Source organism: Ursus arctos, unplaced genomic scaffold, assembly GCF_023065955.2.
Source record: "Ursus arctos isolate Adak ecotype North America unplaced genomic scaffold, UrsArc2.0 scaffold_21, whole genome shotgun sequence".
Lineage (NCBI taxonomy): Eukaryota > Metazoa > Chordata > Mammalia > Carnivora > Ursidae > Ursus > Ursus arctos.
Window position 1 is genome coordinate 10,277,786 of NW_026622886.1, and position 144,179 is coordinate 10,421,964.

The 144,179-nt window shown below is 45.3% G+C and overlaps 1 non-coding gene across 1 annotated transcript; it reads left to right on the forward strand.

The window, feature by feature from the left end:
* Nucleotides 1–92,649: 92,649 nt before the first annotated feature.
* On the forward strand, nucleotides 92,650–92,752 carry LOC113256484 (U6 spliceosomal RNA). Its single transcript, XR_003316690.1, has one exon. It is a non-coding gene; the product is annotated as a U6 spliceosomal RNA (small nuclear RNA).
* The last annotated feature ends 51,427 nt before the right edge of the window (nucleotides 92,753–144,179 follow it).

Below are 144,179 nucleotides of genomic sequence, written 5' to 3' on the forward strand. Positions count from 1 at the left end.
TGGCAGGGGGGGGGCTGTGGAAGGAGAGGGGAGAGCTTTAAGCCTGCTTTTCTACTATCTCATTGACAGGGTGGCCCCAGCTTCCATCTGGGCTTACTCTATGAAGAAACTGAGGCTCAGAAAGGTTAAGTGCCTTGCCCAAAGCCAGGATACTTGACCTTAAATCTCTTGCATCCCTGTATCTTGATGCTACTGCACAAAGATTACTGTCACTCCTCGATAAGGTGGAAGTTGGGGCTGGTGCTACTTTTGGGGAGCTCATCTTTTGGATAGCAGGAGCCAAGGCACAGGATTGGCTCCCTGTCTCCCCCACCTTGGCCTGACTATTATGGCCAGACCCTGGAGGACAGCAGGAAAATTGCAAACCCACCACTCTCTCCTTCCCTCAGGACTAGAGGTGTGCCTCTCCCAAGACCTCGAATACTAGCTCTAACCTCACAGAGATGAGAAGAATTGAGTGCAGGAGGGCTTGGGCCCCCACTGGCCAGTGGAGCAAATTTTGGCAAGCAGAGGCCCCCATTACATCTGTCAGAGGCCCTCACACACACGTGGGCTTTACAAGGAGCAGGCCCCTGGGAGGGCAGGCTGGGTCAGTATGGTAGAAACTTTCCCCACCTATCTCCCTGCCTCTCAATCCCCTGGCCCCCCACCACCCAAGTCACAAGCTGTGTTCCAGGAGTGATCAAGCCACTGCAAGCCCCATCTGCCTTCTGCCTGGCCCAGTCATTGCCACGGTCACAACCCAGCTGGCTAAACAGCAGGAGGCCTGAAAGTCTATAACCTGGCCCAGATTCCAGCAGCATCTTCTGGATGCTCCCCTGGCTCTAGCTGTGCACACAGTAGGTTCAGGGCTCAACATTGTCTTTGAAAGACTGTTGGTTGGGTGAATGAGTCTACCCAGCTCCAACATGGAGTGATTTGAGGAATTCTCATTCCTCCCATCCACTCTTTTTCCAACCGATGCCTGAAATGCTACAAATCCTCGTCGAAATTTAAATATCTCCTAACTGGAGGAACACTAAAAAAGGGTTTTTTTAATCTTTTATTTATAGCTTGCAGTAACTGACATTCAGTCTGTATCAGGCACCTACTGTGTCGCAAGTACTTTATATATGATATTTCAAATCCTCACCGTAGCCTTACAAAGTGGGTATTGTAAATGTAGCCCCCGGGGCTCAGAGGATGAAAGTCACCTGCTAATAAATTGGAAGAGAGGTATTTGAACCCATGGAGCTTCTGGCTCCAATGCCCATGTATGGTCCAGCTTACTGTACAGCCTCTAGGGGAGATTTTTATGTGGCCGAGAAGAGGAAAATCTGAATTTGCTGTGGGCTTGCAGAGGGATGGGGTCACCACTGAGAAAGCAACAAGATGAAGAGCGGCCCCTCAGAGATTGTTAACTTAAAGTCATGGGTTTTCAAAGGATCTGTGGGCAGAGTTTAGGGGACCGTGCAGTTGCAGGACATTTGCATCTTTATTTCTACGAATTCTAATTTCTACTAATTCCAACTGGAATGTATTCAATTATGAATGTGGACCTTATACCACAGGAGTCTGAGCATTCCTGTGACTTTGAATGAAGTCAGATGACAGCTTTTTCTTATCATTTTATAGGTGTCACTGCTTTTCAAAACGTGATTTAGATTCATTGCCACTTTGAAATTACAGTAGTTATTAGATACACTGCTAATTCTCATTACGTAATATGTTAATAAAGAAGGGTAACATAGAAAAAAGTTGGGAATTTTAAATATTCTTATTGGCTTTTTCTATAATCCTCTGTGCTTTGCTTTATGCATTTAGGAGTCATATTCTATTCTGAGAGGCATCTACAGGCTTCAACAAATTACCAAAGGGTCAATGGCACAGAAAAAATAAGTCCTTGCTTCAAAAGCCAAAGGTATGGTTTGCCAACTTTAAAGTTATCCGTACTCCACCCCTCCAACCTATAGTTCATTAAACGCAGTCTTGGGCCATCGATGAACTCCCTGGGAATCTTGTTAAAATGTAGATTTCCAGGACACACATCCGAACCACAAAAGCAGGCTCTTGGGGTTGGAACCTAGGAATGTCTCCTTCAACCTGCTGCCCCGTAGAGCTGCCCTGTGTGGGACCCCTAAATGGATGTGGCCCTAGGACTGCGTGGCTTAGAGCAGGATGGACCCCCTTTGCCCGGTGGGAATAGCCTGCAGGCGCTGGGAATTCCCAATACCTTCTAAATTCTCTCATGAAAAAAAAAAAAAAGCTTTTTAAAAATCACTGCTTGGGGGGTTTTTGTGTGGTTTTTGTGGGCCTTTTTTTTTTCACATTTTAGTGGATATATTAGTTTCTTAGGGTTGTAAAAAATTATCACCAACTGAAATGGCTTAAAACAAAATAAATTTATTCTCTCACAGTTCTGGAGGCCATGGCGTTTGAAATCACGGTGTCAGGAGGATGGGTTCCTTCTGGGGGTTCTGATGGAGAATCTGCCCCACACTTCTCTGCTAGCTCCTGGTGGGTGTTGGCAGTCCTTGGTACTCCTAAGCTGGCAGATGTATCACTCCCCCTTCCGTCTCCATCTTCATATGGCATTCTCCCCCACGGGTCTCTGTGTCTGTGTGTCAGAGTTTGCTCTGCTTTGAAGGACACTAATCATAATGGATTTAGGGTCCACCCTAATCCAATATGACCTCAACCTGATCACATCTGCAGAGATCTTATTTCAAATAACATCACATTCAGAGTTGCTGGGTGGACATGAATTTGGGGGTGGGACACTATTCAACCCAGTACAGGGGGGAATCTTTTAAAAATACTTATGACTAATCTTCCTCCCATCCTCAGGAGACAACTATTAATCTAAAACAGTGGTTCTCAAAGCATGGTGTCCAGGACCAGCATCTCCTGGTAACTAGTTAGAAAGGCTAATTATCAGGCCTCCAGCATCAGAAACTCTGGGATGGGGCCCAGTGATCTGCGTTTCAACAAGTCCCGCAGAAAACTCTGATGCCTGTTCAAGTTTGAGAACCCTAGAGCTCTAGGAGTAGGGCAGAGAGCGGCAATACGGATGATCTTCCCTTCGGCTGAATCATCCATTCATTCCAGAAACACTTAGAATACAGTGAGCCGGCTGCTGGGGACACAGCCACATTCAAATCACAGTCTCTGTGCACGAGGAACTTACACCCTGACGGTGAGACCCGCACACGGGACTGGATAACTGATGCACCGGGTTGAACCATATAGAATGATCCGTAGCAACTCGACTCACCAACTGGCAATTTCACAGGGTTCACCCTAAAAAAAGCACGGGGTCCCCCGGGGTGCCACGGAAGTCTCCCAGCGGACACGCTGACATGTCCTGACTGGAGAAATGACTCCTCAAAGGCCGATTGAACAGTGAAGGGAGGGAAGCGCTGATGGAGAGGTTCTGAGGTGCACCGGCTGGGAAGGGCTGGGGGGCTTCTAAGGACAGGGCTTCCGCAGGCCCTGTACAGTCCAAGCAGGCCCTGGCGCCTACCCTCGCTACGGGCCACTCCACCACCGTCACTCTGCTCCCAACTCTGTGAGGCTCCTTCTAAATATAGGCACCAACAAATCAACACCCCTGAGCAGGTTCCAGCTGGCCTTCTGATGCCTCCTCTTCAGCTGTGAGGACTGGGCTGGCTTCTCCATCGGCGCGGGTAGGCGCCCACCATACCTTCAGGGACCCAGAAAGATATTTTATTTTTATCTTTATTATATTATCTTTTATATATATATATATACACATATATATAGTATATATTGTATATATATACTATATGTATATAATATATACTATCTATATTATCTATATAATATATATAATATATACTATCTATATTATCTATATATAGATATCTATATATAGATATATATCTATATATATCTATACATAGATAGTATATGTATATACTATCTATATAGATAATATATACTATCTATATTATCTTTAAAATTCAAAGAAAAAAACATATGAACTTTTTAAAAAAATTTTTTTATTATGTTAGTCACCATACAGTACATCCCTGGTTTCTGATGCAAAGTTATGAACTTTTAAGATTGAATAAGATGTTTTAATTTGTTTCTTACATCGAGGGAAAAAAATGAAATATTTAGGACTCTTGAAAATCCATTACATAGTTTTCATGTGTTTTTATGAAGGAAGTTGCCCCAAACGCAAGAATGCCTCAAACTCACAAAAGTCCTAAAGTGGCCCTGAGTGAGGAGACTTCCTGTAGCAATGGTTAGAGGCCATGTCCCTTGGATCAGCTGCTGAGACTTTGAAAATGCTGAGCAAAGGGCTGGAGGCCGCATGAGGTCCCCTCCTCTAGAAATTTCCTAGGGTCTCTACCACCTAAGCATCCCAGTCCATCCTCTCCCAGGGGTCCCTGGCATTCTTCTTTCCCTATTGGAAATGGAGGAAGCAACCATCAAAGATGAAAGCAAAGATAGGAGCAGAGAGAAGAGGTCCAGGGGATCCTCAGACACAGGACCACCCTAACCCATCAGTTTCTCATGCAGATTAGGTGAGATATCAGTAATGCAGTTTTTCAAGATTCAAAAGGAAGGCCTGAAGGAGGAAGAGTGCAGAGTATAAGCTGTAGCCATAAAACTGGGAAGGAAATAGGAGAAAAGGCAAGCCTACCCCTACGTGAGGGTTACCTGGCATGGGAGAACATCCCTGGATCCGAGGAGGGGCATCGCAGGAGAGGGGGATGGGTGGGGAACACAGAAATGAAAAGGACAAAAGTGGGTCAGGTAGGGAGAAAGGGGAAGCGTCAGAGTGTCTGGCCTGTGCCCGGAAGGACCTCAGCCAGGCCTGCAGACCGGAGGCCACCATGTAAGTGAGCCTCCCACGCTGAATGGATAAAGGAACCACCTCGGCTATTCGTGTCCATGTGGTGTCTGCACGTTGTCCATTGGTCATCCAGAAGCAAGTCGCCTGCCTGTGACCTGAGATTTACCTGAGCCCCATCAAACTTTTCTTGAAGCATACCCCCATTTTTATCTATGACCCAAGCTACTTATAAACCCCACTGAAGCCAAGAGCAGGTGGGAGGGAAAGCCCCAGAAGTGGGCAATGGGAAAACATATTTCTGTTAAGAGATAATAATAATAATAGCACACGCCCAAAATGAGCACAGTCTCGTTATCTATCACAGTTAAGTGTTCGGTGACCACAGTGAGAAGACCAAATATTCCGTTTTCCTGGCATGGGTATGTCTCACTGCATCACACACCGCACATGACCAGGATGCGTGTATCCTATGGATGCACGACATGAAGGCCAGTTGGTCGGCATTGCAAAAGGAGGCTTGGTGCTCTCAGCTGCTCCTAAATCCTGGCCTTTTACAATCATTTTGTTAACCAGATGTGTTTGGATGTCTACTGAGTGCCAGGTACGGGTCCAGACCCTCCAGCCCTGTCCTCAGGGATGAGGAAGCTACGGGCATCGTCCCAGAGCTCACGGTTTTCTAGCAACAGCCATGCTTTGGGAGCCAGCTCCAGGAAGGCTGTACACAAAGTGCCTGACACATGTCATTGTCATAGACCACTCCATCCTCACAGCATCACTGCCCTAAGGGGCTGTGTATCCCACCTTTAAAGGAGAAACTGAGCCTCAGAGAGGCTCAAGATGGAGGAGCTGGAGTGATGACAAACTCACGGAGAAGTGGCTCTATCTTTTTCTCCTAGAGGAGACTCGAGAACCGAAAGGTCATTTTTCTCCTTTTCTGAGCAATTAGCCAAAGAGAAAACCTAACATAATTTACCTTTGTTTGTTTGTCTGTTTTGTTTGAAGAAAGGCTGAAAGAGATGAGGTGATTTCACTGCCTGAGGGTAGGAAGACAGAGGGGAGGTAGCTGAACCTGAGGTGCTTTGTGTCTCCCCTGACGTGGCAGAAGGACAGTGGTTTGAGAGCCTCTGAGGGCAGAGATCTGCAGCACCGGGTGGGGAGGAGAGGAACTGAGGGATCCTCTAGGGAAAACATGAGGAAAACGTGAGGCCCCCTGACCAGGCTTGGGATGGAAGGAATTAGGAGACTCGCTTCAAAATGGCGCTTGCAGACCATGAGGAAGGATTTCTCCACAGTGGACCCATCCCTAGAAACTTGCCCTCAATCTTGCTGAATTACCTAATTCTCAAGGAAGAGAGGGAAAAAAAAAAACCCTCACCAACCACCCCTCCAAAAAAGACATAACTAAGAACGGGTTTCCCAGCAGTCCTGGCAGGTGCAGAACCAAGCCAGACTTACTCGCTCTAGAAAAAATAAAGAAAACGTGACCCTGCTCACACCCAAGTGTCTGGGAGCCAATCCACACAGGTCCCAGCTGGGGAGCGGCGGTGTTGGGACTTTAACATGCCCCATCCTCCCCCAAAAGAGCAAGGGGCTTCCAGGGTGGCCGCCCCAGTAGGGCATCTAGTCCTTTCCCGCTAAAAGCATCGTTTCTGGCTCGGGTTAGCGGAGGCACGATGCAGCTGGCCAAAGTGCAATAATGAAGTCGACTGCGCCTGAAAGATGATAACAATAATTTATATTTCTCCACCACCCTCCATCCCCCCACGAGCTTTCCAAATTTTATGGCCATGACTCACCTCCGCTCCTGCTGTGGGGTGGCTCGGAGGGAGCGGACGCGCTCGCAGCACACCGAATTTAGGCAGAACATGAAAGAAAAACACCCCGGCTAATTACAAGACGATCGCTCCCCGTCACGCGCAGTCCAGCTGACTTCATGCCTGGGCGGCAGAAATGCGATAAAACTCCCAAGTTGGTGCTTATATTTTTCAGAGTCAGATTGCTCAGCCATGATCTCACAGTCATGGGCCCCAGCCAGTGGCCCTGAGCCAGTCTTTGAAATATGACCTAAGAGGGGGCTGGTGACGGAGTAGCCATTGCTGGCACCGCTTTCCTATGAGGTCTCATCCTTCTCGGGCTGCCCAGAAAGGCCTCCCTGCCAGCAGCTGCTTGCTTGACCCAGTGGCCAGGCCACCTGACAGACCCTAAGAGGCACCAATAGCGTCTCAGAGACTGTCTCCCTCTTTCTCAATGGCTACAGCGAGTCCCTCTGCACTAGCCCTTTGGCACTTAGCCACACTTGCTCCTAGATTCCTGTTCAACCCCGTTCAATCAAATGTCTACTTGGAGGCACGAGAGCACCGTGGCTGAGATCACAGTGTGGGGACGAAGACTACAAATCTGTATTCCACGTCTCACCCTTTCTAGCTGCATGAACTCAGAAAGTAATTTAACCTGAGCCTCATTTTCTCATTTGTCACCAGGAGGAAATCTCACATATCCCACATGGGTTGTGATACAGGGATCAGTGCCTGACAGTAGAGAGGGCAACAAATTGTAGATCACACCTGACCACCAGCAACGGCTCTCTTCCTACGGGGGTGGACCCCCATAGAAGAATCCTTCCAATTTCAGAGAGACTGGCATTCTCTGGTTCGGTGGCCCAGGTGATTGATGGTTTCTGGTGTTTCCAAGCTTTGGGATCCTGGAATTGCCTTGGAAGCGAGTCTGGTGATTCTTAGCTCTTCTGTGCATGACCAAAACGTTTCATGAAGATCGTTTCAGAAAAAACGGAGCAGGTCCTGGCATCAGCTCATACTCTCAAAATATATCATTTTTCCTCAAGAGTTAATATAGAAAGCTCTGCAACCCAGCTTCCCAGGTTCTCCCTGCTCAGCCCGATGAGTTGTAAGAGTGCGCGGGGTGCATCGTGTCAGAGACGAAGTAAGCACTGGACTTGGAGCCAGGAGCTCCAGTTCAAGCTCTGCCACTTTCTGGCTGTGTGAGCTTTAGGAAGTCATTCACCTTCTCTGAGCCCCAGTTTCTCTATCTGTCTACAAGTTTATCAAAGTTTGTCTTCCAAGGTGAAGATCAAATGCAAACATGGAAGAAAAAGCATATTGCGTCATTCCAAGTAGGAGAAGCAAAATGGCCTGTAGGACCCGCTCCTCCACGAAGAACTCACCACCTACTTCTGTGTATCTCAATTTAAATCAACGATTGTTGTACCAACATTGAATTAGAGACATGAAAAAGAAGGATTTTAGGGCTCTGCCCCAAAGAATCTCTCAGGCAGGATAAGAAATTTATCCCCCTCAAGTCACCTCACCAAAAAAATGAGCTTGAACTAGCCAGAAACCACACTCCATGCTTTTCATGGCACCAAACCCCCTGCATAATTTTTTGCAAGTTACTGACAGTGAGTTCTTCATGCTACTTTGGCCCACCCACTCCTGGGTCACCTGGGATGCCATGGATCTAGGAGCGAGCATAGTCCCCGGTTCCACAGAAATGCCTCTTGCCTCTAGAATGTCCTCTGTACTAAAGATCTGGAAAACCTCAGGGAGAGGAAACACTGTGTGGGGCAGTAGTTTTCCGCCATGTTCTGGTTGCCCTTCCACATTCCCCCTGCTACAACCAGTCATCTCCTTGTGTTACATCAAGTGTCCCAGCCCCCCTCAGCCCTTCTGGGCTCAGCATCTGCTGCTGAAGAGAAGGTACCAAGACACGTTCTCAGCAAATATGGGTTTTACCCAACAGGAATTCACATGTCAGAATCTTTAGGCAACTGGAGTATGGGTACACCAGCCTGGTAACGGGGATCTGGGTGGGAATAGGAATGGCACCCACTCTAGACTCCTTGGGACCAATTAGCTTAAGAAAAGAAATGTCTGTGGTGTAGAGTCTGGATCTCCTGAAGTTTGCAACTAGGTTTAGAGTCAGGGTCTCAGCAAACAATTCAGGGCTGCTTGATCTTCTTTTGTTCTGTGAACATTTATCTCCATAGACACCAATCCTGGAGGGGTTCAAGTACAAACGAACCCCTGACCTGACCCCACCCTAGTTTCTTCTCCACGTGCTGCACCGTCAGCACCACCTCATTGTGGCATCCCTTCTCTGAGAGAAAATCCTAAAAAAGACAAAAGAACCACATGCTCCTCGCTGTCCACAAAATCAGCATTCCTGAGGCATGAGTAGTAGTGGTGCACACTTGACAGGGATTCCTCAGGAAGCCCTTTCCAGAACAGCCTCTATGCATGGGGGCATGTGGAGACCTGACTACAGTGGAAAAAAGAAAGAAAGAAAGAAAGAAAGAAAGAAAGAAAGAAAGAAAGAAAGAAAGAAAGAAAGAAAGAAAGAAAAGAAGAAGAAGAAAGAAAGAAAGAAAGAAAGAAAGAAAGAAAGAAAGAAAGAAAGAAAGGAAGGAAGGAAGAAAAGAAAGGAAAGAAAGCATCAAAATCTTTCATTTAGGGAGGTTGATTCTTAAATGGAAAATTCTCAAGTTTTTGGCTAAATTATATAAATTGATTGCAAATGCCCCATTTGAAAAAAAAAATCTGTGGAAAACTAGTACATATTTCTATCCCCAATATGCTGCTTCAGCCACCCTATCAGGTCACATTGGACCAAATAAGGAGAAAAAGAAATACAACATCTTTGAAAAGAAAGCTGAGAAGGTGAAGTGTGCCTGGGGAAAAAAAAAAAAAAGGCTGAGGTAGGGGGAGAAAACTAGGGAAAATTGGAAGTGACGGAAGTTTCCAGAGAAAAAGATGAAGATAACAGCAGCCGAGGCCAGGGCTAGCCTGACCGTGAACGAGGTGGCCAGACTGATGAGCAGGAAACAGATTCCAGGTCCTCTTCTGGAGGGAGGTAACACCGATGCTAGCTAGGGCTGCTCCAAGGATTCCAGAGAAATCTCGAGGCGTGAAGGGCTAGCGGGGGAGAACGAGGTATCGGGGGCTCTGTTTCTGGGAATACCCCATGGAGAGGATGTCTGGAAATGTGGGGCCCAGATGCACAGGAGACCGCCCAATTCCACCAGGAGAGGGGGAGCTGAGTGTCAGCGTGGGAGGCCGGGCTTTGGCCTCGTCTGTGAGTGGGACTTCTACTTGGGCAGGGATGGGTTAGCCCACTCCCTTTGAGGAGGGGGGCTTTGTCCAACTGCTCCTCTGGCCACTGGCGTTCAGGCCACTGGCCATCTGGAAGGCCAGTCGGAGCAGATCTGCTGGCAATCTAGAATAAAACCGAAGACCCAGCCAAGGGGACCATGTTGGCCTAGTGTACAAGCGGACACCCGGGGCTCTCCACCCAGCACATCCTGACACCGGGCCCCTGGGGCGGCAGGACCAGCTCCCCAGCTCACGTGGGGGCCCTATCAGGCCTGGGTTGGCAGGGCAGAACACCCAGGGGGAGGGATGTAGGCCCAGCCCCTGCGTTAGGGCAAAGACGGCCGGACCCACAGTGCCACAGGCTTGTTCCAGGCTGGCCTAGCTTCTCACCCGGTCTCCCTCAAATTTCACCTCATTCACTCATCCCTTCATTCCCTTCGTTCATTCCACATAAAAGCAGACCCTGTTCCTATCGCAGGCTCCGGGGCCAGGGAGAGCCAGGCTTGCCCCGTAGTTCCCCTCGCTAGCTGTGTGCCTGCGGACAGGTGACACGACCTCTCTGGAGACTCTGTTCTCTCCTGTGTTGCCGAGAGACAGTAAAAAGCCATCTCCATGAGTCGTCGTGAGGGTTGGAGGAGGCAGAGTATTCTGCCCAAAGCCTGAACAGGGTAAATGTTTCACAAACTGTAACTCCTGCCATTATTAGTCTTACTATTTCTGTTTATTTTTTCATGTGGAGGGTGCTTCTTCCTCGATGATGGTGATGATGATGATGGCTTCCATGTGGGAAAGATCCCACGTCACCCCGATTTCTCTCCGTCCCCTCCTTCCCTGAGCCCCAGGGGAGAAAGTGATATTTTTATTCTGGTGAGTTTGGAAAGAGACATCAGGCACATGCTGCCCCGGCTCCTTTCTTTTCTCCTTCTCCGGGGAGCGAACCTGTCTGCAGGGAGCGTGTTCGGCTCCGCCCCGCCCCAGGGTGTGTCACATGGGCCCGTCCAGAGCTGCAATGACTCGGGAAGGTAAGTCTTGTCAGGTTGACGGCTCAGATTGCAGAAGCGAAAAATCTAGTCTACGTTTTCTACTTTATGAGGAACAAAGATGGGACCCCAGTTCCATCCCCAGCTGCCGAATCTTCTGTTTTACTTCTTCATCAGTTCATACGTGGTGAACAAGAGAGGCGCTGATGCTGGGGTGCCCCTCCAATCCCGACAATTATAAATAATTATTTGCATACACATCGCTGAGATTCAACTGCATCAGTTCAATGAAACAGTTCAAAGGAAGCATTGAATTCAAATCCACAGGCTTTTTTCTTCCCTTGAATCCCACCGGCATGCCTGTCAACATTCCGGGTGCTCGCTGACCCTGGGATTTCCAGCAGAAATTTATAGTTTCATTATCTAAAAGACAAATATAGGGCTCCTTGCCCATTTACTCTTCTCAACCCTTCCCCGCCGCCCCCCAGAGCCAAGGTTAGCAGTTTTCATTACCGTTGCTGGCTTTTTGTTTAGATCGACCTTCCCTACTGAATTCCAGATCCTTATCCGGGCCCTAGTGCAGGAAAGGACTTCTTTTATGTGGTTTTTCTTTATGGGCTTCCAAGGCTGAGCTACCTTTGGTAAACTAAGAGCGTCTTTGGCTCCCTGGTGATCACGAGAGTTGAGAGTGTCGTTTGTGTAGGCTGACTCTTGTTTGGGAGTGCTGATTGCAAGCAGAGAGATGCTGCTGAGATTAGGGGGGCCAGAGCATTCCAGCTCAATAAATCAATCCCCTTTTAATTGTGTGCCTGTCAGTCAACATTCTTCCAGAGACTGGAGGGCAAGGAGCTTGTCAGCAGAGCGATTCTTCACTGCCCTTTGTGTGCTGATCTGATTGTCAATCAGATTAAAGCCACAGCGAGGAGACGCTGTGGCAGGGGCTACCGTGCCGGGTCCTGTCACCGGAAAGAAGCCACATGGAACATCGGTCTTCGTGGCTCCGACTGGGAGCTTCTGAAAAAATTCGAACCGGGTTTTAATCTCTGCACAAACAACGGAATTCTGACTCCCGTTGGTGAAACTGCCCGCTCCCGTCGTATATTCCGAATGCCTTTATGTTAAAAATTATTATGTCTGTGGCTGCATTTTCCAAGTAGTCTCCAAAGGTTATTAGACCGCAAAGCTTCTATTTGGCGATTATACTTATCTTTCCTCAGGTGAGAGGTGTTCCTCCTCTCCTGCTTCTCCAGCAACACGCTATCAATGGGTTCACACCCACAAGATGAATGAAAAGCTTAGCCTTACTATTAGTATTAACCAAATTATTCACAATAGCTAAAAATTTCAGGGTCCCCAACACTATTTGGTCTTTCGTTTTGTTTTGTTTTGCTTCTCAAATTTTAATGTGCATGAGAAGCACTTGAGAGTCTTGTGAAAATATAGATTCTGATTTAGGAGGTCCGGGGAGGACCCCAACAGTCTGCATTTTTAACAAGCTCCCAGATGACGCTGATGCCTCTGGGCCACGGACTAGACATTGAGTATCAAGGATCTAGACATAATTCATCCACTCATCTGGAAAACGTTCAAAATCTTAACCATGATCTCCTTAGTCAAGGCTCTGCAGGTTTGCAGACTTGGACAAGATATTTAAACGTAGGATGAGCACACTTTCCTTGTCCGTATCTCAGGAGATGATGCCTAAAGTACTTAGAACTGTTCCTAGCCCAGAGTATGCCTTGAAGTAAGTGGTACCATCTATCAGTAGCAGCATGTATAGGAGGACTGGGCAAACTTCAGCCCACAGCCAAATCGGGCCTGCCACCAGTTTTCGGAAATAATTTCATCAGAACACGGCCACACTCACGCATTTCCAGCCTATCTATGGCAGCTGGTGCCCAACGACAGAAGTTTTGAGAAGTTGCAACAGAGACTGTATGGAACACAAAGCCCAACATATTTACTACGGGGCCCTCACAGGATAGATCAAGCTCTGATCTATTTCATTTACTCGACAATAAAAATTTACTGAGCACCTATTGCATACCAGATAGCAGGCTGCGCCCTGGCACTAATAAAAAGTCTCTTCCCCAAAAGATCTCCGCATGGAATAAATATTTAATTAATCCCTGGGATATGCCAGATACACACTTACTTCCGGTCCCTCGTCTTTAAAATGGAGATCACGACCGCAGCTCCTTCAGAGGAGGCTGCAGGGGAAGGAGATGGTGGTGTGGACCAGAGTGGGAATCATGGCAACAGAGAAGCGGATAGATTCAGGATATAGCTTACAAGTCAGTTTTTATTTTTTTAAACAAGAAGTTTATTTAAACAACAAGATGCTTGACTTGCAGGGAAAACTATCTAGGATTCATTTCTCTTAGAGTAAATTTATCCCTACTTGAAGACAGATCACCCTCCATGTAACAGCTATGTACAAAAAAATTATAAAATTGTCCTTGGCTTTATATGATAAATGAAAAACATTAAAATTCTCCAATTGAACAAGGTATGCAAGGATTTTTATGTTGTTTTTTCTTTGTTAAGCAGTGAGAGCAAAACAACCTACTGGAATATAAAGATAAGAGCTGAATGAGCATGCCACGAATGGAGAAAGGGGGTATTCTTGCAGAACCAGCATTTTCCCTCAGGTATCTCCATTTGATGTCAATCAAAACATACCATTGGCCACTTAGTTTTTAAAAATGCAATGTTTGTGCACATACATTGTTACTTTATGTCCAATAAAGGAATGGAGGAAAGGAAAACAAATAATAGAGAGAATTGCCTAGTTTAATGCAATTAAAGAGAGAATAAGAGTCTTTCAGTGGCAAGGCGTCCTAATGTTTGCACCAATTCGCCATTTGATCATGACTTTGATCTGGCCTATTACAAGGTCTGTTAGCTCTGATCTTGACCTGAGTCAAGAGCATTTAAAAAAAAAAAAAAAAGCCTTTTAGTGCCTACAATGAAAAGTACCCCTGAAAATATTTGTAGACACCAATGCCCTCAAACTGCCTGGGTGCCACTAATGATGGGTGCCAAGCAAGTCTCCTTATTGTGTCTCCATCCTGGAAAGCCCCCCTCCCTACAGACAGCGTGACGCAGTAGAAATTTCCTTGCCCAGATAAGCTAGCTTTCTCTAGCAAAACCCCAGCCCTAGGACAGTCCAACTACTCACCTTTTCCACTGGGGTTCATTGATTCATTTACCCTTGCACTAAAATTTTTCTCAATGCCCAAAGTATTCAGTCATCACATAAAGTAATATTTTGTTCTGTTTTTGAAATCCATGATCATCTGCTCTTGAGGACCTCATGGCCGAGTGGGCAAGAGCCATCAAATGCTGAGCTCATTGAAAGAAGTAAGCATGGGACACTATGGATACATGGAGAAGAAGAGCCCAACCCAGTCTGGGGTAGAACAAGATGAGGAAAACCTGCTGAAGGAGATGTTTCTGATGAGTCAAAAGATGGTGAAAAGGAGGTAGACAGGTGAAGTGGAGAGGGAGACATTCCAGGCAGAGGGGTCAGCCTAAGCAAAGGAAGTGAGAACAGCATAGCAGGTGTGGGGTGTGAAAAGCAAGTCCATGCTGCTGAAGCGTGAAGTTCATGGCGTGGAGGGGTGATCATATTTTCCAAACAAAACTCAGGATATATAGCCCCAGTGAAGTGGAATGTTCCAAATCAGGAGTGTCTCAGAAAATACCGGGGATGATGTCACCAATACGCCAGGTAGTTAGGGCACGATCTACCGCCTCTTCCACATACTCCTGTCCCTACACGCCCTTCGACTTCCTACTCGAAACCACGAGAAAACAAAACTCACCATACAAGATTCTTAGAGACCCTCTCACATTTACCCTGTAGTATGCGTAAGTGTGAAAAATAAAAAATAATCTAACCATCCAATAGGAGAGTGGTTAAATCAATTGTGGTGCATTCAAATATACTATGCCATCATGTTAGGCTTTATTTAACAATAATAATATGAGAAAATCTTTATAACCTAAAAGTATTTTAAAACAAGTATATTCAGTATATGCAGAGTGACTTCTATTTTTTAAAAACAAAAGCAAAAATGAACTTTTGGGACCTCATCAAGATAAATACCTTTTGCACAGCAAAGGAAACAGTCAACAAAACTAAGAGGCAACCCATGGAATGGGAGAAGATATTTGCAAATGACATTAGGAAGAAAGGACTAGTATCCAAGATCTATAAAGAACTTCTCAAACTCAACACCCAAAAACCAAATAATCCAGTCAATAAATGGGAAGAAGGCAAGCACAGACACTTCTCCAAAGAAGACATTCAAATGGCCAACAGACACATGAAAAAATGTTCAACATCACAAGCCATCAGGGAAATTCAAATCAAAACCACAGTGAGATACCACCTTACACCAGTTAGAATGGCCAAAATTAACAGGAAAGGAAACAACAAGTGTTGGTGAGGATGTGGAGAAAAGGGAACCCTGTTATACTGTTGGTGGGAATGCAAGCTGGTACAAGCCACTCTGGAAAACAGTATGGAGATTCCTCAAGATGTTAAAAATAGAGTTACCCTATGACCCAGCCATTGCACTACTGGGTATTTACCCCAAAGATACAGATGTAGTGAAAAGAAGGGGCACAAGCACCCCAATGTTCATAGCAGCAATGTCTACAACAAGAAAACTGTGGAAGGAGCTGAGATGCCCTTCAACAGATGACTGGATAAAGAAGATGTGGTCCACATGTACAATGGAATATTATTCAGCCATCAGAAAGGGTGAGCACTTACCATTTGCACTGACATGGATGGAACTGGAGGGGGTTATTCTAAGTGAAATAAGTGAAGCAGAGAAAGACAATTATCATATGGTTTCACTCGTACGTGGAACATGAGGAATAGCATGGAGGACCACAGGGGAAGGGAGGGAAAACTGAATGGGAAGAAATCAGAGAGGGAGACAAACCTTGAGAGACTTTGGAATCTGGGAACCAAACAGGGTTACAGAAGGGAGAGGGAGGATTGGGGTACCCAGGTGATGGGTATTAATGAGGGCACATGTGGTGATGAGCACTGGGTGTTACACACAACTAAAGAATCGTTGAACACTACATCAAAAGCTAATGATGTATTATATGTTGGCTAATTGAGCATAATAAAAAAAAGTCTGCATATATCTGGTAATGTAATATGGTATCATCATAGAACAAATAAATATAAATAAATAGGTTCTTTTTTGTTTCTAGTCCTACTCCAATGCATAATCTGATTGATATTTCCACAATGTAAGTCTTATCCATCCTGCCTGAAACCCTTCAAAGTCCAAATTCCTTTATGACAGAGCCCAAAGGCCAATATCATCTGGCCCCTTTCCAACGCCCGCCCCCACTTGCCATCTCTCACCTTCAGGACTTTGTACATGCGATACCTTCTCCTAAACTACCCTTCTCTACTTCCTTTGCCTGCTTAACTAGCTCTGCTCATCTTTCCAGATGCAACTTAAACATTACTGACTGTAGGTAGCCCTCCTGACCGCTACCACATCCAGTATCCTTCGCGTATCCTCCCAGCACGCTCTGTCCTTTTCCCCGAGCACTTTTCCCATTCTATTGTAGTTGTTGGCTCACTCGTTTCTGGCTCCACTGGAATGTAACCTCCATGGTGGCCAAAACCATGTCTGTCTTGTACATAGAAAAAAGGTCTGGATTAGTTATCTATTGCTGCGTGTCAAATTACTCTAAAGTGTTGTGGCCTAAAACAACATTTATCATCTCACACGGTTTCTGAGCATCAGGAAACCAGGAGTATGTTAACTGTACAATTCTAGCTCAGAGTCTCTCATGAGTTTATAATCCAATTGCTGGTCATCTAAAGGCTTGACCCGGGGGCGCCTGGGTGGCGCAGTCATTAAGCATCTGCCTTCGGCTCAGGGCGTGATCCTAGCGTTATGGGATCGAGCCCCACATCAGGCTCCTCCGCTATGAGCCTGCTTCTTTCTCTCCCACTCCCCCTGCTCGTGTTCCCTCTCTCGCTGGCTGTCTCTATCTCTTCAAATAAATAAAAATAAAATCTTTAAAAATAAAATAAAATAAAATAAAGGCTTGACCAGGGCTGGAGGATCCACTTCCAAGATGGTTCACTCACACAGCTGTTGGCAGAAGGCCTCAGATTTTCCACATGCGTGTCTTCATTAGGCTGCTTGAGTGTCTTCACGACATGGCAGCCAGCTTCTCCCACAGAGAGCAAATTAAGAGAAAAAGCAGGGACATAATAGAGAATCCACATATGCTTCAATCCCCATTTTATATACAAGAAAACACAGAGAAGTCAGGTTATCTGTCCAGGATCACACAGCTAGTTAGTGTCAGAGGCAAGACTTGAACCAGGCAGCCTGGCTCCAGAGCTCTCGCTCTTAACCATTATGCTATACTGGCTCTCTAGGCAAAATAGTACATACTTGCTGGACAAAAGAAACTATCTGCTAGGAGCCATATAATATATGCTTCCCTAAATTAGTTTATTGGGATTCATTCCTGTGCTAGACACTTCAGGAGACATTTCGGTCATGCACACATTACCCCCAAGAAAAATCCCCAGATTCCAGGGCATCCATAGCTTAGAAGGAGAAGGGCAGTTAAAGTCCTTTGGCCTCAGAAAGCTGGTCTTATGATTCAGCTCCATGGAAAGGGCCAGGTTTCTCTGGGAAGATCATCTGAGCTAAGCGACCTCAGACCTTTTGGGCCAGCTTCCCAGCATCAGCACTGCTGACTAAAGCAGCCTGCTTGCCCCTTACCACCTCCACCCCAGGAGATGAGGCTGGGACCTGAATGTATAGGGTGAGCCTGGCACTTGCAGTGTGGACCTGATGATTTCCCTGGAGAACCATTCTGCAGCTGCCTTCCCCAGGCCATAAGAAATCTTGGAGGGGGACCGCCCCGCAGTGAAATCACCAGCATCGAGCCACACACAATGGCACCCTTTGTAGGATGTAGCTTGTGATCTCACGGGTCCAGAAATGCTGAGCCAGAATCCCTGCCGCAGCCCAGCCCCACCCAGGTGCACCCAATACAACCTACAATGCCCGTGAGCTGGTGTTAATATTCTCCTCTAAGCCCAAGCTTGGAATAAACTAAAAGAAACCCACAATATTCCCTGTAGAAGAAATTTTCAACTCTCTCCTCAGGTTTAATAACATAAGAGAACTTGAACGTTCGTCCACTGAGTTACTATTCGCCCTACTTTGAATAAGGGTTACTCCTATTCCAATGCACCATACATCCTAGAGGACAATTATTTATTCCTTTATAAAACATTTTCCCCACCTTGTACAGAGAGGATTTAGACACCCAATGCAGCAAGATGACATGAATCATGTCAGCATGAAAGAAGAGGAATCAAGATTAGAACATTGAATGGAACCAGGAATGAAGCAAATACAGAAAATGCTTACTGTGGAGTCCTTTACGCTCGGTAGGGATGGTTGTACTTTGGCTCTGAGATTCCTAGCAACCAAAGTGAAGAAGGAAACCTAATCAAATATATAAGCCACTATATTCAAAACATTTTTTATCAGTATGTGTTACTTCAATAGATTTTTTTTTTACAAATAATAGTGTTCGTGAGATTAAAACGGGCCAGTTGCTCAAGAAAAACACAGCTACCAGAAATAAATTTATTCCAAGATTTATCACAAAGAGGATGTTAAATGAGGTAGTGAATAATACCTTTATAAAAGTCTTCTGGTGCAGGCCAACAGTATTACTCTAAAAATTAGGGGTTGGCAAACTATAATCCATGAGCCAAACCTAACCTCAATCTGTTTTTGTAAAATAAAGTTTTATTGGAACACAGCTCTGCTCGTTGCTTTACAGCTGCTTCTGCACGACAGAGGCAGGGTTTAACAGCTGCAACGGGCTTTACAAAACCAACACACCTGACACCCCCCCCCCCGGGAGTTATAACCTCGTATAATACCCTGTCCTTGAATCTGAGTGGAACCCATGGTTTGTTTTCGACCAGTAGCCTACAGCAAAGGGGTAGGATCTCACTCCCTTGGTTGCTTTACTTTAAGACTGTTTTAGCAGACTGGAGAGACTCTCCTAGCAGCCTTGAAGAGGCAAGCTGCAGTGACGTGAGCTGCCTATGAAGAGGGCCACGCGACAGGGAACTACCAGTGGTCTTAGGACCCGAGGCCTCAGTCCTATGACTGCAAGGAACTTAATTCTGCCAACAACCACACGAACTCGGGTGTGGCTTCTTCCCAAGTTGTGATTCTAGATGAGGATGCGGCCCAGCCCCCCACCCGACTGCAGCTTCGTGAGACACCCCCCCCCCCGAGGATCCCGCTAAGCGGTGCCCAGACCCTGCTCCCCTGGGGAGACGGTAAATGCGTGTTGTTTAAAGCTGCTACGTTTGTGATAAACTGTTCCTCAGCACAGAAAATTAATATACCATATAGCTCACACAACCTGAAATATGTACCCTCAGGCCCTTTACAGAAACATTTTTGCTAATCCTTGCACTAAAGCACAATTCAGGGGGAAGAAAATCATTGTATGAGAAGTGTATGGAGTTTTCGAAACACGTATTGAGAGAAGTGATAGGAACGTTTAGAAGCCCAGCTCGGGGCCAGCATTGCCAGAGTCATTGACACTGACACATGGTGCAGCTGAGCAGAGCCCAGGAAGGCGACTGAACGGAGTAGAGGTCTTTGGTGGCAAGCAACGGACGGTGACTGTGGCTGGCATACACAGGAAGGGAATGTGTCTGAAGTTTATCAGATAATTCACAGAATCAAAGGAAACACTGGGGATTTGCTCTCGGAAGAGGGCAGCAGCCGAGACAGTGGCAGGGCTCTAAATGGCAAAAATGACTCAAAGCCTCAGCAGGCCTCTCCTACTGACGTGAAGGCACCCCAACTGCTGGGTTATATTTTTTACATCACTGAGTTCAGATTCAAAGTCCCGGGGGAGAGAGGGGAACTGAGTGGCTGAGGAGAAGCAGACACTTTGATTTAACTCACCATGACTGCACAAGGGCAGGGAGAGACGATTCCCCCGCAGGGAATCAGAGTGCTCCAGCTAGAAGTGGGGGAAAGGATGTTGAGCCGCCAGAGCTGGCCACAGCTGCTGCCGAGCCTCCGGCCCCACACTCCCTGGTACCCACCCTGTCCACCCATATGTCTCCTGGGAGAATCCTCACCACATCCATCCTTCACAGTGACGTTCACCTGTCTGGAGTGCAAGCTGCATGGGGCAGAAACTATGCTCGTCTTGTTCCCCATGGTAACAGCAGGGCTTAGCAGGTGCCCAGAACAGAGTGGATGCTCAAAAAAGATGGCAAGACGGTGAACAAAGAAATGAATGAGTGAATATTCAGATGCACTAATCTCTGAACCGCTCCATCAAATCTCTATCTGGAAATACCTATATCCTTCCTCTACTCCCATCCCTCCCCTCTGCAAGAAATGAGAAGTGCCTTGCTTCTCTCTCTTCATTAGATCTTTCTCGGGATTCTCCCCTCTCCCCCAGCTGCAGAGCTGTCCAGCAGACTCGCTCTTTCCACAACTAACCTCCGGTAAGTGTTCTTGGGAAAATAAATATCCGTGGTACAGACATCCCTATGTTGTTCTCCTCCTTGTAAAATGGTTTGTGAAATGTTATAACATGATTACAGTCATTTTTGCTGCCTCAAATAGATGATGGCTTGAACTGGGGGATGGGAGGGTGGATGAAGAGAGAAAAGACTGCCCCAAGGAGCTACTTTGGGGACAAGGTGCTTCCCGATCCTCCAGAAAGTCAGGAGCCTTGCGCTGGCCAACAGTGAACACAGAGAACCTCGCTCAGTGAGAAACCAAGCCTCAGACAGAGGCATGGAAAGCAGTACCAAACTCCACTGCATTATTCATTCATCCATGCATGCATCCGTTCATCATCCATTGATTTAACGCTTAGAATTTGCTGTGCACAATTCTAGGGTGTGGGGAATACAACAACGAAGCAGCTGCTTACGGTCTCTGCTCACAGAGCTACAGGTCAAGAGCAAATACACACAGGCAGCCAGTTACAGCTGCAGGAGCACAGACCCCGGGGATTTCGCTGGACTCAGAAGACCAGGGAGGGCTTCCTGGAAGATGTGACACAAAAGCTTAGACCTAGAGGAAGAGCCTGAGTAAGCACAGGTGCTCCGTGTCTCACACTGAACTAATGCAGGGTAGGAAATCAGTGGCAAACACACATGCCAGGCACGCTGCCCCTCCCCTTTCCTGCACCCATGGCAGACACGGTACATCCATCACAGTGCTCTGCCACCGAGCCGAGACATGGCCTCGGGGTCCTTTCTAACATAGAACTCCACCCAGGCAGCCCCTAGCAACCACAGAAATGCCGGGCTGCCACAGTGGCAGCTCTGGGGGGAGGGGTGCAGTCAGCCCCACCATGTAAAGAAACCCTGCCAGATAAGACATCCGGCTCTGCCACAAGTCGGCTCTACGACCCTGAGCAAGTTAATTCCCCCCTCGGAGTCTCAGGTTCCTCACCCGTGTGAGGAAGGTAACTTACCTCAGCAGGGTGCTCCGAGCAGCAGTCAAGACAAGATTTTAACTGTGATGTGTGGGCTCTACAAAGAGGGTCACCATTATTTACTAGCCGTAGAACGCTGGGAAAGTTCCTTAGTCTCTCAACACCTCCATGAATTCATCTTCAAAATAGGAGCGGAAATACTAACAGTTATATTGCACTTTCTGTGGGTCAGGTGTTCAGGCATGTTTCTGAAGACTTTCAGACATAATTCATTTACTCCTTACGACAACTCTCGAAAGTGGATGCTTTTATTATCCGTAGGGGCCTGAGGCACAGAGAGGGTAAGTGACATGCCCAAGGTCACACAGAAGGTACATGGGCAAAGTCAGGACTCACATGCAGGACTTGGGGTTCCAGAGCCTGCATCTACAACCTCCCTCTAGCAGAGACATCTATAGGGCTGCCGTGCGGGTCAAACGGATTAATACACAGAAAGCGCTTGAAACCAAGCCTGGTACATGGAGCGCACTCGGTAACGTTAGCTATTATTAGTATTACTAACTGGAAAGTAAAAGACATCATTTATTTGGGGGCAAGTTGTCATCATGGGGCTTTTGGCAGAGTTTCTGGAGACGAGGTATTTTAGGAAGTTGGAAGCACCTGAGGAAGGTGAAGCAAGGTGAGGCTGGTCTTCCAAGGAAAGTTCCATCTTGCTCAGCGGGGAGAAGGGAAACTGGCTTCAGCCACTCATTCCTAAAATGAGAATAAGGGTCAAGGTTTAGCATATTAGCTCTGACCCCACCAGCACATTAATATCCCCTCGGGTGGATTTTTTTATTCCTGGAGCCAGACTCCATGCCTGACTGACTGAATCTCTGGGGCTGTGCTTGAGTCTGGATTTTTCTATTTCAAGCAATTATAATGTGCAGTAATGTGCAGGTTGAGAAGGATAGTTATTTCAAAGTGCTTGAGGTCTGGCGCCTGAGCCTCAACTCATCTCTGTCTACACCAAGACAATCCACAATACAGCCAAAATCAAGGTCTTTAGCCAAAATCCAACAGCTTTTTGACCATTGGCACAGAAGGGAAAGACACACTAACCACCCATCGGATCTCCTCCATCAACAGAACCACATGCTAAAATGAAAGACAAGAGACAAAGATAAAGATGCCCCAGCTGCTCTAGAATGCTCTAGAATGTACTAGAATGTACTAGAATGTACTAGAAATTACAGTGCACTAAGAAAGACGCACCAGAATGGATTTAAGTCTTCCCAGCTTTTGGTGCAATAGCTTCTCTGCGCTCCTCCCCAAGACCTTCCCTCCCTGCTCCAAACTGAAGCTCTTCTCTAAACCAGCAGGTGCGGCCCACCTCCTGATTTCTAGCCACCACCTCAACAGGGGTGACAAAGCCTCAACAGCCCAACAAGGACATAGTCAACCATTAAGATGGGCTTTTGTTTCCATGCATGGGCCCCAATCCTTGAGCAGTAGGATCGGGTAGGAGGAGCTAGACTCAGCCAGGTGAGGAGATGGGCTCCAAGCACAAGAGGACAGGGCTAGTGCCTGACCCAACTCACCCTGGGGCTTTATTTTCCATACAATTTCCTTCAGTCCCAATATTTCCTACCATAGACAGGCTTCCAACCTCACAGTAAGAATATCAGTACCCTAGAGCTCCATGATCCATGACCCGTTCTCTTTGGGCTCGAGTCTGCTCCCTATCTCACCTCCCACTGGTTGAGTGCTTTGCCCTTTCAGGGGGTTTTTGTGGGTCTTTTTCAGAAACTACTTTAAGCATTTCTAATACAAAGCAAATTAATGTAGGAAACTGGTTACAAAGGTGTTGGAGGGCTGGAAGAGCCAGGGGAGCAGAGAAGATGTGGCTAACCCTGTCACTGGTGTCACAACCCCACCAACACTGCTGGAACGGCTGGCAAGTGCCAGTGGAGTCACGGATGCCCACAGTCAGTGGCCTCAGGAGCCCACCACTGCTGCTGGAGGCCCTGCGGGGGACAGACGAACGTGCTTCTCCTGCCTCTAGCTTCCCACCCCTGGGTCCCATTGGCAGACCCCCAACAGGAAGCCAGCGGTGGCAAGGGACTCTAGGAAGAGGAATTCTCTGGGTTCCAGGGCTAATATACAGAAGAGAGTACAGAAGGATTAGTTGGAAGCTGAGAGCCGATGTAGACAGAAAGCCCGTGTAGACACTGTCATCACATCCATTTCCAGATGAGGAAACTGAGCCTGAGTTCACACAATTGAAAGGTGGCAAAACCAGGATTCAAACTCAGTTCTACACGGCTTTAGCCCTTGTGCCGTCCTGCTTCTAGCCAAGTCACATCTCTCTAAGGAACGCAGTGGTTTCTGGGCAGTCACTAGACGGCAGGACATGCGCCCTCCATGCTGCATCAGTCAGCATTTGCTGCGTAAGAAATACCTTCAAACTCAGAGGTTCAAAACATAAAGTTTTCTTTTGGCTCATGCGTCTCTAAGGAAGCCGAGTGGTCCCAGTGCTCTCGGCGGAGCTTGGTCACATGTCGGTGGTCAGCTGAGGCCGGACTCCCTCGTGTGTTTTGGAATCAGCTGGCTGTCATCTGGTCTGGAAGGGCTTTCACTTGGACACATGAGCTCTTCTCCGCTATGAGACGAGGCCAAGTGTGTTCACGTGGCAAGAGCAGGGTTCTGAGAAAGAGAATAGATGGAGATGGCCATTCTGTAAAGGGCATGGGCACAGAGAAGTCCTACTCGGACCTCGGAAGCCATGGCTCCCCTGCCCCTGGAGTCCCTCCCTGCACCCCCACGGGGCCTGCCAGGCTGTCAGCCAGTGAGGACAGAGGCACACAGCAGGGCTGGATATTTGCATGCATTCATCGCTTGAAGCCAACAGCTATGGGAGAGAAAGCGTGTCGCCGCTACCACAGCGTCCCTGTCCTGGGACGAAGTGTCCCTGAGTACCAGGTGCAGAAGGGTGGTTAGCAGCTGCTTCTGCGGGACAATGATTTGAAAAATTCCTCAAACTTAATATCACCATGGACTCCAGGATCCGACTGTCCCCGCCCTCCGAGAGGAGAGCGAGAGTTTCTCACCACACGGCCCCCTTTGTTGCTGGAGTGCTAATGTTTGGGGAGAGCAGAGCAGAGCAGACGGAGCACGTCACCTTTCTTTCCATGACATAGAGCGTCTAAGAATGTGCGGTTGCCCCAGCCGGGGGTGACGGCTGACACCCCCTCAACCCCCAGCACACGCTGCTCAGCAGGCTTGCTGGCGAGGCAGCAGGGGGCTCTCGTGGGCATGGGCAGAAAAGGCCCCGAGCCCCCCACCAGACTGCGGATGAGGGGCAGCTGCACGTCTCCAGATAGACAAATACCTGCCACAGTCTCCAAACACACACACACAAACACACACACACACACGTGCGTGCACACATACGTGCACATGCACATCTTGAAATCAGCACATCTGCAAGGCACTCGGACTGCCCCCTTCCATGCCCTGTCTCGATCTCAGCCCATATCCCAGCAGTCAAGCGACACTGGTGAGGGTCCAGCCCAAAGAACCCGCGTCGGATGCTGAGTCCCTGCATCTTGATCTCTGGTTTTGCATGCCGCCCTCCCATCCACACCCAGCTCAGGTTCGCTCCCTGGGGTGGATGCTTCTCCCAGCTCCCCTCCGGACCCAAGTCTCAGTCCCCATTGACCGCAACCGGAACCTTGTCACGGGGTTCTGTTAGTTTCCACCAGCCACTCCGTCCTCAGCTAGCACACCCCCGGAGCTTCCCACCTAGAAGACAGAGCTATCTCCATAGTAAAACATTCAGGACCCACTGGTGTGGGTCATCTGGGGGGCATTTACGATCCCTGTGCTCCAGTGTTAGTGAGACCTTGGCAGCCAACGTTGGGTGTGATAGCAAGACTGCTGCTTAATCAAAGGCGAGATAAGTCACGGTGGAGTTTGTCACTGTCACACCAAAGGAGAAGAAAGGATTGAGTGGAGCAATCTTTCTGCTGCTACCCAAACCCTAACTCCAAATCAGCACAGTCCTGGCTGCCGGCCTCAACTTTACATAACAGACAGCCCCTTGTGAGTGTGTCTGTCAGCTCCCCAGCCTGCTGATGCAACGGCAGCAGGGTCTGGGGGGAGAAACAAACTTCAGTCCCAGGAGACAAATGATTGAGATGTTTGCAAACTCATCCCTGGGACCCATTTCCTCCAGAAAGTGAGAACAATCGAAAAGTACAAGGCCAAGAAGGAGCGAGAAGGGAGTGGATGGGTGGGGCAGCTGGTGGGACCCAGCCCAGAAGAATACAGCGCTGAGGTCAGCACTTCTCCGCAGGGCAGCGGAAGAAATCTGCACCTCTGCACACCTCTCCCCCCGTAAACGCGCTCCAAGCCTCTGACAGGCAGTTTCTAGCCACCTGTCATTGCGACTCTTCGCGGTCCATAAACGCTTGGTGAAAAGAAGCCTAAGGTGAAGGCTGGAACTCTGGCAGAATCCCCATCAGAAATAGAGGCAAGGGCTTCCCACCATACTCCATGAATTCTTGCAGTTTTGTAAAATTTGGCAACTATGTATTTGACAAAACATATAACAAACATATGAGAAAACATATGTTTTGTCAAATACATAGTTGCCAAATTGCTGGGGTGGCCGAAATTGCACTCCAGGTCACAAACCCATGAGAAATCAGTGCTGATGTCTGCCAGAAGGCATGCAAAAGAACATTCTTACCAGCATTATTCGTTATACGCTAGCCCCCAACACTGGAAACAATGCAGCTGTCTATCAAAGCATAATGGTTTAATAAATTGTGGTATATTCAGACAATAGACCAGAATATAGCCATGAAAAAACAGAGCTATTAGAACCCGCATGACATGGATAAACATCACACACACATGTCGAGCACAAGAAGCCAGACGTAAGAGTACATACTTACAATTTCATTTATATAAAGCTCAGAAACACGCAAAATTCATCTCTGATGATGAAAGTGCAAATGGTGGTTGCCTTTGGGGAGTGACTAGAAGGGGCAGAAGAGAAACTTCTGGGCATTCATAGCGTTCTGTTTCTTGATTTGGGTGCTGGGAATATGAAAGTATTTCTTTGTAAAAATTCATCAACCTGTACATTTTTGTGACTTTGCTTTTTGTTTTTGTGTTATATTCTTCTGTTTATTACAGGCTTCCCTTACAATTGAATGAAGCCAGACCCAAACAAATTGGTTCTGAGGTATTCATAGTTCAAGGCAAAACAGGAAGCGTTTGAATTTAACTTAGAGCTGTCCTGTTCGAAGAAGCTTCAACATTTCTTTAAAGTCTTTATTTAAATTCCAATTAACAAACAGTGTAATATTAGTTTCATATCATCCCGTACAGTGTAAGTTTACTTTACGTATATTATATTTTAATAAGAAATGTATAGGATATATGTATCTATATATACATATATATGTATATACGTGTGTGTGTATACACACACACACACACAGAAAGTCCACACAAATGTGCCAGGAACTAGGGATTTGACACTTTAAAAATTGCACAATCCATGCCCTTGTGGAATTTAGGAGCCAGTGGAGGAAAAAACATTAAGCAAATAATCCCCAAAGCAATAAAGAATAACAAATCGTGGTTAAGTGCTATAAAAGGAAAGCGGGGAGACTCTAACATGAGGTCTGACTTAGACCTAGCATCCGAGAAGGCTTCTGTGAGGAAGTGAGGCTTCAGCCGACGTCTGCAGAGTGGGTGAAAGTCAGCCCATAAGCCTTGGGCCAGAGAGAAGAGCACAGCAAAGGTTCTGAGCAAGACGTGCTTGGCCCTTGGGAGGGACAGACAGCCCGGGGAGGGGGGAGGTGTGTGGGGGAGGGGACAGCAAGTGAGAAGCAGCACAGGCGCACAATAAGACCAGAAAGGTGGCATACTGGGAAAGTTTCGGGGGACCATCGGAAGGATTCTGGATTTATTCGGAGAGCCGTGGGGAGCCCCTGGATGCTTTTGCACAGACAGCCACACAATCCAACTTGTGTTAGTGGTCTCTGCCGTTTGTGCATTTCCAAGATTGCAAAGAAGCAAAGGAAAGCACGGGAGAGCAGCTAAGAGGCAGCTCCAACAGACATGGACGACTGGGCGGGGATGGAGAGTGGATTATTGATTCCACTTCCTGAAACTGCAATCTAACAGCCGCTGGGTGAGAAACTAAAAGAAACACTACATTACGTGTAAGCAAAACCAGTAACAACAAATAAAACCCTTAGTGGCTGACAATTATCCTTGTGCTTTTATCCATGACATGGATCCATGTACTTCAATACCCCCTACTTCAGGGAGATCGAATTCAAAATTGGCCCCTAAGGCTTCTTTTAATCTCAAATCTAAATATTTTTCTGAATCACGTTTGGCCAGGAGCAGTCAAGCGCAGCATGGGGCGGATCAGGGATGTGCAGCTTATCCTAGTAACTAACACCCAAGGAGCACTTGCCACTTGCCAAACATCCTTTTTAGTGCTTATGTTGATGTTATGTTATGTTTGATTCTCATGACAACTGTCTTAGGCGGGTGCTGTTTTTTCCCTGTGCTGAGGGCATGGAGGCCAAGACAGGTGTCCCCAGCTCCCTAGCTACTGAAAGGCAGGGGTGCATTTTAACAATAGGCTGTAGTTCCGCTCAGGATCAGATCTTTGATCTTGACCTTTTTGGAACCTTTGACTTACAGAGTAATTTCCAGGCATTTCAAAGAATGCTGGAGTTTGTTTGCACTTCCGATTCGGTCAAATTAATTGTTCTGTTTTTTCCTTCATTGAAGTGCACATTCCTGGAAGTTAAAGAGTTTCTTCCCTTGAAAGTCAGCGGGAAGCCTTTGACAGCTAGGCACTGGGTGCTTGGTGTTCTTCATGACACGTGAGTCAGTCACACCAACCACCGTTGGCTTTGGAGGTCTATGCCGAATTCCAAAACATTTGGCAATTTCAACTGCATTAATGGCATTTCCTGAAATACGATGAGAACCTGTGAATTCCACAGTTCTTACTTCAACAATGTTTCATCCTAGTATAACTTTTTTGAAGACGTTTCATGAAGGGGACAACATTAAGTTATAATCAGCTCTGTAAAGTGCTACCAAGTTAAATAACTCAAGTTATTTCTGATTCATCTGATTGAAACGACAATCAGACGAAGAGTGGCAGGTCGCGCTGTGTGCTGGAGATGTGCTGGAGATGACTGCCTGTTGCAGTTGATTCTGGGGCTGGGTAGCTGACAAGTTTCTTTTGACATCTATTATAAGACGCATCTCCTTTTCATAAGAACATAGAACATGTGAAATACTGAATTTCAGATTGAGGGAAATAGGGTATTTTGGAACTAGACTCTCCCTTTTTTCTAGGCAAGAAATCAATCTCCCACATGGCAGGAATCTGCCCCGTTTGCCCCTCTAGACTGGCTTTCTTCTATCCTATTCTAGACTTCCAAATACTCTACCCTGCTCCAGTTACCCTCATGTCCTTCTAGCCCAAACACATCAACTGTAAGGTAAACGCATTCTAAACAGTCTTTGTAAGGGTGTGGCCTCTGGTATGAAGTAGAATTGCCTCGTATTTTATTGTCACCATTCATTAGTCTCATGAGTATGAGTTCATTACTCTGAGTTCAGTTTTTCTCCCAAAAAAATGAAGATAATAGTACCTACCTCCAGGGTTTTGGGAAAGATTAAATGAGCAAATACATAGAAATAATTAACATAGAGTCTTGCACCCAGTGATCTCAGCTGCTATTATTACTATTATTATTACAGTTAATTGATTAATATTGATATTAGTTAACATTAATATCGTCATCATAGTAGTAGATCTCTTACTACCCAAGACCCTTAGTTGACTGATTAAGTTAAAAAGTCAAATCAAGTGAGAAATTAATAATAATAATAATAATAATAATAATAAAGGTATTCAAACTTCTAATTCTGCCTTTACTGGGTAGCTGGCAGCAGACCATTTATGACAAGAAAAAACTAAGAAAGCCCAATTAAAATGCAAACTCAGATCTGTTCAAAGTCACCAGAAAGTTGCCGGTGCAGCCAGTACAGGAGAAGTCAAGATCCTGGAGAGCAGGTGACCACAGGCAGGTGAGCCAACAATCCCTCTCTCTTTCCCCTCATGGCATTTGCAAGGTGTCCGGGTAGAGGACAACTGCTAAGGGCAGAGATGCCAGGAAAGCTTTCAAAAATCTCACAGAGCTGGAAAGATAAAAAGTTATAGTTTATGGCTTCCAAGGCAGCAAAGAATTGAGGGGCCAAGATCTCTGAGAGAAAAAAAGGCACAGAGAAGTAAGCCCAACACTCTTTTTCCTTAAAGCTTTTGCCCAGACCAGAAGCTTAAGCAGTGGAGGAAGAAACATGATGAAAATTTTAACCCAGGATTCTGTTGACTGCATAAGATTCTAATATTGAAGCCGAATAAACAAGGATTTTGTTTTGTTTGCATTTAAAATTCATTTTTGAAGAGGATTAGAGTAGAAGATTGCCAGAGTTCGTGTTCTTCACCACTAGGCTCTATGAACTTGGTGGCCTACACTTTAATCTTGATCTCTTCAGCACATTTTGGCTTAACTATATTTTCAGGAATCAAAGATTCCTGGAGTTTGCCTAAAATAGTACTATATCTAATTTAAAAATTAAATCTGTAATTAAAAACCTTCCCCAAAAAAGTCTCCAGGCCCAGATGGCTTCACTGGTAAATTCTTCTAAATATTTAAAGAAGAAATAACACTAATCTTAAACATCTCTTCCAAATAAAAGCAAAAACGAAAACTTTTTTTCCCCAGCTTATCTTCTTATGTCAGCAGAATCTTGAAAACAAACCTAGCAAGAACATTATAAGAATTGAAAATTACAGCTCAATCTGTCTCATAAACATAGATAGAAAAATTGTAACCAAATGTTGTCTAACCATATATAAAAAGAATGATATGTGACAACCAAGTTGGGTTTATTCCAGTAATGCAAGGTTGGTTTTATGATCAAAATTCATCAATCAATGTAATTTACCAATTAATTTGATATAGGAGAAAAATTATAGGACTGTCTCAATAAATGAATAAAAGGCATGTATGAAACCAACATCTATTCATGATTTTTAAAAATCTTGGCAAACCTTGCTTATATATATATAAGTATATATATTTTAAAAGCTACAGAAAACATACTAAACAATGAAATATCAAAATTGTCCACCTGAGATCAAGGGTGAGACAAGAGTATCCACTCCCAGCATTTTAGTCAACATTGTACTGGGTCATGGAATAAATAAATAAATAGGAAAAAAGAAATGAAAGGTATAGGGATTGAAAAAAAAAGAAAAAATTATTGCCCTTATTGACCAACAATATGACTGTGTACATAGAAAAGCCAAAAGACAAATGATTAAATTAATAAGGAAAGCTAGCAAGGGTTAAGCAGATCTACTATCAATATATTTAAAAATAATATTGGATACACTATCAATAAATAGTTATAAAAGAAAATTTTAAAGCTACTTTATACAATAACATCAAAAAATGCCAACTACTTAAAATTAAAGCCATGTATGTAGGAAAAAATGAAACAAGATGAAGCCAGAGAGGGAGACAAACCATAAGAGACTCTTAATCTTAGGAAACAAACTGAGGGTTACTGGAGGGGAGGGGGTTGGGGGTATAGGGTGGCTGGGTGATGGGCATTGGGTAAGGTATGTGTTGTAGCGAGTGATGGGTGTTGTGTAAGACTGATGAGTCACAGACCTGCATTCCTGAAACGAATAATACATTACATGATAATTTTAAAATAAACAAATAAAATTTAAAAAATATATGTATGACTTTTACACTAAAAACTGGAAAGCCCTACTGAGAGAAATTTCATAAGACTTAGATAAGTTGAAGGATCTGCTATGTTGTCACAGAGAAGACTTGATAATTTGAAAGTGTTGGTTATTCCCAAATGGATCTACAGATTCAATAATATTCTCATCAGAGGGGAAAGTGTGCGTGTGTTTGTGTGTGTGTATGAGAGAGAGAGAGAATTAAACTGCTGTTCTAACATTTATATGAGAAAGATCAAGAATAGCCAAAATAATGCTGAAAAATAAGAAAAAATTGGAGGACTTACATTGCCAGCTCTCAAACCTTATTATAAAGCTACAATGATTAAGGTAGTGTGGTATCGGTGATGGACAAAGAAATGCATGGAATTAAACAGAGATACCAAGAACAAAGATGAAAATGCATGAGGGAGGAAAGGATGGTCTCTTCAATAAATGGGGCTTGCTCATTGCACATCCATATAAAAGGAAGGAAGGAAGGAAGGAAGGAAGGAAGGAAGGAAGGAAGGAAGGAGGGAAAGGGGAAGGAAAGAAAAGAAAGCATCCTCACCCTACCTCACATTACACATGAAAATCAATTCCAGGTGTATTATAGATCTAAATATGAAAGGTAAAACGATAAAAGGTTTAGGAGCTAACCTCAGAGAATATTCTTATGATCCTAAACAGAACCATAAGGGAAAAGATGACTAATTGTACTGTGATAACATCAAGAACGTCTGTTTTTCAAAGACAGTCCCAAGAAAATGAGAAGACAGGCCACAGGGTGGGAGGCGATATTTGTGATACACGCATTCAATGGAGGACTCAAATCCAGAATATACAGAAGAAGAAAAAACGTCTACAAATCTCTGAGAAACAATGTTGACGTTCCAAGAGAAAAATTTAAAAATGACTTGAATAGCCACTTCATTCTAAAGAATATTCAAAAGGCCAATGAGCATTTAAAAATGTGCTCCTCTTCATGGAAATGCAAATTAATGCCCCAATGAGTCACAGAGCACTGGGACCTTGGCTTCTAAATACAAGTCTCCAATAGAAGGGATCAAGGCTCCTTGGAGAAATGGGTAATTCTAAGGCTGGGGCAGGGAGAATACAATGTGACCCAGGAGCGCCTTATAGTCCCAGGAAGTAAAACAGTGCTTAAAAAAACAAAGGGACTGGGGACATGTCAAAGGGACCGGAAGCCACCCTGAAAGAGTCCCCAATGGCCAATGCTGGGAAAATGTGAGCAACAAAAAAATACAGTAGTATTGGGTTATAACCCAAAGTACAAAACTAATAATTGCGAGTCCATACTGATAGGAACGAATGAATGAACCCAGGCACGAATGAGGAAGATACAAATGAAGCTTACTTCTCCCTTCCCACCGCCCTTGAGAGGGGTTACATCAGTGGTTCACTTCCGAACTACAGAATGAGAAAGGGAAAAATGCGGACTTGGCAGTGGAGAGACCCAGCAAACGCTATCTGTCTTAACCAAGTGAAAGTTAATTGGTGATGTCATGTGGTTGGTATGCAGTCCTTAATTATGCTGTAATGAGAAGAGCATTTCACCCCTGTGGCACTCTTTCCAAAAATCGTTAACCCCATTCTAGTAATGACATCAGACAGACCCGGATTAGAGGATAGGTTGCAGGATACCTGGCCAGTATTTCTCAACACCATCAAGGTCATAAAAACAAAGGAAAGACTGGAAATCTGTCACAGACCCGAGGAGGCTGGGGAGGCATGACAATTCAGTGCAATGCGGTTCCCTGGAATGGCTCCTGGAACAGAAAGAGGAAAATAACGGAAAAACTGATGAAATCCAAATAAAGTCTGGAGTTTACTTAATAGTAATGCACCAATGTCAGTTTCCTAGCTTCGACCAATATATTATGGTAATGTAAGATGTGAACAATGGAGTGAACTGGGTGAGGTCAACACAGGAACTCTGTGTACTGTCTTTGCCACTTTTTTGTAAATCTAAAATTATTCCACAATAAAGAAGTCCTAAAAACATTCAAACAATACGATGCCACATCATCCCCACACGAATAGCTAAAATTAGGAACGCCACAATGGCACAGACAACACCAAATGTTTGCAAGGATGGTGGAAATACTGGGACTTTCGTACTCTATGGATAAAAGCAGAAACTGACACAAATGCCCTGGAAAACACAGCCATATCTACGAAACCTGAATACCAGCATGACTTAGGGCAATTTTCCTCCTAAAAGGATGCTCAAAAGAAATGCATATATATGTTCATCACAGGCCCATATAAAAATGTGTATTGCAGCACCATTCACAGCAGCCAGACACGGGAAACAACATTAACACCCTCCAGTAATAAAATGGAGAGGTAAGTAGGGTTATTCACTGCCTCCAAAGCACCATTGAACTCAGATGGTGGAAAACTATCCAGATGTGGTCTTCTTTTGCTAGAGGTCACTTGCATCTCTTGCTGGCTACCATTTATTGAGTGCTTACTGTGTACCACTATAGCTCATGGAATACTAGACAAGACTGACCCGACTATTGCTACAGTAAACATCGGTGGATTCTGCAAACATAGTCCCAAACAAAAGAAGTCAAGCCAAAAACACAAAACAAAAACCTTCTGCTGGATTTATAAAATAGGCCAGAGTAACCACTGCTGATAGGAGTCAGAGTTGTGGTCACCTTTGAGGCAAGAGTGTGTCATGATTGGAATAAGACACGAGGAAAGATGGGGTGCTGGCAAAGTTCTGTTTCCTGAGCTGGTTGCCGGTGACGCTGGGTGTTTGCTTTGTAAAACTCCGTCTCGCCGTCCTCCTAGATCGCTGCTCTTTTCTCTGTGTATGTGACACTTCGATCAAAACTTTTCTTAAAGCTAAAAGTGATGCATAATACTTCAAACCTGTTTCATTTTAACTTAAAGCATATAAATGCACATTCATTCACCACCCTTTTGATGTGGGACCAAGGCTTTTCTTTGAGGATGGGTCTGCTGACTGGAGCTTCTTGTCATCTTTCTTACGTAAACCGCACCCGTAATTTTCAGCATCAGGGGCTTTGAAGTAGAGCGAGACCCTAAAGACCCTTGTAAAGCAATCGGGGTGCAGAATCTTGCTAGAATTTTATGATTTCCCCAATTCTTTCATTGTCTCAACCACGCCCAATTCCATAGCACATTTTTCTTTGCAATGCTCCTAAGTCTTTTCCAAGCTTTCAACTCAGCATTCACAGAAACAGTTGTCCTTTTTTTTTTTTCACACTTACTTTATTTTTGCGGCTGGTATTGCGTTCAGTGACTAACAGGTAGGGCTGGAACCAAACACAAATGATCCTCGGTAAACATACAGTTCTAGACGGCAGCACACTTATGGGGGTGTCCTGGGGAGCAGCCCACGTGTACAGGCACTTTCCATCATGTGGGCCTACATTCATCAGTGTGTTTTACAGAGGAAATCGAGAGCTTCAGTTAAAGCCCTAGGTCTGTCAAGTGGATCATCTTTCACCTGGGCCACTTGGAAGCCCCTTAATAATTGCCATCTGGGTACCTTTTCTTTCCTAAGGTACAAACATGCACCTGTTTCCTGCTTAAAACTCTTTACGTGCAGAGTGCCTGGTGTACGTTGGATATTCATTAAATCGATGTTGAATGAGTAAATGACTAAACAAAAGAATACATGAGTTGTCAGTTCCTCCAGCCCTTTGGTCTGTCCTACAAGGCCCTGCCCGGCCAGATCTTTCTCACCTGCCCAGACTGACCTTACATTCCCTCCAGTGCACCCCGCGCTGCAAACCCAGCGAGCATCTCGCGACCACCGACCATGGGCTGCCACACATGCTGGTCCTCGGCTGGAGGTGCTCTTTTCCATTGTCTTCCATGGACGTGCCCGTGTAAGACTCAGCCATTCCTGCCTCCTCAAAGCTGTCCTTGGTGCATCCCATCACATTTCGATACCTCTGATCTCCTGTTTACAGACCCTGCTGCTATCATGACTTGCCCCCTGCCTGTGTCTCCCATAGACAGTGCAACAGAGAGACCCAAGGGCTGGAATTCAGCCTCTTTATTTGCCTTCATAGTCCCAATGTCTAGCTCAGCCTTGGAACAGAGTTGGTGTTCAACACAGGTGGGAAAGCAGGAGTCTGCTGGCCTGAGTTCAGATCCTGGCTCTGCCACTGGATAGCTGTGGAGCCTTGGGCAGATTCCTTCTCTAACACTCAGTTTCTTGTAATATAGGAGTGGTGCCCGCTCCCCCTCAAGGATCCCGTGAAGACCGAATAAGATCTACTTTGGAAAAAGCCTGGCCCACAAAAAGTACATAATACACAGACCCTAAAAACACGTGGGCATGGCCATTCTCAAGGTCTAACCAACCGCCCATCTATGGTCACCCAGATCAAATGGAAGTCCGGATATGATGAGAACGCCCATATCTGCACAGAGTGGACACTCCATAAATGTTTGCTGAGCAAATGAATGAGGCTCTTCTGTCCCTCCTCCCTTCCCTTTGTCCTGCTCTCCTCTCTGCCCTTACCACCACTTTGCACATCTAGGCCCCTAGCTCTGGGAGTCATTTGAAATTAAAATCCCAAAGTTATTTTTCATAAGCAAGCACAGTCACTCCTGGGTCTGCTGGCACAACATCCTGACAGGGGGCTGGCAACAGCCAATTCACAGCGAGCCCTGCCAGGGGGCTGCACACATGCTTCTAAGAATAACTCAGTGTCCAAGAATCCCGCCTGTTCTATCACGAGCTGGGGCCGGCTGGCGGCTGGTTTACATTAGCGCCGAGAGCGATGCTTTTCCACGTTACTCTAGTGAGGCTGGTGCGCCTCCTTCCCCGCCTCCGCTACCGCTCTGGGCTGCCCCTGAGCAGGCAGAGCCTTCACGGAACAGTCTTGAAAGCACCCGGAAGGGGTCTGGGTAGAGGTAAACTGCAGAGGAGATGAAGTTTGCCTTCTGGGTCCTTTCATCTCACATCTGGGTCATACATCACACTTGCATTTGGGTGTCATCCCGAGTCCTCCAAACCTCCATTCAAACCTGTCCTCGCAAGAGCAGCTAATGCCTGGGATCATTCCTGACCCTCTCTTCATTCATTCATCATTCATTCATTCATTCATTCATTTCTACACTGCTGATTGAATAGTAAAGCTAGAGGGGACCTAGGAGTTCACTTAGGGAGGCAGCTTGGTCTGTAGTGGTTCTTAGCGTAGAGGGGCGGCACCTGCTCCTAGGGCATTTGGAAACGTCTGGGAGCACTTATCTTTGGGATGTCACAAACAGAAATGGCCCGATTGGCATATGGAGGGCAAGGACTAAGGACACAAAATGCCCTGCAATTCACAGAACATTCCCACATGATGACTTGTCCTGCCAAAAATGTCAGTAGTGTCCCCCCGGCGGAACACTGCCGGAGTGAGGCGGAACACTGTCACCCTCTACCCACCCTTTTCCTCCTCCTCCACAGCAGCTTCGTGATGAGCACAGGCCCTCTCATTCCTGGTCTCTACCTGTCTTGTCTTCAAACATTTGAAACAGATTTGTTTTATGGAGAGAAAAAGACAGGGGCCATGGAGTCAAAAAGACCAGGACAAATGTTCTGTTTCTGCCACTTCTTCTGTGGAAACTCAAGCAGAGTAAATGGTTCTCAGAGTCCCCAAACTCATCTGTGGCATGCTTCCCACTGTATCTATGGCGATAAAGTGACCGTGAGGATGGCCAACCGTTGGCACAATCCCTAGAAGTGAGTAATATGGCTCAGCATGGGAATTAAATAAGAACTCACACAGAGTACTGGCCGCAGAGCAGACACTGAATATACTGTAGCTATGACGTGTCAGGTGGCTTGTGCGGCGCCTGGCACGTAATAGAAGATCCACGAGTGCCCTCCCATTCCCTTCCTGCCTCCTCGCATCGATGGCATGTGACTCACTGAAGGTCATCTGTGATTCGTTGGGTAGGGCTCATGAAAAAGACATACTTTCATAGAATATAAAAATTAGAGATTCCGATAAGACATATGTGTATATATGCTTGTATATATGACAGTGAGACAAGTATAAAATGTACTAAACTATAAAAATTTGCAATCCACCCCTTCCATACCCTACCTCCCACTATCCCAAAAGGACTGATCTTTTGATCATTTGGCCCATTACCAGGTCTCTTTCAGGCTCCCAGAGGGAGTAGACAGAGGATGGTAGAAGCCATATTGTTCTAAATAAGACCAGATGAGGCAGAAGAGGGGAAGGGTGGGCAAAGAAGACATGACAAAAGTGAGAAAGAAGGTGAGAAAATGAGAAGCAGCTTGCTGGAGGAGTGGACCTTGCGGTAGGAGATCCCGTACAGGTGGTTTGGGGATTATCAAGGCGCTGGGCCTTCACCATACAGAGACTAGAATCAGAGCAGCCCCAGCGTGAGCCCCCGAGATATGGCGAAGGTGGGCTAGAACTCCCAAAAGATTCCCCAAAAGATTTCTACAAAACCGTTGCATACTCACAGGGTCCAGGTTCTTGCTTCCCTTCACCCAGGCTTTCAGCTTCACACCACGTTGACCCAGATCTAAAACCCAGCTCTTTCTTCAATTCCCTCCAAAACCTTCTTGCTCAAAGCTCTGTGAGAGGGGCAGACTTCCCTACAGGTGTGGAGGACGCAGAGAATGGGATTACATCAACATAGCACCAACAACGTCCGGGGGAGCATCAGACACTCCTCTTTCTAAAAGACACTTGCCACCCACCGCAGAGCAGAGCTCTTCACTGCCCAGAGGCCCCACCTTGGTGGGTCTCACTGATTCCTCCCTCTCTTCCCATCCTATCACCTCTCTTCTCTTCCCTGCCCCTCCCTCTCAGAAGCAGAAAACAAATGCCTCTCTTTTTCTCTCATAGAGCACCTGAGCCATCCCTCTATGTGCCTATGAGCCCACAAAATCCTCTGCCTTTTGGGATGCCTGTCCCCTTAATGAACAAATCAAGGCGTTTTAGTCAAAGTTGTTCCCTCTCTAAGGAAAAATGAAGTCAGATCATAGACATTTCACCTCATTTTCCCATCTGCAACTTAAATAACAGATCCAAATGGTTGAGAGAAATCCAAATCCATTACGGAAATCCGGGGGGCTGGTCTGAGAGGATTTCCTGAACAAGGCTGACTTTAAGTAGACCCTTGGAGGATAGAGGGGATTTGGAGAGAACTGGAGAGGGAATCCAGTGGCATCGCAGCATAAGTAAAAATTGTGGAGGCTGAATTGGCACAGCACATACGAAGGAGGGAGAGGAACTTGTTCAAGCCGAAGCCGACAATGCATTGGCTGGTAGTGAAGGATGAAAACATGAGCACTAAGGTGGAATCACGATTGGAGGACGCGGAGGGCATCAGGTGAAGAATCCGACCAAAATCTGATCTCGCCTAATCCATTTTGGTAGATTTTTTTTTCCTTTAGAAAACCATATCGGTGGGTCCTTTTAGATATGCAGAAGTAAAGCATGAATTTCTTGGAGGAGACAGAATCCAATAGGGCAAATATACCTCATTTCGGCAAACGAGCTGAATAGCCTGTTTCGTTGAGCCCAAAGCCTCTTAGAGCTTTGTCTCTGTGAATGTTACTGCTTTTGCGGACGGAAGAGTTTCTTTTCCATACAGATTTGTCCACCACCCAGCTGAACATTTTTTTTATTCTTTCGGAGCTGGTGTTTCTTCCTTCATACAGTTGTTTGCAGAGGGGTCAGAATGAAAATGGACAAGTGCTCAGAAGGAAGTGGCCAGTGGGCCTTCTGTCCCCTTCGCAGAGGACAAGCAACAGGAAAAAGGGATTGGGTTTCGTGTGGTACCGCTCAACAAAGATCCTCCACGAGGTTCATCGACGCAGTGCCGTTGTTCTCATAGCCTGACTTCGCAGAGCATTACTATAATAACACTGACCTTACCAAATAAAGTCGTCCTAAGAAAATATTGCTGTATTCATTTATTTTAATATTTAAGTCTCTTCATAAAAATTACTCCATTAATCTTTTGATGAAATTATCCTTATAGTCTACAACTATGCTTTTCCATACCCATCACCCACTCCCTCTGATTCTGGAACTAGCACTCCAGTTTTCCCTCAGAAGCCAGCCCTCTCTCCCTCTCAGGCACTTGGTTTCCATAGGAATGCTGCCCCGCCTCTGGGATACAGGGGGCGACAGCAGCATTACCATTCAGGGAATGCCATTTGCTGGCTTGGTGATTGGTGACTTGTCCTTACCATCCAATCTGCAGTAGAAACGCAATCACTTTTAGTCACATCTCTCTATTTTAAATTTCTGCCTAGCTTTTTATCATTATGTGAAGTCTTTTCTTATTGTTCACTCATTTTTCTCTCTCTGTGTGTGTATTTCCCACTTCTGGAAGGAAAGCGGGGATCTTGTATATCTTCTTCGTGTTGTATCCCCAGTAACCTAAAATGCTCCTAGAACACAGAATATAATCCAAACTGAGGGTTTTGGGGGGGGGTTTGGGGGATGGGCTAGCCCAGTGATGGGTATTAAGGAGGGCACGTATTACATGGAGCACTGGGTGTTATATACAAAAATGAATCGTGGAACACTACATCAAAAACTAATGATGTACTGTATGGTGACTAACATATCATAATAAAAAAAGAAAGAAAAGAATCCATGTATTTTGGTGGAATGGTTTAACAAACAACAAACCAATGAAATAGTTCAACAGTGGAAATATAGCATAAGGGGGTCCGAGAGTTAATTCTGGAAATGTTGTTGGCATGATCAAAGAAGAGTCATTCAATTATGAGGCTCTAAATCTAGAGCTACCAGAGGTCACTCAGAATAAAGCTGCCCACCCTAACAATGAAGTCAGTACCAAAGAGGATAGAAACAGAGGTGTAGAAAAGCAGCTTCCCGATAAAACCTGTGAGCACCTGGATCAAGCTATGCCTGAACTCAGTTTACTCCGGAGGTTTTACTATTGGGATTCACAGCTATCAGACTACGGGTGTGTCTGTTGACCTCTGTGACAGAGCCAGACTCAGTTCTACAGAGCACCACAGGCCTGAGCCCAAGGTCGTAGTCTCCTTCTAAGAAGGATAGCGTCTGCATTGTACTCTTCCCAGACACTTTTCCTGAAAAGAGGGAAAACATTAGCAGGAAACTTTAGCATACATTGCTTCCTGGGGGACTGAGGGAAAAGCTCAAAACTCATGGAACAAGTACAGACACAACAGACACCATGGCCCTGTGCCCACAATCTCTTCCACTTCCCTCCACAGGAAGACTGCCTGAAGAAGGACAGCAGACATCATCCCCTTTTATAAAGGGTGCACGGTACTTGTTTAGTATTTCTCTCTTGTGGCCCAGTGTGGTACAGAAAGTAAAAGCACTGAATGCATTGCCCAAGGATCTGGGTCCTAGTTCCTGATCTGTTTTGCCCTCTAAACTAACGTCACAGAAACTTTCAATTGTTTCATTTATATTTACCATCCATAGTACTATGAAGGCTATGTTTCTCTGATGCTTCTTGATGAAAACAACTGGCCAAAATTCAGATGAAATAGTTTAAGTCAAAGGGGGAACAAGGCTATTTATGGATCTTAAGAAAAGTTTCCAGGAAGTCCAAGTTGGATTAAGTCCAAGACTAGATTACTTGGGGGAATGCCCCCAGGCATTCCCTAAAACTCTGGGGCACTTCGGAGAATGATGGTTCTCTAACTATGGCTTTAAGCATCAAGAGATGAATGAGTCTTCATATGACAGCCTGTCTCTTTTTCATACACCCTCTCATCCACTTCTTTCTTCTGTGTCCTGGCTCCATCATCTCTGCAGGCTGGACTGGGAGGGAAGAGGACAGAGGGCTGTTTGGGTATAACATAGCCCAGGAGATATGGTCCTACCTACTAGGGAAATAAGTTTGAAATACAATATTGGAGTCAGATTGTTGAGGAAGTCTGCGTTCATTCTATTGAAAATGGGTAATTATCTAAGACAGATAACACGCACATCTAATATGGTATTTGAAAGATGAATAGAAACATCTAGAACAGCATAGTCCAATAGAAATATAATGTGAGTCACAAATGTAAATTTAAATTTTCTAGTAGCCACATTACACAAATAAAAAGAAAAGGTGGATTTAGTTTTAATAATATATTTTAGTTAATGCAATATATTCAAAATTATTTCAACATGTAATCTATATAAGGAAATTATTAATGAGATATTTTACATTCTTTTTTCACTTACCAAGTCTTCAAAACCTGATGTGTCTCTTATATCTCAGTTTGACCTTGCCCCATCTCAAGTGTTCAAAGCCATGTGTGATTAATGGATATCATATTAGACAACATAAATCTCAAAGATGTTAATGGGACAAGCATTGCAGTGAACATCTGTCTTTCTTTGCCATTATAACTCTTTTCCCTGAATGGTACCCTTGAATATTCCTCTCCAGAGCCACCTGTCTCATACTTCACTCATATGCATTATGGATGGAGTAGATGCCACGCCAGATCCAGAGGTGGTGGCTACTCAGGTCATTATATGGCTCTGGACGTAGTGATTGGTTCAGGGGGTGGGCATATGACCCAATCAGAGTCACTGAAATACAGTGAGTCTTTTGTTGGGACTTCCAAAAAAGAAACATCCTCTTTTCTGCAGGACTTGAATCTGGGAGCATGTGACGCTGGAGTGCCAAAAGCCACCATGAAGAACCAAGAACGAAGCCACCACGCTAAAGGTAGAGGAAGAGGAAAAGAAATTTAGTTGTCATGGCCTAGAGAATTCCTGAGCTTTTCAGTTACATGGATCAATAAGCTCTTTACTCAAGCCAGTTCAAGTTTGGAAATTTTCTAGAAAGAGTCCTGATCAAAAAAAAAAAAGGGAATGTGTGCTCTGCTCCCCTGCAGGAGGCATATAGACTGATTGCATCTAGTTTTTCTCTCTACCCTTGTATGTTCTGAAAAGAGAAGTGACTTGACTGGTGATACCAGTGAATCCTGACATCCACGGAGCTACATGTATCAGGAGAGAGCATCACTACACTGAAATAGCAAAGTGCTTGTTTCTCATTCTCACTTTCCTCTTGCTGTCTGGGATGATAGACCTAGCAATGGATCTACTCTCTCTGTGCCAGCTTTCCCCCCTACAGCTACCTTACAAAAATAAAAGAATTCTATGGTAATAATATTAACAATTATTTGCCAACAAATTAGATAATATAAATGAAATTTTTTTAATTCCCAGAAAGACACAACTACAGAAACTGACTCAAGAATAAATAGAGGGTCGCCTGGGTGGCACAGCGGTTGGGCGTCTGCCTTCGGCTCAGGGCGTGATCCTGGCGTTATGGGATCGAGCCCCACATCAGGCTCCTCCGCTAGGAGCCTGCTTCTTCCTCTCCCACTCCCCCTGCTTGTGTTCCCTCTCTCGCTGGCTGTCTCTGTCTCTGTCGAATAAATGAATAAAATCTTAAAAAAAAAAAAAGAATAAATAGAAATTTGAATATACCTATAACAAGAGATTAGAGTAATAATCAAAAGGTCCCACAGTGAAAAGCCCAGGCCCAGAGAGCAGCACAGGTGAATTCTACCAAACATGTAAGGAATTAATATCAATCCTTCACAAACTCTTTTGAAGAGGAGGAAACACATCTCAACTCCCTTTAGGAGACCAGTATTACCCTGATACCAAAAACAAACGTGTCATAAGGCAGATAACTATAGACCAATATCCCTTATGAGTATAGGCAAAAATTCTAGAAAATACTAGTAAATAGAATTTAGCCACATATAAAAGGGATTATGCGTCATGACCAAGTGGAGTTTATCCCAGTAATTCAAGAATAGTTCAACATATGAAATCTGTATATGAAAATCAATCAGTGAAATACATAATATTAATTAAGTCAAAGAAAAAACACATGGCCATCTTAATAAACACAGAAAAAAAGTATTCGATAAACTCCAATACCTTTTCATGCTAAAAACCCTTAACAAACTGGAAATAGAAAGTAACTTTCTCAATCTGATCAAGGGCATCTATGACTAGCCCACAGCTAACATCATACTTACTGGTGAAAAACAATGCTTTCTCCCTAGGATTAGGAACAAGACAAGGATGAGAACTCACCATTTCTATTCAATACTGTGCTAAAGATTCTAGCCAGTGCAATTAGGCAAGGAACAAAGAAACCTGTCTCAGAAAGAAAAAAGTAAAATTATTTCTATTCACAGATGACATGATCTTTCATATAAAAAAATCTCAAGGAATACACTAAAAAGCTATGAGGGCCAATAAATGAGTTTAGCAAGATTATATGATACAACATCAGTATACAAAAAAATCTATTGCATTTCTATAAACTTGCAATATAGTCCAAAAATGAAATTGAGAAAACAATTCCATGCATAATATCATCAAAAAATAAAATACTTAGGAATAAAATTAAATAAGCACAAACCTTATACATTGAAAACTGTAAAACATTACTGAAAAAAATGAAAGAAACTAAATCAGTGAGAAGACAAACCATGTTCATAGATTGGAAGACTTACTATTGTTAAGATGGTAATATTCTCCAAGTTGATCTATAGGGTCAATGTAATCCCTACCAAAGTCTCAAATGCCCTCTTTGCAGAAATTGAGAAGCTGATAATAAAATTCATATGAAAGTTTAAAGGACCAGGAATAGCTAAAACAATCTTGAAAAAGAACAAAGTTGACATGCTCATACTTCCTGATCTTAAAACTTCAGATGTACAGTAATCGAGACAGTCTGTTACTGGCATAAAAATAGAAATACACATCAATAGAGCATAATTAAGAAACTAGAGATAAATCCTTAGATTTATGATCAATTGATTTTCAACAAGAATGCCAAGAGAATTAAATGGAGAAATCATAGTCTTTTCAACAAATGGTCTGAGACAACTGGACACCATGTGTAAAATAATGAAATTAGATCCCTACCTCACACTATATACATAAATTAACTGAAAATGGATCATAGACCTAAATGTAAATGCTGAAACTATTTTTTAATTTATGAAACTTTTAGAAAAAAAACATAGAAGTAAATCTTCATGACCTTGGATTAGACAATGGTTTCTTAAAGATGTACAGAAAGCGTAAGTGACAAAAAACACATTAAAATGAAAATTAAATATTTTGTGCTTTAGAGGATACTATCAAGCAAGCAAAAAGACAAACCATACAATGGGAGAAAATATTTGCAAGTCATATCTCTGAAAAGGGACTTATATCCAAAATATACTTTTAAAATCACAAATCAATAATAAAAAGCCTACTCAATTTAAAAATGGGTAAAGGGGGTGCCCAGTGGCCCAGTTGGTTAAGCGACTGACTCTTGATTTCAGCTCAGGTCATGGTCTCAGGGTTATGAGATGGAGCCCTGCAACGGGTTCCATGCTGGGTGTGCTGTCTGCTTAAGATTCTCTCCCTCTGCCCCTCCCCTCCACTAGCACTCTCTCCCAATCTCTCTCTAAAATCAATTGATTAATTAATTAATTAATTAAAAATGGGCAAAGAATTTGAAGAGGCATTTCTTCAAAGAAGATATACAAATAGCCAATAAGCATGTGAAAAGATGCTCAAAATCATTAGTCATCAGGGAAATGCAATCAAAACCACATCAAAATATCACTTCACACCCACCAGGATGGATATAATTTATAAAGACAGACAATAACAAATATTGGCAAAGATGTGGAGATACTGGAACTCTTATATATTGCTTGCAAGAATATAAAAGAGTGCAGCATCAGGGTGCCTGAGTGGCTCCGTCACTTGAGCGCCCAGTACTTGATTTTGTTCCAGTCATGATCTCTGGGTTGTGGAGTCAGGACCCAAGTCAGGCTCTGTGCTCGTCCTCTTCCTCCCCCTTTGCCCCTCCCTCCACTCACACATGTGTGAGTTCTCTCTCTCTCTCAGACAGATGAATACATCTTTAAAAAAATAATGAAGCCTCTTTGGAAAACAGTTTGTCAGGTCCTCAAAAAGTTAAGTTGAGTTATGACTTAATAATTCCATTCTTGAATGTATGCCCAAAAGAATTGAAAACATGTCCACACAAAATCTTGTAAATGAATGTTCAAAGAAGAATTATCCATAATAACCAACAATGGAAACAACTCAAATGTTCAACTGATGAACAGATAATTAAAATGTGGTAAATCCGTATAATGGAATATTATTCAGCCATAAAAAGGAATGGAGTACTGATATATGCTACAACACGGATAAACCTTGAAAACATGATGGTAAGTGAAAGAAGCCAATCACAAAAGACCACATATCATATGATTTCATTTATATGAAATGTCTGCAATAGGCAAATATAAAGAAAGAAAATAAAGTAGTGGTGGCCTGGACCTGCAAGGGGAGAAAGGGGGGATGGAGAATGAGTGCTATTGGGTACAGGGTTCCTATTTGGGTTGATGAAATGTTCTGGAATTAGATAGTGGTGATAGATACACAACTCTGTGAATATACAAAAACCACCCAGATGTACGCTTTAAAAACATAAACTTTGTGGTCTATGAACCACACTTCAATCAGACTGTTATTTGAGGAGTGCCTGGGTGGCTCAGTCGGTTAAGCATCTGCCTTCTGCTCAAGTCATGATCTCAAGGTCCTGGGATTGAGCCCCACATTGGGGTCCTTGCTCAGCGGGGAGTCTGCTTCTCCTTTCCCCTCTGCCCCTCCCCCAACTCGTTCTCTCTCTCTAATAAATAAATAAAATCTTTTTAAAAAAACTATTATTTGAACTATGGACTATGAGAAACAAACTGAGGGCTACAGAGGGGAGGGGGGTGGGGGAATGGGATAGACCGGTGATGGGTAGTAAGGAGGGCACATATTGCATGGTGCACTGGGTGTTATACACAACTAATGAATCATCGAGCCTTACATCGAAAACCGGGGATGTACTGTATGGTGACTAACATAATATAATAAAAAATCATTATTAAAAAAAAAAATAAAAAAAAATAAAAAACTATTATTTGAAAAATACTTCAGCAGCTCAAGGAGGACTTTCCAAAAAAGGACACCAAAAATTTATCTTAAAAGCGAAGAAAGTTTATTACAATCCAGCAAGGTACATTTAGTAAGAATTTTTTTTTTTTAAGATTTTATTTATTTATTTGACAGAGAAAGAGACAGCCGGCAAGAGAGGGAACACAAGCAGGGGGAGTGGGAGAGGAAGAAGCAGGCTCCCAGTGGAGAAGCCCGATGTGGGGCTCGATCCCAGAACGCTGGGATCATGCCCTGAGCTGAAGGCAGACGCTTAATTGCGCCACCCAGGCGCCCCTAGTAAGAAATTTTTGATGGAAGTTTACAAAACACTAATGTTAAATATTATATAGAAATTCCAAAAATGAGTATGCACACACTCCAGGAGCTTATGAACTAGTTGAGGACACAGCAGAAATAAGAAAATATAGATTATTTAGCATTTGTTAAGTTCCTAGTGTATCATACTTTTTTTAAACCTATATATTATATTTTCATTTATATCTCACAGCATCCTATTTCTGAAAACAAAGAATAAGAAACTCAGAAAGGTTGGTTGAGTTTTCAAATGCCATTCAGCTCCTAGATAAAATACCCAGGTTTGAACCAAGGTCTGCCTCAACACATAACCACATGAATAGTGGCAAGTCCTCTAAGTCTCGGGTGATAAACTTCATGATTTCTCTCATCTGATCTGCTGTACTTATCCCTTTTCTGGGACATCTGATAGACCACAGCAGAGCCCACGCTGCACCAGTGGGCTGTGTGGTGGCCCTCAATAAAACAGCCCAACCTCTTCCAGAATATAACATACCAAACTCTTCCTGACGCATGGATATACTTGGCCCCATCCTTGTACAAATGACCTGTTTCTTCTTCAATACAATCATTCGCTCTAGGATGGCTACAAGCTTTGTGTTTCCAGCAGAGACATCATGCCTTTGGATTCTGATCCCGTTTCAGTTGTGAGTCAAGGGATCCTGGTTGGTATTCAGTGCACTAAACAGTAACCAAAATAAATATCCTGGAAGCCAGAATCCTAAGGCTGTCTCCACTCGGGAGGTTGTGAGGTTTCCGTTGTCAGTGTATGTTTCCCTTTCAAGACAAGGCAAGCTATGTATGTGCTAAGTAGGAATGTTACATGATCCACGTCCCCCCCACCGGTGCTAAAAGGAAAACATGGGTGGAATATAAGAGAGAAAAATGGCGCCAGAAACAAAGAAGAGCCAAACTAAATTTGGCATTTCACCTTCCATTTCCCCCCAAATGCTGCCTACCCACAACCCCAACTCAGTGTCAGATGTTTCAAATGTTTTCATTGTTCCTTCCCCCAGCCCAGCTCAAATCCCAGAAAGAAAGGCGGGGCGAGGGGGTGGGGGGAATCAATGCCGTACAGATGTGTTTATCCCCTCTTGCCTGGATAAAAGACTTCTTTCAAGTATTGTGCAGATCTTCCAGGCCGAATCTCTGCGTGCTTAGGAACGCCACATGGCAGTCAGGTCAGGGCTGCTCTTTTGCTGTCCTTCTCATGTCAAACCCAAGCTTTTGTTCTCTGATGTGAAGGTTGACAGATGTGTGTTCTCAGGCCGCCAGCACACTGCAAACACATGGCAGCCTGAAGCCCCTGGTCTCCTTGGCCAAAGCACGGCCAATGACATGGGTGAAACAACTCCGTGATTGCCCAAGAGGCTCCAGGACCCCACCGGGGTGGAGACAGGGTGAGATGGGGGTCATGCAGGATCAGGACCATGCTCAGAGGAGCAGAAAGGGGGCAGGGAGAAACTGCAGTGAGCCTTCACTGCTTCCTGGGACCTGGGGCGCTACCGTGAGATCCGCTCTGTGTTGGAGAAGCTGGATTTTGATATTAAATTATAGCGGAGGCTTGTGACGCCTTGTGTTACTCAGCACTGTTTCCTCGTGCACGCACAGGTGAACACACCTCTCCCTTCCCTCTCTCTCTCCCTCCTTCCATCCTTTCTGCCTCTCCTCCTTCCCTCTGTATCTCCCTCCCTCCTCCTTCTCTCCCTTTTTCCCTCCTCCTTCCTTCCCTCCTCCCATCCTTTCCTTCTTTCTTTTCTTCCTTTCTCTCCTATCATGTCTCAAATGCTCTTTTTTCTTTCCTCCCTCTACTTTTCTCTCTCATACTCACTTCCCCACCTTTATCTCTGCTTTCCCTCCCCATGTCTATCTCTCTACTCCCCCATCTCTCTCTCTCTCTCTCTCTCTCACACACACACACAGCTCTCTCACACACAAGTCCTTACCATGTCTCAGAGACAGAAATATACTGAAGGCTCCACAGTTCTGCCCTTTGTTGATTCTGGGTCCAGATCCTCTTCCTCTGGCTTTTCCCAGTGTTCGGGCTGCTACTTCGGGTGACTGGGACTGTAAAGTAGGTGTGTTACCCTAGTGTGTCAGAGCCTCTGCCGGTTATCCCCCGGGATGCATTCTCTCTTTATTCCTCCACAACTTTCCCCGTAAAGTATTGGCTGGGTACATAATTACCACAACAAATAGTACACTTCCCAAGCTCCCTTCAGCCAGATACAGACATATGACAAAGTTTAACTGATGGGATGTTTTTAAGTTAATATGACTTAACATGATCCTTATGTATGGAAATCCTTATAAATATATGATAGGGCTTATGTAACATCCATGATGTATACGTAAGTGGAATGTTTGTGCCATTCTTTCTCCCTTTCTTCCTTCTTGGAGGCTGGATTAAAGGTGCAATAGCTGGAGCTGGAGCAGCTATCTTGTGGTCTCTGGACTCCAAAGTGGAAGTCTTATTGACGATGAGAGAGCAACATGCTGAAAGGAGCTTCATTTCACTGATGATCAAGGAGCTATTATTTCAGCCCAGAGCTGCTGATGTTCATGTGAAAACAAACAAACAAACATATCTTGTGTAAATCACTATACTTGTTTTGGTTTTGGTGGGGTTTTTCTTTCTCTTTTTTTTTTTCTTTTTGGTTTTTTTGTTGTTGATTGTTTGGTCTGTCACTCACTTCCCCCAACGCCAAAAGGAAGTCAGAATATAGGATCGCTAAGTCCATGCCAGGTCTGAAATGCCAATGGTTCCAGTTAAAAGTTGTGGATGCATTTACAGAGCTCAACATTTCTAAGTTAAACTGCAAATTCAAGTCTAGGTCAGAGTGCTTGGCGCAGCTTAAAAGAAAGCCTCAGCTCTCATTCCTTTTCTCCCCATCACTCTATCCACTTAGTGACGACGAGTTCCCAGTGGCAGGCAGAGGGGACCCACAACAAAAGTAGTTATCACTTATTGGGCCCTCGCCATATACTGGGATTCATTTACTCGTCACAACAGCCCTGGGAGGCAGGTACCCTCATCACCCCCTTTTGTGGTTGAGAAAGAAAGTTGGTAACTGACAGCGTCCTGACTCCAGAGCAGGTTGTCTCCCAAGATGACATCTCAATATGGGGAACCCAGAGGAGAAAACCCACCCAAGTAAACTCGTGTGCATGTGTGTGTGGAAGGGAGACTAGTAAGCACAACATGGCCACCAGATATAAGGTCAAAGAAGGACCAGTCCACCCCAAATCCTTCCTTCACGATCAAAGCCAGAGACATTGCATGCTACGTCCCTTTCCGTGAGCACGATCCAGTGGGTGTAGCAGGAGATAACATAGTTCTATGTACTGAGGATGGTCTTCTGAGGACAAGTCAAATCCTGGCCAACAGGAGATATTGGAGCTGGGAAATGCACCCTGCCCACCTCCAACAAAGGCAACACACACCTCGGTTGTTGTGTTTGTGTTTTTGCTTTTGTTTTGTTCTGTCTTTCACAAAAAGGCAGGCTTGCCTTTTTCTCCCTTTTGAAATCAATCCAACCCCAATCCCATGCCCCAATCCCATGCCCTCAAAATAAATAAGGCACGGTCCCACCTTCAAGGAGGACACAATACTGTGCTTGCTTTTATAATTGAGGTATTCACGGATCTTCTGTAGGAAAGGTTTATTATCCTCCTTTTACAGGTCAGGAAGCTGAGGCTTAGAGAGATAAAATGACTTGCAGAAAACTCCTGATGGAGCCAGGATTTGGATCTTGGTCCAAAGACTCCAAAGCCCATAAAACGCCATGCTGAATATCAGCCTTCTAATGAGATCACAATCCTAATCTCAAGCCAATGCTTCTTTCTAAGAAGCCAGGCCCATTTAAAAAAAGGCAATAATTTATTTTAGCTCTTGATCATAGACATCATTCTAGAACCACCAATGGTTGGAAGGTACCTTGGGGAATATCTAGAATAACAGTGCTCCCCTAAAGTGGAGGGATTTGAGTCCTAGAGACGTGGCATCCTCCCCAAGGGTCTCACAGCTGTCCATGGCAGAACCACCAGCAAACTCAAGGTTGTGACTCCTGTATTACACCAACCTACTATTTCTATTTCTAGAGGAGGCTGGAAACACTAGTGGTTCAGCCTGTGAGCTCTGGAATCAGACAGTCTTGGGTTCAAATCTCAGCCATGCTACATCTAAGCCATACGACATTACACAGTTTCTACAACCTCCCTATGTCTTACTTTGCTCATATACACTTGGAGATGATAATGGTTCTGGGTTTTTTTTTTTTAAGATTTTATTTATTCTTTGACAGCAAGATAGGGAACACAAGCAGGGGGAGTAGGAGAGGGAGAAGCAGGCTTCCCACTGAGCAGGGAGACCGATGCATGGCTCAATCCCAAGACTCTGGGATCATGACCTGAGCCGAAGGCAGATGCTTAATGACTGAACCACCCAGGAACCCCGAGAATGGTTGTTGTTAGGATGAGAAAGGAGGTGACGCAATGCAGCCATCAGCGTGGTGTCTGGCACGGAGTAACTCTCTGGTACACACCAGTGCCTTGTTGTCATCCAAGCACACTCACCTCTCCGTGGACATGTCAGAAAGAAGGGAGACCAAGGCATCAGGGAAGAGGGATAAAATTCCATGTGCATAGAGAACACAAGGATTTCCCTCATCTCGAGCTGACAGAACCTGGAGATCATATCATATCTCCAAAAAAGAATTCTAAACAAGAAGACATGAAGCAGAGAGCACTGGCATCTCCCACCTCTGGGATCTCTTTCTCATCTGCTAATGCATCATTTAGCATGTGCCTTCACACATCACCCAGAAGGTTCCAGTTTCTCCTATAAGTGAGAAATTCTCGTTCCACAAGTATTAGGATTTCTAGGGATTAGTGGGAAAGGCTATTACACATCCGTATCCCTCAGAATGGAGAGAAGGGAGAGTCCCACTTATTCCCCTACCCAGGTCCTCTCTCCCCTCTCACCGGCCTCACCCTCCACACGTTCCCCCTGCCCTGAGTCTTCTCTAGCAGTTGAGTTGGCTTCTGTACGAGGACACTGCTCAAGGCAACCACAAACTCCCAGTAACAAGGATGGGTGGCTGTGTGTGTCTTACCCCAAGCTTGAGAACAAATCCTAAGCACCCAACCTCTTACAGGTCTCAGATTGCTTGCCTTGTGTACACAAGCTGGCTAGGGGCTTCTCTTTTTAAAGGTGAGTTCGAACCAGCCCCATGTGGCCCCAGTCCATAACATCTGCTGCTGCCTTCACAGAGTGAAGGAACGGAACACAAGGCAGTGAGACAAGCAAAGGTGTCATATGCAGAGAGGCTCTGGTTCCCAGCTGGCTCTCCAGTCACTGGGAAGGTGGCCTGCAGGGTACCTACAGGACTTCTGACCTACCAAACAACCAGTAGGCTATTCTCTGAAGGAGATTGAATTGTGTCACCAGCCAACTCTTCCTTTCCAAAATAGCTGCTGGAAAGACGTGTCCAATTTGTGGCCCTGGCAATGTGAGGATAACACACGTATGAGGAGGAAATTACAAGGAAGTTGTTGTGCTAGACTTCCAGCCATTCTGCTGGCTCCACTGCGGGCTATGTTCTTGTTTTGTTTTGTGTTTGTTTACCTAATTTTTAATTTTTTTTAAATTAAAGAGAGAGATAGCAAGAGTGGCGGGGCAGGTAGGTTAAGAGGGATGAGCCGAGGGGGAGAGAGAGAGAATCTCAAGCAGGCTCCACACCCAGCATGGAGCCCAACAGAGAGCTCGAACCCACAACCCAGAGACCATGACCTGAGCCAAAATCAAGAGTTGATCACTTAACTGATTGAGCCACTGAGGCACCCCATTGTTTTGTTTTATCTAATCTTTAAAGCAATGCCATTTTATATAATATAAACATACTGGTAAAACTGAAAATCTTTTCTGAATCAAAGTGAAAATAAATAAACAGGACAAGACAATGTCTACAGGGTTGTTTTAGCATTACCAGTAACGTGTGTGAGTTTCCAGTACAATCACTGAGTAGATGCTAAGCAAATAGTGACCTTTCACACACATTGTCGGGTTCGTTCCATGCGCTGACAGGCATGAGGCCGGACTGCTCATAAAGAAATAGAGACTGAAAGATGTTCAACAAGGAACCAGATTCCCCATGCATATTCTCCCAAACTGGCAGCTTTCCAGTAAGTTTTCAAGTAATTTATGGACATAATTGACTGTAATTAAAGGCATAGCTGGTAACAACAAATGATTATTGAGAGTATGACTCTTTTTTAAGTGATACAGTGTGAAAGCAAGACCATGATATCCACACCAAAAGTAGAAAAATGTTGACGTTTGTTACCCCACTAATTAGTGACACAGATGTACCACCAACAACAACCAACCCCAATCATTACCAGCATCACCACTGGTACCACCATCACCTCCACAAGCACCTCCATCATCACCACATCACCTCCACCATCACCACATCAACTCCACCATCACCACATCAACTCCACCATCACCACCATCACCTCCACCATTACCACATCAACTCCACCATCACCATCATCACCTCCACCATCACCACATCAATTCCACCATCACCACCATCACCACATCAACTCCACCATCACCACCATCACCTCCACGATCACCACATCAACTCCACCATCACCACCATCACCATCACCACATCAACTCCACCATCACCACCATCACCTCCACCATCACTACCATCACCTTCACCATCACCACCATCACACTATCACTTTCCACCATCACCACATCACCTCCACCATCACCACATCAACTCCACCATCACCATCATCACCTCCACCATCACCACATCAACTCCACCATCACCACCATCACCTCCACCATCACCACCATCACACTGTCACTTCCCACCATCACCACCACTGCCATTATTATCACCATCATCACCACAATTTCCAATACCACTCTGGCCTGGCTCCACACCCACACTTACGCTTGTGATATTAAAGCTTAGTTATGCCTTTAAATACAGCCAAAATAAAAAGAGGACTTTTGGTAAAGCAGAGGAAGAGCCAGGAACTCTTTTCAGCATAACATCAGCATAAATGCTATAAATGCCTGACAAACGTTCTATCCACAAGTCTAAAGAGAGGAAAGGTTTTAAAAGGACGTTTTTATCTTCTAGTCCCCATGAGAAGCGAAGACACCTGGTCAGGTGAGATAAAGGTTTCTAGGCCCATGGGAAGTTGGAGGCAGAGTGAAAAAGAAGCAGAACCCCTTCCAAAGCCTCCCATGCCACGTGCACTCTGTGGGTGCTGGAAGATGGGACTTGAACGTAAAATAAAGGACTCTTTTGTGCATTATCCTCAACTCTCTGAGTGTGCTTGGCTGACTAACAGTAAGAGAATTTAATAATAAACTCTGCCAGATCCAGCCTCCATCAATAAGGTTGTGGAACTAGGGTTATATTGGGGGTCTGCCTAGGGGAAAGAGTTCTTTTGATCTTGTAAGTGGAACATTTTCCAGAAAAGCAGACTTTCACACTGCCAAGATGGGCATCCTCTAACCGTATTGCTTGAGTTTTAGTATCTAAGTGCTTCGACTTTGAGTCCCTGTTTGTATGCTAGTTTCTGAAAAAACAGTGAAGAGAGGGAAAACCCCCATCCCCATCCCACTAATAATGAGCCTCAACTAGCTACAGCTCACGGGTTCCCAACACGCCCGAGGAGCTCAGAAGAGCTCGGGACATTTGCGCTGGAGGGCAAACTCTGTTACAGATGAGCGGCATGACCCTGAGTGAGTGATTTCATCTCTCAGATTCCTGAGAATGAGGACGTTCTAAACCATTGGGCAGACACTTTCCAGCTTTAAGCTTCTTACTGAATCCTTCCTACCATACACTTTCTGTCTCCCTGTACTGATCATGGTCAACTTATTGGGCAAGTGACTTGATCATTCTTGTCTTCATTTTCTCATTTCAAGCCAGCAGCACTACCGAATACATACATACATCAAGATGGCATGGTAGAGACAAACGTTGATGTGGCGGAGACCGCCACATCCTAATTTGTCCCGTCATCCTGCCCTTTGCCATGTGACTTGGTGCTTCATTCTGCTCAAGACGTAGAGTGGATTCTTCTGCCTCTGCAGTTTGGGTTTGACCTTGTGACTTGCTAAGTCCAGTAAAATACAGCAGACGTGAAGGGGTGCTAGTTTCAAACCCGGGCGCTAAAGGGGCTTATGTTTTTCTGTTTACCCTCCAGCACCTCTGCCATGGCTATGAGAAGCGCATCCCAGAGCTAGGCTAGTCTGTGGTCCAAAGACAGTGGGCAGACCAGAGCTATCTCACCAAGCCCAGGCTCTATGAGCAGCCCCCCGACGACACCCGGCTGTGTGAGCTACGTAAGTGCTTATTGTAGGTTATCGAAGCTTGCTTTAAAAAAAAAAAAATGACTATTTAGGTGCTAGAACAAACTTTATTTAACATTTCATGGAGCCAGCATTCTCCATTCTCAAGGGTCCAGAGAACTACAAAGCAGGGAAAAAATGGCAAGTTTTTATAGAAAATGAACAAGGAATAGAATAATTAAAAATGAACAAGGGAACTATTTGAGTCATGTAGCAATCAGGGATTGGTCTCCTGGATGGTGTGACTTCTGGGCAAGTGGAACCCTTACAGGAACATGAAACTTCAGTGTTAGGTTTGGGTTTGCTGACAATTCTCAGAGTGAGTGATGTCCAGCTGACTCAAGAAAGGTCATTATTGGGTTAATTAAAGATTTCAACGGACTGTATGGTTGTTATGCAGCATGAGTGTGGCAGTAACCAGCTGATCCAGTGAATAAAATCTAGTCCCTTGAGTTCAGTGAGCTCACACTGGAGAAAATGTGACTAGTAGACACATAGATGTAATCTAGTATGTAAGGCAAAATCTGCTGACGGAGATGTTCTGAGTGCTCTGAGAACATTGTAGAAGGGTCTGTAATTCTTCTCAGAATGTATCAAAGGAGGCTTTCCCATAGGCAAGAGAAGGAAGAAATTGTGTCTTACTCTATCCTGTATCCCTAGTGCCAAGCAGAGGGCCTGGTATAGACTGGGTGCTTTAGCTGGTTATTCTGAATTCACCCCCAGGCCCCACGCCCCTTCTGTGTCTTCCTCTTTGCTCCAGAAGACCAACTGCTGTGGATTGCTTTGCTGGGGCTTTATCACTGGCTGGGTTAGGGCTATGGTAATCAGAGAGAGAGAGAGTAGGGAGACCCCAGGGTGTCTCTTCTCCACTCCCACCCTGTTTTGAAACCAGAGTCCTCTAGAAGGTGCTTCGTTTGAGTCATCTGGGTACAACATAATTCTGTTTCCTGCCGCCTCCCTACCTGGGGCAGTGCTCAAATACATTTGTTGAATGACTTATCAACACACATTTAATGGCCATCTACTACAATCCAGACATTTTTTTCTAGGCTCTACTGATACACATGTGAGCCAGGCAGATGAATTCCTGCCCTCCTGGGAGGACGGACAATAACACAGTGCCATAAGATAATGCAGATACAGATATGTAACGTGAGGGAAACAAAGGAGAGGTAAGGGATTAGAGAGTCGCAGGGGCTCTGGGTGAGATGGGAAACCAGGGAAGGCTGCTCTGAGGTGGTGGCATTTGACCAGAGGCCTGAATAAAAGCGAGGGAATGACCATGAGAAGAGCTGGAGAAGCATATTCCAGGAAGAAGCAAGGGCAAGTGTAAAAGTGGAAAGGTGAGGACCCAAGGAAGAGCAGAGCCCAGCATGGCCGAAACGAGTGAGTAAGGATGCCGTCAGAGGCCTCGCGGGGACTAGCCCTCAGGGGATCATGGTAAGGACTTTGGATTTTATCAGAGGACTGACTTCATATCTCAACAGGATGCTGTTAGAGAAAAATTCTTCTGATACTTGTTAAAATGATAAGGAAGACTTTATTCAAGACCATTGCAGTAGGGGAAGGGATGGAACTCAACTCCAGACACAGCAGGGACGAGCGGGGATTTAGAGCCGAGGAGCGGAGTGAGGGGGTCAGTGGATGGAAATCGCTGAAGGAGATGTCAACGGCGGGGACTCTTGCTGACGTGGCCTACCAGGATTCTCACTCCAGGCAGCCTGACCGCTTAGATCAGGTAGGATAAGAGTGGAGTGGGTGATGAGGAATTTGATCAGATATTAAGGGTGGGAGGACTCTTGCTGAACTGACTTCGCAGGATTCTTTGCTGAAACTGGGCTCGGCAGCTCAAGGGCAGGGCAGCAGGCTGAGGGGAGCCTGGCTAGAGCTTGGTCAAGGAGAGAGGCTTCGTTGATCCCTTGGGCTGCCGTGTGGAGAGTCAAGTGTAGGGGCAGGAGAGGAAAGGAGAAGCCAGTTAGGAGGCTGTCCCGGGCAATTAAGGGTCCCCAGCAAGGGATGACAGTGGCACGATGAAGGAGTCAACAAGCATTTGAACTGACTCTCAAAGGACAGGTAAGAATGAGTCACACGGGGCAAGAAGGTGTTCCGGGTAGAAGGAACAGAATGAGCAAAGGCGTGGAGGTGCAAGAGGAGGCCTGGAGGAATAATGAGGTGGCCCCTGGGAGATCGCAGGCTGCCTGTGTGGAGGCAGAGGACTCGAATAACCTCGGGACTTGAGGGAATCCCGCCTGGTCCTTCCAGCCCTACAGTTCTACCGTCTGTGGTTGTGCTGGCTTTGCTCGGCAGGTCAGAGCTGGGCACAGGGCCTCTCACACCTCCCTCTTCAAAAGCCTTTCATTCTATTTAAGCGTGTCAGAGAGAGGGGCCCTGCTTCTCTGAGAGGCCTTGCTGAGGGCGCCATGTCCCGTCCAGGAACCACGTGGCTCCCTCTCTCCTGTGGTACCGGAGACAGCCCGGGGTGGGGGCCCTCGACGCGGACAGGAGGAGGGCATGGCAGAGAGAGAATTCGGAATATCGCATGGACACTTGGTGACTTGTCCGGTAAGCAGCTAGCAGCCTGGTGAGAGTTTCTTCCGTCAGAGGAGGACAGACCCTACCTCCAGGCAATGTAAGCTCCGCTCCCAAAAGTCAGCTATCGACTATCTGTGCGACCCTGGGCAAGTGACTTAACCTCTCTGTGCCTTGGTTTCTCCTCAGTCAATAGAGGCAAAAATGGTACCTACTTCATGGGATTGTTGTAGAGATTTAAGGACGTGACGATAGCAAAGGGCTCAGACCCATGCCTGGTACTCTTGTCGGAGCTGTGTGCTCTTCTCTCTCTCCTTTTAAATTTAAAGTTCAGAACACACGTATTGAACTCCTATCTCACGCAGGCACTTTGTTGGGGCCAGAGGGGTTGGGGTGAGCCGACCCAGTCCCTGGCCTTGAGACGCATACAAATTGGAGAAGAGTCAGTCGCCATCCAGTGGGGATAAGAGCTGGGATTAGGAGCAGAGGGGCCTTTCGGGGCTCATGGAGAACTTCTTGTAAGCTGAGCTCACGGAAGCCATGGTCTGGGTAAAATAGAAACTTGAGGGGCGCCTTGGTGGCACAGCGGTTGAGCGTCTGCCTTCGGCTCAGGGCGTGATCCTGGCGTTATGGGATTGAGCCCCACATCAGGCTCTTCTGCTGTGAGCCTGCTTCTTCCTGTCCCACTCCCCCTGCTTGTGTTCCCTCTCTCGCTGGCTGTCTCTATCTCTGTCGAATAAATAAATAAAAAATCTTTTAAAAAAAATAGAAACTTGATAACGTTACTCTGCTGCTTTATATTCTTCAATGGCTCCCAACTGTCCTCAGATTTATCCAAACTCCCTAAACTGGGCTACAACCCTCTCAGAGAGGACCTGCCCTCTCCTGGACCTCATGTGCTGTCACGGTCCCCTCTCCCCAAGCCCTGCTCCACCTCATGGCACTTCTCTCACCTCCCAGAACAAGTCCTGCTTGGTCTCACCTCCAGGTGTCTGCACCTGTGTCCCCAAGTCTGTCTCATTTGTCGCTGAGATCCCATCTTGAATATCACTGCCTCTGGGAAACTTTCCCCCACATTTCAGGTCTCAGCAGGTGTTCTGAGCACCTATGCTTCCCTCCCCGTGGCATTTATCACCCTATTCCATTCAATTACTGCTTTTCTCCCCCTAACTTTCTTCAGTCCCTTGGCCGTAAGGACAGGTCTGGCTCGTTCCCTCCTGTAACTGCCGGGTGCGCGCCCGAGCCGGAATGCAGTACATACTGGTTGAAAAGAATTCAGTGGGTCTGAAACTCCCACTGAGAGCAGCTCCTGGGGCAGACCCGGGTTCTCAGCATGATCTAGCCTGCTCCTTAAATAGACCAACTCTTTATTTTCCTTCTTAAATATTTTCCAGATCGTATAACTCAAAATAAAGCTTGACAGTGGTGGCTTCCTACCTGGAGGGAAACACTGTCTTTTTAGAGAAATCCTCGGATTACCAGTAGCATGAGCCAGAGGCCCGCGGCATCAGCAGGAGCACGCTCCGAGACGCGGCTGCCCCTTTTCACAATAGCAGAAACAGAATGCAAGCTGTTGAGGTAGTGCCGAGCGTCGGTGTGAGCGAAGTGGCAGAGCAAACCCGGACCCAAACAGTAAGTAAGCTTCCCATTTTCCTGCCTCTGTCTTGGGGCAAATGGCCATGCCCACAAGATACCCTGACCTGAGGGGGAAGAAAGCCTCACCGAGGTTACGTCCCTCTTGCCTGGCCCTTTAAAACGATTTGAGACTATTTCCCTTGGTAGTTTCTTTAGAGAAGGGGGAAAAGGTCCAAGAGGAAATAGAAGAGGGGCAGCAGGCTCTGGAAGTCAAATTTCTGCCATTCCTGCTCTGGGGTTTGTGCGATCCCCGGAGACCCGCCGCAGAGCCCATGCACTCCAGTGAGTGTGTAATGAAAACAGCCTGGTCTCTGGATGTGGGGCTACGAGAGTGCGGGGCTCTCTCGAAAGTCAAGAGTTATGTTATTTCTCAGCCCCTCACAGAAAGTCAAATCAGGCCGCCTCCGGAAAAACCGAGGGGCCACTGTCGGGAGGGGGGGTGCCTTTCCTTTGGGCCAGATTCCCATCCCACCGAACTCCATGTGAGATGCCCTTGGGAGTCGTTCATTGTTTGGAATTTAAACATCTCATACTTTTCCTAGACGCGGAGAAAGTATTTTTTAGGTATGCCAAGAATTAACCAGCAAGGGCAACCATTTAATTGTATTTGAAACAGAAGCTAATGTTGTTAGCACACCGACCACGTTCACTGAGAGCATGAGGGGAGGAAGGCCGTGGGGGGGGTGGGTACCAATTATAAAAATATGTGAGAAGAGAAGAGCCTTTGAGCAGACCTGGGACAAAAGCGCTAAAATGACCATTGCTACACTGAGTTAGTCTTTTCATTAGCCGGCAAAGAAACCTAACTTCGTGGACATTCGTTGTGTTGTTGGGACATCTTTGATCTCCCAAATCAGCAAGAATCCCAAAGGGAAGGTAGCCGTGTTTTTGATTATCTTTAAAGTCTAAAATTCCTTAGGTGAAATTCAGTATGAAATGCATCCATGCAATGGGGAAGGTGAGTGGCTGCGTCGACATCTGGACCCTATTAAGTCTCAGCTATTTTTGCTAGGCAGTGAACTGGAGAAACCAAATTCCTTGATAAAGCTCGAAATTTCCAGGAACCGCTTGTAAAAGGCATTTCTTCTGTCTGGTTATTTTGCATAACACGCCGCACTGCAAGTTCCTGCGCGGCCAGGCCGTGCGGATAAAAGGCATTATCTGTTTGTGAATTGTCTCTAAAGCTTTAATGCTCTGGTTCACTGTTCGGCTTTGACCTTCGTAGAATGCCGTGCAGTTTACAACGCCTCTCCACATCCCTCCTGCCTTTTGATCTGCACAGCAGCCCTGAGAGGGAGCGGACGCACATGCCACCCTCATTTTACTGTTGGAGAAACTGAGGCCGAGAGAGATCCTGTGGGATCTTTTTCGGACCAAGCTGATAAGACGGTGCTTCAGTGTCAAGGGATGAGCAGATGAATCATCTGTAGATTCAGGCCCAATGAGGATACTGACCCCATAGGTCTGACCTGGAGCTCAGATCCTGCATTTCTAGCAGCTCCCGGACAATGCGAATGCTGGTGCACGGTCGCCACTTTAGTAGCAGGAAGGTCAGAGGTAGACTTGGGACTCCAAATGGAGTCGTAGGGTTCCAAGTCCGAGATTATTGTATCAAATCAAGTCGCTTCTGTAGGGGTTACAATGTAAGTCCCAGAGCCAGACTCTGCGGGCTCAAATCCCACCTCCAGCCTCTGTGAGCCTTGCTAACCTCTTTAAATCTCCCCGTGCATCAATTTGATCATCTGCAAAGCGGGGATTAAAGGTCCCCAACACTCGCAGGGTTCTTTTGGAGAATTAAAGGCAGCGATGTATTCAAACAATTAGAACAGCGCCTGCGACATAGCGGGAGCCTGGTGAGTGCTAGATGGCTTTATCGCCTTACTGACCGCGTTGCAGCCAAGCCGTAAGTGTGGCGAGTCCCTCTCTGAGTCTCAGCTTGCTGATCAACAAAATGGATCAGTAAGCGTTAACTCTGAGGGCAGTTGGGAGGAACAAAAGAGATAATGAATGTAAATGAGTGATGCCGCAAATAAGAAAAGAAACGGCTTTTGTTGAGCTTGCTCTGGCCCTCCGTCCAGGGGAGCCTCCAATGCCCCCCGCAGGGCGGGTGCGTGAGACTCACCAAAATCGCTAGTCACCGTTTGCAGCCTGTCGCCCACAAAGACGTGCAGAGCCTTAAAGAGTCAGGTGCCCCTTTGCAACCATCATGCTGAGCACAGCGCCCGGTGTACAACAGGTGCCGGATGAAAGTGTTTTGTCTGATGGACTGAACATAGTTGCCCACCTCTCCGAGTCTGCAGCTGAGCCTGAGGGAGGAGTTTTCATTTAGTCAGTCCTCTTGGCAACAAATACAGCTTTACGGCTTTATTCTTTTAAAGCCAACTAAAGTCTTTCAGATCCTTTCATAGCAAACTCCCAACCTAATCTCAGATTCTCCAGACACACATGGGAAGGGGGCCTTCCTGCTGCCCCTTATAAAAGCTACTCTCTCTCTTTTCCTTCATTAGCACTTTGATTTTACCTCGAGGGAAGGAGAGAACCTGTTGACCCTGTGTTCTCTCCAAGGCAAAAAAGTCTCCAGAAGCAAAGGGGGTAGGAAGAGTGATTACCAACCAAGTGAAAACAGAGTCACCACCAAAATTCTAGAGCCAGCAGGAGTCCTCAGCAGATTAGTCCTTTGTAAAATAAGGAGGATCACTAAACCAAGATGTAGATATTTGCAGCCTAGGCTCTGATGCATTGGGGACACATTCTGACACATATTAGGACTTGGCATAAAGCGAGAGATCCCGGTAAACAGAACTCAGTATTAATCATTTGCCATACTGGTGGGGTTGAGTTCAATTCATTCATGCATCCATTCATTTGACAATTATTCATTGAGCACTGCGCTGGGTGAGTCAGACAGAATTGTTGCCGGAATTCCCAGGACTGACAGCCTGTGGGCAATATAGACACAGGTAGGCAATTATATGGTGTCGCTACAATGTAGTGAAGGGCAGACTGCTACACAACCTGACCAACCTACGTGTTATCATAATACTAAATTAGTACCTATTCAATGAAATAGTATCAATTGTCCAGACCAAAAATTGATGGAAGTACCAAAAGGTATTGACAAATCCACCCCTGTAATGATTAATTGATCAAGCAAACAAAAAAGTAAAAAATGCAGATCTGAACAACTCATTGACAAACTTGATATAAACACATATTTAGAGACCTGCTTCCCATAATTAGCAAATAAGTGTCTCAAACATGGAACACTTATTTTTATAATGCCACACATGCATGTGTGTTAAAGAATAAGTCTCAACAAAGTGTCATAGAGAAGATATTCGCTAACTATAACACAATTAAGTTAAGCCTCAATAACAAAAAGATAACTTTTAAAACAAACTGGGAATTTTTTTTAAAAAAACTTATAAATTACTCATGGGAAAAAGAGGTACCAAATGGAAACTTAAAAATACATAGAACTCTTGGGGCGCCTGGGTGGCACAGCGGTTAAGCGTCCGCCTTCGGCTCAGGGCGTGATCCCGGCGTTCTGGGATCGAGCCCCACATCAGGCTCCTCCGCTATGAGCCTGCTTCTTCCTCTCCCACTCCCCCTGCTTGTGTTCCCTCTCTCACTGGCTGTCTCTATCTCTGTCAAATAAATAAATAAAATCTTTAAAAAAAAAAAGAAATAAAAATAAAAATAAAAAAATAAAAATACATAGAACTCAAACATAACAATAATGCTACATATCAAAACTTACAGATGCAATGAAAACAATACTTCAAAGGAAATTTATACTTGTAAACACTTATATTAGGACAGAATAAAGATTTAAAATTAATGAGTTGAGCAACCAATTGAAAAAGTGATGAAGAGAACAGAAGAATAACGCTGACAGGCTGTAAGACAAAAACATAATGGAAAGGATCAACAAAGCTGAAAGTTTGGGTTTTTTGTTTTTTGGGGGGCTTTTTTGAAAAGACTACACAGGTAAACCAGTAGCAAGACCAACCAGAAAAAAGAACATGCAAATTAAAGTAGGAATGAAAGGAAATCTATAGCACTATCACAGAAATTGAAAATTATCAGTGAATATTTAATGTTAAAATTTTTAAATTAAATTTAAATTTAATGTTAATAAATTTGAAAGTATAGATTAAAATGTATACATTCCTAGAAAAAGTAAGTGACCAAAACTGACTCAAGGAGAAATAGAAACCCTGTATAATCTTATAACCACTGAGGAAATTTAATCAGCAATAGAAATCCTTCTGAGAATAAACACCAGGCCCAGATAATTTTACAGGTACATTTTACAAACTTTCAAGGAATGGACCTTTCTTATCTTCAAACATCTTTCCCAGGGAACAGAAAGAAAAAAAAAAAGAACACTCTACAGCTCATTTTATGAGGTTAATATAACACTGACACCAAAACCAGACAAGGAGAGTTTAACAAAGAAAAAATACACTCCAGTCTTACTCATGAATACAGATGTGAGATTTCTAATCCAAATGTTAGCAAACAGACTCCAGAAATATTTTTTTTAAAAATATCACTTTGTGATCAGGCTGGTCAACCCAAAGAAATGCAAGGGCAATTTAACATCAGAAACTTTATAAGTATAATTCAACACATTAATAGATTAAAGGAGAAACACCAGATCTTAAACCTGAATTCTTTAGAAACAAAGGCTGAGGTATGAGGAACTTTCTGAGGAGTGAGAGAGAGCCAAGGAGCAGAAGCGAAGGGCAGGAAGAAAGGCAAGTCAGAAGGGAAGGAGAACTAATAAAAAGATAAGTTATCAGGCTGGCCACTGCATAGGTGACGTAATCCCCCTGGACTCTTTAAATTGTCGAATAAAATGCATCTCAGTACTGTCCATACAGGAGAAAGACAAATCTTTTGTCTCAGTGAATAAATTTTGGTGAGTGCCAAGTGGTTCCCAGACTGGCTCCCACCATGGCATCAACAAAAAGGGTAGAAACGTGCGGTGGAACCCCAGGTTAGGAGCTGCCACGGCACCTGCAAAAGGCTGTTCAGAGCTCACACAAAATTGATCACTGCAGCCGTGGCTGGAATAAGAGAAAGTTAAAGCTGAAATAATCTGAGAATTTGGCACAAAAAGTATCCAAAGCACCATATCATCTTTTCAGTACAAACAGAAAAAGGCTTTGATAAAATTCAACAACTATTCATAATTTTAAAAATTTTACAGGGGTGCCTGGGTGGCTCAGTCAGTTAGGCCACAGACTCTTGGTTTTGTCTCAGGTCATAATCTCAGGGTTGTGAGATCAAGCCCCACGCCGGGCTCCGCACTCGGTGTGGAGTCTTCTTGAGATCCTCTCCCTCTCCCTCTCCCTCCGCCCCTCCTCCTCGATCACTCTCTCTCTCTCCCTCTCTAAAATGAATAAATAAATCTTTAAAAAAGGAATTTAAATCCTCTTAGGAAACCAGGATAACAAGGAACAAACTTTCATAACCTCATGTACTAACCCATTAAACCTGCAATTAGCATCATTCTTCGTATGAAATATTCAAATCATTCCCATTAAAACAGGGAAAAAAAAAACCCAAAGATATCACCAGCTCTCTTCCACACTGAACTGGAGGACATAGAGTAGTAAGACAGGAAAAATAAATAAAAGGCACAAGTATTAAAAAGAAAGAAACAAAACCGTATTAGCAGATGATTATGATTGCCCATGCAGAAGACTCAATTGAATCTACAGACAGACCATTATAAACAGAGATTGGCAACGTTATTAGATCTTGTGTTTCAAATTCATTTGCATTTCTACACACCAGCAACAAACAGTTTAAAATGTAAATTTAAAGGTATGATTTACATTGGCAGATGAAATAATATAATATTGGAGATTTTCTTAAAAATAATTCTGAGGTGGGAGAAGGGAAGGTGGTAGATGAAACAAGACCGATCATGTATTCATAATTGGTGACGTTGAGTGATGAGTGCGTTGGATTTATTTAACCATTTTACCTAGCAAGCAGTACAAATGACAGTACAACAAATTGTAGCTCCCTTCATCTCCTTTTGTGACTCTTAGGAACGTTGCTGAGTAGAAAAGTCAAATGGAAGAAGACTGCCTATAGTCTGACACCGTTTGAAGTAGAGATGGCACCGTGCCCAGCGCCTCTCGGCACAGCGTCCGTACAGCGGGCACCGCGCGTGGAAATCTACACGCCGATGGCTCCTCTGGCCTCCGAGTCCGTGGCTGGGGACGAGGGAGCTGCCGGAGGGAGACAGCTCTCTGTGCCCCTGGAGAGCACTCCAGGGTATCTGCACCCAGCGTGGTGCCCCTACTCTGGACCGTCATGTTTCCTATTTTCAGGCTCAACTCGGTGCAAACATTTCTTTGCCTGCAGGACAGCTTTGAGGCTGGCCTGGCACAGGGCAAGTCTCGAGAAGAAGTCGCAGTAAACAACGGAGTCACACCGGCGTGCGGACCCTGAGCAGGCCATTCGACAGCAAGCGTCTTCCCGCACGGTGGCCCCCCGAAAATCCGCCTCTTCTGCCTCCACCCGGCTGCCCCCCTAGAGGAAGGCCAGGCGGGAGCCGCGGAGGTGAAAGCGTCTTGTCCCAGCGCTCTGGGTGCTCTGCCCCGGGATGTTCTGAGGCTCAGACAGGCCCGGAGTCTCCGTTTCTCTAGAGCAGCTTGTGGTTCGAAGCACCCAGAGACCATTCCTCAGGCGCGCATTAGACGGAGGCACCGGGCCGCCCCTGACAAGTGATTTTCCCTTAGCTCTCACGGCAGCCTCTGGAAGCTAAGTGTTATTCCGAGCCCCATAAAAATAAATACTACAAATAAGAAAGCTGAGGCCCAGATAGCCTTGGTAGACTGACGAAGCCACCTGGCTGAGACGCGGTGGGACCGAGCAGAGTGGAGCCCACTGGGACACGGGGACCTGAGGCCCTCCACCGTCTCTGTGGGCTCCCGGGGCCCGCCCGGGAAGGACCACCGTCGCCCAGGAGAGCTCGGGGCCAGCACAGCCCTGGTCACACTGGAGCCTGTCGCAGGGGTCCTGCTTGCCCTGAGTACCCAGAGGCCTTCGCGTACGGGGTCCCTCTTTCAAGTTCCATGCCCATCCATTCCCCACAGAGAGCCACTCCAGGACTGGTTGTCCCCGAGGGCCAAGGACCACCTGCTGCGGTCCCCAAAGGGGCCTCTTTTTCCAGGGGAGGGGTGGCTCCACTCACTGTGTCCGTCCTGTTTCTCCCATGCAAGCCAAGGACCCCTCTGCAGGTGTGGGCACGGGAGAGGTCAGAGGAGACAGGGTCATCGAGGGTTCGAGGCAGCACTCTGTGCAGTTATATACGCATGAACCCCAACTTCTCCTCTCCTGTGAAATGCGGTCACAGAGGGAAAGCATTCACCTCGGGGAACCCCAAGTCTTTGGCACGCAGAGTGTTGTTTGATCGTCAGCCCCGCCTCGCCTGGGACCTGACCTGGTAGCTGAGCCACCCTGATTAGGGCTGCACCTCCCAACATGACCCCCTGAGGACATATCCCTGGTCCTCAGGGGACGATTTAAACTCCAGATGGAAGGGTGATTGTTCGTGCTGGTGTCTAACGAGCTTCCTACCCGAGAAGGGGAGAACAAAGGCTATCTGATAAACACGGCTGATTCTCGAGGCCTGACATATTTGAGAGAGGAAAAGCACTGTGTGTGAGGGTGTGCAGAGTCACATAACGGAAGGAAGCGCTGCCGAGGTCCGCGCACTTCAGAGCAATCCAGGGTCTGCTGCCCCAGAGCTGGGCTCCTGGCACAGTGACCCGGCACTCCCCCCGACACTGGCATCGGCTTGGCCGCTGGAAACACACCGCACCAGAACGGGCTGTGACAGTCCGTGGTGACAGAGTCCAAACAGGCTCCCTGCATTCCAGGCACTGCCGAAGAGGGTGATCGTTCGGCGTGTGTCTCCAAGAAACACCTGACTTACTAAGAAATCTCTACTCTCCAAGCCAAGAGATGTCGCCAAGGATATGGACCACCAGCTTTCTGCTTGGGGCTCTCCCCACTCAGAGACCCAACTCCTGTTCAGCAGGCTACAAAACCCACTGCCAATAGCATCATTTTGCTTTTATCTCTTTTCTTTTCTTTTTTTTTTTTTTTTTTTTTTAGATTTCATTTATTTATTTGTCAGAGAGAGAGAGCAAGAGAGCACAAGTAGGGTGGGAGCGGCAGACAGAGGGAGAAGCAGGATTCCAGCGGAGCAAGGAGCCAGCCGGGTGCAGGACTCGATCCCAGGACCCTGGGATCATGACCTGAGCTGAAAGCAGACACTTAACCAACTGAGCCACCCACGTGCCCCGGTATCTTTTTTCTTTGTTAGCATTATACTGAGTGTTCATTGCATGCCACGCATGGCACTAAGAACGTCCCTGCGTTGTCCCAACTGATACTCATGACAACCCAATCAACCAGGTAGCGTTTGCACCCATTTTACAGACAAGATAACCAACACTAGAAAACGGGAGACTCCAACAGAGGTCATATATCATCAGTGGTAAAACCCGGATTTCGACCCAGGCCTTCAGACTCCAGAGACTGTAACCACTGGGCTTAGTCTGCCTCCCCAGAGACCATTCTAGGGCCTTTCAAGGGAGAGATGGAGATGCACGTGAAATGGGACGTTGGGAGGCTCCTGTTTTTCTGATTTGAGCAGGAAAGCACGCACACATTGAAAGGAAGTGCGAACTTTACAAGCGGCTCCTACACATTTCGCTAAAGGTTGTCGAGTGTGGGGATTTCTCCTCAGTGGGGCCGTAAGCTCCTTAAGGGCAGGAACCGTGTGTGATATTGTGTGTGTCTCCCACACCCAGCAAAGTGCCTGGCCTCTAGCAGGTGATCTGGAAAGAAGTTTCAGGGAGGGCAGTGAGGATGAGACAGTAACGATGGTGCTTCCGCACCCACTCGATCTTTCTGCCCGGCTTCCACTGTTCTCCTGCATGCAGTCTGTGCTCCAGCCAAGCTGACCTCACCTCCCAGTCCCAAAGACGCACCAGTGTTTCACCCCTCTGTGCCTTTGCCCACGACGTGGCCTCCCCCTGGGATCCGGTCCTCTGCAAGCCCGTCTCAAATGCCACTTCCTCAGCGAGGCCTCTTGTACCCCTCTCTCAGCTGGAAATAACCTCCCCTGTCTCTGAACTCCCTCGGTTCCTGCTAGCTCCTTTCCTTCCTCCCCCTCCTTCATCTCTGGGGCTTAATGTGATGCCAAAGTAAGATAATGTGCTAGAAAGCTCTTTGTAAACCAGGAGGCACTATCCAAACATGAAGGCTTATGAAGGCTCCTATCTCATCAACAAAGGACTAAGATTAAGATTGTTGAGGGCATCAGGTTCAACACTGCCCGGTACAGGACCCCACACACGCAAGTCATGAGGAGCCTTTCCTGAAAGCCCATCCACCGACTTCTCTCCCTCGTCCTTGGAGTTGATGCCCTTCCAAAGCAGGCTGAGCTGGCTTTCAGCAAGCCAAAGGAAATCCTATTAGGAAGAGAAAACCACGGGAAAGGAAAAATTGGAAGTATCTCCTGAACACCTCTGGAGGACTTTCCCCTGCCGAAATGATTCTCAGATCTGTGACACCCAGCATCCCCTTTTTGTGACGACTACTTTGTGACTCTGCTTTTCGTATCCCACAGTGAAAGTCATAGGTAACGTACCAGGCAGTGACTAGCAAACTGCCCACCAAACCTGCTTCCTCCTCCGTCTGGGGTCACGAGACTCACCTCCCAGCCTGCCTTCCAGCGAGGTCTTGCCGTGTGAGTGAGGTTTAGCCAAGGGATTGGGATTGGGGGTGCCACTTTCAGGCCTGATCTGTGAAACCGCCCTCTTAGTGAAATCCAGGTCCTCCAGATAACCTGAAAAGCCAGGGCCTAAAGATGACAGAATCTGATGGTGCAGACTCCAGCCGCCGCAAGGATGAGGCACGAGGGAGAAATCAACTTCTATTGATTGGGCCACTTTTTTCCTATAGCCCCCAGCATTGCCCTCACTGATACAACAGAGCGTACTTCCTTAGATCCATGGCTCCCCACCGTGAACAGGTGCAACATTTTGGTGTCAGTAAAGAGCAGTTGAGTAGAAATCTGGGCCCAGGATCAAAAGACTTGAGTTCTTAGGGGGTGTGGGTAGCTCAGTCGGTTAAGCATCTGCCTTCACCTCAGGTTGTGACCTCCGGGTCCTGGGATGGGGTCCCCACATCGGGCTCCCTGCTCCCCTCCCTCTGCCTCTCTCCCCACTCATGCTCTCTCTCGCTCGAATAAATAAATAAAATCTTAAAAAAAGAAAAAAGGAGATGTGCAGTCTTATCTAGGCTCTGCCGATAACTAGCTGAGTGACACGACTCCAGTTCATCACCCTCTCTGGGCCTCAGTTTCTATGACTATAAAATAAAGGGTTGAAGAGATTATCTTTAAGGTCCCCTCCAGTTCTGGTATCCCAGAACTCCACTATCAGGTCTGCCTTGTCTCCACTGTCTGCCCAGCGTGGAACACAGTGCTTGGGACATACAGGTGCTCAAAAACCACTTCCTGAATGAGAGAATAATTCTGTAATCTATGCAAGTCATTACCACATGCTTTATCCACTTACAATTGCCACATAGCGACAAGCCGTTTGAACTATCAGAGTCTCCCTTCTTCTGGAACAAGGAACATTGATAGTATCATTCCAGAACTTTCCATCACCCCTTCCCTCTGTCTCTCTCTGCACAGCACCTCTCCCTCCTACTGGCACACACCCATGTACACACCCCTCGGACCAAACAGACCCCAAGCCCCAGGACCATCTGCAAACTTCTATTTCTCCACCCTTGTACTTTCTGCCCCCACACCTTCCAGCCCGTCCCTTAAGCCACCCCCGCTGTGAGTCCCCAGCCACACTGTGTCATGCCTCTCTCCAAGGACTAAAATGCTAAGTATTTATTTTAAGATGGAAGAAAATCAGAGCTTGCAATTAGCGCATTTTTCCAACACATTGCCTACACCGCTGATATGTAGTGGGGCCAAGAACAGTGCTAGTAAAGTTAACACAGTTTATTAAACAGGAAAAGCCATGCAGAGCTGAGCTAATAGGGCAACCACATGTAAGATCCACCTCCTTCCTGGGACAGCTCCAGCCATCAGTCTTTTTTTTGTTAAGTAGGCTCCATGCCCAACATGGCCTTGAACTCACAACCCTGAGATCAAGACCTGAGATCAAGAGTTAGATGCTCTACCGACTGAGCCACCCAGGCGCCCCGCCCGTTAGTCTTTAATGAGGAACAGCCCTCTCCCCCAAAAGGCAGAGTACGCACATCACAGAGGGGAGGAAAGATGAGAAAGATTAGAAATCCAGCTTTAAAATCTAGGAGCTGTGTCACCTTGAGTTAGTCGAACAACCTCTCTGAGTCTCAGTTTCCCAACCACAAAACAACGGAAAACCTAACCAATCCACTTCACAGGACTGTTATAATCACACACACAGATACGAGATCAAATGTGCTAATACGTGTAAAAGGATTTTCTAAATCAGGAAAGTTCTATTCTTTTAGAAATAAATGCCTGCTGTACTAGTCAGTTTCAAGGAACAGAAGAGAAATGTATGTCAAAATACATGTAAACCATAACATGTATAGAGTTTGAGATAGTATTATTATTGTCTTATTTTTTAATTTGGTATCTTCCTACAAGGGCTATGGATTTTATTTATTTTCTAAAAGATTTTATTTATTTATTTATTTATTTATTTGAGAGAGAGAGCGAGCGAGAGCACAAGAGCAGGGTGAGGGCAGAGGGAGAAGCAGACTCCCCATTGAGCAGGGAGCCCGATGCGGGGCTTGATCCCGAGACTCTGGGACTGTGGCGTGAGCTGAAAGCAGACACTTAACTGACTGAGCCACCCAGGCGCCCCAAGTGCTATGGATTTTAGCCCAATCTTTTATACCACTGAATCTCAAACTGGGATCCAGTTGCTGTTTCAGGAATTCTGCAAACAATGGAATCATATTTCAATACTTTAATAAATTCAAATATGTTTAAACTTTTTAAAAAAGAATAACTAGGACGTAGTCACTCCCTCGGAAGCTCAGCACCCCACTGCAGACATTAACCAGAGCTGCAGTGCCGCGTGCCACCGCGTGGCATTGTGCAGACGGTGTCCTACGCCAGGGCTCAGCGGAGAGTCGGGGGTGTCCTGCTGACTCCCGTGCATTTCTCTCACCGAGTCCTTGGCGTAGAACTATGTTGGCCAAGTGGAAGGGGCACCTTTCTCTAGTTTGAACAAAAGTGATGCTGGTTTTTACATCAGCCTGCTAAGCACAGATAATGTAAGTCAGCCCTCAGAGTCACTCCTGCTGAGCTGATAAATCGAGTCTCTAAATCCACAAGGCTAAAGGCCAGATAGTAGAATGTGGCAATGCACAAAGATCAATGGCTCCCCATGAAGCCTGTGAGTGGAGAGTTAGCTGCCTTTCCCGGCAAGAGCCTCCACGGCCACACGCCTTGCATCTGAACTGGCACAGGGATACCTGGGCTGCCTTACAGGTCAACTCCCATCAAAACAATTATGAACGTTCTTCACTGAAATACATCTAGATTGCAGACGCAAGTAGCTCTCAAACCCAACATATATCCTTAAAGAGGTCATTTTCTGTGTTCCTCATATTTTTGGTGTCTCTTCTACATTATTTGAGGGAAAACAATGGTTCAGCTGTCAAAATGAAAAACTTTGGGAACCTGTGCTCTAGAAAACTTCACCTCATTTCATTCCAGATCCTCTCCCCCAGCACCAGGATGGTAGCAACTCGAGGAGAGCTATATTTTCATGCATCTGTGACAGTTTGGGGGTTCAAACAACCTGACCATGGGGCTCTCTTCTTTCTCACCAAGCACAGCACAGAAAGAGCATTTTCTCACATGGGCCTCAGAGTCTACGAGCTAATAAGTTAGCATGTTACTGTTTCACAGACGCTGGCAGAAGACTCAAAACTCTTGGGTCAGAGACGAAGGACGTTATCACTCACGGCACGGCAAGCAACTTGGGTGGCAGCACATTTGCCTCAGATCCCCTCACCCCAGGCCCCATGTGACAATGGAATCAGGCCCAGAGGGATGCTTTGCACAAAGCAAGTCTGTATTGCTGCTGAGGAACGCTGAGCTTGAGGGAATCTACGACTTTTTTTAAAGATTTTATTTATTTATTTATTTGTTTGTTTGAAGGGGAAGGGGCAGGGGGGAGAAAGAGAATGTGAAGCAGACTCCCACATTGAGCATGGAGCCTGACACAGGGCTGGATCCCACAACCGTAAGATCGTGACCTGAGCTGACAAGAGTCAGGCGCTCAACTGACTGAGCCACCCAGGCGCCCCTGGGGGAATGTACTACTTTTATAGCAAGCAGTAAGCCTGCCTGCTCTTTGTCCTAGAGGGAGCTCTTACCTCATCCCGCAAGGATACTCACTGCAAACACAAGGCTGAGATTTGTCCAGGTAAAGAGAAGTCGGGGCCTTGCATTCTTGGTACACCCACCAAGACATGTAAGAGTGTAATGATTTCCAGACTTTTGTTGTTGCTGTTGTTCCAAGAAACAAATGGAATGGAGTTTAGAAAATATCTTAAAGGCAGAAAATGTCTTAAATCTTTTCTTTAAAGATTTTTTTTTCCACAGAGAGCGATAGAGCAAGAGAGGGAACACAAGCAGGCAGAGTGGGAGAGGGAGAAGCAGGCCTCCCTTCGAGCAGGGAGCCCAATGTGGGGCTCGATCCCAGGACACTGGGATCACAGCCTGAGCCGAAGGCAGACGCTCAACGACTGAGCCACCCAGGCGCCCCTAAAGGCAGCTCTTGAAATTAAAAAGTCAGTTTCTCCTGGATGTCACCCCGATCCTCCAAATTTGATTCGGATCTGCCTTCTCAGAGAGCAGAACACTTTCTCTCCTGACCAAGCTGTAATAGTCAATTCCTTTACCCCTCCCTGCACCCTCCACCCATTACACAGTCAGCTTCATGAATGTAAGGGCCATGTCTTCGAATTTACCTAACAAGGTGTCTGGTATCAGGGCAATACCACGCGCCTAACAATCTTCTGTTGAAAATACTCGTGGTTTAGAATATCTCACCCGAACAGGGGCTCTTGAGACCCTGCAAACCCTACTCCTTCAGTTATATCAGAACTTAGCAAGCTACTGTCACTGGCACCCCTATATGGCTCTCTACTGCAGAGCTGGAAAAGACTCGGCATGTGTTTGGAAAGCACTTGATGGCTTTTTAACCCTCCCTCAAAAATCACCCCACTCACCAAATGCACACGACTGACCAGTGCATACCATCCGCTCTGCTGATGTCTGCTGATCGTGCCAGATTAAAACAGTGACCGGAAACAGGGGGAGGCATCTTGGGTAGGAAGGAATAGCAGCTACTGAATCCTTTTCTCCAACACTGGTCATTTCCAACTGACCTGGCAGCTTTAGGAAAGCCTACTTAGAGTATGTTTTAAGTGCGTGTAAGAGACCATATGGTTAATTTTCCAAGAAAAAAAATATGTGGGCTGGAGTAAAGGACCTCATTTCCAGGAGAATTCCTTTCCATACAACTTTGTCACTCCAGCCTTGGGATCCTATTTTATCTAATGCCCCAACATCGTGTTCCAGAGACGAAGGATTATTTGAAGCTGGCCCTCTTAGCCTTCCACAGCCACTCACTCTCCCAGGACATTACCCACGGTCCTTTTTTCCTGCCAGCAATATCTGTCCCCCTAATCTCACCAGGAAATCCAGGCCAGCTGCTGATTTCAAGCTCCTTTATCTGCTTCAATAATGAGTATCCCAGCATGCCCTGGGGCCCCACTTTGCCAGCTCCCAGGCTGCAGTGCCAAGTGGAGTTATAAACAGTTGCCATGCAGAGCTGCCCCAACACCCTCAAAAAGGAAGAACAGACACAATGGCTTACCAACAATACTCACGTGCCGTCACTTGAGATTTCTCATTCCCAGACCAGGCTCCGAGATACACACAATCCCCACTCCTTTCAATGGAGGTGACGTTAGGTGAATGGCTTTTCAGGCCAAGCCCTTAATTGTTTCTTTGATATCAGTATTTTGTTTTTATAATTCTGATGAATCTGGTGTCAACTTACTGCGATAGGAGGGGTTCTACTAGCTAGAGTACAAAGCACGGCTTTACAACCAAAAGTCTATGGGTTTAAATCTCCTTTTATATTCCTACTAGTTGGGGGACATTGGCCCAGGTGTTTGGGAGCTTCAGCTTTATCACTGTACGAGGGGACCAACAAAGATAGACCATTGGCCTACGCAGAAATTAAAATGAATAACTCATGAAGGATGCCTAATAAATGTTTGTTCCTTTTTCTAATGTTCTGCGACTAGATAAGGGCCGGAAGTACCAGGACCCAGACAGTGTTCCAAAAGCTAGAAAAGTCAGTAACTGAGCTGAATTAAGAATGTGAAAATGTACCCCATAAAATGGGAGAAAACATTTGCAGATCATGATAAGGGACTAGTGTCCAGAACATATTAAGTACACTTACCACTCAACAATAAAAAGGCAACCCAATTTTAAAACCAGGCAAAGGATCTGAATACACATTTCTCCAAAGCAGATATGCAAGTAGCCAACACGCACATGAATAGATGCCCAACATCATTACTTATCGTGGAAATGCAAATCAAAACCACCTCAAGACACCACTTTACAATCACTAGGTTGGCTATAGTCAAAGACAGAGGGTAACAGGTGTTGATGAGAACATGGAGAAACTGGAACCCTCACATGTGGCTGATGGGCGTGTATAAGGTGCAGCTGCCATGGAAAACAGTTTGGCAACAGTTTGACTTAGCAGTTTCTCTCCCAGGTATATACCCAAGAGAAATGAAAACACATATTCATTCAAAACCTCTCTTCCCAGCAAGGAGACGAGAACCACTGTCTAGAGAAACATTTGCCACTTGTGAAATGTGGGAAATAAACGTGGTCCCCTCTGATTTGGATCTAAGGCAGCAACCATGTCTTGGACCCAACACACTTTTGTTAAAAAAAAATTAAAGAAGAAGAAGATGTGGTATATATATATATATATATATATATATATATATATATATATATATATGCAATGGAGTATTACTCAGCCATCAAAAAGAATTAAATCTTGCCATTTGCAACAATGTGGATGGAACTAGAGGGTATTATGCGAAGTGAAATGAGTCCGTCGGAGAAAGACCCTATGATTTCACTCCTATGTGGAATTTAAGAAACAAAACAGATGAACATAAGGGAAGGGAAGGAAAAATAAAATAAGATGAAAATGGAGAGGGAGACAAACCACAAGAGATGCTGAACTCTAGGAAACAAACTGAGGGTTGCTGGAGGGGAGGTGGGTGGGGGGAGGGGGTAGCTGGGTGATGGACATTAAGGTGGGCATGTGATGTGATGAGCACTGGGTGTTATATGCAACTGATGAATCACTAAGCTCTACCTCTGAAACTAACATAAATAAATAAATAAATAAATAAATAAATAAATAAATAAATAAATAAGCAAAAGTCTGGGAACACCCTAAGCAGTCATCAGTAGGAGACTAGTGAAATAAATTACGGTCTGCCCGTATAGAAAAAACAATGTGCAGTCATTAAAAATGTTTTAAATGAGGGTGTTCTCTGTGCACTGTCATGCAAAGATCTTCAAGATACATTGTTAAGAGAAAAAAACCAAGTGCAGAAATAGCTGTACGTGTAATTTATGTTAAAAAGGGGGAGGGGATAAAATATGAATTCATACAAAAAAGAGAGGTGTCTATATCCTGATAGAAGGTGAGAAAGCCTCTAGAACGCACATGCAGGGTGGCTCACATGGGTTCATCCCTCGTGCTCTGGGGCAGTTCACAGGCAGGGTGGAGGCAGCAGCCCTAACGCTATGGGATTTGCAATCAGCTCACTGGCTCCAGGAAAACATGATTGCTTCCTAATAATATATTTTTTTTGTCATTGTGAAGGTATATTGCCATGGCAGGAGGAATAAAGTAATTTATTTAAAAGTTCGTTAGCATGGGGCGCCTGGGTGGCTCAGTCAGTTAAGCATCTGACTTTGGCTCAGGTCACATTCTCGGGGTCCTGGGATCTGTCTTGGGATCGAGCCCCCTGTCTAACTGGCCCTGTGTTGAGCAGGGAGTCAGTTTGTCCCTCGTCCTCTGCCCCTCCCCCCATGAGCATGCTCACTCGTTCTCTGTCTAATAAATAAATAAAATCTAAAAAATAAAAATTAAAAGTTTGTTAGCTTGATTAAACCTTTTAAATGTTTGGGGACCTCCATTTGTACTCTTGCCTCTAGTCCCAAAAACTTTAGGGGAGACCTATGATACAAATTAGTAGCTGAGCTGGGACTACAATTTGGGATGAACCCCATTTGCCACTGTCCCTGCAAGTCGCCACCCTAGATCAAGTCCCCATGCTCTTCTTGCACCTAGATGGTAGCATAACCTCCAAACTGGTCTTCCTACGTCCCTTCCTACTTCCTCCTCCTGCCACCCCACCCCCACCACAGTCAGTTTTCCACCAGCACCTAAAGTGATCCTTTTATAACGTAAGTCAGATACGACTCCTCTGCTCAATGCCCTGAGATGGCTAAAAGCCAGTGTCCTCAGAGTGGTGTCAGGAGGTGTCCTCCCACGACCTCCTTTTCTACACACCCCTGCTCATGCACTCACTCCACGCATGCCTCTCTGATAGTCCTTAAATCCCCTGAGCCTTGGTACTTGCTGTTCCCTCTGCTTTTAATTCTTTTCCCCCCAGATGCTACAGGACACTCTCCCCCCTACGGATTTCAAGTCCTTGGGTAAATATCTTCTTAGTAAGAACTGCACTGATCACCTATTTAGAATCAAGTGCTAGTACCCCCTCCTCCTTTCCCACCTTATTCTTCTTCTTACTACTTACCATCATCTATCACACTATCTAACTTTCAGATTTATTTCATCATCTGTCTCCCCCTTGAGCATGGACGTTCCATAAGGTCCGATCCGTCCACTGTTGTATCCACAGCACCTAGAACAGTGCCTGGCACATAGTAGGGGTTTGAGACATCTTTGTCGAATGGCTGAATAAATTAAGGGAGTGGTCCTTTGTGTCAAAAGTAGCACCTCCAACATTTAAGGGCTGGGCAGAGATAGAAGAACCAGCCAAACCGAGAAGACCAGTTTCAGGGGTGAGCAAACAAGGACAGCTGATATCCTGGAAGGCAGGTGGGCAGGCGTACCCAGTGGCGTCGAACGCCACAGAGAAGCAGAGCGAGATAAGCTCTGAAAAGTGAGGCTGAGAACACGGGTGAATACAAGGATCTGGCTTGAAGAGCTCCCAATGAAAACATGCTACAGAAATATTAAAGCCCTGATTTGGTTGTCATGACTGTTAATCATACTATTACTAATTTCTCCAGTGAGAAGATCTGAACGATCTTATCATAATAGTGGCAAAGAGTAGTGTTATCCTTGTATCACTTTTTCCTCTTTCTATGAACAGCTCTAGAATGCCCAGCTTCGTGGTGATGCCAGGAAGCAAGCTCGGGCCACGGGATGCACGTGTTATTACAGCACTGCATACAGATTTATCTATCATGATCCCTGCTGGAACATGGCAGAACTCTGTTAGGTATGTTGGCCCTTTCGTGCTCGTGTTAGCGTAATACCAGGATTTAGGGAAAGGCTAATACGGAGTCACAAAGCACCTGCGTTGCAGAATCATCAGAGAATGAATGAAAAGCTCCTGTGTGTCCCTAAGCGGGCTGCTTTCTGCTTTCACACGATAAATAAGGTAGTCTTCGAAACAAGCTAGTGGGGAAATATTATTATTCCGATGTAGGGCAAGAGCTCAGGCCCTGAAGTCACCCAGCCTGGGTTTTCGTTCCCGTCCTGCCACTTACCAGCCATGCGACCTCGGACGTGCTTTTTAATCTCCCTGAGTCCTATAATAACAGCATCTATCTCGTAGGAATAAAGTGAGGATTAGAAGAACATGTATAAAGTTCTCAACCTAGTAAGTAGCCCACAACAAGCTCTCGGAAAATATTTGCTTACAACAATTAGTGAAAATTGAACCTGAAAGAGCCTGCCTAAGTAATTTGCCCAAAGTATTCCACCTAGGAAGAGAGAGAGCCATGATTTGGACCCAGGTATTCTATGGCCTGTTATAATTCTTTTCCTCATCTAATCATCGTTATCTCACCATCTTTTCCAGGGACAGGGGGGCATCTTTGTTGAATGTGAAAGTGACACAGCGAGCTGGGAGGGTCTTCTGCTCACGGTGATGTCAGATGGGGCTTCAGTCCCCTGGGAACTCTACTGGACTGCACATCCAAAAGGGCTCACCCACATATCTGGCATCAGGGCAGGGAAAACGATGCCGGGCTTACCAAAGATGCCGGGACAGCCACAAAATACAGCACCAAGGCACCGACTGCCAACTCTTCAGGAAAAGTCCTGTGTATAGAACACACATGCATTTCTACCACCACCTGTGTCTGCTTTAAGATAACACGTAAGGTGTCAACTCTCGAAACCAAAAACGAATCTGCGTTGCTCATCGCTGGGCCCCCCAGAACTGTGACCAGGACATGGCCCAACTCAATAAATATTTATGATAAAGGTAAGGAAGGGAGAGAGGGAATGAGGAAAGTCCGCCCGGGACTGTATATTGGTGTTAAAGAAATAGAAGGATGCGTTTCTTTGAATGGTGAGCCCTGCCTCTTACAGGTGCATGTTCCACTTCCCAAACACAGAGACCATCCTTCCTCACCTGTCCCCCGGGAAAAGGGCAGTTTCTCCCACATGACCCTCAGAAGCCACCCGCTACCCTCACTGTTACCATTTTCCGGCTCATCGATCAAAGCGGATGAGCACCAGAGCCCAGCCAGTGACCACACCGCATGCCACTGCCAGCACCATGGGACCCCCCAGTGGACTCAGGCCCATATCAGAGCTCCGGGTAGAGCCGAGCATCGGTATTTCTCAGAGCTCCTCAGTTGATTCCAGTGCACAGCCAAGAAGCTGAGACTGAGAAGACAGTCACTTGTCTGGAGGACAGAGAGCTCTTGATTTACACACACACACACACACACACACACACACACTCCTCAAAAGTCTAGCTCTTAGAGCCTACAGAGGAATGTAGTTCCCCTTCATCTGAACTCCTCTAACATACCTTGGCTGTCCACCTTCTTCTCCACAACTTAATTTTCATTAGGTATATACTTGTCCTCTCTTCCGGTTGTAAATTCCTGGAGGACAGGATTCTTAAGGGCACCTGCTATGTACTGATGCTCCCCCCCGCTGCCGCCCATGTGAGCGAGCTGCGGGCCCGAATCCAGGCACTGGGAGCCGAGGAGCTGGTCTCGCCGCAGATTCTACAAGGACTTTTCCTATGCATCCTCTGCTTTTCTGCTCTGACTCCCTCCTTCTTTTCCTCTGCCCTGGCACTGGACTTTCCTACCCATTTCCTGGCTCTCTAGCGCAGTGGGGAGGTCCTGGCCAAGAACCCAATTTCTCAGCGTTGGGCTGTGTCAATCCTGCTGAGGGGCTGCTGCTTAAATCAATGCATCTGGGCACTTCGGGTTTGCCATGCACACCCACCTCGGTCCTCCCTCCAGCTCCACATCGTTTGAACCGGCTCAGACTCCCACAGAGAGACAGCTAATAAGCTAAAGGGAAAGGAGAATGTCTAACTGAATGGGGGGCAATGGGGATCCCGGCCAAAATTCCCCATCGAAGACACAAAAATCAATTTTGAATGGATTTGGACAGACAGTCCTGCCAGGACATTCCGGCGGCGTCTAAACCAGCGGCGAACAAGGAGAATGTGTGTTGCTCTGCAAGATCGCCTGGGCTGCCAGGGAACTCGATACCTCCAGCTCGGGCCCTCTGGCCCCAGCCTCTGACACCCCTCCCCCTTCCTGAGACCCTCGGGCGGCCTGAGTCACTTAATGCATCACCTTCCTTCCCAAGGAGCAAGTCTGCTGCTAGCCTAAGGCGAGCTGGTTTCTTGCACTTTTGTTTCCTATCCTGGCCAGAAAATGAGTGGAGAGGCCACATTTAGGCCCAGAGCAGGTGAGCCAGGTTAAGCTCTTGGACTTAAAACCCAATCCACGTGAAACCTAAGAAAACAGCTTTTTCCTCCCTCCCCCGCTTCCATGTCTTGTTAGCTACAGACAGCTGAAGAACTGCCCCCTTCCTCCACCCTCCCACATGAACCACAAAAGCATCACCGTGTAAGGAATGACAAGTGGCTTTGCTCTACAAGGCAAACTCCAATAGATTGATAATGCCTGCCGGGACCAGCCCTGCCCAAGGCTCAGTGGAAAACTACAATTGATTGGTGATGTCTGCCATGTGCCTGGAGAGGAGATGATAGCGTGTTCACCTTGTTTTTTTCAACGTCCAGGGCAAGATCAAGGCTCATCATTAATAGGGAAGGAATTTCCACCCAATGCTGACACTGGGGCTGCTGAGGTAGGTAGTGTAGCTAGAGTGGGAGGCTGAAGCAGAGTAGTTCTCTTCCATGGGATGGGCTCTTCCTCTCTTTCCTTCGTAACTGAGGAAATGAGATAACCCCCTTAGTCAGGGGCATCCTGCATCTCGGGAGACAAAGGCGGGAGGTGGAAGACAACGCCTGGGTGACTCTGAGAAAAGGAGCAAAGGGAATTCTCCACACTCCCATCCCAGCTGCCTGGTCAGAAAGAAGCCAGGGAAGAACAGGACTTGGGCTCTGGTGAGAAGCAACCGGCATTGCCTTGCTTCTCCCCCTGCACGGACATCTCGAACATCCTAAGCAGGGTGGAGTGGCAGCTGGATGAGGACTCAGGAATTGTGAGAATGAGAAGCCTTGTCTCCACTCCTCTGTCAGAGCTCCGTCAGCGAGAAAGGCTCTTATTGCAAAGGAGATGGAGAGAAATGGGCATCTTATAGGGGCTGTGAGGGAGTTCTGTTTTTTAAACTTTTTTCTTATTTACACAAATCATCCAGAAAAAACATGGTGTACAACCTACAAGCTGGGGAAAGCTTCGTTATCTATGAGTCCAACCAAAAAAAAAAAAAAATTGTTTTTTTCAAAGCCACAGTGAGCCATAAATTGGACCTGAATTTGCAAAACAGCTTCTGTTTTGTTTGTTGGTTGGCTTGTTCTTTGCCTTTTAAAACAAAAACAATAACAAGAAGGCTGAACTGCAGTAACTTTGATGCTATCTGATAGCGTTGGCCCTGCTCCGACAACCTCCCTGCTTGTCTGTGTCTGAGTAAAAATAAAATGCAAGTGTGTTTTCTAGGGTAGGAAGAAAGGCACGCATCCCATTATCACATGAACAGATTAGCTAGACTCCAAGAGCGGGCCCGAGGAAACATGGACAGGATGTCCACATTTCTACAGGGAGGGAAGAGGGTCAGAAAAATCCTGACGAGAGGAAAGGTTCTGGTACCTCGCATGGTGCTCTGGAGGCAGGGGCCAGCGAGGTGACAATTGGCAATAGGTTAGGTGAGGAAGGCCCAAAACTGGCCATGAGATCGGAAAGAAGCTCAGATGTGTCAGTCAGGTGGCACTTACATCTCCATCTTATTTAAAACCAGCCCCCAGGGGCGCCTGGGTGGCACAGCGGTTAAGTGTCTGCCTTCGGCTCAGGGCGTGATCCCGGCGTTATGGGATCGAGCCCCACATCAGGCTCCTCTGCTATGAGCCTGCTTCTTCCTCTCCCACTCCCCCTGCTTGTGTTCCCTCTCTCGCTGGCTGTCTCTATGTCTGTCAAATAAATAAAATCTTAAAAAAAAAAAAAAAAAAAACCAGCCCCCAAAGCCCAGTTCCTCAGCTTGACTCTGCCACGTCCCCACATAACCCATTGCTGTTGAAAATAACCACTCCTGGGGTGGCCTGTTAAAAAGATGTTAGTTAACTTGTCTCTTCATCAGAGATACAATAGCTTTCCTTATTAAAAAAAATAAATACACCCCACACACAGCAGGGGATGTGGACCCACTGAGACCCCATAGAAAGACCTCTTTGGACAGTTTCAACCCAGGGCCTTTGGGCTTCAGCAGGATCCTGGGACACCTGATGGGAGCTTTATTGAGAACGTTCTTAGGGTTTGACAAGATTCTGTTTTCCTTCCATCAGGTATTTCCTACCCTACGAAAAAAAAATTCTTAGCTTCTGTATTTAGAAATTTAATACCAAAAAAGAAAAAGAAACAAAACAAAACAAAACAGGGCCTCGTACACATGAAAGACAGAAAAACCCAGAAAACCATCCTCAGGAGGCACCTCAGTTCTGGTCAGTCAGTCAGCAGGATGTGTTGACCATGTGGCTTTCTCTCTGCACCACACTGAGCAAGGCACAGACGGAGGAGCTGAAGGCTTGGCCCCTGAGGGCAACGAGTAAATTCCCTTCATTCAACAGAAACACACTGAGTCCTTTCTATAAGCAAGGCATTGTGCTTTGAAAAAAGAAGTTCTATTAGACAAGGGCCCTATTTTCTGAAATATACACAAACCACTCTAGGAAATGGAAAAATGTGGTAAGAGTTATAAGAGAGTTTAGAGAAAGTGCTCAGGACCATGAGTTAAGAGGGGAATGAGCTTCCAGCTGAGGTAACCCAAAAAGACCCTGTGGAGAAGATGGCAGGTGAGTTAGGGATGGAAGGATTGGCTCCTCAGAGCAGGTTTCTCTCAGAAATGAGTGAGGGAGGTGAAGTGGTGAAAACCATGGGTGCTAGAGCCAGGATGCTAGGGTCTAGCTCAGGCTCCGCGGCCACCCGTTAACAAGTTTACTTATGTTTCCGATCCTCAGCTTTTCTCATCTGTGAATTGGGGCCAATAATATTTACTTCTTAAGGATAGATGAAAGGATTAAATGAGGTAATTCATGAAAAAAACTCTTGGCATAGGAAGTACTCAAAGGGCGTTACCCCATAATTCATGTTTTAAAAGATGGGGATCATGAGGACTGTACAAGATGGCTAACAGAAGTCTAGCCTGACAGTGGAGGAAAGGCTGGTCATAGGCATACAATAAGAAGTTCTGATATGCTCCCGAAAGTTCCATGCTGAATGAGATAACTCAAAGGAGTGAATCACAGAAACCAAGTCACACAGAGCAAAGCCATTGTCAAGGCAAGGAGAGCCTCTCACAGGGGAACAAGAAAATCCTTTGGTGACATTATTATATGTGGACTTGTGGCAGTGAGACTACTAGGCTTACCTGCTCTTGTGATAGCATGAGCAAGAGCACAGAAGCGAGAGGCCAGGTGCGTACAGAAGACAGAAAGTCATGAAGGCTGGTGGAGTATGGAGCCCACAAAAAGAGGGAGAGGCCCCAGGCTGGGAACACAAGTGAGAACCAAATTACAGAGGAAAGTCTCAAAATTCAAGCCGGCTTTTATTGGCACCACTAACAGTGGAAGCAAACGGAGTCATTTCTCAGTTCCTCAGTGGTCATCCTTAACTCTGGGATAGCATTCTTCACTTCCACCATCTCAACCATCTCAGAAAGATCTGCCATCCCTTCGTGTCCCTTCCTCTTCCTAGGAACTGCAGCAGATGCTCCTTCCCATCTCCTAGATGTATTATTTGCTCCGATATAAAAGAATGAAATGCCCAAGAAGTGAAATCTGTCCATGGTCATTACGTTGCCTGGTTTGACTCCTTGGTCTTTTTAAAAATTTACCAAACATTGTTCTGTCTACATAACCTATTTGATCAGGGTCAAGTTTTAGAGGTCAAGTTATAAAGACCAAAAATTCACACATGTGTTTAGGCAAAGGGTTCTTATTGTGAAAGGCAGTCTAAGAAGTGTAACTGGGACTGCAATAGAGAATATTCCAGGATCTTTCAATGGCTTGTGAAACCATGAGGCAGAATGTTGAAATAAGATCCTTCCAGAAAACCTGGGGTAAACAGTATGGAAGAGACAGCCAGTTGCCTTCCCAATATCCATGCTCCCCTCAGAGGCAGGAAGCAAGAGATTGCAATTGTTAGTTTACCCATCCTCCTATATGGCTAAGCCTCAGCCCAAGAAATGTTGGTCAAAGTGTTGTATGGGATTTCCAGAAATGTTCATTGAAGAAGCTAACTGGAATTTCCAGAAACGTTCTTTGAGGAAGCTAACTGGGATGGAGCCCTTATCCTCTTGCCCTTCTGCTTTCTTTTCTTCTTCCAAGAAGATGTATGCATGTAATAACCAAAGTACCAACAGCCATCCTGGGCTATGAAGCAACCTTGAGTATGGAAGTCATATGCTGGCAGACGGTAGTGAAAAGATAAAAGGTCCTGGATTTCTGGTGACCATGACATGACCATGTTAGTCCTGGATTACCTATTGCTGGATTTCTCTTACAAGAAGAAAAAACTTTCATGTTTTAACCACTGCCTTTTCTTTCCTATGCATCTGTCTCGAATCCTAACTAATACGGAAGATCTCTGTGGTTGTTTATACCCAACCACACGAGCGAGGACAGAGCCAAGCCCCATCCTCCCTACTTGTCAAACATCTTTGCCAATCTACTCCTGCAATAAATACCTAGCACCAGCCAGCCCCTGAGGAGAGGGATAAGAAAATGTGGGGACTAAATCAGATGGTACCTGGTTCTTTGGCAAAATTCACCTTTTAGATACTATTTCTTCGAGAAAAACTTTTGTGATCCCCAAATCCAAATAAGGTCTCTATTGGAATATCTCTTTAAGCACCTACTGTTATAATCACCTGTCAAGAGGCCAAGAGTAGAGTGGAAAAAAGAAGGAGTCATGACCTGGAAGTGCTCTCATGGTCTGGTGGTAGAGAGAAGTACGCTGAGCAGGTTATTTTCGTGTAACATGTGAGTGACAAGTCCGAGAAGCTTTGAGAGCACAGAGAGAAGTAGTTGATACCCTCTATGTCCACCCATGTTGTCTTAAATGACACTAGCTCATCTTTTTTATGGCTGTGTAATAGTCCATTGTGTTCCACTTTTTCCTTATCCATTTGTCTATTAATAGACACCGAGGTTGCTTCCATATCTTGGCTATTGTAAATAATACCGCAATAAACATAGGGGCTCATATATCTTTTCAATTTAGTGTTTCTATTTTCCCTGGGTAAATACCCGATAGTGGAATTATTGGATCCTCTGGTATTTTTATTTTTAATTTTTTGAGACACTCCGTACTGTTTTCCACAGTGGCTGCACCAATTTACCTTTCTACCCACAGTTCCCAAGGGTTCCTTTTTCTCCACATCCTTGCCAACACTTGTTGTTTCTTGTGATTTTGATTTTAGCCATTCTGACAGATGTAAAGTGGTATCTCATGGTGGTTTTGATTTGCATTTCTCTGATGATGAGTGATGTTTGAGCATCTTTTCATGTGTCTGTTGGCCATCCATATGTCTTTAGAAAAATATCTAGTCAGGTCCTCTGCCATTTTTTAATCAGATTGTGTGGGGGTTTTTGGTGTTGTGTTGTATAAGTTCATTTTGTGTTTTGGATATTAACCCCTTATCAGATATATCATTTGCAAATATCTTCCCCCTTTCAGTAGGTTGTCTTTTGTTTTGATGGTTTCTTTTGCTGTACAAAAGCTTTTTATTTTGATTAAGTCCTGATAGTTTATTTTTGCTTTTGTTTCCTCTGCTTTAGAAGACATATCTAGAAAAATATTGCTCTGCCCAATGTTAAAAGAATTTACTGCCTATGTTCTCTTCTAGTATTTTTATGGTTTCAGGTCTCCCACTTAGATCTTTAATCCATTTTGAGTTTATTTTTATGTATGGTGTAAGAAAGCAGTCCAATTTCATATTTTTACAAGTAGCTGTCCAGTTTTCCCCCACACCATTTATTGAAAAGGCTTTTTTCCATTGTATACTCTTGCCTCCTTCATTGTAGATTAAGTGACCATATAAATGTGGGTTTATTTCTGGGGTCTCTATTCTGTTTTATTGATCTATTTATCTATTTTTGTGCCAGTACCATACTGTTTTGAATACTACAGCTTTGTAATATAGCTTGAAATCCAGAATTGCGATAACTCCAGTTCTGTTCTTCTTCTCAAGATTGCTTTGGTTATTTGGGGGTCTTCTGTGGTCCCATACAAATCGTAGTATTACTTGTTCTAGTTTGGTGGAAAATACTGTTGGTATGTCAATAGGGATAGCATTGAATCTATAGATCACTTTGGGTAATATGGACATTTTGACAATATTAATTCTTCCTGTCCATGAGCATGGAATAGCTTTCCATTTGTTTGTGTCATTTTCAGTTTCTTTCATCAGCGTTTTATAACTTTCAGAGTACAAGTCTCACCTCTTTGGTTAAGTTTATTCCTAGGTATTTTATTCTTTTTGGTGCAGTTGTAATGGTTTTTTTAAATTTCTTTTTCTGTGACCTCCTGGTTAGTGTATAGAAATGCTACCAATTTCTGGGTATTAATTTTGTATCCTGCCACTTTACTTAATTCATTTATCTATTATGTATTTCATGGTTAGTGTGTGCCTGTGTCTGAGGGCCTTATTTTTTTTTTTTTTTTTTTGGAATCCTATGACATCGTATGGGGCAAGTAGTATGAAAAAAAATGAAGTGACTTGTCTGAGAGCGTACAAATAATAAAGCAAGGATTGGAACCCACTGTCCAAATGTGTGCTCATCTCGCCATAATGCAAAGAAGTGATGCATCCAGATCTGCATTGCAACTATTGCATTGGGGCCACCCCGTCCTGTCCTTGCGAACTCCTCACTAACACACACTTCCGGGCGCTTCTGTCCTTGCATTTTTCCGCTGGAAAAAAACTTGAATCCTGCAACTGTGGCCCACTAGGTCCCACTTCCAGCTGCTAAAGCAACCCCTGCTGATACCCTTCCTCCCTCTCCTCCAGGCTCCCTTGACAAATCCTCCCCACATCTCATGCGAGCCATCCTGGAATCCCAGCCTCCCACTAACCAGTTGCCAGGCCCACCCCAGGCAGATCTGACCGTGGGCTGCTCCCAGGACTGCCTGCCTGGCTGAACGAGCCTACTCTTAGGCCTTCTCTACCCAAGGGCAAAGCAGAACAAGGTGTTCAGGGAGCCCAAGTGGAGAGGACAGACTTCTGCAGTCATGCTCAGACTATCTATCGTGGCCAGGGCTCTGACTGTCTAATGGCAGAAATTCAGCAGATGCCACAGCCTGTAGGATATACTCTAGGGCTACAAAATATTTACTCCCAATGAAGGGAGGCAGGGGACCAGGAGGCCCATACAAGTGGCTGTCGGTTGCCGTCGGTGTTCTATTTTCCATGCTTGTGGTCTTATTTAAAATAAATTACTACCTTAATCAAAAGAGGGCCTTGCACATGGGCAACAATGAAAGTGTGTCATGGACCAAGGATTAGAATGAATCTGGTTTGTGCTCCGAGGTCAGATATGCCTCTATCTCCACCAGCAAAACTTACTACTCAATGAATGAGTTCCCACAAGGAAAATTGCTCTTAAGTTATGACTGGAAAGGATCACACGCAGAAAGAGAGGGCTCCCTGCAGTACCGAAATGTTCTTTTTCTTTATCTGGTGCTGGTTCCTTGGATAGGTTCACTTAATGAAAAGTCAGTGAACTATACACTCATATGAGATCTATCTGTCTGTGTGTAACATTTTTTTCAAAGAATAAAAAAGACCTTTTTTTTAATTGCTCTACCTGTACTTAAGATCCAGTGGACCCAATACGCATATATGAGAGCACCCCAGAACAAGGCCGGAGGTACACGCCACAATGTTGCCTTTTGGTGAATTCCTTCAGGAAACAGGCAAGAAGCCTGTGCCAAGCTGAGTCATACTGGAGCCCAAGGCAAAAGGGAAAATCGCTAATACTGATCTTGGTTTTATTTAAGTGTTTTGTATTTTGTTCATCATGGACTTTTTCACCTTAATTTTGATTTTTTTTTTAAATACTGCATTAAAATGTTTTTTACCTTGATCACTGCGCTTCTTGGCACCAATTTAAATTTTGAACCATCCTTATCCCAGTCCTAGTGGTAACCAGAAACAGCTCATCACTGACCCTGGCTCATCGAAAACCCAAATTCCATCTTCCCCATGGAAATATCCAGGCTACCAAGAGCACAAAGAACAACTCCGGTAATAACAGGTTCCTTAGTAAGAACCCCCGCCTGGCCTGATGTAGTCTATGTTGTATTTCCACGTTACTTCATTTATCCTCCCAGTAAGCTTGGCGAAGACATCCGTACTATCTCATTTTGTAGGTGAAATATGAGGCTTTGCATTGGTAGGAAACTAACCTTTCCAAGAGTATTTTAGCAGGGACAGTGTATAACGGATCTCTCGGTAACGCTCAGTGTCTAAGACAACTTCTTGCCATTCAAGAGTCAGACTGCATGCCTCTGAATCCTGGACCCACCATTTCCTAGATGACTGTGTGACCTTGAGCAAATTACTGAATTTTTCTAAGCATTGTTTGTCACCTGCAAAAGAAAGATAAGGATAATCGATTTGCTGTGAGGATTATATAAGCCTGTCCGTGTAATGCACTTAGCAACGTGTTTGGTACGGGGTAGGTGCTTAATAAACGTTAACTATTTTTGCATGTAGTACAGACGTGGAAATACTCACAGAAAGGACCGGCTGTCACGATAAACTTTTGGTAGGGGACACCTTTCAGCTGCCGTGAAATCTCCCTGGGAAGTGAGCTCCCACTGGAGTCTGTTATCAGAGAAATTATCCGAATCCTGGAAATAGACAAAAGAGATAACTGAGTGTTCTTTCGATGCGGTGCTGGTCTTGACTTTCTAGTTTCTGAGCTATTTTACAACTCTGTAAGGGCACAGGTTAACTTGTAGAATTTTGACTGGCGAAGGTGCAAATAATTTAAGTCCAGGAAGCAGACACCCCATAGACTGTGGTATACGGCCCTACTAGACTTTAACCCAGCAGTGTGTGAGTGTGTGTGTGTGTGTGCGTGTGTTCACAATATAATTATGCTATATCTAATATACATATATTAGATATTCTATATTATTATTATTATTATTTGAGAAGCTGGGGTACATATGTACATACATATGTGATATATTATATATTTGTTACATATTATGTTCTACCATGATTATATATAACATATTATATATTATATAATAATTGTAATTATATAACTATCCTGTTATTACATAATCATAATTATATCATATATACTATATACATATGTACACATATGCATACATACACATATACATATATTATACATATATTTTATACACACACATATGTATATATCCCTAGCTTTTCAAATGCCCTTTGGACAGATTTCAACATATTACTGGTTCTTTAATTAATTAATGAGCTGAATAAAATCTTTGACATGTATTCCTTTTGTATTTGCGGGAGTCCTTTTTTTTGTTTTTGGAGTCATGCTTTTCTAACCTTTTGAAAATTATAGTTTAACACCATGCACGGAGACAAAGCTTTCTCGGGGGGCCCAAACGAGGCCGTTAAGGAAACCATGTGATTCCTGGCTGAACAGAAACACCCCAGCAACACCTTTCAAATTTGAGTTGGCCCCTGAGCAGCCCTGGACCTGGCCCCTTGCCGCAGGCCCGGACGGTGTGGGAGCTTTAGGACCTGACTCCCGAGCCCCACTGAGGAGCTTTCCTCCCTGGCTTCCAAGTGAGGCTCCAGGTCAAAGCAGAGGCTGGACCGGCCCCTTAGGGCTTACCAATTATTTGGCAAAGTACAGAGATAACATTCTGTGCAAATTTCCTCACATTGTTCTGCCTGGCTCTGAATGCTCCCAGATGGGATACTCTAGAGATAAAGGACAGGAAAAGGATGGAGAATGTGGGTCTCCATCACACACATCCCCTCCACACATCCCCAGTCATTCCCATTACTACCTCCCAGCCACTCAGGATGAATGTGACCTTGTCTCACCTTCTCATTCTGCTACCTTCTGGCAAAAGCTAGAATTAGAAAGTCTCTTACCTCCTTTGGAATCCCAATGAAGATCCCCTTCTACTGGAGTCAGAATAAAACCTTTGTGCTGCCCGGTGGGGCTTATAGAAATAGGCAGCTCTGAGTCCTGCCTTTGTGGGGACCAGCGGTGGAAGTGAGAGAGTCACATTCTGGTATCCTCTTCTCTCAGCCCAACCCTCAATCTGCTTCCAACCAGGACCTCCCAGCTTCCTTCCCTTGCTCCCACTCTATCCCCAGACCCCTTCCTAAATGCAAGAGAAAACTTTTGACCAAACCAAGGAGAGAAAAAAAAAACGATCCTACCTTAGCCTTAATTAAAAAAAAAGAAATTCATTCAGCAGATATTTATTGATATTTTCGTATTTGCCAGATACTGTGCTAGGGGCTGGGGTCACAATAGACTGCAGCTTTTCCTGAAGTTTACATTCAGTGGGTAAGGATGGAGACAATAATTTCCTACCCAAAAGAGTGCATGAAGAATACCATTACGGATTACCATTGGTGCTATGAACTAAACACCGGGGGTGGGGGAGCCTAGAGTAGCTCCTCCAGATGTGGTTGTTGGGGAAGAGTTCTCCAAGAAAGAGATACTAAGCTCAGATGTAGACAAGGAGGGGAAATGTCAGGCTTGGGAAAGCGTAGAGGAAGGAGAATAGAGGGACAGCAACCACAGGGTCATGGTGTGTGAAGAGTCTGGTGTGTGCGAGGAGTGCGAGGGGCTAGCCAGCCCCCAAGATGGCCCCAGGTGAGGCTCACCTCCTGAAACTCATCCCCTTATGTAGCTCTGCCACACACGTTGAATCGGGCTGGTCTATGTAACCAACAAAATGTTGCAAAACTGAAGGAATGCACCTTGCAAGCCTAGGTCATAAAGGGCATTGCAGATTCTGTGGTGCTCTCTTGGATCACTCGAGAAGCACTATGGAGTGATCCACGTGACAAGGACCTGAGGCCTCCGGCAGGAAGGCAAAGTGAATGAGCCACCTTGGAACCAGATCCTCCAGTCAAGCCTCCAGATGGCGGCAGCCTCATGAGACACCCTGAACCAGAGCCACCCAGCTGCGTCACTTCTCAGTTCCCGACCCACCAAAACTGCATGAGGCATTCAATGTTGATTGCTGTCATTTATGGGAGCCCCGGGTAATTCATTATACAGCGCTAGATAACTAATATGGCCGCCCAAATGTGGTGAGCGCAGCAGAGAGTGGTGGGAAATGAAGGCAGAACAGTTAGCCACGGCCAGATCACAGGGTGACTGGGGGCCACAGCAAGAGTTTGGATTTTATTCGAAGTTGGATGGACATTTAAGGTACAGTTTACACAGAGGAGTGGTGTGATCTAATTTGCATTTCATCAACAACATTGCATTGTGGGGACTGGATTTGAGAGGTATAAGAGAAGAAGCAAAGAGACCAACTGCGAGACTACTGCATTGCTCCAGGGCGTTCAGAAAGGTGAGGGTGGCAGGTGGCAGCAGAGACAGAGAGGAGGGGACCATTCAAGATATATTCTGGCAGAATTATCTGGGCCTGTTGATAAACTGGATGCAGGAGATTAGGGAAAGGAAAGAATCAAAACTGTACAAGTCTCAGTTCTCCAGAAAAACAGAACCAACAAGATAGATTTTGACCTATAGATATAGTGAGATATAGAAAGAGAGTTATTAGAAGGTATTGGCTCACATGACTTTGGAGGCTGAGAGGTCCCACAATCTGCTGTCTACAAGCTAGAGGCCCAGGAAAGCCACGGGTGTGTTTGGGAGCTCAGAGAGCCACAGAGCTGGGGTGTGGATTCCAGTCTGAGTCTCAAGGCCTGGGAACCAGGAGAGATGACAGCAGGAGAAGGTCAATGTCCCACTCAAGTACCCAGGCACAGCACAGACTCAACGTTCCTCCACTTTTTGTAACATTCAGGCCTTCAGAGGATGGCATGGTGCCCACCCCCTTTGGGGAGAGTCATCTACTTTGGTCAAGTCAACGCCAACTCAAATGCTGATTCCTTCTGGAAAAGCACCCTCACAGAAACACCCAGAAATCATGTTTAGCCAGATAACTTTGTATCCTGCAGCCCAGTCAAGTTGATGCATGAACTCAACTATCACAAAGAAGACACCTAGGTTTCCAGTCTGAGTAACTGGGTGGAAGGCGGTGCCATTTACTGCAATGGAGAATACACAGGAATAGGTTTGGAGGTAACAGCATCACAAGAGAAAGAGTAGCTCGTGTTTTATTACATGTGGGAGCCTTTGGTACAACATGGGTGTAATTATACGGGCATGACATCAGATTCATCTTCTCAACCCAGTTTTGTTCAGCAGCCTTCCTTGAGCTCCTTGGACCTTTGCGCTGTGCAAGATCCGCGGACCCTTTGCTCACCTCCCAGGCAGCGGCGTCCCACAGTCCAGCGTGATCACGGGGCCGTTTTGGCAATTGTACAATTAACACACATTTCACCAAATTTTCCCCCTCAGAATTCGGGTGGTCTGATCACTTATAAAGGACACAGTCCTGTCCCTTAAGCCCGGTGATATCAACCTCTCCAGAGTGTCGCGCTCGCTTCAGCACACGTACTGCATCGGAACGATACAGAGAAGATCAGCATGGCCCTTGAGCAAGGATGACCCGTCACCTCTCCAGGGAGTGTAGTTTGGTTCTTTGCTTTAATGGATTTCTTTTGTCCCTACTGCTCTGTTTGAGTTTCTTTACATGTTTGCACTAAAGATTGCATTGTTTAAAAATTTGGTATCATAACTATAATTCAAGAGCAAAGTCTTTTTTTTTTTTTTAAGATTTTATTTATTCATTTGACAGACAGAGAGAGACAGCCAGTGAGAGAGGGAACACAAGCAGGGAGAGTGGGAGAGGAAGAAGCAGGCTTCCAGCGGTGGGGCCTGATGTGGGGCTCGATCCCATAACGCCGGGATCACGCCCTGAGCCGAAGGCAGACGCTTAACGACTGAGCCACCCAGGCGCCCCAAGAGCAAAGTCTTCATTATGCTCTGTATAATGGATTAATGGGAGTAAGTAAACGGCCACATTATGGAGAGTAATTGATGAAGGGCAAAGCTTTGTCAGGCTAAATTAACAAATGAAGTAATCTCATACATTGTAATGGGATTTGGTGGTTGTGCTGTTTTATTTGTTTTTGTTTTGCTTTTTTAGCAGCATGGAAGTCAATCTGAGGGCTTGCAATGAAAATATTCCTCCCCACTAAAAGCAGTAGTGTGTTTCAGCCCTGGTTGATGTGCCCTATGCTGAGGGATTTTCAGAATAGAATTGCTCTTATCAAGCGGAGAACGGTGCTGGCTGTCAGAGGGTCCCAGTAGGGACAGCCCTGGGGTCAGGTCCTCGGGTCTGCCCTCCCCCACTCCTGGCAGCACTCAGACCGGCTGCTCTCCCCACCGCATACTGAAGATGCCAGGCTAAATCTCAAAACGTCGAGCCTCCTGACAGCTGTGCCTTGTTAGCCAAGACTCCACCTCTGTCCCCAGACTCTAAGTTCCCAGGAGCTTAGTGGCAACGAGCGGGGCTTATTACAATGGATCTTCCCAAGTACTTAGCACAGTGTCAGAAATGCTGGCTGTTATCACTCAAAAGAAAGAGAGGAAAAGTAATATATACGAATGGAAATATAGATATGGATGACGCACATACTTATGAATGGAAAAAGATTGAAGGAAGTACAATGAACCATTGGCAAAGGTTACCTCTGTGAAATAGGATGGTTCTTGACTTTTTTATTTTTCCTTTTCAATATTTTCTACAATAAACATTTGTTCGTTCAACAAATACTTTTTGCATGCTTACCACACATTAGGCATTGTGCTGGGCCTTGGGGTATGGGAAGATGCAACAGACACAATTTCAGCCTCAGAGCTGACATCCAGCTTGGGGACAGGGAGGGACAAAGGCGAGGGACACTGCACAACTTCAGAGCCATCACCAACATCACATCCATCCCAGATCTCAATGTTTCATGGAGTTTTCCGGCAGATGAACATACAGGGTCTTGAAAAAGGGATGTCTTTTTAAAATTCATATAAAACTGGGGGCACCTGTGTGGCTCAGTTGGTAGACCATGCAACTCTTGATCTCAGGGTCATCAGTTCAATCCCCACATTGGGCATGGAATCTACTTTAAAGAAAATTAAAATTCACATAAAACCATCCAATGGGGTAACAGTGGCCATGAGCAATTATAATGCAATGTAAGGGTCATGATGACGACACAAAAGATACCATGTAATCACGTCTGAAGGCAGTCTTTGGGAGTAGGGGAAGCTTTCCATAGGAAATGACATTTCCATCAAACAAGACAAGACAAGACAAGAATTGCTATTACTTTGATAACCAGGATAAAACAAAGGGCTTAAAAATTAATATTGGCTGTTTTTGGATGAATGGTTATTGAACATTAAATGTGAATGAATGAATGAATGCATGCATATACGAAAAAATGAATATATGATTTTTAGCAATCAGGAAGATCTGGCCACTTACCAGTAGTGTGAGGAAAAACAAATGGAAAAACAATTGCCTGACTTTCAGCCCAGAGTTGTTCCTTCAGGCCCTTGCTACTCAAAGTGTGGTCCACGGACCAGCAGCAGCCGCATCACCCACAACTTGTTAGAAATTCACAGTCTCGGGCCCCACCCCGAAGCCCCCAAATCAGAATCAGCATTTTAACCAGAACACAGATGAGTCGCGCACATACTGAAGATTGTGAAGGCTTAGACTTGTCATTCAGTCTCAACCGCACATTAAAATCATCCAGGAGCTTATACAATCTAATTGCCCAGGGAGGCTTGGTGCTTACAAGTATAAGTCCTGGGTCTCATTTCCAGGCGCTCTAGCTTATTAACCATGTGGTCTTATGACAGGTCCAGGACTTTTGGTGTCTTGGTTTCGGTGGCAGACAGCTACTGACCCGGTTTCCAGTGGTTCCTGTCTCCTAATACTCATGCTCTTTGGTAATCCCCTCCCCTGGAGTGTGGGTGAAGCTTCATATCTTGCTTCTAATGAACAGAATACAGCAAAAGCAATAGGATGTCATCTCCAACTTTAGGTAACAAAAGCCTGTGACTCCCATCTTGCTCAGTCTCTTTTTTTTTATGTTTTTTTATTACATTATGTTAGTCACCATACAGTACATCCCTGGTTTTTGATGTAAAGTTCGATGATTCATTAGTTGCATATAACACCCAGTGCACCATGCAATACGTGCCCTCCTTACTACCCATCACCAGCCTACCCCATTCCCCCACCCCCCTCCCCTCTGACGCTGTTTGTTTCTCAGAGTCCATAGTCTCTCATGTTTCATTCCCCCTTCTGATTACCCCCCCTTTCTTTATCCCTTTCTTCCCCTACCGATCTTCCTAGTTCTTATGTTCCATAGATGAGAGAAATCATATGATAATTGTCTTTCTCTGCTTGACTTATTTCACTTAGCATTATCTCCTCCAGTGCCGTCCATGTTGCAGCAAATGTTGAGAACTCGTTCTTTCTGATCCATCTTGCTCAGTCTCTGACTCTTCCCAGTGCACTCGCTCTGATGAAGCAAGTTGCCATATTCTGAGCGTCCCTGTGGAGAGACCCACATGGCAAGGAACTGGGGCCCCGAGTCTGACAGCCACAAGGAACCCATCCTACCAACAGCCACATGACCTAGCCAGAAGCGAGTTCTTCCGTAGTCGAGCCTTGAGGTCCCTGCAGCCCTGGCCAACAAGTTGATCACAGATTTACAAGAGACACTGAGCCCGAGGACCAACTAAGCCACAAGTGGCCACTTGACCCACAAAAACTATGAGAAAATAAATGTTATTTTAAGCCATGAAATTTTGGCTACACAGTCATAGATAACTAATATAACTTTTAAAATGCTAATGATAGTAGCATTCATTGATCGAGTTATTGCAAGATTAAATAATTCCCGAGAAGTGCTTAGAACAGGGCCTGGCATATAATCAATATTAGATACATTTTGCTATTAGGTATCATTGAAAAGCACTGATGCCCTTGGTACCTACTGAAGAATTAAGTACTTTCTCTATCACTAAACGGCCCCAGCCCCTCTGCTCTCTGAAAGTTTCCTTCTCTACCTTCTTTGCCAGTTAACTGTCTCTCCAAGTTGGTGTCAGTGGTGAAGTTCCTCTCCACCCCAATAAAACAACAAAATAAATAAACTGTTTCTCATCTGCTATCGCCTGGGAAACTTGACAAATAAACTTGCTATTTTTGTGCCATAACCAAAAGTAAATAAGCTCTGATTTAGTATCCGAAAAGGTCTCCTATGATACCGTTAAAGCTATTTAAGTGGGTTTTTTGGTTTTGTTTTGTTTCTTTTTAATACAAAGCGTTTGTTACCATCCTTTTTGATGCCCAAAGGCCCTTGTTTCAGTTTCTCAGCTATGCTGTAGTCGGTGAGGCCACCAGATTTAGGAGACATGACATGGGTACATTTTACATCAACTATGTCACTCATTGCATCTCTGATTTTAGTCATGCCTCAGCTCACTTCCTCTTAGCCCTACAGAGCTGGTTGATTTCAGCCAAACAACCAGAGTTTGTTGATTTCAGCCAAACAACATCGTTTGTTTGTAATGCCTCAGTGTAACGAAATTTAATTGCTGCCATTTGCTGTCAAGAGTCCTCACTTAGGCACAGGGATTAAGAGAGACGTGCTAGACAAGCTTCATCTAAAATCTGGAGAGTAAATCGCACGTAAGTGTGTGCAGGAGGAGAGAAGGGGTTGGAAGATGGTTTAAGGCAAAAGGAACAACTTGCACAGGTTTCTCGAGGTGAGAGCGAGTGAGACAAGTCTGAGGGCCAAGAACAACCCCACGCGGCTGGAGGGCAGTGCGGGAGGCAGAAAGCGCACTAGATGTGAGAGCGGACCAAAGCACGCGGCCCTCACACACGGGCTATGAGTGTAGTTTTCCGTCTGAGGGCACGGGCACAGCACTGAAAGGTTTTAAGTCGGGGGTTGGCAAACTGCAGCCCTGAACCAAATCAGCTCTCCTCTCATTTTGGTAAAGACGTTTTTATTGGAACAGAGCCACTCACATACACAGGCTCTGTGCACCCTTCACGCTACAAACACCGTTGCAGCACAGCCTGCAAAGACTAAGATAAGTAACATCCAACTCTTTACAGAAAATGTTGCCAGTCTCTGTTTCAAGCTAATGGGTTCTGTGCTCAGACCTGCACTCTGCACAGATTCTGAAAGCTGATCTAGAAGGTGCTGACACAGGGGCAGAGCTGCGGCCACCTTCCCCTTCTTCATACACCCCAGCTGGGGCCAGCGCCCAGGGAACGGTCCTCCTATAAGAAAGATTAGGGGGAGGGGGAGGAGGGGGCCAATGGTTTGGGTGGTGCCCAGACAGGTAAATTAGATTCCACAGAGCCGGTTGCATTTTTAATACACAAAGAGCATTTTGGAGCACAAGAGAGACAAAACAGAAATACGTTGTTTTCCTTTTGTGGATACATCAGAAAATATGGTGGCAAGTTAAGTACAAAAAAAAAAATCTACAGCAGGGTTAGTAGTTTAAAACAAAACAAAAACCAAAAAGCCACCCTCCCTGCCCCCAGGCCTGATGTCTATGTGTACAATGACCTCGCGGATGGTCTCTAAGGAGGTACAAATCTGGGGGTGCTGTTCTGTGATCAAAAGAAGGGAAGTCACAACAATATGGAAAGGACTCCACGTGTCCCAAATGCACAGTTGCTTAGGTCCTACTTGGGTTTACTTAGGAGCGGTGTTTGCTAAGAAAACAATTGTTATTCTCTAACTTTGGTTGGGAGTGGGGAGGGCGAGCTAGAGAACGTGAAGCCAAGGGCCGTTGTATTCTCCAGGACAGCTGGCAGAGAGCCAAAGTACAAAGTTGTCTACAAACTCTCGAATCAGTGTGAGACTTGAAAGAGAGCTCTGCGCTGGCAACGTGGGCTGGCCCGCCTTGCCAGAGCGGAATTGAAACCATACCGCTACCTCATGCAGCCATCACCCACTGGAAGGATGTTCTTATAAATCCCAGCCTGGAGGCCATCTCATCTGCAGCCCCCCTCCCCGTTCCCCTTGTCTTTCACTCCTCAAACCAGAAGAACTTAATAAAAACAGAAGGAACACATCTCTCCAGAGCTGCTCTGAGCTGAAAGAAGTATGGACGTAAAAACACACAGAGGATGCCCATGACCTCGCTGGTCACTTCTGATTGGCTTCCAGGGGCCCCCACCACTGTGGCGCATTTGATGGGGGCCACACTGTGTGATGCCAAGCCCATGGGGGCAGGGGTGGAGGGCCACGGTGCCTGTTGCGTCACAGGACCCCGACCTAGCTGCCTTTACCTGAACCACTCTTCCCAGTTCCTAGCACAGGAATTCCATGTAGATTTATGAAAATCTGATCTCAGTCCAGAGAAACTCTCAAATTAGCCCAGAGAGAACACGAATAATTACACCCTGGATTACTATACTTGCACTGAAAACCAAAAATGCATCACAGCCACAGAAGTAGAGAAAGGATTTTTCTGTTCTGGGACAGACCCCACTGTTCCACTGGGAGGTCCTGAACTTGGCTGGGCATTCAAGGTTCTCCATACTTTGACACAACTCTCTCCGCTTTCTCCCAGTCACTCACTACACAAACACCATCAGACAGATCTGGTCCTTCGTTCACGCCATGGAGACCCCGGCTCCCAGCTTTGCTCCAGCTAGCCTGTACGTCGCCCTTAGCCGGTCCCTCCGTGTCCAGGAAGACACTTCTGCAAAAAGCAGGAAGCACCAATATACCTGTAAAGAGTAGTGTTCCTCCACAAAGCTAGACCCCATTTTCAATCCACCCGGTAGCCAGGAATTTCATTTGGTAAATACAGGGGAGTATCTTTAGCCAAAGCATTTTTGCCTCCTGTGCTATCTCCAAAGGAACGTGATATTAAGTCTTCTTCAGAATCCAATGATATTGCTAGAAATTGTTGGTCTTTTCCATATATTTTTTAATGTATCTTCTTCCTGATAATACCATTGTGCTGCAAAGGCACCAGAAGAAGGGAATTGTTTCAAAATGTCGCTGCAAGCAAGACTCAGGGCTGTATTTTAGTTCACTCCAAAGCCGAAGGATAAATTGACTTACTACATAAACATTAAATCTTAGGTGGGAAGATTCAGGTGATGAGCTATACGGATTTTCTCCAGCAAAAAGAAAAACAGAGAGTCCAGAAAATTTCTCTGTCTATATACATGTTTGCCTGACTGAACTGTCTGTAAAGTTAACATTCCATTTAACATTCTGATCAAAGTGCAACCAAAAAAAAAAAAAACTAGAAAAAATGTATAACATTAGCTCTGATAAGATTAGCAACATTAAAGGACAATAATGAATATTATTGTAAGCAAGTACCTAGCAGTTCTTCAGCAAACGTTTGAAAGCATTGCTCCCTCTCTCCTTCTTGAAATGCACTCTTCTCCTGACTTCTATCTCCTGGTGTTCCTTCTACTCCTCTGGCTTCTTCTTTTCATTCTACTTTGTAGGCTCATCCTCTTCTACCCAATCATTAAGTCATGGAGGTCTTTCTGACTCCCCTCTGGGCCATCTTTTTTCTTCCCCCTGTGTCTTCTCCCTTGAGGTGATGGCATGCATGCTCTAAGGAACAGATGAGGTCTCTAAATTGATAGCACTTGTTGTGGACTGAATACTAGTCCACAAAGATATGTCCAATCCCACCTGGCACCTATGAACGTAACCTTATTTGGAAATAGACTCTTTGCAAATATAATCAAGGTAAAGCTTTCAAGATGAGATCATCCTGTATTTAGTTTGGATCCTAAATCCAATGAGGGGTGACCTTGTAAGTGACAGAAAAGGAGAAGATACAGAGCCATCCAGAGAGGACGGTCACGCGAAGACAGACTGTAGTCATGCAGCCCTAAGCCAAGGATTGCCAGCAGCTACTAGAAGCTAGAAGAGAGACGTGGAATAGATTCTCCCTTGGAGCCTCCAGAGGGAACCAGCTCTGCCGACACCTTGATTTTGGACTTTTGGCCTCCAGAACTATGAGAGAATACACTTCTGTGGTTCGAGAAGCCAAGTTTGTGGTCATTTGTCACAGCAGTCCGAAAAATTAATACAGAGCCCAAATGTGTAGCTAAGCTCTCTGGCCTCACCTTGAGTTCCAGACAAGTATCTACAACTGCCAACATTACGTCTCAGAGGAACCTGGATTCAACGTGTCCCTGATGTAATCCAACATCTTATCCGCTTGTATGAGCCAGGGCTCTCCAGAGAAATAGAACCAATAGGATATACAGTTGACCTGTGAACAGCATGGGTTTGAACCACACGGGTCCACTTATATGTGGATTATTTTTTATAAACACAGTACTGTAAATGTACTTCTCTTCCTTATGCTTTTCTTAATAACATCTGCTTTTCGTGTCTTCTGCCCATTTCTTGACTGGATTTTTTGTTTTTGGGTGTTGAGTTTGTAAGTTCTTTGTAGATTTTGGATATTAGCTCTTTAGCTGATAAGTCATTTGCAAATATCTTCTCTACTCTGTAGGTTGTCTTCTAGTTTTGTTGACTGTTTCCTTTGCTGTAAGAAAGCTTTTTATGCTGAAGAAGTCCCAATAGTTCATTTTTGTTTTTGTTTCTTTGCCTTTGGAGATGTGTCTAGAAAGAAGTTGCTGTGGCCAGGGTCAAAGAGGTTGCTTTGACCTGTGTTGTCCTCTAGGATTTTGATGGATTCCCTTCTCACATTTAGGTCTTTCGTCTGTTTTGAGTTTATTTCTGTGTTTGGTGTAAGAAAATGGTCCAGTTTCATTCTTCAGCTGTCCAATTCTACCCCTGAAAAAATAATACAGTATGTGTTAATGAAATTGAATTTAAATTAAAAATTTAAAAATTAAAAAAAACAACATCGGCTTTTCTCTAGCCTACTTTATTGTAAGAATACAGTATAGAATACATATAACATACAAAATATGTCTTAATTGACTGTTTATGCTATTGGTAAGGCTTCCAGTCAACAGTAAGCTATTAGTAGTTAAGTTCTGGAGAGTCAAAAGTTACACGTGGATTTTTGACGGCACGGGAGGTTGGCACCCCTGACCCTGAGTTGTTCGAGGGTCAACTGTATAAAGATATATTTGAGGAGGTTGATTAGAGGAATTGGCCCCCATGGTTCTGGAAGCCAAGAAGTCCCACCATCTGCTGTCTGCAAGTTGGAGAACCAAGAAAGCTGGGAGTATAATTCAGTCTGAGGCCAAAGGCCTAAGAACTGGAAAGGAAGGACTCAGGGGGAGAACTGGTATAAGTGCCACAGTCTGAAGGCCTGAGAGCCAGGAGCTTCAATGTGCAAGGTCAGGAGAAGATGGACATCCCAGCTCAAGAAGAGAGAGTGCGTTTGTCCTTCCCTTGCCTTCTTATTCCATTCAAGCCCCAAGCAGATTAGATGATGTCCACCCACCTTGGTGAAGACAGATCTCTTTACTCAACCTACTGAGTCAAATGCTAATCTCTTTCAGAAAGACCTTCACAGACACGCTTAGAAATAATGACTCCTGAATGCATCTCCTTAAACTATACTTAATCTCCAGGTAAAGACATTAACAAGGTCATAATTCTGCCTAACGTGATACAAGTGTTCTGTGTAGCCACAAACCCCTTCCCCAGAAGAGAATGTAACTGACATTTACTCTTTTTTTGATATCCCATAAACTTAAATTAGTATGGTGTAAATTAATAACACTTACATACAATGATATGAAGTCAGTATCTCTTATGTCACATGATGAGGGAACAAGAGAGGAAAAAGATCAAAGATATTACTTGATATATGTATATAGACACAAAATAAGGAGGAAACACTCACACCAATCACAATCCTTGTATCTATAACTACCTTCTTCTGCTATCTATTCGGTATCCCCTGTGCCTCCAGCAAGTACCTCGGCTGGTTGTGGTTCTTTACCTGGTTGGATGACCCAAAATTTCATTCTTGAAGGATCTGGGCCATTACTAGTCCTGCCTGGATTGGGTTGGGTTTGGGATTAACTTAATCACAGGACATAGAGATACTAGGAGATGGCCTAAGGGATCTCCTGTATTCCAAACATACTCTTCCTTACCTTTCCTGGGGACCAGTAATCCAACCTCCCCTTGGTAGTGGGGATCAACCACCAAACAGCACAGTCATTCTCTTTCTTGCCTGTTGATTCAGAGGCACCAGGAGTCCAAAGTGGCCCAGTGGCAATTATAACTTCCAGTTTAGAGGAATCGTTTTATCTCTGGGTGGAACTGAGGCCTCTGGGTCAGCAGAGTATAAAGTCACAGGAAAAAGGAAACGAAAATTTTGTTCATTTCAGCCCTCCTACTGGAGATCAGGCACACGTAGAGGCTCTGAGGGAATTCAAACACCTCAGCCACTCTGGGAAACAGTGTGGAGGACCCTTAAAAAGTTAAAAATTGAGCTACCCTATGACCCAGCCATTGCACTACTGGGTATTTACCCCAAAGATACAGACGTAGTGAAGAAAAGGGCCATATGCACCCCAATGTTCATAGCAGCATTGTCCACAATAGCCAAAGCGTGGAAGGAACCGAGATGCCCTTCAACAGATGACTGGATTAAGAAGCTGTGGTCCATATATACAATGGAATATTACTCAGCTATCAGAAAGAACGAATTCTCAACATTTGCTGCAACATGACAGCACTGGAGGAGATAATGCTAAGTGAAATAAGTCAAGCAGAGAAAGACAATTATGATTTCTCTCATCTATGGAACATAAGAACTAGGAAGATCGATAGGGGAAGAAAGGGATAAAGAAAGGGGGGGTAATCAGAAGGGGGAATGAAGCATGAGAGACTACGGACTCTGAGAAACAAACTGAGGGCGTCAGAGGGGAGGCGGGTGGGGGAATGGGATAGACTGGTGATGGGTAGTAAGGAGGGCACGTATTGCATGGTGCACTGGGTGTTATACGCAACTAATGAATCATCGAACTTTACATCAAAAACCAGGGATGTACTGTATGGTGACTAACATAATATAACAAAAAACAATTAAAAAAAAAAACCAAAAAACCCTGAGCTGATCCTTTCCTATCACCACTTCGTCAGTGACATTAGGAAGAACCAACGAACATCAGTATATTCCTCAGTTTCCTGGAAATGTTAAAAATACCATATACAGAGGCCGCGCCTACTAAAACCATCACTGTTGGAGGTAAGAATTTCAACATATGAATTGAGGGGGAGGGGGACACAAACATGTAAACCATAGCAACACTACAACTTAGTCTCCTTCTGCATCCCCAGCTCGGTGAGCAGTGCTAATATCAGTCCAGTTCCACAAGCCAGTTCCCTGAATGTCACCAATGACACTGCCCTCCATCTTCCCCCCATTATCAATCTCCAAACCCAGGCAATCTTACACCCTATCTATGTCTTGAATACACCCATTTACATCTGGTTTTACTGCCACCACCTCGGTCCAGTGAGCCATCAGCTCTCACCTGGACCACTAAAGCAACCTTCTAACACATCTTCCTGCTTCAAGTCCTATCCTACAATTTACTCTCTGGCCAGTAGCTAGAGGAGTCTTCTCAAAACATAAACCAGGTCACATCATGGTCTTGCTACAACCTCTCAAAGGTTTCATATGGCCCAGTTCTCACTTCCACCTACAAGGCCTTCCGTTGCCAGGCCCCCAACTACTTTTCCAGCCGTATCTCATAGCATTTTCCTCCTATCTCCCTGAGCTCCCACCGCACGGGCAATGTTTTTTCCCAGAAACTTCTGTACGCAACAGTCAGGAGACGGTGTAATGAACACCCCTGCATTCAAATCCTGGTTTGGCCTGTTCTAGCGGCGCAACTTGGAGCCACTTACTTACCCTTTGTGTGTGTGTGAGGCATGAGGAGAGGTTGAAAGGGTGGTCCATTTATTCATCTGGAAAATGGTGAAAACAATAATTCAGAATTTACAAAGCTGCTGTAAGTATGAAGTGACCAAATTCACATAAGTCACATAACATAGCATCAGGTGCATTTTGTTTTTAAGAGAGAGGGAGAGAGTGCAAGCGGTCAGGAGAGGGTCAGAGGAAGAGGGAGAGAATCTTAAGCAGACACTGTGCTGGTGCAGAGCCCGACACGGGGCTTGATCACATGACCCCGAGATCACAACCTGAGCTAAAATCAAGAGCTGGGCATTTAACTGACAGAGCCACCCAGGCGCCCCTCCCCTTCATTCTTCAAACATAACGTTCAATTTCTTCAAGAAGCCCCTGTCAACCACCAGCCTGGCTTGGGGTCCCTGTGATAGAACGGCATGGCCCCCTGCACTCACCCCTAGCTCTTACTGCAGCAAGTCCTAAGTTTTACCACTTACAACTCCTCCTTTACCAAAGCAATTCCTTATCCAATACCAATGACATCCGAACCTGGAATCCCTTCTCATGGGATTTTTTTTATGACCATCCATTTTTTGATGGTATGATAAATACATGGAGAAAAATTTGCAAAGGGAGTAACAACGGTATGATTCACCCGGCAGTCAAGGGCTGCTTGCCTCGGCTGTGATGTTGCACCACGAATAATAGGTCATATCAGCTGCCTCTTCGCCACGTAAACAGACGGTGTGGCTCACAATAGACAGATGGAAAATAACCCTCCGAAGTATTTCTCTGCCACAATCTCACAACAGACTATCAGTGACTTACTAATCGACGAGAGACATTACAGGTATATTAAGTAAGAGAGAAATGTGAAAATATTAGGCAAATGCAAATACGGTGTACGAATAGATTATCTCCAAGAGCTTTAAACACCATCTCCTTCAAGATCTTCAGGGCCTCCCATCAGCAGATTTTCCTCTGAACTACACTCTCAGCGGGATGTGTAATGACCGAGGACCCTAACAACAAAATGGCAATAATGTTAGACTCTCCCTGCCAGCAACGACTATTTTTATTTCTATATCCCCAACATCTAGTTTAGAGCTAGTATCATAGTAAATGTTCAAGAAATGTTTTTTGGTAGAATGACTGGATGTTTTTAGATACCAATTATCAACACAGCTGCTCCACAGAGAGAGCCCACAGGAAGTATTGCCCACACGTATTTTAACCTGAGGACATCAGTCAACATGTAATACTATTCCTGTGTGGTGTTTTGGGCTCCCAGCAGCCAAATTCCCTGACTTTCCTCTGGGTGTCTCTCCCCCTCCACTCTCACTCTTTGTGCACCCCGTGCAGCCCTGGAACATGGAAGGGGGTGTCTATCCCTGGCTACAACACTGAACACGTGACCCAAACCCAGCCCATCAAAACATCACACCTTCCTGGACGGACTCATTGGTTCCAAGATAGGCATGTGATCCAAGCTGTGGCAGTCAGTCCAATCAGAGATCATCCTGAGACTTCGGTTTGAACAACCAAGAAAGAGATGTCAAGAGCTAGACTCTTTCACTGGTTTTGGGTAAGTGAGTCTGCAAGACAGGAATGGCCTGAGGCCATCAAAGGGGAGGGTTTCTGGCAGCGACATGAACCCAGAGGAAAAAACCAAAAGGAGAAAGACCAAGTTTTAGTAACATTTTTGGAGCCCCTAGATCTAGCTGTACCTGAACTCACCTTGCCCCAAGACTTTTGCCATGTGACCCAACAGTGGTGTTTTTTTTTTTTTGCCGAAACTAGCTTGAGTTGGGTTTTCTTTCACTTGCAGCAAAGAGAGCGTGACTAAAACTCTTTCTTCTGAACACAACTGAATTTTTGATGCTTGGAAGCCGAGAACTCCAATTTCGTACATTATACTGAGAAGTTAATGATGCAAGTCTCAGGACACTGTAGCAGGATATAAAGCTTACGAAGGTGACCTGTGAAGATACAGACAGGTCTACAGCGCAAAAGCTACAGTGATGTCTGTGAAAGTTCCCAAACAGTTAAATGTATCTAAAATTCAAACATCCTTGGAGTGAACTCACATTTAACTGGAACTGAGAACGCACACAGCTGCCCCTGTTTCCATTGTAACACCAAATGGGTCCTTATTAATTGGCACTATTTATTTTCACTCACTTGATGCCCTTAGATATTTGTGCTGGCATTTTAGTCAGGAAGACGTTAGCTGGGCCTAATTGCTCAGACTGTGTTTAACAGACAGCCTGTGCTATCAGATAGCTCTAGAAAGAAAACAATAGCAGGCTTACCATGCAGCTCGAGGAATGCCAGGTATGCAGTCATAAAATCGAATCATTTCAGAGCCTTAGATGAGCCGCTAATCGTCTCCGTGGCCTGAGACATTAAGTGCCGCCAGAGCCAGCTAATGAAAGACTAAACGCATTTCCAACTGCTAAAAGGTATTTCTGAAAAGCTAAAAATCATGACTCTCCTACAAATATAAAATGAACACATGTCCAAGATTCTATAGGATTCACCAATGAAGGAGGGCAGCCTCAGGTGCTCAGCTGGTCCAAAGGAGAAGTCAAGGAGCAGACACATGTGCAGGCAATCAGAAGGGCTGACTGCATTTCAGAAAAGCTTAGAAGCATTTGCTCCGAAATGCAACGCTGGCTTCCTCCCCCAGACATTCATTTGCACTGAATGTGGACAAGAATCCTTTACGTTACTATGGGCCTTTTTTTCAACTCACAGAGTTCTGAAATAACGCAAAGACAATGAGAAGCGTGGATAAAACTAAAGAACTCAAACTAAAGAGCTGGAGAGAGCTCAGCATTCCATAGGATACCCAGGAATCCCTCTTCTCTTCACCATTCAAAGATCTGTGCAATTTCTCCTCTCGGTGCAGGATGTTTTCGCTAACCTAATATCGAGGACATGTGTTTGTGAGCATATTTGTGGTTTTTGAAAAAAAAACCTTCCTGAGCCTCAGTTTCCTCTCTTGAAAAGAGGAAATTGTAATATTCATTTTTCAGGGGTGTGGTAAAGATCACGTGCGATCGTGTCTGGGAAATGCCCAAGAACCTCACTAGACACCCAGCATCCAGCAGCATTGGGAAGAATTTGGGCTTCAGCAGAGAACTGGGCACTGTCCAGAGCACATCCTTCTGGGTCATCGGATTCTGATTCACTGGGGGCTCTGCAGTTTTCCTTGCCTTTGAGGTTTTTTTAATGGCTCTATAAGTTCTAGATAACCGAAAGCAACGCCAGTCATTTTTGTCTATAGACATGCAAATAAATTCTGTCCAGTGAAGGGCTAACAGGCCCCTCCCTTTAAAAAGACAGTTCTGTGGCCGGTTCCAAATTCATTTCATTATTTCGAATCTGTCAAAGTGTCTGCATTTTGACTTCTCCTTTAAAGCAATTGTAACATCCATCAAAAGCGGTCTCCCCCCATGTCACCAACACAACCTCTTGCTAAGACAAAGCTGAGTGTATTGCTTACTGAAGTCAGGGAGAATACCACCTGTCAAAACTGTGTCCGTGTCTCTGAAGAAGGAAGGGAAAGTCAGCATTTATGAAGAACTGGAGTTTGGGGGCGCCTGGATGGCTCAGTTGTTAAGCGTCTGCCTTCGGCTCAGGGCGTGATCCTGGGGTCCTGGGATCGAGCCCCATATCAGGCTCCTCTGCTGGGAGCCTGCTTCTTCCTCTCCCACTCCCCCTGCTTGTGTTCCCTCTCTTGCTGGCTGTCTCTGTCAAATAAATAAATAAAATATTAAAAAAAAAAAAAAAAGAACTGGAGTTTGATGTACAGCAGGTTTTCAGAGTGAGGGGCTGATTAGTATTGGGTAAAGATGGTGGTACAAAAGTCCAGGGTTGGTGGACCCACCAAGGTGAGTACCTCAAAGCAAAAGATTCAAAGAATCTTTGGGAAGTCCTGTAATGAACAGTCACACTATTTTCCTGAGCAGCAAACTCCTGGAAGAACAAGGTCATGCTTACGAAGACCGAGGAAGGGCGCGAAATCATGCTAATGGAGAGAGTAAGGGGGTGTGGTTTTGTTCTCAATGCCCCTACTGAGTGTGAGGATAGGTGGGTCGGTTCTCAGCGCCCCCTGAGGACAGGCTTCAGCCTCAACTGAAGAGTAGATCATTAATACCTGGGGGTGTCATAACCCAGATCTTTGCCATTGCTGTTTGAGGTGTCACGACTGCACCGCAAAATTCCAACAACAGTTCCATTCAACTTTCCTGTGGTGGTTGTTTCAATCTCTAAAACGGTCAGATTTTCCAGTTCTTTCTGCTGGCCCTTTGCTACACCATTTGCTGGGACGGCGACTGGGCAACAACATTTACAATTCTGTAGATCACTCCAGAACACTGCCACATAGACGAATACTAAGTGAAGTGATTATGATCAGAGTTCATCTTTCACTTCTCTCTCTTTTTTTTAGATTTATTTATTTATTTGAGAGAGAGAGCACACACGCATGCAAATGGGAAGAGGGGCAGAGGGAGAGAAACTTCAAGCAGACTGCCTGCTGAGCACAGAGCCTGGTGTGGGGCTCCATCCCATGAATCATGAGATCATGACCTGAGCAGAAACCAAGAATCCAACGCTCAACTGACGGAGCCCCTCATCATCCACTTCTTAGCCAGGAGCCGAGGACACCCCGATTAAGCTAAGAGACCAGTCTACCTCCTGATACGAAAATCGACAGAACCATATAAGGAGTCGTTAACCAAGTGACCTAATTATCTGATTTCTTCGTTTACTTTCCAGACTTTTTTAGTAACATTAAAGATCTAAGAGAAGTCTGCAGGGATCGAAGTGTGATATCTTTCCTCTAAAACAGAACACATTCCTCCTTGAGGCCACTTTGTTCTAAACCACCACGTGTGCAATTTCATAACTCTCCTACATGAAGAGATCTGTGATGTAGGGGGAAGCAAACTTCTCCTCTACTCTCTTAGCCGTAGTATGGGGGCCTGCTAATTACACTGACAAAAGACTAATTAACAAGAAAAAAAGCATACAAATGTGATTTCATAGTAACATATCTTTTTTTCCCCATGCATGGAGGTCTTCACAGAAAAGTGAAGACCTCAAAAAAGTGGTTAGACCTGGGAGCTTATGTACCCTCTTAACAAAAGGTGATAAATTATGGAGAAGTGACGGGACAAAGGAAAGGGAGTTGGGGCCTCCAAGGAGTGGTAAATTGTGCAAAGGTAACCAGGAAATGCATGGTAAATAAGGCTTGCTTAGCGAGGTTTGTTACACAGATAAAAATTGGTCTCCTCTTCTTGGTGTGGCAGAGGGAAACACCTCTACAAATGAAAATGTATGTCCCCTTCACAAAGGGAAATATGTGCACTGTTTGGGGGCAGAAAAGGGGAGGGCAGAGAGTTCTTCCAGTATCTGCTGTTTCTCAATTGACTTCAGCTCAAAATTATTCTTGTGCCAAAGTGGCATATTTGAAGGTAGCCTAGTCTGATCCCTTTAAGCAGTCTTAGTGGCATTGTCTAAATTGCCTGCTCTTCTCTGAACCATAGCATGTTGGATTTCCCCCCAAGCTTCTTATTAAGCATGAAATGAAGAGGCCTAGGGCAAGTCAAATCTAGAATTCCCCTGAAGTAGTCAGAGATCTACTGGTCTCTTTCTCCTAGAGGACAAGCCAATGGCCAGTAAATAAATTATAAGCCTTCATATTGTAAGTAAAGGCAATAAACAGTAAAACATGGAAACAAACCCATCAACACTGAGCAAACTTTGTTAAGATTTTTAACGCATTTTCTAGCTTTTCGGACTCGTCTGTGCATACTCTAATCTTTTTCCTTAATAAAACCACACCTCATTACCCTGCATACGAACTTGCACCTCTCTGCCGAAATTGCTAGAGTGCCGAGTCGTCAGGTATATTTAATTACAACTCTTAACCAAAGAAACTTCTATTTTGCAGAGAGAACTGGCGAAAGCAGGAAGAGGAGTGTGGCTAATTGTTGACTACCCCACGTCGGCATTTTAGCAGACCGGCGGAGCTTGTGAAAACACGTAACACACCTTTCTAGAGCCACGCACAGCCCTTATACAGCTTCTCAACGTGGCAAAAATGAGCACATTCGTGAACAGGCCCAAAGACAGCATATAAAAATAAGATGCAAAAGTATACACATTTGAAATTATGCTCAGTGATCAGTTTCAATACTCCCTCTTACTTAGAAATGCTCTAGCCATCCAATGAATACCCATTAATTAACTCCGTTTAATATCGGTCCTAAAAGTCTTGGAAATGAATCTTCCAGCTGACATATTAGAAAATATAATCACTGTTGCAATTAAATTTTCAGAATAAATCAACACAAAGTTTTACTTTTCATAACTATAAGCATTAAGGAGAAGTTATACTAGTTTATTTGATGAGTACGGAGAACGTGTGTAAGTGGAAGCACATACCCCAAGGGGAATAAAATCATAAGCTCCTATTATGCTTTACCACTATAAATCAGAGAAGACAATTATTTTTTATTAAACCAAAAATAATAAACTAATTCCATGTGCAAAATTTTACTTAACGTATCTGAACTTGGCCTCTTCAACCATTTGAGTTAAATTGCTATAAGAATATTCTTTTTAACATATTAAAAGTATTAGTTCGATTTCCTTAATTTCTAGGATTTTTTGAATATTTAATTGATATAGCGCTTATTTGAAATAAACCAATCAGAAGAACTCCTTTAAACTTTAGAGAAATTTCTGCTCCACAGATCCCTCTGAGCCCCTCATCGATCAATCATTTCATCTGTTAATATTTTCTCTGTTTTCCTAGCCAAGTTAGGGCAATTCTTTCCCCCAAAGTCTTTTCTGTTTATAATATCTAAAACTATCTTCATCAAAGGACCCCTTCCTTTGGAGCTGAATGAGATGGGAGTATCTAGATGTTTTCTCTGTTAGGCTATACATTTATTCCAGTTTCTACTTTGTTTTTATCCTATTTTTCAAAATGCTCAGCAAGCGTTGGAGTTCTGGCAGTAGGATTATTTCCTGTTCTAGTTCATGCTTTTGTATTCAATATTCAATTCCTGGCTTAATACCATTAATAAAAAGTGAGGGTCACACCTGCTCCTAGATCTTCTCCTGAATGCTGTCTAAAGTTAGACTCCTATCCCTGGAGTCTCCACACTTCTCATCCTTTCTTTACTTGAGACCGATTTGGAATTGAAACTACTTTCCTCAGGAAGATTTGGGGGATAGACTCCAAAAGACCTTATCCAACATGTAGAGTTTTTCTGAACTCCTCCAAATTTCCTATGAGATTCAGGGTCCATTAAATCATTATTGCGAGTTTCCAATGCTGCTTTTATTACACATTCATAACATTATTCTAAGTTCCTCTGTAAATGTCTCCTATCCTGACTGGGCTCTCAGCTCAGAGTGAGACCAGGGCTTGAAATCAAAGGAACGGGGTTTGTCTGTTCTGAGGGAGGTTTAATTTTAAGAGACAACTGAGCCTAAGGGAGTGTGGCAGGCCAGGAGGGAAGAGGAGCCAATCAGAGGGAGGACAGAGGCAGGGGGGAACGGCAGAGTGCAGAACTGGGGAAGGCAGTGGGACAAAGGCTCACACTATGATCGAGGAGGATCTAAAAGAGGTGACAGTGTTCCATTTTTCTTTGGCTTTGGCCAAAGAATCTCTTAAGGAAGAGATTTTGGAATCTGAGTGTTTTGGAATGCTTCTTTATGCCAGTTGTGAAATGAGGGCAGTTGCAAGTTGCAAATTTGCTCCATGTTTGAACTAACTTCTCCATCCCCAGGGCCAGCTTGAGGAAAGAGCTTACTTGAGGGCCTCTTCCTAATCAATTTCCTCTTACTGATGGACAACAGAAATGACAAGGACAGAGAGACAAACAGATTTCCACCAACAGGGGCGCCTGGGTGGCACAGCGGTTAGGCATCTGCCTTCGGCTCAGGGCGTGGTCCCGGCGTTATGGGATCGAGCCCCACGTCAGGCTCCTCCGCTATGAGCCTGATTCTTCCTCTCCCACTCCCCCTGCTTGTGTTCCCTCTCTCGCTGGCTGTCTATATCTCTGTCGAATAAGTAAATAAAATCTTTAAAAAAAAAAGATTTCCACCAACAATATATGCACTTTTTCAAAATGTAGACACCTAAGAAGAGTTTCTTCATCCGAGGAAATGAAATAAACTCAGCATTTTGGAGTTGAATGAAAGAGATCTAAGTTTCTCACCAATGCAACATCTATTTACCTACCCTACTAGCGCTGTCAAAACGTATCCAAGCAGAAGGCCCCAAGGACCTCAGAGGGACATTCTGTTTCCCATTCCAGGGCATTGGCCATGGCAGTGAGATCATGGTCCCAACTGCATCTCAGTGGGACCTCCAAATCTGTCAAAAACTGTCCCCCCAAATATCACCAACACAACCTCTTGATACGTCAAGGCTGAGCTCGCCACTCACTGCATTTAGAGGGAATGCCACCTCACAAAGCGTTGGCAGTGTCTCAAAGGAGGAAACGTGAGGTCAGAATTTACTGAGATTTGAAAGTTTGGTTCAAGGCAGATCTTTCAAAGTCTTGGTGAGGACTGAGTAAGGATCATGAAACAAGAGTCCAGGATGGATAGAAGCAGCAAGATGAGAATTTAAAGGCAAGGAATTCAAAGAATCTTAGGCTGAGTTTTTAAGGAAGTCTTACAATGAATCAAACCTTTTTTGGGGGTAGCAGACTCCTGGGGGAATAGGTCATGCTAATGAAGGGAGGGAAATAGCACGAAGTCATGTTGATACGGACAGTGACCTGTGGCTTTGGTTTTCAGTGTCCAATCTAACTATAAGGGTAGAAGGTCTCGGTTCTCCCATTGCTCCTGTCACTCTTATTTGATTTATGAGTTAAATAAAATAGTTTTCATGCATTTTTTATGCATTTTCATGCATTTATATATACATGGGAGTCATTGTTGCAGGAATTCTCTGCCTTTAGTGCCCATGGTTCTTGGTCAACACCACTTCAAAGAATGAAAAGGTAGACCAGAGGAAGAATGATGGGCAGCAAAGCAAAGTTTATTGAGCAATAGTAAAAAGCTCCCAAAGTGGGAGGGGGTCTGAGAGGGTTGCCATGGGAGTTCCTAAGTTTAGGGGTTTTTATGAGCAATGTTGCAGAACTATCTTAAGCAACCAGGGTGTGCTGAGTCGTGCCAATCAGGGCTTTGATCATGTCTCCGTCTACCTATTAGGTTAATGTCTATGTGGTGATGGCCTTTTTTGCTGACATCCGGGGGCTTATGTCTTAATTGACCCTTGCCTGTGATGATGACAAATGCTTTGTGGTTAATTGTCGTATTTTAGGATGTTTTGCAGAAGTCATTTCTGCAAAGGTTGCAAAGCAGAATGCTAGTGTGCTCCCGTCTAAGCTGTAAATCAGGATGTCTGTGCTGTTTTGTCTTAGCCATCCTGACTCCATATTTTCTTGTTGGGGGCCCTGTCACTGACTACCTAACTGTCCGACTAACTCTTAACAACATGATTTTATCTTTTTTAAAAATCGTCTTTAACAGTAGATACTCACTGAGGGTAGTTGGAATTCTTATTATTTGTATAAAACTCAAAAGAAACGAGTGGACACAAAAATCACTGTCCAGTCAGTGCTCACATATGTGATGTGTCTTATTCTTCATAAACCTCCCAGATTGGCTGGGTATTTAAAAACTTCATATTGTTCCACATTCCACATCCTTTTTGGCTTCCAAGTAAAATATTACATCCTCAGTCTGTCATATCTCTAAAGCAGGGGCTCTCAACCTTTTTTGTGCCATGGATCGCTTTGAGAACCAGTGAGGTCTATGGGTCCCTTCTCAAAATCCTGTTTTTAAATGCTTGAAAAAGAAAAAATAATAACATAGGATAATTTTTTTAAAAACAATTGTATTGAGCGGGGTCTGGGTGGCTCGGTAAGTTAAGCAACCGACTCCTGATTTCAGCTCAGGTCAGATCTCAGGGTTGGGAGATGGAGCCCTACATTGGGCTCAGTGCTCAGCAGGGAGTCTGCTCGAGATTCTTCCCTCTTCCCCTCCCCCTCACATGCATGCATGCTCTCTCTCTCAAATAAATAGATAAATCTTTTTTAAAAAACAATTATATTGAAACATTATCAAAAAGATTTTATTTAAAAATTTTCAATATAGTAACATAAGTGCATCTTTATTAACCCATTACATAATACGTTACAGTAATAAATTTGATTGTTATAATAATATAAAGCATATAAGATATTCTGAGATATCTGCAAAACTGAAGTGTGATATAAAAACATCTAAAGTTCTTGAAAATACAACTAAGGTTTGTTGTCTACACTCCTAATTTCACTAAATTTCAGTGAGAGGTGAGTGATGTCAAGGTGCATTTTTTTTTTTCCAATCAAGTTCATAGACCTCCTGAAGTCAACCCAGAGATATTTAGGAGGCCCCAACTCTAGCTGTAAACACTTGCTCTATAGTCATAGACATCCATGGAAAATTTTGGCAGGGTTTTTAAAAATCAATTTAATGTTAGTCGCAAAGTAGTAAATACAATATAACCTCACTGCTATAAAAAGAAAAAAAAATACAGTGTGCCATGTGCTTGTATCGGGAAAGGAACAACGTGGAGAAGTACACACCAATTTGTCCCTTGGCTGGACAGGCAGAAGTGAGAGGAGACAGTTGACATTTTCTTGTTATAGTTCAACATTGTTCAATGTTTTACAAAAAGTATATCCTCTTGTAGTTATTGTGGACTAAACTATCTCCCCCCAAATCCATGTGCTGAAGCCCTAACCCCCAGTGTGACTGTACTTGGAGATAATAGGGCCTTTAGGGAGATAATTATGGTTAAATTAGGCTATAAAGGTGAGCACCTAATCCAATAGGACTGGTGTCCTTACAAGAAAAGGAAGAAGTCCCAGAGATCTCTCTCTCTTACTCTCCCTTTTCCTCTCTCTCAAACACAGAAGAAGCCACATCAGGACACAACAAGAAGGTGGCCAACTGCAAGCCAGGGAAAGAGCTCTCACCAGACGCCAAAGCTGCTGACACTTTCATCTTGGAGCTCCAGCCTCCAGAGGGCTAAGCAACTGAACTGCTGTTGGGTAAGCCACCCAGCCTGGGGTATTTTGTTACGGCACCCTGAGAAAGCCTTTAGAGTAGTCTGGGGAGGGGAACATAATTTTTTAAATAACTGATTTGAAATCCAAACCCAGAGTATTGATTTGTAATAAAAACAGTTCTGCCCGGTGGTCAGGATAGCTTTGGTATCATAAGAGGAAGGCTAGTCTAGGAGAGCCATGGCCGCCGGTACCCCTACATCCCTACCCCACACTTCATGTCAAAGTCAGAATCTTACAAGGCTGTGTGATACCCCAACAACAGGGGCTCCCAGAAGGATTCTGACATATTTTCCAGCCCATCTTCCCATTGGGAGCTCATGACCCTACTCAGCCTAGTCATTTCAAAAAGAGTAGCCTATTTTTCCCAGCAAAGAGAAAAGTGCAAAAACTATTCCCAGCAAAGAAAATAGTGGGGGGGGGGGGGGAGATTAGCCAAAGAATTTCAAAAAGCCAAGAATCTATTGTGTGGTATCATCTAATCTTTGGGTGGTCTCCCCCTCCCCTCCAAACTCCTGGCTTTCTGGCCCTAAGTACTCACGACTTAAGATATCTTGAAGATCACCAGAAACAGAGTCCTGTAGATCATGCATGAAGCCTTATCTTTCCTGGGTATGCTTTTATTTCAGAGGTCACCCATTCACAGCACTCTAGGAGGCTCATGGCATTAATGAATCCCTTGCTGAATTTACAGTAGCCGCTCTCAGCCCACACATTAGTGCCACTTAGACAGAGATCAGATTTCCTTTTTAAGCAGAGACTTCAATAGCTCACAGATCAGCCAGCTGAACACTCTGCTTACAATCTGAACAGTGGGGGGGTCTTATGGAGCAGAAAATAAAAACCAAATTCCACCACAATACATTTCACATTTTTAAACCTTCCCTAAGCTCATTTGCAAAATAATTTGTTTGTTTTATGAAGAAACGGAAGGTCCTTGCTCTAGGTTAAACAGAGAATGCTTTCAAGGATAGTTGCAAAAGAGTTGGATCAGTTATTTGCAATTAAATTATCACTTACTAGCTGAGAGACCCAAAGAGTCCATTTCTCTGAACATCAGCTTTTCATCTATAAAAAGAGAACGGAAGTACATGGTCTGGCCACCTCCCAGGATTATTATAAGAATCAAATGGGATAATAATCTATGTGAAAGTACTATTGGTGCCAGTGATGTTGCTTAAGACTCAGATGAACTATTTTGTTGGTAAATGCAATGACTATTTTAATAAATTTGGGGAATTTGGGAAATTATGTTATGTTAGTAATGGTTGAACATGAACTCAAAACACCTAAGTTTCTGATAAGACTGATACTAGGATTCTTTTAAATCAGATCTGCAAGGGTAATAAAGGTGAATGGATACAATTATGTAGCTGGAGAAATGAACCCAGTCAGAATTTCTTACCAGAAAGAGAGGGGTGGAAAATGGCCCCTAAGAAGATAAGCGGGCCCTTGTTTGTGGTCATTCCAAAGCTTCCTGGATCTTTGTGCAGGGATAGGCATATCTCATATTTCCAATAGGCTGGAGGGGGGTCATGATTTGAAAGCAAGTTGAGAGAGGTAGACAGGAATGCCATCATAAGAAAGATGCTTTGACTTCATGTGAGTTTTGACTACACCATCATTGAGAATCCACGTTGGCCCTTGGGAAGGGTACGTGTGTATGTCTGGATGTGTATATGGTGTCTGGAGGCGGGGGCGGGGGTCCCAACAATTAGTAGCTGGCCAATCAGAGGGAGGAAAGAATCAATACTACGCTTGGGTTCCCAGCATCACCAAGTACCTCACCATGAGACTTAAAGTCTCCAGATTCTGCCAACCCTACAACCCCACTCTGACCCAGACTATACCAAAAACACAATAGTGAAGGACAACCGCGGACTGACCACAGCAGCAACACTCTGGGTCAATTCATCTTAATAACTTAGACATAGGAAATGACCCAGCTGGAGAGGAGGGATCAATCCCATGGGTAGAAAGAGGTTTTCCTGAAAGTCAGACACAGAGCACACAACAGAGGAAGAATGTACTCACAGAGGACTTGACCTGGGACAAAGGACTGGTGTTAGCAGATAAGGATGCCCACAAGAGACCAACAGCGTGGAAAGAGTTTGAACTCCCTGGGGGCTTTTCCTTAGGATGGGAATATTAATAATTAGCACATAATTTCTAATGTCTTCCTCTTAGTTTTCCTCAATCCTACACTGCAGTCTGAAACTTACGTAGAGCCTCGAATGGTCAGGCTGCTGTAATATAAAGGAGAGGGCAAGAATATGCTTGCCTAAAGTGGGCCTACCCACTTTCGCCTTCTGCTGCCATTGCAAGAGCTCAGCAGCATCCTAACGAGGGCTCTGGGTCCTGTTGCTCAGGCAGGGCCAGCATGACCGGGAGCCGGAGAAGAACACAGGGTGCCCGTAGACAACTCCAGAGCAGATAAGGGACAATCTATCCGTATTGCCACCCTATCTTCTTTCCCAAAAACCCTTAAAGGAGATGATCCCTTGAAGCAGAGAGAAAACTGAAACTTGGTTTTCAAGCCTATTTGGGAAATCTTTAAGAAGTTTAGCACCTTTGGTAGCTAATAAGTGGCTTTCTAAATTCTTTGGCTTCTTCATGAAAGGTTGTCTACATAGTCATGGGGCAAAAGGACTATGTGACAGCAATTCACGTAAACCCCAAGCCTGAGTCCTGAGACAGGTGTACCTTCCCCCTCACTAATGCACGTGTATGCATGCATACATACCACACACACACACACACACACACACACACACACCAGACAGCAGAATCCAGGAATTATATATTCTGTCTTTAACTTTCTGCCTGAAGAACTCAACTGAGGGACTTGTTGCAAGGATCCTTACCTTGTGTGAGGTCAAATGCTCAGTCGATCAGGCTGTGTGGCTGAATAACTAAACTCCCTGATATGGGTTTGCTGGAAGCAGTTGGTATTTAGCTTGGGAACTGGGTTAGGATTACACCTATACATTGACCAGGTGGTAGTAGTAGGTAAGGATTGCTAGCGTCCATACCCATCCATAACAGGCATCCGATAATACTTCTTGACAATGTTGTTAATGCTGGGGACCTTGATCACAATATGTCTGACCTTGAGTTTAACTCCAAGATACATACACAGGAGAAGTCAAAAGCCCACTAGCCTCACCAGGCAGCCAGAATGTGGGTCTGGCCAGCCCTGAGGAAGCCTCCATGTACCAATTCTTAGGCACAAATAAACTAATTTGAAATTTGGCTGTAATATTTAGAAACTGAATATTTTCAACATAGTTTATTTCTCAACTACAGAAAGCCAAATGGTTCTAAACTTCTTTGTGCGTACAGGCACAACATGCCATCCCCACTCGAAGGACAACAATAATTTAGTAATTTCTAGCTTGAGCCAAGTAATTCGTCCGGTAAATGTAGATCCTGATATTGACAAGGCCAATGGTCATAAAACGGTAGCATTCGATGGGCATTTTACAATGAATGAACACATCTCCAGGACTCCCGGTAACAAAACTGAACAAACGCCTTTATCGGGCCAGAAGTAAATGATCCTGTAATTTTCTGTGATTATTGCCCTAGTGTGCACCTGAGTAGGCATCTTTCTTTCTACGCAGGTGGAATCTTGTTTCAGACCTTCCATTCTCCAGCCCTCACAACTGGATTCAATTCTATTCCATTTTTTACTGAGATTGTGCTAAGTATGGTATTCATCCCTGAGGCTAGAAAGATAATGATGATAATAGTAAATGCCATCTTACCATATTCATTTTACAGACCAAGAAACTGAAAGTCGGAGGTGACCTCAGCTACAGCAAAGGAACAATGGCAGAAGGGGGACATAGAGAAGGGCCGTGTGACCGATAGAGTCCATGTCATGCCAGCGCTGCCTAATTGTCCTACCCCTGAAGGAGGTGCAATTCTATTCTTGATCTACAGAAGACATTCCTATAGCACCTTCATGCACCCCCAGACGTGAGCATCACCCCCAGAGTGAGGTACATCCCCTGTCCCCTTCCCACGTTTCCCCGCCTCCTCTTCTCAGCCTTACATTCCAATTCTCTTGGACAGCGGGAGAGCTGGCCCCAACCCCAGTCTGAGCTTGCCTGCTTCGAGCCAGCTTCCTGCCAAGAGCTCAGCCTCCCGTTCCTCCAGAGCTCAGGCCCCTCCTGCCTGACTTTGAGGCAGCATGGAGCAGTACAGAAGTGCTTACACATAGGCTCCCTTCTCTGTGGCCCAGTTTCCTTATCTATGAAATGGAGGTAATATTATCCCTCCTAAGGTTGAACGAAATCATCTATGTAAAGTGCTCAGCACAAGACAGGTCTCCTGGGAGCTCCCATCTGCCTGTGTCTCTCAAGATTGTGCTTGGCCGAGAAGCTTCGATCACCCTCCTCGCAGAGCATGAAGGGAGCTTCGCTTGGGTTTGTCTGCTCCTCGGATGCTATTCACTGTCAGGCCCAGGGCCCGCCTCGGAAACCAAGCCAGTTTCTTCAGCCCACATCCTATCAGCCAAGGGGGCAAGGCTCTCCTTTCCCTCCTGACAGCCTTGGCCAAGGTCCCAGCATGCCCACTCCTGTTGCTACACTTCAAAGTATCACCGTTCAACAGAATTTTCTGGGGCGAGGGAGATTTTCTCTATCTGTGCCACCCATAATGGAAGCCAATAGCCCCAAGTGGCTATTGAGAACTTGAAATGTGGTAAGTACAATTAAGGAACAGAAATTTCTCATGATTTTTAATTCATTTGTCAATCACCACATACGGCTGTGGCTAATGACTGTCATATTGGACAGTGCAGGTGTCGTGCATGGGCAACCAGGTGTGCTCCCTGTGTCTCTGCTCCCAGACATTACTTCACCTCACTCAGGGTTGCTTAGCCACTCACAGTCAAGTTCACCCCCACATGTAACTCACCACACACCCATCGGTTCCTGTAGAGGAGGCTGTGTGTGTGTCTAACGCATTTGCCTGTGCCTGGAGAAATCCACCTCCCAGGTACAACCCTTCTAGGGGTCACTGGAAGGTGAGGAGGAAACAGACAAGCCATCCAGCAGTGGGACTGCAACAGCCAGAGCTGGGAAGGGGTGTATATAATTACATGTCCCAGAGCCGGTGAGGATTAGAAGTGCTACAGAAGTGAATGTCAGGCAACATGATATTCCACAGGTGTGAAAGTAGCATTTCTGTAGGGTTGGCCAGCACTCTCTAAATCAAAAATATCTGCTGCTGAAGAAAAAAAAATAATAAGAGTGAACTGAATCATAAACTAGAGTAAAATGGGGTAGGGAAGACCATATAGAGTAGTCAAGCCAGCAGACCATACGCTGCTCTAAAGGTTTGATCCTTTATCAAAGAAATGTGATTTCAATAAAAAAAATAGACATTGGAAAAAGCAAAATAGAGTTTAGAGGTGAGGGAACTGAGGTTTAGTAAGGTTATTTACTCAAGGTCAGGCAGCTTGTAAGACTTGTAAACCAAGCTATGAGCCCCGGCAGTGGGACTGAGAGTCTCGTCCTCAGGGACTCAGGATTCACAAGAAGGGTGGGCATGCACACCGCAGAAAAGGTCGTTTAAATGATCCAGACATCAAGTGAACATGGAAAGGAACGAAATCAAAGCATTTTTAGTACCTAAGCGATGTAGGGGACCCAAGAGCAGAAGTGAGGGATACGGGAATCTAAATCTGATTGAAGGATCGAAATGACGAGTTGGGTTCTGATGTGCTAACCATAAAGTGCAGTGAGATAACCAAGTGAAAATGATCGAAAGTCAATTGGAGACACGGGACTAAATCTATGGAGAGTTTAGGGCTGGGGATAAAAATATAAATTGGGGGATTGTAACAAAGTGAACAAAATCTCAAAAGAATAGAACATAAAGAGAAAGCAGCAATATGCAAAGTGTCGCCAGACAGGACACATTGACAGAGATCATCCAGCGTGCATCACTTTGCCAGGAGTTGTGCCAGTCATTATTACCCCCCGTCATCCACACAACACATCTCTTCTTGAAGAAGAGCTATGAGAGCAAACATTTGTCGTTTGCCTCCCAACATGTATATATTCTCTCTTTCTCGAAGCAACATCCAACAGTTTCCACTCGGGAGTTTGCTCCTACCACGTTCATCGTAAGGCATCCAGGGGAGCTCATGCCGCAAAGATGGGTCATGTGATCTAGCCTAAGCCAATCAGCACCTCCCACTCTGCTGCCCTTCGTGATTGGCTCAGGCGCAGGTGCAAGACCCGATCAGCTTCAGGGAGACCCAGGGAGCGTTTGCCAGGAACGCTGGGACAGAGGAAGACGGGCTTTCCTTTGGGATGCAAACCTGTGTAGGGGTTGGACTACCCACAGCCTTGTCGGTACCGCTTGAAGTCTGAGAATGAGTCAAAACTGGGGAATCAAAAAGGAAGAGAAGAAATTGGGTTGTGGGATGACCTTTTAGTCATGGATCAAAATAGGCCTAAAATGGGAATCCGCAGCCTCGCCACTTAATGTGAGCCAGTAAATGCTGTTTGGAAGAGAAGGATTCCTACCTGATAGGGAAATGATCCCTATTTCCTAGCTGAGGTAAATGAGGCTCCAAAAGATTCGGTAACTTGTGCAAGTTTATGGGTTTATTAAGTAACCACGCCAAGATCTGAAGGCATTTCTTCAGCTTGCTAAAACGAGCTGCGGGGGAAACACACACTGGATTTGTAACTGACCGCAATGTGACAAACATGGAAAAAACAAAGACACACTAGAAAGACAGGAGGGAAGCAAGGCCAAAGAATGGAGAACACCGTAAATGATTCCAGTGTAACAAGATTCAATCACTTACCTACATGAACTCATTTACTTTTCACAACCACCTGTAATGTAGGTACAATTTATATTCCCATTTACCCTTGAGAAAACCAGATCACAAGAGGTTAAGTGACTTGCCAAATTCACATAAATTGTGTGAGGGAGAATTAAGACTTGAATGCAGTGTCTGGCTCTTGACCGCTAAGCTTTACTTCCACTCAAGTCCATCCGTTTTTGACTTAAAACCTACCTGTCATCCGTGGGCTATAATAAAAAACGTGTTAGAGACAGGAATGTAAATAGGTATGGCCTTTGGAGGCAACTCAGCAGTATCTGTCAAAATGTTAAACACTCACCCCCTGTAATCTGGCAATTCCATTTTTTGGCATCCATCCTAGTGGAGGACTTGCAGATATGGACAACAAGACGCACATCGAGCAGTCTCGCACCACTGCTTTTGCAAGAGGGAAATTGCAAAGAGTCTAAATGTCCATCGATGCTAGATTTCTTAAATTAATTCTGGCGTATCCATACAATGGATTATCATCAAGTCATGATAAAGAACAGGGTCAATTTTTCCATGTGGCATGGGAAATTCCCTAAGGTACAGGGTTGGGCAGAAAGGGCAAATTGCAGAATGCTGTGTACAGAATGAGACAGGGATTTAAACATTTAGGTTGAAAACAACATAAAACAAAACAGTACTTTTGTACATGAAGCAAGACTCCATGGCAAATAGCTGTGGGAATTTCTGGGTTTAACAATTATTAATGATGGTCCCAGAAGACTCCTAAGAGGCCAGGTAGTAGATGTTACAATTAGTCACCAGGAGCAAAAAGAGTCACAGGGGGCGCCTGGGTGGCACAGCAGTTAAGCGTCTGCCTTCAGCTCAGGGCGTGATCCCAGCGTTATGGGATCGAGGCCTGCATCAGGCTCCTCCGCTATGAGCCTGCTTCTTCCTCTCCCACTCCCCCTGCTTGTGTTTCCTCTCTCGCTGTCTGTCTCTCTGTCAAATAAATAAATAAAATCTTAAAAAAAAAAAAAAAAGAGGGGCGCCTGGGTGGCACAGCGGTTAAGCGTCTGCCTTCGGCTCAGGGCGTGATCCCGGCGTAATGGGATCGAGCCCCACATCAGGCTCTTCCACTGTGAGCCTGCTTCTTCCTCTCCCACTCCCCCTGCTTGTGTTCCCTCTCTCTCTGGCTGTCTCTATCTCTGTCGAATAAATAAATAAAGTCTTAAAAAAAAAAAAAAAAGAGTCACGGGCATGCTCGGAGTATAGGAAAATGACCCCATGTGTCCACAATGTTAGGGAAACTAGAAGAATGTCCTGCAGGATAACATGGAGGCGAATCAGGAAGGACTTCGGTGGGGGGTGGGGGTGGCATGGAATATGGAATCATGATAATCCCACCCTGGCCCTTGGCTCCTGACTATTCAAAAGGTAGTCCTCATCCCACAGAGAGCTGTCCCACTGGTTGTTTAAAGTCCCCCCACTGGGGGCGCCTGGGTGGCACAGCAGTTAAGCATCTGCCTTCGGCTCAGGGCGTGATCCCGGCGTTATGGGATCGAGCCCCACATCAGGCTCCTCCGCTGTGAGCCTGCTTCTTCCTCTCCCACTCCCCCTGCTTGTGTTCCCTCTCTCGCTGGCTGTCTCTATCTCTGTCGAATAAATAAATAAAATCTTTAAAAAAAATAAAAAATAAAAAAAAAATAAAGTCCCCCCACTGGTCAGGAACTGAGATGGCATCAGACACTGAATTGATGTCCTGTGTTAAGTCCGGAGATGTTCCACTTTCAACTTGCTGTCTCTGGATCATTGCTCTTCCAGTTACTTTCCAAGTGTTTTCAAAGAGTGTCTTGATCTCTGGCACAACTTGTACAAACAAACTAGGCACAGGTCACCAGGTTCCAGGGATCCCCAAGATAGGCCCGAAGAGAGAGCACGTGTGTTGTTTTCAGTAAGAGGCTTTTGTTTTGCATGCTCACCCAAAGTTCTGCCTGGGTTTTTATTTTAAATTCTGGGTATGTTTCTCCATTCTGTTTCATTGCAGCTGCCCACCTATAAATGTATGTATTTTTTAATTCTGCCCGTTATCCCATGCCATGGCGTCTCTCTGGTACATTCTGTCATTTTGCATACTTTGCTTTTGTCTGCCCTAAACTTGAACGGTGCAAGGACCTTGGCCCAGAGGAGAGGCGGATTACTGCGGGGATGCTGCCCTCTGCAGGCCATTGCTGTGCATGGCACTTCAAGAGGGAAGCCTGACCAGAATTCAGGCAAACAACAGCTACTATGTTTTGACTCTTTTATATGGATTATCTCATTAATTCTCACAAGAACCCCCCGAGATTAAGAACTATTATTATCTCTATTTCTCACAGGAGAAACCTGAGTCTCGGAGAGGTTGACAACTTGCCCAAGACCCCACAGCTACCAAGGAGCAGAAACGAGGTCTGAACCCAAGTGCTCCGCACCCAGTATCTGTCCTGCTAGACCCTATTTTATACTGACTCCAAAAAGGGACATGAACTCACTTTTTAAGCCACTGAACCATGACAGGCATCTTATATCATTACCTCATTGAATCCATCTGTCAGCCAGAGGCCACTATTCAAAAAACCTCATTTATCTACCTATGGTCATGTGACCAGTATGTAGGAACTTTCTGGATCTGTAGCGTTGGCTGCATCCCAGTGTCACGCAGGCAAGGTGGGCTGCTCCCCTCTCCCTTCAGAAGACCATTGCCCAAGGGCACAGGTGCCTGCCAGCTTTCAGCTGCTATGCCTTCAGAATCGGGCAGCCTTGGCACCCAGGCCACAGCTCTCCCCGGGGGGGTCAGAGGCAGGCAGGTGTGGGGACCAGCGGTGCAAGAAGGTGGGGGGCTCTGGTGCATGAGGACAGGAGAATCGGAGAAGGGAAGCCAGGGCAGTGTGCTCATGAGAGGAATGTGTGGAGGAGGCAGGAGAGGCGCCTCCGATACCTCAGGCCTTGGGCAGCCTGACAGGGAGTTTAGAGTCACACCAGGAAACAAGGCGCGCACCACGGCACAGCCACATCACGTCCCTGACTCAGGGAAAGGGAGAGAGAACGATAGTGTGGCTCCCAGGGCTCCAGAATCACTTGCCGGGGCCCTGAAGAGCAGATTCCCTCACACAAGAGGGAGAAGGGAGGGTGACCCAGGCAGAGGAGCCCAAGGCCTGGAGGCGGGCACCGTCACCACCAGAGAGTTCTCCCTGCTTGTGTCACACTTTCCAACAGACGTCCGCATACATCTGCCTGACCCCCGTGCCCTGCAGTGGGACTGGAAAGATGGCGGCTGGCCCCAGCCCACCCCTTCCCTGCCAGCCTGGGTGGGGCCAATGTGGGCCGTGCAGCTGGGATGGAATTTAAGACTAACACATTCCGAGACACTGGTGTTCCTACTTGGGAGCTATGGGGAAGGGCTGTTTCATGCTGAGCCCACAGTCAGCATTTTTTCGCACCTCCCTGCCCGACTCCACATTCCTGACAATGCCACGTACAAATGCACAGAACCACTTCACTCCCTCTTTGGTGGACTCCGATAACTCTTTCCCTAGGGAACAAATGTTGCACTGGGGAGGTATTCACGTGCAAGATAAATGAACAAATCAGCCAATGAAGAAATACATTTATTTATTTATTTATTTATTTATTTATTTATTTATTAAAGTATCACTACTTCTAGTTGATGGGTTAAGTTGTAGGCAGACACTGGGCTCCAGTGTCCCAGGTTTCTGTGGGAGAGACACAGTACAAAGTAAATGAATAAAAGCCCCCTTATTTATTAGCTGTGTGGCCACGGTCAAGACACTTAGCAAAGTAGAGCTAATAATGTCTACCTCACAAGGCCTCGGGACTAACGTGGAAATCCTGCCTGAGTTTCCAACATACCAGCCTGCCCTACAGACTTCAAAGTTGCCAACCTCCAACATCACGTGAATAAATTCCTTAAAATAAATCCCTCAGTACATAGAACGTACATTCTGTTGCTTCTGTTTCTCTGGAGAACACTGTCTGAAAAACAGGGTGGTGATTAACACCTGAAGGTGTGCGGTGAGAGGGGCAGCGGGTCTCAGGGAAGGCTGTGAAACCAGTAATACTGTGCTGACACACGGGTGTCCCTGGGAGGGAAGTTGGGGCTGGCATTAGCCCCATTTTACAGATGAGCAAACTGGCCCTTGAAAGCAATTTGTCCCGGTCTTACATCTCACGAATGGTAGAGCAGAGACCTAAATTGGGTTCTGCTCCAAAATGCCTTGCTCACTTTGCTAAAACTCTGAACCACTGATACCCCACTGTCTTTAGGTCCACTATCGCCTGCCAGAGTGTGTCTTCCAGCCTCACTCCCCACATCTTATCACCTCAGTTTTAGAGAGTCAGCCTCAAAAATGTCTCACATGTCTGCCCTCTCTCTTCCTTCCCGCTGAGGCCACATGTGCTCCGGTCCCCCGTCCTTACGTGTGGGCTGGGCACTGAAAACAGATTCTGAGAATAACTGAGTTCCGGTGGGATAGAAGAAACTCATGGAAGAAACTCCACGTGCTGATTTTGTGACCAAGATCTTGGACTCCTTGGACATTTTCAAATGCCTTTGCCCCAACAATTCTCATTCATACTGCCAAGCAACCAAAATCACCCATCTACATGTTAAAACCCTACATGAGCTTGACTGAGCCTTTCTCTATGGGGGCCGCATCTCACTCCCTAGAGGGCACTTGGGGGATCTGTAGGGGCTGCTAGAAATTAGTAGGTGAGGCATAGGATAGTTCTTCACAATAAAACATAGTCCTCCCCCACACAACTTCTAAATGTCCCACTGGAGAGACATGTAGATGAAAAGCCTGTTTATAACTTTCTGATTATAATTTTGCTTCACATAGACATACCAACGTACTCTTTGTACATTTTTAATATACACTCAATCTATACTGTATACATGGGGCGCCTGGGTGGCTCAGTCCATTAAGTATCTGCCTTGGGCTCAGGTCCTGATCTCGGGGTCCTGGGATCGAGCCCCACGTCAGGCTCCCTGCTCAGTGGGGAGTCTGCTTCTCCCTCTCCCTCTGCCTTCTTCCCCTGCTCATGCTCTGTCTCTGTCTCTCTCAAATAAATAAATGTTAATACACACACATACTCACACACACACAGAGAATGTAACGAGTCAAACGCAGATGGCAGTGTCTAATTTGTTTTTTGTTTTTGGAAAATCACTAACCTCAATGCACTCAAGGAACAGCGCGGGCTGCCTCACACCCGTGTGTGGTCTGCATTTGCAGCGGTTGGGGCACACACGCAGACTTGCAGTGGCTACGTGTGTCTCTCTGCACTCCAGCCCAGTGATGACATTCTGAAACACTACATACTACTTAATTACATTTTGCTTTCCTATTTTTGTCTATAAAAACAGTTATGCCTGTGGGAATGTAAAATGGGGCATCTGCTAAGGAAAAGATGGAGGTTCCTCAGAAAATTAAATGCAGAAGGACGCCTGGGTGGTGCAGTTGGTTAAGCGTCAGACTTCGATTTCGGCTCAGGTCCTGATCTCAAGGTTGTGAGATGGGGCCCTGTGACGTGCTCAATGGGGTTTCTGCTTAAGATTCGCTCCTTTTTTCTTTCTGCACCCCCCCTCCGCTCTCACTCTCTCTCTCTCTCAAATAAATAAATAGGGGCTCCTGGGTGGCTCAGTCGGTTAAGCGTCTGCCTTCAGCTCAGGTCCTGATCTCAGGGTCCTCGGATCGAGCCCCACATCGGGCTCCCTGCTCAGCAGGGAGTCTGCTTTTCCCTCTACCTGCTGCTCCTCCTGCTTGTACTCTCTCTCTCTGTGTCAAATAAATTAAAACATGTTTAAATAAATAAATAAATAAAACTTAAAGAGAAAAGAAAAAAATTAAACACATAATTAGCCATGATCCAGCAATTCCACTTCTCGGTATATACCCAAATGAATTGCAGGTGGGGACTCAAACAGGTATCTGTACGTCCACATTCATGGCAGCATTGTTCACAATCACCAACAGGCAGAACAACCCAAGTGTCCATCAGCCGAAGAATGGATCAACGAAACATGGTCTATACACACAATCAACCACTATTTAGCCTTAAAAAGGAAGGAAGTTTTGACACAGGCTACAAGCATGGATGAACCTTGAAGACTTACGCTAAGTGAAATAAGCCAGTCACAAAAGCCAGTCACCAATAATGATGATTCCACTTATATATGGTACCTAGAGTAGTCAACTTCTCCAAGTAGATACAAAGTGCAATGGCGGTTCCCAGGGCCTGGACAGGAAGGGAATAAGGACTTAGCGTTATTAATGAGTACGGAGTTTCAGTGTGGGGAGATGGAAATTTCTGGATGGTGGTGATGGTTGCACACCAGTGTACTTCATGCCACTGAACTATACTTAAAAATGGTTAAAACGATAAATTTTATGTTTTGTATATTTTACTACAATAAAAAAAAGAGTTGTGCATTTTATTGGTTCTTATGTGTGTATCAGCAGGATAGTAAAGAGGGCATTTCCAAATATTTGTCTTTAAAAGGAAACATTACATGGAGAACAAGGTGTCTAGAGTTTTATGCCCTTAGTGTTTTACAGCATATTTTATTTTGTCTGGAGACTTTCTGGCACCCTTTGAAATATGTGGAGACACCTAAGCATCGCTAATGAAGGGCTGGGGATGGCGGGGGCCCAGAATGGAAGATCCTGGGGGACCCAGAAAATATATATTTGACCTTGTGGGAATCAGGACTGAGGGAAGAGCTACCCAGGGTCAATTTAACTTGGATCCGAGCTGGCACGTTTGGGACTACAAACACTTCATATTTATGGGGCTTCTCACACTTGATGACGCAAAAGCATTCTGCACGTACAGCCCCCTCCAGCAGAGCGGAAGGGGACAAACTGGGAATCAGCTCGAACTTGGCCACTGAAGAACCATCATAGCGATTTAGGGCAAATGTCTCAGCTTCATTGTAGCCCATTTGCCTCAGGCTATAATACAGGGATAATATTTACCCACCTTATTATGAATACCTCCTATTTACCCGACACGTAGGATGGGCCAGGTATTTGGCAAACATTTAGTCATTTTGTCATTAATCATGTGAGCTTCACCTGCGGGGCAGGCATCATCTCTCATACAAATTGGGACACCCGCGTAGATGCCGTGGGTCCCCCAGCCAATTCTTGGCAGACTGGAAGGGAGTTAGAGCCCCAGGAGCAACCCTCAGCCAGTGAAGGGTGGAAGTTGGTGGATAAACACCCCAGCACCTGCCCTTTGCAGTCGAACAATCCAAGGGTATAGAAGCTACAAGGCTCCCAGAGTCCCCTGTGGGACTGAGACCCACTATAGGCCTTCGTCCCTTCCCTGCCTCACCCCCCCACACCCCCCGGTCTATACTTCCTGGAATCACCTTCCAAATAAATTACTTGAACTCGAATGCTTGTCTCAGGATCTGCTTTGGGGTGAGCCCAAGGTAAGACAGCACCCGTGACTTCCATTACCTGCCTATAATCTCGCAGTTAGAGGCTCAGCCAAGCCACAGTTGACAACCCAATCCTTCTGAATCAGAGTCCCTCCGCCTTCGGAAGGTTGGGCATTTAAGTGAGCTCATACGGATGAAGAAGGGGAGCATGCTAGAAAGCCAATGATCCCAGTGCTTTCATCTGATCATCATGATAATCTTGCGAGGTAGATAGACAGATTCATGTCATGCCCACTTTATAGGAAACTGAGGCTCAGAGCCTTACACAAAGTGACTGCCGAGTAAGTGACAAATGACAAGATGATTCTCTGCTCCTCCAGGTCCATTCTGCATCTTTCTCAGCCTTTCTCTGTGCCCAGAAGGCCACCACTACTGGACTTCATCACCCACACCCCTCACTCCGTGGCTTCAGCTGCAGTCAGCCGAAGGAAGCCGTGGGAAGAAAGAGAGAAAGGGGGTATTAGGCCCCTGCTCTCTCTCTCTCTGATGGCTATCATGTTAGCAGTGGCTTACTCTCCACCTGAGCCATAGCCCCTACCCAACCACAAGAAAGAGAAAGAAAGAAGAGAAAGAGAGAGCGAGAGAGAAAGAAAGAGAGGGAGGGAGGGAGGTGGGAGGGCACACCTGGATTTGCCTAGGCTTTATTAGAAATCCAGAATCTTGTGAAAGAGGGGAGGAAATGCTACAAGTTTGCTGAGACCCCAGAGCACTCTGGGGTGCTCCCGTGTCATGCTTCGGCTCTCCCCAGGCGTGGGCAGCCACACACTCTTGTCTCGCCCCCAGTGCGTGCTGTGGCTTCTGGTTCCAGCCTCCCAGGGTGTTCCGCATCCCTGCGCACACCACTACAAACTTACGGATGATCCCTTCATCATACTCTCTGCAGTTAGTCCCTTTGAGGTGCCATTCTCTTTCTTTCTAGGACTCTGACCGACCTGAAGGGTTCAGCAACCAATAAGAGGGAGAGAAAACAAAAGACTAAGGAGCGAATGGCACTCTCCAGCGCACAAAGCCTTCTCCCTTCAGGATCCTCACAATAGTGCAGTGAAGCGGATATTATTCTGATTCCCATTTCACAGACAAACAAACCAAGGCTCAGGAACGGTACCCGGACGAAAATGCAGGTCGGTTAGAATCAACAGCCCCTGCTCTCTCCTCTTCGCCACAAAGACCACACTGTTCTCCAGCCTGACCTGCCATTACTGGAAATAACAGTTGGGGCCCGAGCCCTCCAACCCTGCCCTGGGCACGTCAGGAAACTCAGAACACCCTGCCTGTGGCCAGGGCATAACATCTTTGTGGCACAGAAGCATTCCATGAATGGAAACTGCCAGCCTTTCCCTTCTGCGAGGAGAGGCAGGATTTCATGTGAATGTGTGATGCCTGGCAGGGCGCCAAGAATAAGAGCAGGAAACGGGAGCCCAAGGGAGATGCTGCCATGAACATGGAGGGGAGGGGGCAGGATAAACAGAGGACTTTCCATTTTGCAAAGCATTCGAGAGCCCGCTGGATTAAGGACAGCCCTTGGGGAGAGCCAGGGATATTAGGACAAGGGGGGGACAGCCTTGGCAGGCCGGGGAGACTAAGTGCTGGCAGAACAATTAGAGGGCGGAGCAAATGAGTAGGAGGCCACAGAATAATGTGGAACCCAAAAGCAGGCATCTGAAATGTGCAAAAAGAGAAAGAGAGAAAGAGGGGAAGGGAAGGGAAGGGAAGGGAAGGGAAGGGAAGGGAAGGGAAGGGAAGGGAAGGAAAGGAGGAAGGAAGGAAGGAAGGAAGGAAGGAAGGAAGGAAGGAAGGAAGGAAGGAAGGAAGGAAGGAAGGAAGGAAAAGAAAAGAAAGAAAAATTAGAATGCAAAACATAGGCGACCAGAGTTTATGCTTAGTAGCTGAAAATATTTGAAACAACATTCTGGAATGAGAAACATATGAAATAAAAGGCAGCTGTCATTTGATTTAGCAGCTTGAGAAATGTGACTTGTCCCTGGGGGATTTGGAGGAAGGAATAGTCAGAAAGAACGAGTTCAGAATTCTAAATGAAGATGGGGAGTTGAAAGGGCACAGAAGGGTACCCCCCCCCCCCAGATTTGACAGGTATGAACAAACTCAGAAATTCTGGATTTCGTAAGGCCCAGTAGAATAGACAAATTGTATCCTCCCTCCTCTACACCCATCTACAGCTTACTCATTATAAATAATTTGCAGCTATTAGCACCCACACTCCAGGAACCTCACATATATTATCCCAAAGTCTCCCAACAACCCTGCAAGTACTATTATTGTCCCGTTTTACAGGCTTGGAAACTGAGGCAGAGAGTTTGCATCACTTGCCCAACGGCACATACACTTCTGGCAAGAGGCCGAGTAAGGAAGTAAACCCAGATCACTGTTTCTCCGGGCAAATTCCATTGCTCCACGGAGAATCCCAAAACCTAGGCTTTCTAGATGGTCCAATCCTGTCGTCAGAAGGGGAAATGGAGCACAGGAGAGGGGATCGACATACGCTGGAAGTGATGGAATTTGAGTGGAGTTTTTTGGGGTCTGGGAAGGAAAATCTTTAAGATAACTGTAACCAGCTCCTCCATTTTTAAGGCCAAGTGTATCCTTCCAATCTCAAAGCTGGGGCAGCAGGGTGGCACATTTTTCAAGCACAGTAGCCTATGTTCCTACCATCTGAGTATCCATTTGTTCATTCAACGAACATTTTTCAAGGGCCAAGAACCATGGACTATGAAAATATTTTCCCAATAAGCCGCTGGAAGGTGCTTGATTTGCGTTTCCTTTGGATTCGATCTTTCTTTTTCATTTGAGTACATTTCCATCTAATTCACTGAATCAGGTCCTCAAATGCTCCTTCAAAACCTCAGCTCAACTAATAATCAGCATACCGCTATCTTTAGAACATTTATGATCAAATAACAGTCCTTGGCTTTTTCCACTTGTAATTGTGTTTTCTGTTCAGTGACCCTGGCAGCTCTGGAGACATGTATTTTCTCGAGCAAATATGAATAGTGAAGGCCTCTTAGAGTCCCTTTACTGCGCTGAGGAGGGTAATTGAAAGGGTGCTTTGTAAAGCCTCAGAAAAAGCATGGGTTTGACAAGAGTTTTATTAGAAATCTAGAAACCCGGGCAGGGGGTAGGCAAAGAGGAGAATAAACCCATGTAAGTTTGCCAAATCCTAAAACATTTTCCCCGTTTGGTCAGACTAAGTGCCAGATTCATGCGGGACTATCATCAATAAACTTGGGCTGGATACCAAATGACCGCTAAAACATGGCGGCAGAAAACAATAAACATATCCTTGCCCAGGATCCCAGTCCCCTGTCTGCTGACGGGTGGTCCGGACCTCTTTGAGCAGGCCTGGCTGGTCTAGGATGCCACCCACATTCCCACGTCGGGGACTCACCCGTGCTGAGTAGGGCCTCTCTCCTCTCAGGGGGCCAGCCTGGGCTTCTTCACATACTGGGAGAGGGTTCTCCATAGCAACTGAGGGCAAACCCCAAAAGACAAGCACTTTTCAAGACTCTTTTTGCGCATGTGCTCCGGTCCCATTGCTCAAAACCAATCACAAAGCCGAGTCAAATTCAAGGGTTGCAAAAATCGACTTTACTTCTTCATGGGTGGGTCTACAAAGTATTGTCACCATTTTTTTTTCTTATTCCCTCAACTGCTGGGAGTTTTGCTGGCCAAGGACCCCCCACTGTCAGCCCTCTCCAGAAATTGCTCCTTTCTCCCTGAAGAAAGCCGCCTCACTCAAGGATGTCCCCCCTTCTCCCCAGAGGTAGCCACCGTGGTAACTGGTCAATACGGGACATAACAGGATGGCCCCTTGTTCAAACTTGACACCAGTCTGAGGAGCCGGGTCAGCCTTAGAGCAACCCCAACAGTCAGCCGAGGCTTGTGCTGAACCCCAGTTGCAATCTCACGCCACTTTATACCCAATCCTGCTTCCCTCCCCTTCCACCGCAGGTGTCTGTCCTGAGCACACACCCCAGCAAACCAACTGCCATTTAATTTCCATCCCAGCAGCTGCTGAGGGGGAATCGGGCCGCATCACCTGCCTGCCAACAGCCAATGAGAACCCCATTACCGCTGACAGGTGGGGTGTGTTTAGCCCCTGACCTAAGCTGGCTGTGGAACGGCTAAGGCCGCCTCGAGCGGTGGATAGGAATGGGATCCTGGGGGAAGAAAAGGTGCTAACAGGTGCCCCACGCCAGGCTTTTGAAAAATATGGAGGAAATAGTCATTGTAAGTTAACGGAACTACATGGCTACTGCGGGAGAACAACACAGACTTTGAAAAAAGACAACAAAAGTCTGAGAGTAAGTAAAAGTCAGCTAAAACCTGAGCACGAAAGCACAAGGCTTCTAGCACGTATAAAGAAAGTTCATCTACTGCAGCCGAAGATCAGAACCCAAAACGGGAAGGAGTTTGGGCTCCTGCTGCCTTTGTGAAGCGAAGAGACACTATGTCAGTTCAGATTTTTACGTGAGAAAAGAAATAAAGGACCACTAATTTAATATATCATTGTTTAGGTCCTATTTCATGTCTAGTCGACGTTATACGCTGCTTAGACCCAATGTGTGTGTTTCCCGAAATTCCTATGTTGAAGTCTAATCCCCAGCGAGATGGTGTCAGAAGGTGGGACTCTGGGGGCAGCGTCTGACTTTTCATTGCAGCTCAGGTCTTGATCTCGGGTCACGAGTCCAAGCCCCCAGCATGGAGCCTACTTAGAAAGAAAGAGAGGAAGCACGGGAGGGAGGAAGGGAGGAAGCAAGGGAGGGAGGGAGGAGGTGGGACTTTGGAGAGGTGCAGAAGTAGTGTCTTTACAAAAGAGAGCCCAGAGAGCTCTCGCTCCTTCCACCACGTGAGGACACAGGCAAGGCGGCAGTCTGGAACCCAGAAGAGGGCCCTCACCAGAGCTCGACTGTGAACTTGATCTTGGACTGCCAGTTTCTAGAACTGTCAGAAATAAATTTCTGTTGTGGATAAGCCACCCCGTGCACGGTATTTTGTTAGAGCAGACCAGGCCGACTGTCACACTCTAACCATCAGGCCTGAGCTTACTTCATGTCAACCCCAAAGGAACAGAACTGGGGCTTCCAGCCCGCCGGGGCTGTGGCAGCTGCCCTTTGGCCTCCGCGTGCACACACCAGTGCGGACAGGCTCACACGTGTGCCCATGGGCGGCGCTGGCTGCAAAGCACAGGAGAAGCCTTCGACCAGGAGACAGTCTTCTGTTCCCAGAACGTCTAAGAGGTTTACAAGTGGAAAGACTCTCTCGGCTCCTTAATAGAATACTTGCGTAGCCACATCTGTTGAAGAAATGTGCGAGATGACTTGTTTGTTCAGTCTACTGCCTCCCAGCTGTTCTTCCAGGCGACATGGGCTCTGCGGCCGGAGCCGTCCGTATTCCCTTGCACAAGCTTTGCGGTGAGGAGGGCCAGGAGCCCACCAGCCAGTGCCTGGAGGAGAAAGGAAGGCAGTGGATGGCATTTCCAAGGTGCTGATTTCGCACACCCCTTTTTTCTTTGGATGACAAGCCATTTGAGAAGCAGACAGGAGAGTCCGATAAGGACCCATGTTATCAGCTTTATGGCGGCTACAGCTGGATTAGAGAGCAGCCGAGGTCTGAAGCCAAAAGCCGTGCTTTACTGCTTCCCTCCTGAATTCGGTTTATACACCCTGTCTCAGGTATAACTGCGGATTTCCTTGCACTGTAACACCACTACCCCCCAACACACTACCAAGCGCAGGCCACCCCTCCCAGATGCCAGACCTGCCCTGAGTGGCTTATTAAAGGGGGAGGCAGGTGCAAACAGAACACACGTGCATTGTGGACACAGTCCATCTCTGAGACACAGAGAGCTCGGGGGGGCTACACTGCATACGCTCACTTTCCCTGGTCTCAGTTTCACCAACCAGATATGTCATCGTCCCCGGAGGGTGGAGGGATTAGGGAAAGGAGTGGACAGCAGGACATAGATGTATTTAAAAAGCTCCCTGGGGACATGTGGGTGGCTCAGTCGGTTAAGCATCTGCTCAGGTCATGATCCCAGGGTCCTCGGATCGAGCCCCACATCAGGCTCCTTGCTTAGCAGGCAGCCTGCTTCTCCCTCTGCCTCTGCCTGCCACTCTCCCTGCTTGTGCTTGCTCTCTCTCTCTCTCTCTCTGACAAATGAATAAAGTCTTTAAAAAAAAAAAAAAAAGCTCCCTTCCCTACCCGAGGCAGGGAGATGAAGCAGATATTACAGAAAGCCAGTCATAGTACTGGCCCTCGATGGGAGGTTAAGACTCCTATAAACAGTCAGACCTACCATTTGTTGACCACTCACTACGTGCCAGACATTGTGCTAAACAAACAGCCTGAAAATCTTGGGCTCCGTCAGGGCTCCCGTCAACATGCCAAGGGGAGAGGGCAAATTAAAGACACCGAGGGGCCAATTTGAAGAGGCTCCCACTGGCGGAAGATGGAACAGTCTGAGCATGAATAAAGATAGTAACTGAAAAGGATAGAAACCTATCAAATATATTCAATCTATGAGTTTTAATGATACTTCTCAGGAAACCCTAATTGCTCACCGTTGGAGGATACCAATGGACGAACTCCACAGTCATAAAGCTGGTAAATAAAGAAAAAGAATCAAGCGTTTATTCTAATTTTTCTATATGGATGATACCATTGGGTAACCAAATAGCAGATGAGGTGAAGATTCTTTTTTAAAAAACTGTTCTACCTAATAAGTGAAGAAGGGAATATAGAATTCAAAAGCAAACCATTTTCCCAAGCCCTAACGTTAATAAACTTCTTCGCTGAGCACCACCAGCTGCTACATCCCCAAAAAAGATAACCAGACACACGCCTGGGGTGAAAGAACACAGCACCACCTGCGACGGGGTCTTGCCAAGAGAAGTCAAATCTAACACGATCAAGGCTTTCTATCCAAATACCAATTGACACAGGAATGTCCCAACCATGAAACTCGACAGGACAAACAACCCAATTTCAGAAATAAGTCACAAGATGGGGGCTGGAGCGCCTGGGTGGCTGGGTGGCTCAGTCGGTTGAGCGTCGGGCTCTTGGTTTTGGCTCAGGTCATGAGCTCAGGGTTGTGAGATCGAGCCCTGTATCGGGCTCTGCACTCAGCAGGGAGTTTCCTTGAGACTCTCTCCCTCTGCCCCTCCCCCACTCACTTGCACTCTCTCTCAAATAAATATATAAATATTTTTAAAAAAAAGAAAGAAAGAGAGAAAGAAAGAAGCTGCAAGAAAAAATAAAGATGGAGACAAAAATCTAGAGATCTAATCAACAAACCACCATATTTGGATGCTTATTTGGACCTTATTTGGATGCTGGCTCAAACAACCTTTAAAACATTTATGAGACAACTGAAAATAAAAACATTGGCTGCATTATTTGATGATACTAAAGTATCATTGTTAACATACTTCGGTGTGATAACGGGGTTGTGATTGGGTTAGACACAAACAACCCTAATATTTTAGGGGTGGACACTGAAATATTTATAGACGCAACGATATGATCTGGAATTTGCTTCAAAATAACATAATATTGAGGGACATTAGGTGGACACATAGACAAAATCAGTTTGGCCATAATCTGATCATTGTTGAAGCCAGGTGATGGTACATGAAGATTAATTATATGAGTCTGAATATTTTTGTGATTGTCTGAAATTTTCCACAATAAAAGTTAAAAGAAAACTATCCATGGGGCCTGGGTGGGTAGGTCATGGCAGAGAGCTTTACAGGCTTTACAGGCTTATGTGTTTGGATTGGGGCAGGACCTCAGCCAGTGGTTGGGGCCCCAGGAAGTGGGAAGGTGGCACTAGGCAAATGGCCAGGCTCACTGGGGGGCTCTAACAACAACATTAAAACTGGAGTCCAAGGGCACCCAGGTGGCTCAGTCAGTTAAGCACCCTACTCTTGATCTCAGGGTCATGAGTTCAAGCCCCATGCTGGGCTCCAAGCTTGGCATGGAGACTACTTTAAAAAACAAAACAAAACAAAATTGGAGTACGGTTCCAAGAACAAGGCAGGAACATCATCAGAAAGACCTAGTGAGACGTAGGGAAGACCAGCATGGTAGACACATAGACACTTGCTGCTTATGGCTGCCAGACTCATTTCCAGAGCCCGCCCGCTGGCAGACACAGGGCACTCAATGTACTGCCAACACTGTGTAGATTGATTCCAGAACTGCGCGGGACTGAGCTTGCCAGCAAATGTCCCCTATGCCTACAGTTGAGCTTGTCGCGATCAAGGCAGACAGTAATACCTGCAGGGCCTCAACCCACTGAAACAATTTTAGGATTGAATGGAGAGGTACATAACAGAAAGGTTTGATTGCCTACCTTCTCTTTCTGGGGAAAGTTCTCAGTTTGTATGTGGTTTAGACCGCCATATTGGAACCACATGACCCCACCCCTCTGGCCGCAGCTGACTGATCCAAGAATGCACACCTAACCCAAGAAGGAAAAAGTTCATAGACTGAGCTTAATCCATCGTATTCCTCCTCAAGAATTTGAACAAGTAAACTAAGAAACCAAGCTTAAAAACTGTGAACCACCCCATCAGACAGTAGAGACATTGAACTTATAAGGTCATTGCAATGGACTGAATTTTTCTGTCCTCTGAAAAGTCATGTTGAAACCTATCCCCCAACATGATCGTGTTTAAAGGTGGGCCTCTGGAACATAATTAGGTGATGAAGGTGGAACCCTCCTGAATAGGATTCATGCTCTTAAAAGGGATGCCAGAGAGTTCCCTCGCCTCTTTCTGCCATGTGAGGACACAAAGAGGAGTTGACAGTCTGCAGCCTGGACAGGAGTCCTCACCAGAACCTGACCATGCTGGCACCCCGATCTCAGACTTCCAGCCTCCAGGATGGTGAAAAATAAACTTGTGTTGTTTATAAGCCTCCCACTCTGTGGAATTCTGTTATAGCAGCCTGAACAGACTCAGACAGTCGTGTATTCCCACAGTACATATGTGGGTTTGGCTCCAGTTTACCTGTGTGACTTTGGACGAGTTACTTGGTGTCCTTGAACTTCAGTTCTCCCATCTGTAAACATGGGGGTAATAAAGGTAACTATTTCAATGGCCATTTCATGAGGATAAAATGAAAATATTTATAAGACTTCTATAGTAAAAGTTCAATAACTATGAGCCATCATGACTATCACTGGCAGGGTTAATACTACCCTTGGCTATGTCCATGTTTGGCCACGTGAGAGCAAAGGAAGCCAGTCACAAGAGACAACGACGCTAGGGCGGGTTGAGCCCTGCCCAGCACCAGACACTGTGCTAAGTGCTTGACAAGTGCTAATACTCAAACCTCACACCAACCCCAGAGTCTGGCAATGCTCACTTCACTAATGAAGAAACTGAGGCACAAACTGATTCACCACAGGTGTAGGAAGTGGCAACATTTTGCTTCTGAGCCTAGACGCTTAACCGCTCTGCGAGTACTTCATTAGGCAGATAAGGAAACTGAGGCTCAGGGAAGCTCATGCAGCCCCAATAAATGGAGTAGAGGGAATCCCCGCACTGCCTGAAATCCAGAGAGTGTGACTTGTGACCCTGATGTCCAACCCTGGGTCCAAATCTAACCCAAGCATCTTTGCTTTCCAGTGACATAACCTGGTGTAGCCCATGGGCGATGCCCCTTGATTCGAGTGAGGTTTTCTGTTCTTGGTTTTGACTAAAACAACAGGAATCCTGATGTGCTTCAGTCACCCACATGAGATCCTGTGTCCCAACCCTCTGCCTAAGTGCTTCTGGTGCCAGGAAAAACATCATGAAATGGGTATTACAACTCAAATGTCTGCTTATTCTGGTGGCAGCCCATCCCATCCCTGCCCCATCTAACAGCTGCTTCTATATGGCACCCCCGTTAACCAGAATAAACCCTCCACTCCCTGCACAAAGAAGGCCTTGTCCGAGAGAATGGTCAACACGTGACCAGAACAAGCTGTAGTGTGGATAATTCTCTCTTGAGAAAACATCCCTTCAGGCACAAGTCACAAAATAAACAGAGACAGGGCAAAACCACTAACAGGAGAGAAACTGGAAAGCCAAAATGTGAAGGACAGAGCAAAAAGAGCTTCTTAAAAATGAGACCAGACTCAGAAATAAAGACCTTCTCCTTCTCCTTGCCTGTTTTTCCACCCATCACCTCCAACCCTCAAATTTTTTCAAAAGCCATTTAAAAAAAACTATAAATTTTTCCATCTGAGACAAAAGTTGTTAAATGGAAAGAGAAAATGTAGCAAAGAATACCAATTGTCAAATATCTGAAGCTAACTGGTAGACCTCTGGTTTTACCCGGAGAAACCCCAGCCCCACACCCACACCCAGGAATCAACAACTGGGCAACTATATAATTGCATATAAAACTTGAAAGGCCAACATGGATTTCAAAAGACAAGAGAGGATAATCCTGTTTAAATAAGCCAAGAGCTAAGTGTAGCAAAGGCAGCCCACGTGAGAGGGGGGCACTGTAATTCCAAAATCAGATAGCCCTGGGACCACATCTGGGCACAGCCACTTAGCAGCTCATGACCTTGAGCAAGTTACGTAGCTTCTCTGGGCTTCAGTTTCATCACCTGTATCATGAGGGTGATACAAGCAGCACCCACCTCAGAGGGTCGCTGTGAAGATTCACGCATGGTGGCAAATCGGCCACGCCCCACAGATGTTCACTATCATTTTTACAGTGTAATTACACAATCTTCGTGATTATTATGACATCATTGTAAGTACGGAAAACCAAAGTTCTACCCAAAGCTCAAGCAGCACATGGGACTGTGTGTTCTATGGAAAACTTAAAAACAAAATGGAAGCCCACACACAGTTACCGCACCACAGGACGATGAAGTGTCTCAAGCCTCTTTGTACGCACTTCCCTGGAGAAGGTAGAATTTGTGGAATGACCTGTATTGTTGTTGTCATTGTAGTCGTGCTTATAGTGATCGATGTGTACATTCCCCAAGGTGGGAAAGCCATGCTTGGTGTTGGGTGACCTGCTGAAACAGGACTTCCAGAAACCCTCGGGGGAGGGTTGGGCCAACAGCTAGCCTCTGCTCCATCACCCTCAGCTTTCCAGAAGGGTTCCTGGCATAGCAGGAGTGGCCTCCTGATGTTGTGGTTAAACAAAGCGACATCGGAATCCCACTGGCCTGGAGTCAATTCTCCCCACAGGCACAGGCTAAATGCACAGCCTTAGACCAATCACTTCAACTGTTGGAGCCTCATCTGCTCCATCGACACCATAGCAGGAGTGGTCCTCACCACGCAAGTTTGTGGAGAATTCGATGAGATAATACACCACTTGGCATAGTGCCTGACACAGAGTAAACACCAAGGAAAGGGTGGCTCTTATTTTCATTGGAAGACGCAAGAGCATTTTAGCATAGAAACTATCTAGCCCATCAGAGCCCAAAAAACAAAGACATCGAAAGCAGAGACTTCAAGGTCAGCTGAGATTAGAACCTGCATGCCCCTCACATAAAAAAGCGTCCAGATGTTGAGGCTAGGGTGGGACGAGTGCTGACCCTAAAGAACATAATATCCCCACTCATCAAAACGGAACAACGTAGGCAAACATTTCTGGGCGTTCATTAGAACTCAACAGGGTACTGCCGAAATTCCAGGAGGAAGGACACGAGTTCATCGGAGTATCCGCGAGCCTGCCAAATGCCTTTTCCAACAGCTTGACTCTCAACCGCACATCCTTAGTTGAAAGAACGCCATTTAAAAAGCCATCTGAGCAGGCACTGGCCAAGAAAGGAAAGTCACTTTCCATGGATCAGCAAAGAAGAATCTCCTCTCTGCGGCCAAAGCCTCCCACTACCCCTTTCACCAATTTCAAATACAACCATGGTCTCAAAGCCAAAATAAACTGCTTCCCATCATGTGACTCTCACCAATGATTGAGCAAAACCAACACCTGAGTCCCCTTCGGGTGTGCTCCCCCAAGGGATGGGCTCAGAGACTACATTTAATAATGCAAATTCAACTCCTAATGCTGCATCTTGGAAGAAGAAGGAACCAGGATTAAAGAAGGATCTTTCCAGGCTGAATCTTTCTCTGAAACAAGGAATGACAAAAGGAAGACGAACGCTCGATAAACGCACAGCCTGTGAGCCATGGAGAGGGCTCAGTTACATGGATGCCCACGGGGAGCCACGTGAAGGAGAAGGGGGCAAGAACTCAGGAATGCAAACAAGGACATAGGACAGTATATTCATAGCCATTGTAGATTATGCCCAAATTTAGCAGTTTAAAACAATAAGTATTTATTATCTCATTCGGTTCCTATGGGTCCAGAACTCTGGAGCACCTTAGCTGGGTAGTTCTAATTTACCTGAGCCTATGGGTGTCTGCCCCAGGCTAGAGTGACCTCCTCCCCCAACCACCCCCAAGCCCAACCTACAGTTCAAAGCAGGGGTTCATCTCCCAAGAGCAGTGCTTGGTTGACTGTATGTCCGGTTGTTTAGTTGCTATTGTTTCGTTTGGGGTTTCATTTTGTATTTCCTGTATTCCTTGCTTTCCTTTATAACTTTTCCAGAATTGATTGGAGGTTGGTTTTCACAAGAAGAGCTTGAAGGCTGTGTTGATTCACCATCTTGGAAGGACCTGGAGATCTCTTATAAAACTCCATATATACAATAGAGACCCTATTACCTGATTGATTCCAGAGACCGTCAATTAAAAAAAAAAAAGTAAGACTAAAGTAAGGAATCATTTTTTTTAATGATGCATGCATATCTTGAGTGTTTAAACTTAAAAACTAAAAAACACACAAAAATTCCTGAGATATTCTGCTACTGATACTGAGGGGAAACCTGTTCATTTCTCTGAGGAGCACTGGGTGTTATATTCAACTAATGAATCATTGAACATTATATCAAAAACTAATGATGTACTATACCATGGCTAATTGAATTTAAATTAAAAAAAAAAAGGAAAAAGAAGAAGGAAAAAACAACCAACATAACATGGCGGAGTTTGAGCCAAGGATTTTTCCTTGAATATTGACCTGCTGGTCTAAGTTCCATTTTTTCCTTCTGGCATAAATGACAGCCGTTTAGCATTACCTAAGTTATCCTGTTTGTTTCCTTAAGATGGAAAAAGAACTTAAAGATACTTGTAAGAAATCTGATTCAAGAATCTTTCCAAATTTTTAAGTTTTTTGATACCACAATCACTTTAACAGATTTTTAAGCATCTCATTCATATTTTGTGAAACATCCAGTCCCACTTTCACAAAAACAACCCCCCATCTGCAGTCATGTTTTGTCAGTGTTTGATGTTTGTAAAATGTTTTTTGGTAACCAATTGCATTAAGTATCATCAGCTGAATCGGTTTGGAAACAAAGATGGTTTCCTCTTGGTAAAAACACAATGACGCAGGAGGAAGGGATCTCGTTCTACTGCAGAGCCCCGTAGCCATGATGAATTCGTGCGTCTACAGCGCCATTCAGTGGGTTTTAGAGGGAAAAAAGAGAGCGGATGTCCATACAGTCACAACCTCCAGTCCCTCTGGCAAAACCGTTAGATGGACATCAGGTAGGAGAGGGTCTCCATTACCTCTACCAAGATATGATTTGGTAATCAGTTAATAAGTCTGAGATCTCAACTCAAGACAGCCACTCCTACGATATAAATACTATCCCCTACGATTCAAGTACTTTGGGAGAGAATGATCTATTAGGTTACTATCTTCCAGAAACAACTTAAGTCAAACATCAGAGGCTGCCCGTGCATGAGTACTGAAAGCCAGCTTCATCTCCATCATAACGATGCTGGTCTCCTCTTTCCCTTCCAGTCCTACACATTCCCATCGACTGGTACAAGATTCTCACCCCGGTTACTCAAATAACGTAATATACTCAAATAACTCAAATAACCACTGCTCAGCTACATTGAACACGTTGTTTCCCTGTCTAGAGAAGCCATCACAGAGGGAGCTGGAGAGCAGTGTGAAAAGAACGCGGGTCCCAACACTGGCTGTACGGCTTGCTAGATGTGTGATCTTGAGCAAGAAACTTAACCTCTCTTCAATGAGCTTTCATTTCTGCATATTTAATGAGGATTCATTTATTCAGCAAATGTTTTTTAAGTGACTGCTACATATCATGCATTGAGTTGGGTCTAGGCATCCATAATTAACAGCCATAATTCCTGACATTGTTAAGCTTCCATTCCCATGGGGGAGACACACATAATTCCAAACTGAGGTATGTGCTCCCAGGGAAAATTGCAGAACATTATATGAGAAGTATGGGAGAGACTAATTTAGCCTGGCGAGGTCATGGATCATAATCATATTTACCTCATAGATTCTTGCGAGGATTAAATGAGATTGGGAGCCTGAGTAGTACCTGGCACATGACCAGAGCTCTGGAAATGGTCATGACTTCTGTTATTTGGCGCAGTCAGCTGTCAACCTTGGGGGGTCGACAAGTGTGCAAATGCCACGTTTCCTGCTCGACATGCCATTCCTGCCCTGCATTTCTGTGGCTCATTCTACCTCAGAGCTAACTGTCAGTGGGAAGCTAAATCTTCTTGGAGAGAGAGCAAATGGAAGGGACAGCGGAAAGGTCTCCTGGTGTCTAAATGCAGTCAATAAAGGAAAGTTTCAGAACTATCCCACTATTTGCTAGTGAGAAGAAGCCAGTTCATTTCTCTTTACCGTTTAAAAAAAGAAAGAAAGA